This window comes from Camelus bactrianus, chromosome 11, assembly GCF_048773025.1.
Source record: "Camelus bactrianus isolate YW-2024 breed Bactrian camel chromosome 11, ASM4877302v1, whole genome shotgun sequence".
NCBI lineage: Eukaryota > Metazoa > Chordata > Mammalia > Artiodactyla > Camelidae > Camelus > Camelus bactrianus.
Genome location: NC_133549.1, coordinates 31,329,389 through 31,440,728, shown reverse-complemented (window position 1 = coordinate 31,440,728; position 111,340 = coordinate 31,329,389). Strand labels below are relative to the sequence as shown.

Below are 111,340 nucleotides of genomic sequence, written 5' to 3'. Positions count from 1 at the left end.
TCTCTCATTGGCTTTTGTGAAGTCCCTCACTGTCTCCAGTATCTACCTAAATGTCACCTTAAAATGGACCTTCCAGAATCAGCTTACAAAAGATGGTGCCTCCCCTGTCCCCACTCCCCAGCTCACTGTCTTCTACGACCCTTACTCTGTTCTTTCATGTTCCTCCCAGCAGTTACCACCACCTGACGTCCTCACTATTAGTGTATTCACTTGTAAAAATTATCATCTCCTCCACCAAAATATGAGTCCATCAAAATAGGATCCTTGGTATTTTGTTGCCATTTCTGTATCCCCAGAGCCTAGAACAAGGTCTGAAACAGGAAAAGTGCTCAATAAGGACTTATTGAATCAAAGAAATCAGCTTAATACTCACACCAAAATGCCTACAGGGGCCAGAGGTGAAGCCATAGGTCACACACCCCATCTGAACCACTCCTCCTTCTCAGCCAGCTTGTCATGAGGGAATGAATATCCAGCACTGCCAAATACTCTGATTTTTCCAGAAGAGCCAGATGTATGCAAGTGCACTTGAAATTCCCGGGTTTGTAAAACACTGGAAATTAAAACAAGAAAGCACAGCCATGGGCAGTATCTGGTCAGCAGGCTACCAACTAGTGACCTTTGGCCTAAAAGGCTCTGAGAAAACTAAGCTGGGGGACCCCCAGGGAGGGCGGAGAGAAATCAGCAGTGCTTGTGTGTTGTGTTGGGAGAACCAGGGGGAGAAGGAGGCTGCAGAGCAAGTGAAGGAGAGTAGTTTTCATAGGACTAAGGGGAGGGTGTAGAGTGAGGTTCCCCACAGAGAGACAGTGGGCACAGGGCATCCTCTCCACCCAGGAAGGGGACTCTAAGTAGGTACTTCGGGCTCAGGAAGACACTCATGCTGAAATGGGACACGGGGTGGCCTGAACACATGGGAGCAGCAAAGGCGAAAAACAAAGGCCTGTAGGTTCCCCAAATGCTTTGCTCTGTGCTCTGTGCAGGATTTCTCCAGCCTTCCCTGGACAGGGGCTGGAAGCCCCAAAAATCACGGAGAAGGAACTCTGCCCCCACCAGAGGGATGAGGAACCGCAGTCAGATTTCATTTAAAGAAAAAGCTACCTAACACTTCTTCTCTAAGGCTGTGATTACACTCCACAGCTCCGGAAAGGCGTTAAATTCAACTTGTATTATCACTTCTGCTTTTAAAAGGCACTTTTTACGTATCAGAAATTGTGAGGCAAAACAACCCCACTGAACTGGAAGTGGGACGGTTTAAGGACGAAAAATGAACACACGCTGCCGGGGCAAGAGACATATCTCCTTCATGGACTTTGTGGTTGGTCTTCCCTGTGTCCATCCCACCCCTCCCCCATCCGGTAGAGCCCCTCCCCCTTGGCACAGTGATTACATCAGGCCCTCCAAGCCTTAGCCAATGAGCACACATGCTCCCCGGGCCCCTGGGATCGGTTCAGACAACATGTGTTAGCCGGGTTCCCCAGGAAACAGAACCTGATGCAAAGGTTTATGTGCAAGGACTTATTCAGAAGTGTGATCCCAGGGAGCAGAAATAAGGACGCAAGAAACGGAGGCGGGGGGAGAGTCAACAAGAGGGTCCTTTCTCAAAGAGGCGACGGCCTGATGTAAAGTGCATCGGGTCTCTTGGTCTCCACCTTCCAAGAGGCCACACCAACCACTACTCAGGAAGATCTGCCAGAGGAAGAGTATCTATTGGCCTCAGTCTCCCATTGGTGAGAGTTTGGCCCCACTGAGTGTTAACTCCCCTACACATCCATGCGATGTATGTGCCCAGGGAGTCCCACAGCATCTTATGGCTCAATAGCAACAAGAAAAAAGCAGCAGGTCAAAGACACTGTCGGTTGTGCCCCTGTGAAGATGGCCAGAGCCCACCCAGAGCCAGCTACCCCTGCCAAGGCTGGACCGGCACAAGCAGGCAAAGGACCTAAGACAGGTGAGGCTGGGCAAGTGGCTCCCGAGAGGAGGCTGACATGCTGTCTGATCAGCAGAGAGTCCAGGACTGGGGCTTGGTGGTGGTGAGCCAGGGCCAGATTGTGTGGTCTTGTTGATCCTTGATCTGGATGCTTCTGCCAACAGTATCCTATATGGTTTGGCTATTTTTTTTTTAAGTCTTGATTCATAGGGAGATTATGATCAATGAAAACCCCCACATTTTGTTTCACATCAGTTCATGTTCAGTAGACAGGCACGTGAGGTCTTTCTGACCTGAGACAGAGCAATCATTCCTCTCTAAGTCACCTCCTATGGACTGGGGCCTCCTTGCTTCAGCCGGTCAAGATCTCTTTGTGCCTTGGTTCTGTCATCAAGAATATGAGGTAATTCTTCTCAGCTCTGAATCATTTCCAGTGCTCTCCAGGGAGGTGGATGAGAAATGGTTTTGAAATTACAGAGAGATGACAAATGTGAAGGAAAAAGAAAGCTACCAAGCCTTCACTCTGTCATCGTCACTCTGGTTAGACTGGGGTTGTTCCTCCCATGCTGGGGATGTGTGCCAACCTTAGTTTAGATTCACCCAAAAGCATGACTCAGGGTCTGGACTTGGGTGCAGGTCATTTATTTGGGAGGTGATCCCACAAGACAAGACTGAGGGTTTGAGGTGAGTGAGCCAAAGCAGTCAATAAAGGGCACATTCTGAGCTAACCACTATCACAGGCAACCACAGCTCCTTCTTGCTGAGGATCCTCTGAAGAATTGTGTAGAATGTGCCCCCAAACTGTGCCGCTGAAGGACACGAGGCTGGGACACTTATCCACCCAAATGTCATCTCCCACTGGCTGCAGGTTACTCTCGGGTTCAACAGCTCCCTACACCTCTAGGTTACACCTGTCTACGAGCTGAATCGACTTCTGCAGCTTTGAAGAAAGCCCAGAGGCAGAGAAGCAGAAGGACACTGCTTCAGGAACTGAAGGAGGTCCTGGTGACATGCTGGAGCTATCGGCGAGCCGAGGGGATGCGGCATAGGGTACCCCAAGGGTCAGTCACTCAAGAAAACTGACTGTGGGGAGGGTAAAGGAAAGGGTTTACATGAGATCCACCAGGAACTCCCACTGTCCTCTTTTCTGGCTGATAGTGTCTATTCTGTTCCATCCTTCCACTTCTCTGTGCTGTGCAACGCTGTGTCCAGATACTAGGGATGGAAGATTCATGAAGCAAGAGCTGTCACTAGCTTTCATGCTTTCCCAGGTCAGAACTCCCACTGCACACTCATGCCCATCGCTTGGTGTTTACAGGTGCCTGGGGGAAGTTGTTGGTGGCGTTCATGTGAGGTTAGACAGGAGCAGAGCAAACTTCCATGGGCACCTGTTGGTGGCTTCAGAGCCAAGTTCCTCCATGCAGCCATAATGCCTGCACACTAGATGGTGGTGACATCTCTCTGTAATAGTTAAGTATCTCTCCTCACCCTGGTGAGGTGACCTAGCTGGTCAGGGTCAGGCTTTACCTTGAGATGTCAAGCAGACGATCTGTTGGTTTATGTAAATTGGGTCCATGGGAAATAATGTGCCCAGGAAAATCACAAAAAAATATTTTACCTCCCTTCAAACATAAATCTGGTTTGAGACTACTCTTTAATTGAAAGTTACCATTTGCCCTGGAGGTGGGACTATGTCATTTGGTCTAAGACAGAGTCCGCAAACTTCTTCTCTAAAAGGTCAGATCATAACTATTTTAGGCTTTGCAGGCCACATACAATCTCTGTTGCATCTTTATTTTCATCTTCTTTTTTTTTTTTAACAAATCTTTAAAAATGTAAAACCATTCTCAGCTTGGGTACCACATACAAACAGGCCACAAGCAGCCCACAGGCCACAGTGCACCAACCCTCGTCTCAGGACTTGCTCATAAGACATCAGACGCGACTAGCCCTGAACTTTTCTTGGGAGGAGGAACGTGAGAAAAAGGATTTGGAATTGGTTCACCCCCGTCTGACCTGGGCTTTAGCTGTTTGCAGGCAGAATCTTATTCCAGCGTGAACAGAAATACCCAACTGCCGTGGATGCCATTCTTGGACTGGGGGACCACAACACACTCTGTGGGTGAGATGCAGCTTCCCCTCTGAGTCAAGAAATGGTATTCTCACTGCTGAAGGCCACAGAATCAGAGAGGAGGCAGCCCCTGGATTTGGGATACACAGGTCTAGCTGTCTGGGTCCAGTCAAGAGAAAGAAACCACCCAGTAATATGAACAGGGAAAGGTTAATATATTGAATTATTAACTATAGCAGGGAATTGGAATATCAAGAGATTGGCCAATAAGAAGTAAAGAGAACCTTAAAAAATACAGCAATTCCAGATACAGTAACTTGCAGATAACGCACATCCTAGTTTGTCAGGACTGCCACACAGAATGCCACAGACTGGGCGGCTTCACAGCAGAAATTTATGTTCTTACAGTTCTGGAGGCTGGAAGTCTAAGATCAAAGTGTCAGCAGGGCTGATTTCTTGTAAGGCCTCTCTCCTCGGCTTGTAGACAGCCATCTTCTCCTGTGTCTTCACACGGTATTCCCCCTGTGTGTACCTGGGTCCTAATTTTTTCTCGTAAGGTCATCAGTCACACTGGTCATACATAGCCTACCCTAATGATCTCACTTTACCTCTTTAAAAACTGTCTCCAAATCAAGTCACATTCCTTGGTAGTGGTGGTTAGGATTGCAACTTACAAATTTTGGAGGCAGGAGACACAATTTATTCTATAATAACATAACATAACATAACATAACATAACATAACATAACATAACATAACCTGCCTCTACCTCTAGAGGGCTTGAGGAAGAGCCCCCTACCTTCTCCCCACCCCAGGGCTGTGATCTAAACCTTACTGGGGAGAGCACGTTCATGGCTCACTAGATGCAGGGAAGTTACTGTGGTGTTGCGCTAGTGGAACTTGCTAGAAATCTGTCCTCTAGAACTTTCTGGAAATCTACCCTCTAGGTGCCAGAGAGGTGTCTGCTCAAGGAGAGATGTCTCAATGGTGGCACTTTGCTACAAAATCACCTGAAGGGGGCGCCGGGGAAGTTGTTAGCAGCAATAGGTGGTACTACTGGCCACCAGGCACAGCAGGGGCTGGGCAGGGGGAAGTAGGTATGCTAGAGGAACTTGAGAACCACCCTTTTTGCGGAAGCCGGATGCTTCAGAAGCACGACAGACACACAGAACCAAAAGCCTTTTCTCCTGCAATCTTTCTCCAGCGCCCCCTACTGGCAAAGTTGAACATGCGGTTACAGGCAATGGAAAACCACTTAAAGGGCCCGGTTCCATTTTCACAGAACAGATCTGGGAGCTTAGAGGCAGTGGGTAATAGGAACAGCATCAATTCCTCCTTTCAGGGAATTTTGCCTGGACTCCCACTCACCCCTTTCCCTCCTTGCAGAAGCCTGCCGGTGCCTCAGCCAGAGTCCGGGTTTGAGACTGTGAGCCGTAAGAGTGGCATTTCTGTGACTTCAGGGATTATCCTTCAGTGGAGCCCTGTATGAAGTCATAGCCTGGCCTGCGCTGTCCTGTAAAGAACTGGAAAAGCAATCATTGGTGGAACCCCTTGGGGGCACTGTGCCCAGCAGGGTGAGGGTGGGATTGGGGAATGGAGCAGGGTTAGCAGCAGCAGCCTGGTGACCAGAGGAGAGGGCTGGAGGGAACGTATGGAAGGACCAGCCCAGGAGCTCCCATGAGGCCAGCCCTTGGGAAACCATCTGAATAATGGAGTTGGGGATTTTTCTGGAGTGAAGAGGAAGACTTGTGCTCTAATCACGAGTTTAGAAAGGAAACATAGAACAATGACATGGGGCCAAGGCTGGAGAAACACAGGAATTGCAAGCAGGAGAGAGTATCATTTAGATCTAAAGGGTCAGTATGATTATTATAGAGGGAAAAGTTCAAAACTGTTTCCCCCTTTCCATAGCACCACGATTTTATTTGTTAGTACTGTGACAATCCAGCCTTGGAGTAATATATTCGGAGTTCCCCCATGCCAGCCCACCCAGCACAACTGAAAAATGAAAGTTTTCCTTCAGATCTGCTTTCTGTCTGAGCCAGCCACAAATTCCTTTGTGCAACACATTTTAAAAATTGCTCGATATAATTTATGGTAGGACCTTCATGTGGATGGAACATTCATTCTTTTTCTAGGCAACTTGATCCTGGTTCTGCCACTAGCAAGCTTGGGATGGGGGCAATTGCTCTGAGCCTGGGATTTTTCATCCATCGTATGAGCAGAAGAGTCAGTTATTAAGGCCCCTTCCACATCTAACACTGTGTTTCATCATCATTCAGGAATAACTTGCAAAAACTTAAATTTATAAATATAGATAAATTAGAGCATAACTTATTTGCTTTACTAATAGGATTTTTCATTTCTCAAATGCTTCACAACTGAATCTTTCAAAAAGCAAGTTATCTTTGTGTCTACCATGATTCCGTTTGCCCTCAACATTTCAGAAGTATGAGTATTAAAGAAAGAGTAGTGCAACCTGTCTCAGTCTGTTCTGGCTGCTGTAACAAACATACGACAGGCTGGGCAGCTTATAAACAACAGAAATTTATATTTCTCACAGTTCTAGAGGCTAGGACACCAAGATCAGAGTGCCAGCATGGTTGGGGTCTGGTCAAAGGCCTCTTTGAGGTTGTGGACTGCAATTTTTTTGTGTGTCCTCACATGATGGAAAAGGCCAGGGAGCTCTGTCTGGCTTCCATTACAAAGGCACTAATCTCATTCACCAGCGCTCCACCCTCATGATTTAAGCATGTCCCAAAGACCTCAACTCCTAATGCCATCACATAGGGGATTAAGTTTCAACATATGAATGGGGGTGGGGGACGGCAAAAGTGGTCAGTCTAAAGCACAGCCATATTGGAAACAGCGTAACAGCTCGCTTAAAATATTCAGGATTTCAGGATTCTCACATTAGTTAATTAGTTAAGAAATCAGTATAATTTATTACCCTTACACTTGCCTGGGGCCATTCTTTCTTAAATCAAGAAAGTGTCCTTACCTGGTGAGATTTTTATGGACAATATTGAAGTCTCAGGCCCAGAGAAGAGCAAACAAGCAAAAAGACGAGATGTGGTTCTTGCCTGATGTCACACGATGAAGATTCACTCCTTTCAAAGCAGCTATCTTTGGTATGAATAAAACTGGTATAAAACTCCTCAGCTATTTACATCTCAATGTGACTGAGTTCATTAGTGGGTCCCCTGAGGAGTCTTGGAGAGCAAAGCGTTGGAGGCCTCACTCGGAGGCTCGAGGGCGAAGAAAGACCAATGTGGACGCGTGCACGCGTGATGCGGGGTGCGTGGATGCAGGGTAGCGGGGAAGTGGACTTGGTGGGAGTACACAGTCTCTCCCGTATTAGACTAACTCCTGGCCACGTACCCAGTGGCTGACACACGGGGGCGCTCCGTAAATAGTCCATGGATGATTCTGGCGCTACATCCAGGCCAGTTGAGTGTGTTAGGAGGTGGGAACGCACTCGGGAGAGAACCGAGTTAGCGTCCGGCCGCCCACGCGCGTGGAAGCAAGTTCTGGGAGGCGGGAGCGCCCCGCGGCTCGCACGTCTGGCCCTTGGGAGAAGGTAACTCCCGCAAATGCGGGCGGCCAGGCCCGCCGGGAGAAGGCGCGAACCTCACAGACTGGGGTCAGAGTCTGGCTGGGGAGGGGCCTTCGGGCCCTGGGAACTGGCTCCCGGAGCTGGTTTGGAGGCCAAAGTCGGGGTGTAGACTCGGGGCAGCAGCGGGAGGGCAGGAGCGGGGACTCTGACGAGCGCCCCATCCTGGAGCACCGGGAAGTCGGCAGGGCGCGCTCTTCAGTTCGCGCGGCGGGGGACACTGCGTGCGGCAGGCTTGCGGAGCGCGCTCTCCCGGTCACCGGGAGCGCGGTCACTTCTGCAGAATTTCCTCGCGGAGACCCCGAGCGCGGCGGCGGGATCCCTTTAGTCTCCGCAAACTTCGCCCAGCACGCTCTGCGGTGCGCGCGGCCAGCCCGGCCAGGGACGCTCTCCGGGTACGCCGCGCGCGGTGCCCGCGGCCAGCCTTGCCGGGGGCGCCCTCCGGCGACGGCGCGCGCGACCCTGGGCCCGCCGGGCGTGGCGCGCTCTCCCCGACGGGGCGCGCGGCGGCGCGGCGGTCCTGCGCGCCCCCGACTTCGCAGAGCGCGGGGTCCCGAGCCGGAGGTGGCGCCCCCAGCCGCGCCCGCCCCGTCCACCTCCCGCCCGGGGGCGACTCCTCCCCCAGCTGCGTCGGGGCTTTTACTTTCGCTTCCGTTCGAGCGACCCGGGGCCCTCGCCGCGGAGGGACGGAGCCGGCCGCCAGCTCGGGCCGCCGGGCCACCGTGGGAACGGTAACTTCGGCCCCCACCTCCACCGGCGCGTCTCCCGCCCAGTCGCCGCACTTCCGCCCTGCTTTCCTCTGCTTCCTCCCTTCCCGCCCGGGTCGCCTCTCCCCTGCCGCCCCGAGCTCTGTCTAAAGGAGCCGGGTCCTTGGGGCAGGGCGGCCCGACGGCGGGCGCTGAACTAAGGGGAGAAGGCTCTCCCCGCCCCCCAAGCATCGCCTGCTTTGCTCAGCTTGTCCTCCCTTCCCTCCTAGACCCGTACTACTGGGGATTTGGAAAGGGGGGCTGGTTTTAGGAGGGCGGGAAGGGTTCGTTCTCTGGCCTGGCTGACAGCGAGGGCTCCCGTGTTAGACAGCCCTGGGTTCCAGTTCCTGCTTGTCAGCTATGGGGCCTTGGCCCTCTCCATGCCCGTCTGTGAAATGGGGATGGTGGTCAGGTTGACAGTCGCTACGAGGATGGAATGAGGTGATAATGGTTCATTGCAGGGCCTCTGTCAGGGCTTAGTACGATACACATGAGCTGCTGTCACCGTTGTTGGGGTACCCTTGTGTAGGGATCTTCAAGGTCCCTTGAGGAAATTTTGTTTTAAAGGACGGGCAGGACTGTCAGGCTGCAGCCTTTGACTCTTGTGTTCAAATTTGCCTTTTATGAGGCAGTAAAATTAATTGTGGGTGATTCGAAGTGAGTCATTCCCAGGGCTTTTCCTCTTGAATTCCTGGGTTGGCCAAGAACATGGCCCTAACCTTTGTTTACTTACAAGCTATTTCCTCCATCAGGGTCTACAGCCTGATCTTCATCATAGGATAGCCAGACACCGCCTAGGTTCATAATCCACTTCTGCCTCTTATTAGCCATGCAGCTTTGGGCAGGTTACTTAACCTCTGAGGAAAGCAAAGTTTCTTCTGCAGTACAGGCTCCAGCCTCCTAGCCGTGCTATATCAGATGACAGTGGAGTACTTGAGTGCCCAGGAGAGCCCCCTCCTCCAGGTGCTGGAGGTGAGAGGTGGAGGTCCTTCCAGCTTCTTCTCTCTGAGCCTCTTAGGAAGATTGTCTTTACTTGGGCAACAGTAAGGCTGCTGTAACAAGTTGTATTGTGTCAACATTCATAATAGGGGAAGCAGCTGCACTGAAATTCAGACAGTAGCTGGGAAGTGACTTTCTACCAGATGTGTACCAGTCGCCTGTTAAGCATGTATAGAAATAATTGCTAGAGGAATCTTTTTTTCAGTCTCCACAAAAGCTGCTTGAAATATGAATGTGATTTCCAAGTACCAATGAGGGTTGACAGTTGAATGTTGCCTTGATCTTGAGTTCTGTGGACAGTGGTGATAATAAGGAATATTTATAGAACATTTATAGACGCCATGCTTAGCATTTTACATGGATTGTTCCTTTCGTCTTCACAGCCATGTGTGATTTAGGCATTACTGTTTTCCCGTTTTACAGATGAAGAAACTGAGTTTTGGAGAGGTTGAGATCTTTTGTTCAAGGTCCCATGGCTAATAGGTGGACCCCTGATCTGCAGTTCACCATGACTGGGCTCTCAACCACCCTCCTGGGTCCCTTTAGTTCTGTTGTCTGTCCCATGTCAACAGTTTATTCAGGGCCCTGAAGGATTTAAAAATTTTAAGTACATTTCAGTTGTAACATTTATGAAGAAATATTTATTAAGTGCCTACCGTGTACCTGACACTTTTCTATGACTGGAACAAAAAAAGGATGTTTAAGATAAGCTCTCAATCTATAAATAAGAGTCCCCGTAGGTAAAAGAGTCATAATAATATCTAAGAGTGCTTACAGAGAGTTCCTGGCACTGTTAATGCGTTGTATGAATTACATATTAATTAATTTAAAGGGAAGATAGATGTGTTTAACAATTGAATAAGAAATATTCCTTGAATAACTGACTGCTCTTTGCAGCCTAAGTTTTAACGAAGGGAACGAATACAAGAAAATAAGGCCGGGCATGCCCTCTCCAGGTGTAGCAGACAGAGGATAGCCTTGGATTGTCTTGGGCTGTGGAGATGAGTAGAAATGAAAGGCCATCACCAAGTCTTGGCTTGACTGAATGATGTGACCAAAATCAGGCACCCCACCCAGACATCACTCTCGTACTGGGTGAACTTGATTTCACCCAGAAATCAAGCGCAGCCTCAAAGGAATAAGAAAGTCGCTGAATGTTTAGCCTTACAGATTTAAGAGTAAAGTCCCACCACACTGCCTTGCTTCAGATGCACACTCCAGCAGGTTGTTAAAAAGGACTCTTGCTGCCCTCTAGACAGAGTTCAGCATCCACCCAGGAAGATGCTGTAGGTTTCAAACGGAAGACCCTTCTGGCCTAATGTTTGCAGAGAAAGCTCTGAGAGTCTCTCGCCCCTGAGCCATAGAAATCAGCCTGTAGCGAAGGCCAAAGTCCCCACTAAGCATCTGGGAAGGATGAGAGGTTTAAGCCATGCCCCTCCGGTGATGGAGCATGTCAGGTATTTAATAAGTGTGCGGTGCCTTGTGCCTCCCTCACTTCCACCCTCTCTGCTCCACCTTCTCAGACTAACATTTCCTCCCCTGAGAACCCTCCCTAACTCCTCAGGGGCTCAGTCGGGTCCCCTACTGTGCCTACAAGTTGTTCATCCTAATGGCACTGACCACAGTTGCTCTCAACATTGGTGCCATCTGTTTATCAGTGCCTGTCTTCCAACAAGAAAGGACCAGGTCAGGTGTATCCCTGGCTCCTAGTACACACCTGGTGCACTGGACTTCCAGGAAACATACACATGTATAATATACATATAATGGTCGTGTTGTTTTATCATTATGTGTCCTAGATTCAGTCTTTAAGATTAGCCTTGTTAAAAGACTCAAAGCTTCAACACCACATGTCAAAGTTAGTGTCTTTTTCTGGTGGACTTTGGTATAATATTAACTTGTGACTTTGAAAATATTTCAGTGCTTTGCTAATAAAGCTCCATGGTGAAAAGTAAGGCTGTATAAAGGAGATGAAATAAAAACGATCGAGTGTTTCCTTCATGCCTGGAATCGTGTTCATCTCCTTTGGTGTTAGGGTTATCTATGTTTTCGAGAAACATTTTGGGTCCTAATCTGCAACATCTTACTGCCTCCCAACCGGAAACAGGCTAGTGGTGACAGTGGGAGGTTCACGATGTGTTGAGAAACAGAATGGCTGTGGGACTTCTCACTATCTTTGTAGAGGTTTGGCCGCAGGACTCACCCTCCCTCTCTCCTCTCCTCACTGCCCAGCTCAGGCCTAAATAAGCTGTAAGGTGACATGACGATGACACATGGGGCTTCAGGCCACAAGGACAGTGCTTTGTCATCCTGGACGTCTCCCCCAGCTGGATTCCTTCTGCCCACCTCCAAAAGCCATTACCTGTGCCCTGGGGCAAAGTGTGTTCTGTCTGCCTTCTTGTTTTCCAGCCACATGAAGACATCCCTGGGAGGGCCTGATAGGAACATAGACCTGCATCTGCCAACCGTGGCCCGCTCTGTACGGTTGCTCAGAGATTGAGACCGGCAGGAGTCTGGAGAGGCTTCCCTTTGTTACCGAAGGCCAGTCCCTTTACGGGAAAGGAAACAGGACTTGGTTCCGGAGAAATGACTCTAGAACAGCCTCTATCACTTTTAGCTTATCCTCTTCCCCTGGGGCGTCTGTTTCTCCCAGTTTTCCATTCGATGCATATTTATTTAGCAAGTACCATTTGTGTGCCACTCGCCTCTGCCATAGTAAACTTGCACTGTTGTGTTGGAGCCAAGCAATAAGTAGAGTGCAAATAAACAAGACAAATACAAGGGCCATATGTAAAGGAAAGGAGGGGAGGGAGGGAGCTGGTGATGCAGTTGTAACCACGGAGTTCTCCCTGCAAAGGTGCCATTAAACTGAATTCTGAAGATTGAGAACTAGCCAGCCAGGCAAAGATGGCATGGCCAGGAAAGTTATGGGTGGTGACTTCCAGAAAGGGAGAACCAAGAGTCTTGATGGGGCCTGAAATGAGCCCAGTGGGCCCAGCGACGCTCGGGTGCTGGGAGGCTGAGTGGTACGATGTGAGGGGTGGGCTCTCAGTGCTTGCTGCTGCCTTCAGATCCTAGTCTAGTTGGCTGGTTACTTAGCCTGGGACCAGTTACTAAGCTTTTCTAGCCTCAGCTTCCTCATCTGTCAAAAGATAGTCATCACAGGGCTGATCTAACAGCATTTGGGGGAGGTATTGAATAAGGTCATGCTTACGAAACAATTAGCACAGCGAATAATCAAAGTGAGTTTCTGTTCTTATTGTTGCTGTTTTTACTTCTCAAAGTAGAGGGAGTAGTAGGTGAGTAGGGGGTCCTATTGGCTGCTGGCTCTCCTAGATCTGGGGGTGGAAAACCTCTTTAGTCTAGGTGTTTGGGGCCATAGGCGCTCGGTCACAATTACTCAACTCTGCTTGTGGTGGGAAAGCAGCCACAGACAATGTATAAATGAATGGGTGTGGCTGTGTTCCAGTAAAGCTTTATTTATTAAAACTGTTGGTGGGTCATAGCTTGCTGTCGACTCCAGGACTAGATAATGAAGAACCTTAAAATCCAAGGAGTTCAGATTTGAACTTTCCAGTTTTAGAGACCTCTTGAAGACTTGAGCAGGAAAATAATTCAATGGGGATCTGTTTTAGTAGAACCACGTAAAATCGTCTGAAACATGAGGAGCGCTTTATGCCCCAGGTCGCTGCTGTTTTTGAACTGAGTTGGAGTGATGCCAGCAGAAGAGTTCAGGAGTTCAGGAGAAGTTTCTTATTGTTGCAGACCTTGATGGACCTTCCTCAGCTTCTCCAACACAGGAAACATTTAACAATTGTGAATGCTGCATTGGAAGCTCCCAGAGGGGCAGGGACTCTGCTTTCTTGGCCGCTGTGTACCCAGTCTCTGAAATGAGGCTGAAACGGAGCTGGCACTCAAGCATTTGAATGAATTTGTTGGTCCAGCAACCCTGGAGTCCAGATATGCAGGGTTGCTCATCTCTAGGCTTAATTAAAAATTGTGTCACCAAGTGAGTGTTATTTAAAAATATCATGAGGCCAGTGATGCCACTGGGTACCAATTTTCTCATTGGCTTTCTTCCTTGCAGATGGCAGACGATCAGAGCTCTGTTGTGGAGCAGGGGGCTGGGGATTCAGCAAGCAACGATTTAGTTGATGCGAAGCCAGATCGGTCCTCTTTTGTCCCATCGCTCTTCGGGTAAGTTTCCTTCCATCCTTGCTGAGTTAAAGAGGAACCCTGGGGCAGCCTGCCATGCCTCTGTCATCTCCGCCCACCCATGCGGAAAGCGGGCATTCCAGAAGGTCTATGCTGTGTGTGGGAGATTTGCACAGAATCCTGCTAGCTGTGTGTGACAACACATGGGGTTCCCATGAGCACTCCCATGTTTCCAGGGCAAGCCCAGGTGTAAGGGACCCAAGCCCTGGGGGTCTTCTGCTCAGTTTTTGTGCATCTAGATGGCAGCTGTCCAGGAGTGAGGGGCTGGCCCTGTCAGAGGTGATTTGCGGCCAACTTCCTGCAGGGCAGAGATGGGCTTCTACTGCAAGTTGGGACCAGGCTTGGCTGAAAGGCAGAATCTGGGATTGGTGGCATAGGAGGTTTTAGGGTGGTACTCCATCGAAGGGGGGAGCATCTTGTCTGCTATTCCTTCCGTTTCCTTTCTGGAGTTCACTTTTTAAATTCTAAATTTTACATTTAATAATAATAATGATAACTTCATTTATTAAGCCTTTGTATGCCAGCTCACTGTTGCATGTAGTCCTCACAGTCCCAGGAGATGGTTCTATTACCATTATTTAGCAGGTAAGTGAACTGAGGCGCTAAGAGGCTTAGTAGCCTCCCTTTCTGATGGCGGTTTATAAATGATGGAGCTGAGATGAGAACCCAAACGGTACCAATGCCACTCACTCTGCTGTGCTTTCCATTTAAAAGTAGGGCTGCAGGGATGTGGAGGAGCCCTTTACCTGCTCTTAACCTTGATCATGGAGGGGCAGTGAGTGGGGCTTCCTGGCAAGAGGCAGGAGAGGTCTTTGCATCAAAAGCATCAGACTTCTTAGAAGCTCCTATGCCAAGCCCCATGTAAGAGGGACAGTGAGGGGGATAAAGGTTAGGGAGTGCTCCCAAGCAGCGCTCAGGAGGGGTAGAGCTGATGATGAGGGGCATCCTGGCTCCCTACAGCATCCCACAGGAAGCCCTGGGTCAGATCATCCCAAACAAGACTCAGAAAAGTGAGAAGATGCCAGCATCCTGGACCTGAATTCCATTGGCATCATAGCCATTTAGGGCCAAGGATATCTGATGAGATGACCAGAAAATACAGCTCCATGTCCTGAAAACTTTCCAAAGCTACGAGGTTAAGTGGTCCAGGCTAAACCGTTCCCCAGAGCAGACCCTTTAGAGCAGTGGCCTTCAAATGTTTTTGCTCACGTGCCCCTGAAATAATGTAAAACTACCCACCCTCTCCTATACTTTAAGGCGACATATAAATTTCTTGTCAGAATAGCTGCAAAGGATGTAGTATCTCAGGTTTCCCATCTCTCCAAATATTAGGGTTATGCAAGTTGCCTCTAAGTGAAAGAGAAACAGAAATTGTGTAATAGTCATTTCGTAAGTCTCAGTAAAGCTTTTTGTTGTACTTTCCAGAAAACAAACTGTTTGTTGTAAATACTGGTATTTAAAAATCATCTCTTTAAGTGTATCCAGTGAAATCTAAATCCTTAGTAATTTTATCCATTAAAAATGTACATGAACAAGCTGTCTTGTAACATCTAGAATTTTTATGTTATTTCTTTTTCCCCACTGAACTCTTTTCTTCATGGTTTCTCCCTACAATATTTTATTCTGATGTAATAGATTTGGTCGCTTGAAAGTCATTCATCAATCACCTCTTCATACATCTCTGTGACCTATATGTGTGCATACGTATGCGTGCTTAAGTTTGAAGACATTTTTCCATTAAAAGAAATTCCTCCTAGACTAAGTTACTGTTTATTATTAACCATGGATCCAAGTAAATACATGTTGATAAATTAGTGCTGTTAAGTCATTTTTCATCATAATAATTATTAAATAAAAATTGCATTGAGACTGCAATTTATAATGGACTGGAAGGGCATTTAAAAAGCTAGTTTATGAATAAATGGATAAATAATATGTATTAGAATACGAAAGAGTTCAGTATCACCTTTTTTATTTTTAGAGATAGAAGCACTGAGAAACCATGAATAAATACATGGGATGGCAGGAATTTTGTTATAATAATGTCGCTTAATTCTTTGAATTCCTTCCAAGTTCTCTGCCAAAAAATGACAACGCAATTAGGTCCTTCTTCAGCTGCATTGAAAATAAAGAATTGGAAATTACCTGACTTAGAAAAGAAATTATTATTCAGCCCTGAGAGACATTTTGGTTTTTTCAGTTTCTAGGAAATACACCAAAAAGACTTTATCAAAACTTCTCTAACAACTGTTAATTAAACCTGTTCCTTTTTCACTTAAAGGCAACTTGTTTAACCCAAACTGTTCCAATAGAGATAAGAAAATTAAAAAAGCATTAATGAGCATTTGTCAGTATCCCTTTTTTTGGGTAAGATGCTTTTAAGTTAGATGCTGATTATTTATACATTGGTCCTTTCTCCTCCTAAACCTCCTCTCCTTCTTTGTTCTCTGCCTCAGTTGTTGTCACTATCATTCATCAGCCAGCCGAGCTGGAATCCTAGAAGTCATCCTTGACTCCTGTCTTTGTCTTGACACTTGCCTTCCACCTCTGCTCCTCATCAAATCAGTCATTAGGATCTAACAGTTTTGCCCCTTCCACTCTTTCATTTTATGTTCTTCCCCTTTTCTTGATTAAAAACCTCTTAAAAGGTGGCTATTCAAGGCCAAAGCCAAGGTCCTAGCTCTGAGGAAGTTCATGATGTTGGTGGCAAAGACAAGCTCCCGTGTTGGATGATATTATTCAGAATATTTTCTGCCCCTGCCTCTGGGACCTGGAGAAGGAATGTGCATCTCAGCCACACTGGTGTCTGGCTCGGCCATTGACTTGCACTGGCCAGTGGAATGTGAGCACATGTGACGTGCTCAAGTTCTGAGCAGAAGCTCTAAGAATTATTGGGTGGTTCCACCATTGCTCTTTTCTGCTGCTGTGACACCACCATGTCCCAAATAGGACCTGCCCCTTCAGCCTAAATCACAAATGAAAAAGATGAAACATGGCAGCAGCCAATACATATTATATACTCAGGATGATCAAGAAATAAAGCTTTCTTGTTGTTAGGATATTGGAATCACTTGTTACTGCATCATAACCTAGCCTAAACTGACGGATACAACTCTCTTCGGGATCATTTATAGAGTATCTGAAGCTCATGTACCATGCTACGGAAATCAGGGAGGCATAATGATGCCAGGCACAGTGTTCCCCACCGAAGTAGGAAAGCTTGATGTGCTGACAATCACAGATACCTCACACATGAAGATTCTTCTTCTGGTCATAGTCCTGTTTGGCAAAGTAAAATTTTACTACTTTGAAGATGAGATTAGCTGTAGGAGTTTCAAAAAGAGGTGAACAAAGTCAGACTTAAAAAAAAATCTGTTTGATGTATATATAATGGGGAGGGGTGGCAAAACAAGAGCTGACTGAACCAAGAGATGGTTATTTAAAATATGTATATTTTTTAAGACCTCAGGAGCTGCACTTGTAGCTCCTTCATTTGTGTGAGTAATCTAATCTAGTGTGCTGAGTAATCTAGTTGACGAAGCCAGTTCTCCTTGTCAGACCAGGCAGCCACACCAGACTTGCTTTCCATCAGTCTAAATGAAAGGTCTGAGGCCGTTTTTTCAGTTCAGCGACTGCTGTTAGGCACCCCCGTGGCTGCCGTCTTCTGAATTCTAATTCTCAAGTGGATGGATGGATGGATAGGGAGGCAAAGAAGGAAGGAAGGTGGGAGGAAGGGGCACAGAGCCCAGTGCTGTGTTTACCTCCTTGAATAACTGCTCGGTTTGCTCTCCCAGGGCTCTCGCTCAAGTGAGGGTGATAGTGTCTTTAGGAATAATCAGGGGTGAGAGAGGCAAAGTCATTAGACAAGAGTCACGTTACCCTCATTCTGTTCTCCATATATTTCTTCAGTATTTTCTCAACATGTAATTGGATCTGAAACAGCCCAATGTGGCCCCGAATAGTCCTGTTTCTTTCCTTTCACCCTTATCAGACTCTTGTATAAGTAGGAAGCCCCTGTGCACAGCACGGTGTCAGATTCAAGGAGACTCACGGATACTGATGTGTGAATTGTCCCTTTGTTAGATGACATGGAGGTTTCAACGTCATCTAAGGTCCAGGGTGGGTGAGAAGTCTGCCCAGCTTTTATGTAGCAGGAGATGGGAGACTGAGAAAGGGGAGGTGGTATCATACTCAGGCAGACCAATTTTAGGAAAACTACAAGTGGAAATAGAGGATCTGACAGTCCATTCACTCAAAACTTTCTTCTCTGCACCCCTTGGAAAGTCTCTGAGTACCCTGGTTGGAGACCACTGCCTTAAAGGCCCATTATTTTGCAAAAATGGATATGTTCTGTGATGTGGGGTTTACCCCCTTAAATTTGGGGGAAGGTAAACAAGCCTGGAGTATCTTCTGGTATTCTAGTCCGTTGTACTTCTTCTATAGCATGGCTGATACTGCCATCAGGCTTCATGTTATCAAAATAAATAGTAAGTATCCTTGCAACGTATTTAAATTAGATTCCATTTTCTGAACTGCTTATTTCAGTTGCATGCATTCTAAGACATGATCGTTGAATTAGTAAGCAATACTGAGCTACAATAGGTGTCAATTTAATGTCTTACTTGCCCAGGTTGTGAAATGTTAGTTGCTTATTTTCTCTGCCGTCACCCGGCATCTGACTCATCCCCACGTGTTAGGTGATACACCGACCACCTACCGAGGATGCAATCATTGCAAATAAAATTTTATCAGAATTTGTAACATACCCTTAAAATTTAGATGTTTCCTTCCATTTTTTTTTCACTTCAGTAGGATGGAAGTTTCTTTTATCTAGTGAAGTGTCTCTGGCTTTCAAATTAACCACTTGAGTTGCCATTTTTGGTCACTAATTCATAATTTCATCCATTCGTTAAATATTTATGGAGTGACAGAGAACCAGGATTTGAACCTATGTCCACCTGCCTCTCAAGCCGAGCTCTCAACCATGGCTCTCTTGCCGCCTTTTTCGGCCAGGTTCTGTGTTTGGTCCTGGGTCTGCTGCCGGGACCAAGACCAACAAGGTCAGCATGGCCTCTGTCTCAGACACCCCCATTCTGGCAGGGAAGGCAGACATGGAAAGGGTAATTGAGGTGCAGTGGCGCCAGGAGCAGGTGGAGCAGAGATCGGGGGAGAGGGGCTGAGCCAGGCTTTAGAAGGGCTTGGCTGCAGGTCACATAAAGGATTTGGGATCAATCCTAAGGACGGGGATGTCACTAAAGGGTTTAAGCTGTAGAGTAACTTGTTCAGTTATCCCTGCAAAGCCCCACAAGACCACCGGAGCTGCAGTGTGGAGAGGGAGGCTCTGAGGAGTGGGGAAGTGAGTTAGGAGGCTGTGGTGGTTTCCCAGGTCTGAGAGGGTGGTGTAGATGGAGGGGGACTGGGGCCTCCAGAGATGCCTGGAAGGTAGAAGCCACCAGACTTTGACCAAGTGGAAGGAGAGGCCAAAGAAGGGATGATGACCAGGAAAGGGGCACCTGGACCACAGGGAATAGTTGAAGTTGGCTGGTGCCCACCAATCCCTGTTGCTGGGCAGAGGGGAGACGCAGTTTATATCTGCTGCCGTTTGTTGTTCCCCTTGCACCTGCTGCCTTGTCTTTGCTGACCGAGACCTTGTGAGAAACTTGGATGGTGTCAGGGACCTCATATGTGATGGGGTGGGACTCTGTGACTCAGTGTGATTTGAAGCAGAGAGGGAGTGTCCATTATCACACCTGGCCCACGGACATCCTGCACTTAACCTCTGTGCATTAGGGACTCTAACTGGGATTGTTTATCTTGCTAAAATATAACTAACTAACGGGGGTGGCCTGAATATGGCATCGGGGGTTGGTTTTTTTCCTGCACGTCTGGCAGGTGCTGTAGCCTCTCCCGTGGTCCCGTCTGTGGTGTGTTTGGAACTTTGCGTCCCACACGTCAGAGGGGTGGGTGCAGCATGTGGAAGCCTTGCTGGCTGCTCCTGTCCCCTCCTGTCCCCTCGTCAGCTCCCTTCTCTAGGCTGTCAGAATTGCAGTGAGGTGAGGCAGTGGAGGGGGCAGTAGCACCCCCATCCCTCTCTAATTGAAGACCCTCACCCTCCGCTGGAAACCTCAAGGATTCCCAGAAACGGAAAGACACCTTTTCTCCCTGAAGCCTGCGTGGGACTCAGCGGCCCAGACAGTTCCAAGCCTTCAGACTTGTCTTCGCTCTTTTGTCTCATTGCCACTAGATGGCGCAGCAGCATCGTTTTATTCCCATTTCATCGGGCCCTGAATAAACCAGACTATTCTTTAATTCACTTTTCTTAAAAGATAAAAATGTATTAAAATGTCTTCTTACCTGATTATTGAAGAAAAATTTGGGAAGCACAGAAAACCACAAAGAAGACGCATTTAGAATGTAATTTTAAAATTAGTAGTGTTTGGACTTCAAACAATGACTTAAAGTAAGTACAATCTGCCCTCTGTATCCATGGGTTCCACACCCGTGGTTTCAACCAACCTTGGATCGAAAAATAGCAGAGAGGTGAGGGGAATTCCAGAAATGTTCCAAGAAGCAAAACTTGAAATTGCTGAGTGCCGGCAACTATTTGCGTAGAATTTACATTGTATTAAATACTATAAGTAATCTAGAGATAAATTTGAAGTATAAGGTTATATGCAAATACTGCTCCATTTTCTATGAGGGACTTGAGCATCCGAGGATTTTGGTATCCTCGGGGGTCCTGGAACCAGTCATATGAGTGAACAATTGTATGTGCACAGTCTACGTTCCTTATGAGCCATAGTTTATGAACAAGATTTATATCATCTGCAAACTTGAAGTGGGATCCCCCTTGGTATAAAGGTCATCCTAGCACATGGCCCAGGTTACCTGCCATCCATGTTAACGATGTGGCCCCTGCCCTGATTATGAACTCAAGTTCTTACTGAATGTCTAAGCACAGCTACAGAAAATAGCTAATCACAGGAAATGACCAATTGTTGAATTGTAGAGTATTGGGAGCTATGGGAGGCTGGAGGAAGGATGAGGGGGAGGGCTGGAGGAGGAGTTGGGACTTGTCAGAGAAAAGGCCACAGGGTTATCAGGGGACTGGAAGAGCCTGCCTGCCAGGGCCAGGGCCACGGTGGGAACGATGGTTAGGCCAGGCCACGCAACGCAGGTCCGGGAAAGTGGCTGGAGGCCCTTGGACAGGGTGAGTTTGGTCCTGGTGGCACCACCTGGAGCAGTTGCAGAATCGAGACCAAGCCCTGCCAGGTGGCCTGGAATATGTCCCCTGCTAGGAACACTTCAGCTGTGAAATCAGGCTCCTTTCTGACCTCTGCTCAAGGCCAATATTAAAGGAACTAAAAAACAAAGTAGCCAACAGATTACACACACTCTTAGATTTCCCCAGGGCCTTGGTGGAGCCTTGAGTGTCTCTGCTGAGGGGTGTGTTTATCCTTCCCAGTCCCCAGTGAAAAGCGCAGGAGAAAAAGCTTGTTTTCAAAGCTTGATAAACTCCCTATTTTTGAGGCACTGACTCGGATCACACGGGCTTTCTCCTCTGTGTCATCTTTGTTTTCCAGCCTTTGTCCTCCTGGAGTGTGTTTCATAAAAGCCACTTGGTTGTAATTTTTCTTCCTCCTGGACTGCAACTTGAGTTGCTCCACCAGTAAGTGCTATCTGTAAGCAGGTCCCTGTTTTAAAAAAATGTGTTGTTTGTGTAATTATAAGAAAGATCCAGGTGGTCTGCCTTTTTCATTTTGGGAGGGGTTGGGGGAGTTGTTTAGAAGAAGCACTGCTTTGGAATTGGAGAAAAGAATAAAGAAAGAAGGTCTTAATTCATTCCAAAGACTATGTTCCAAATTGAGTGAAAGCTGTTCAGTCTCACCCATTGATTGAAAGAGGCCAGGCCTGAGTCCTGTAAAAGAAAAGGAACATTAAACCATACCTGGGGCAAGGGCCAGGGGAGCTGGGGAGACTATAGCTCCGTGGTAGTGTGTGCTTAGCATGCACGAGGTCCTGGGTTCAATCCCTAGTACCTCCATTTTTAAAAAAAAAAAATTAAATAAATAAAAACATAAATAAAACATACACAAGGAATTTACTCTTCAGTAAAGGAAGCCTTCAAATTCAGGCTCCAGAGTAATGGATGCCTGTCTCCCAAATGGGTTTATAAAGAGTAGTAAAGATTTGATGCTGTGTTTGAAGCAGTGATGGTACCACTTAAAATGACAGCAGTGTCGGTAGGAAGTGGACACCCCAGGTTCAGATCCTGCCCTGCCTCCCACTCCCTAGTTGAGCAACTGGAGCAAGTGTTTTGACCTTTGTGAGCCTCAGTGCCCTCATCTGCATAATAGGGATATGAATACCTACTCAGTGGGTTATTTGTGAGAATTAAATAAAGCAGCTGTCAGCTTGCTGAATTACCTGATGCGGAAGAAATCATGAGTCATAATTGCAAACAGGAAGATTCCTTAAAAGGTAATTTATCCAATTCCCTCCTGTAACCATTAAAGAAGGTTAAGACCAGAGAGGTAAAGCTCTCTACCCAGAGTCACCCAGCAGGACCTGGACCAAGACCCAGGTCTAACTCAGGGTCCTGCGCTCCCCCTCATCCGTCAAGTGCCACCCACAACCGTAGTGGCATCGAGCTATTCAACCACATTAATCCACCAGCAGAGCGGTTTTTTCTTCCACCTAAGTGGGTCAGCAGGTTTAATTCTTCCTGGAAACTGCTCCCTTTCTGCTCCACTGCAGCTGAGGGAGGGGATACGGACAGCGTTTCAGCAGGGCCCACGATGGGCTTTCTGGTAGAGAGGGCCACGTGCCCATTTCAGGAGCAGTGAGCCACACCTCTAAAATACGGTCACGGGGTCTGGGAACTTTGAAGTCATACGTGTGTAGTGAACTTCTGGTTATTTTAGGTTATTGCTCTTCTGGGAAGGAAAAAATAAGCTCTGAGGTTAACAGAAGTGAGGAAGGGAAGTGAATGACCAGGTCTTCACAGTGATGGAACTTTTAATACACCGCTAGTGTAGAATGAAGTCCAGGAATAGGAAAGTACTATGAAAATAAGCGCTGTTCCTTCTCAAGGGAACGTGTCGTCCCAAGTGAGGAAGTGCATTAGGGCCCTGCAGGTTCAGACCCCAGGCCTAACGGCGCTCGGGGCTTTCTCCCTGGCGTGCATTTGTTAGGGTGGGTTTGTCTGCTGCTCAGCTCAGAGTGAGAAAGATGGGTGAAGCGGTTGTGTGAGAATAAGGACTGGGCATGTGAGCGGTTCTAACTTCTGGAGCCTGCAATACAGACACCACTGTGTCTTCCATTCCGTTCGAGGCTATTTAAAGAGAAGTCAGTCCTTTATTTCTCCTGAATGATTTTTTTAAGACATTTTTCAGTTTTTACTGCCATAAATCTCTGGGGTTTTTTGTTATATTTTGTTTTGTTTTGTTTTTAGAGGGAAGTAGGGAAAATGTGGAGGTTGAGAATTCTCCTTAGCCTCTTCTACACTGACTTTGTTTCCCAATGTAAGTGAAGTTTTGCAAACTTGAGTTTCAGAAAAGAATATGTGGAGTCAGTTTTCTCTCCTTCACAGACCTGAGGATGGCAGGCGAGGTTTGCCCGGGAGAGCAGGTGGCGTGGCTCTGCTTCATCAGTCTCACACCCTTCGTTGACTATGACCTTGAACCAGGAAATTGAGAAAAGCATTGCTGAGCTGTCTGCTTAATAATTTGGTTTTCCCGTGTTCAACCTTTTCCTCATTGCATTTGAAGAAGTGAAGCAAGAAAGTGTAGTAACTCCTGAATCATTCCCTTTATTCAAGACCCTCGGAAAAACATTTATATGACTCATTTGAAAATTAAGGGATTTGGCATGCCTCTTTGCCAATCAATCTTCTTTGATTACTTATATTACCACCTTGAATACCTTTATAAGGAAAAAAATAACCTAATGAATTTGAACTCTTTGATTCAGCATAAACTCACTTCCTGTTTTTGTTCACTCTCTTACATGTAATGGTACATATTTTGCAATTCCTGCGTGTGCTGTTTTGCCCCCGTTTGTAGATTTGGCACTTCGGTGGGTTGACCACGTCTGCATGCTCATCACTTTAAACAGCTGTGTAGTATTTTATTCTACTGATCCTCAGTCCCCTGCTTAGCTGTTTCCCCATTGTTTTCACCTTTTCACTCTTAAAGATGGTGCTACTGGCTGCATCTTTGTGGAAATGCAGGATTTTCCCCCTAGGGACCCCATGTTCCTAGAAAGTCACTTTTTCTCTAGGGAGCTGTCCCAGAGTGGGGAGGATGCAGCCATGTGGCGCCTGGGCATTTCTGCCGGTCAGCAGAGAAGGGGGAGGCCAGTGTGACTTTCCCAGCCCCAGTGTGAATGGTCCTATGGAAAACTCCAGCGTGCAGCTCACTGCTGATTCAGTCACAGGCCTTCAGGGCCAGGAGGGCTGTGCCAGTCTTCTGCCCCTGCTGAGCTCCGAGCATGTTGAGTTTTTATTATTTCAGAGAAGAAGGAAACTCACTGCCTGTCATCGCAGGGCGAAGCCTAGTTCTGATGCAGAGGGAGATGCTTTCAGATGGAGACATGAGGTACCGCCTTCACTCTCTCCTTTCCTCTTGGTCTTGTTCTGTGCCTTGGTATGTCAGGACTGCTGGGGATGCCCTCTGTTGAAATCTTGAAACCATGAATGAATCATCCCAAAAATATTTAGACAAAGCAGCTACGAAAACCAGAGCTCTAGTTCCGAATGAAGTAGCCCCGGGGAAATGTGTGCTCGGTGGTGTGTTTACTTTCATGCTGATGAATGTCTGCAAACAGACAGAGCTACTGGGAATCCTATTCATGGAGGCACTTTAGAAAATAAATAGGAGGAGGTTTGCGTGCTTATATACCCTTCCAAATATAGAAAGATATAATTCAGGTTCCAAGCAGCCTGGGAGATCTGTAAGAAAATAAAACCTGTATTTATCCACTTCGGTGATAGGGAAAATTGTACCCGCACCCAGAGTGGATTGTAAAAATTTATCGCATAGTTTCTAAGATTTTTTTCACTTCTCGGTGAAGTAGGCACAGTCTTTTTATCCTACACTGTTTTCTGGTATGAGTTGCTGCAGGCTCTTCAGGGAAGTCTTTTTCCATAAATAACCAGCAGAGCTTGGTTGTAATTTTTTCCCTCTTGACTTTGTTGACATGATGGAGTTGGCCTCGCACTGCAAAATATGAGGTTCCAAAAAATGACTCTCGACCTAAGAAGTTAGGGTAATAATCTAGTTCCTTCTTGATAATCCGTGCTGGCATTACCTGTGTTCCTAGCAGAGATGTGAGCTTACCGGAACGCATCTGGAAGATGAAGACAGTGGTACTTGCCCATATTAGCAAGGAAATACAACACCAGGAGACGTTAAGGGTGGTTAAGAAGCACCGTCATCAACCAACCTGCTTCTGTAAATCCTCTGCCCATTGTATCTTAGTGCAACTTAAACCCACTTCATAAGTCATTCTACCAGGCTTTCCTGGTTGTTGTGATCTTGCTTGTCTGGCCCTAACCAAGCACAGTGATTTTGCGGCCAGATTTATTTTTTAAAATCTGCAGCTAATTATGGAACACATGAGCTTTTAAGAGGATTTGGAACTTTCAAAATTCTCTGGTCTGGTTTCTCATAGCCTTGCACTTAGCAGCAGGTTCCAAAACCAGACTCCTGCGTTTCGCCTCAGCATGGGAACGTTGGCCGACTCGCTCGTGTTACCAAACGCAAGTGGGTGTGCCCAGCACACAGGCCATACATGTCGGAGTTTGGAGCAACGGAAGGTTTATTGCGGGGCTAAGCAAGGAGAATGGGTGGCTTGTGCTCAAAAAACCCAAACTCCCCAATGGTTTTTAGGGGGAAGTTTTTATAGGCAAAATTGGGGATGAGGACGGGAAGGAGGTATGGCTTTCTTCTGACTGGTTGAATGGTGACAGGACAAGTCTTCCAGGAGTCTTGTGCTCCAGCTTGAAGTTATCATCCTCCGTCTGAGTGGGGGCCTTAGTTCCTGCAGAAGAACTCAAAGCTACTGTCACGTATATTCCTTCAGGAGGAACCCGGCCCTTGCCCCATGGGATGCACTGTTGTTTCTTGACTGCTCCTCCTTGGTTTCTGCATTCCCTGCCTTCTCTGATTAGCAACTGTCTGAATCTGCCCTTTGGAACTCAGGGAAGGTCAAGGAGGCAGGCTGAATGAAGCCTATTTCCTACAAAGAAGAAATGAGGGTCGGCGGGGAGGACACAGAAAGGATTTGTACCAGGGAAAGCCCCATTTCATTCCGAATGTAAAAAGGTCAAGTTAAAGACTAAGTTTATCGGCAGGAAATCAGCAGGGGCCGGGGGTGGGGATGGGGCCAAGGGGTGGAATAAGGAGTAATAGAATCTGGCTTTAAAAATACCCTGGCCAGCCTTCCTTTGCTGTGTGTTTCTATACCTCTCGTCTGTACTTTGCAGAACAAATGGGGTAATGATTATTAACACACTTGGTAAATCATAAAACACTATTAGAAATATTAACAGTTCTTGTTCCTGGTGACTTAGGGGATATCTAAAGTAGTTCCTCCACCGTTTGTACCATTTGTCAGATTCAGGAGAACTGCTGGTTTCCACTGGTCTAGACTTGAAAGAAGCGCAGGTGCCCACCTGTTAGGGTCCGTGTAATGACAGTTCTCACGTGTTCTGGCATCTCCTGCAGAAAGGCCGTGTGGACCCGGGACGAAAAGAACAGCCACTTTCAGAAAATCTTATATTTGGGGGAGGATCCCCAGCTGAAGAAGTTTCTAATCTGGATCTTTGCAAGCTTCTTATCATAACCCTCTCCATTCCCTCACCCGCCCCGACCCCTGGGGAACCTGCGGTGCTGAGCTGTGGACCGTTGCCATCTCTCGGCAGTTGGCTAATTAATTAGCACCATCTCTTTGGAGCCCTTGAGGGCCTTGCTTCTGTCCAGTAGCAGTTGTTTATCTGATGATCTGCTTGGCTCCAGCCATCGATCTCCAAACAGACAGTAAGTCTTTGTGATCTGCTAGCACTGGGATGGCAGAGTTCACCTCCGCCGACTGTGCTGGTGGTGAGTGACAGGGCCACCAAATGTTGTGCAAACAAGGGAGAATAAGGATGGCGTTGCCTGCACAGTGGCATTTCCTGGAAGCGTTTTGGTTGTGATGTTATAGTAATTTCGGTTTAATGTTCAGCTTGGCTGTCACCACTGGGAGACCTTCAGTTTTCATGAAGAGCCATAAACCCTACACTTGACCCTAAATATAACCACGCCGCTGCCCAAGGGTATCTCCCCAAGGCCTGCTCCTCGAGGCACATCTTGTTTGACCTTCTGGGCAAGAGCTAAGGAGCCCAAAGGCTGCAGCCACCTGGGGAGAGGTGTTTGGTAGGGTGGGACAAGCTGGTGCTCTCTGCCCTGCGGGGAGGGAGGGAGACTGGCCGGGCAGGGACCTCTGCTTCCATGGGCTCTGGAAGGGACCAAAGGGGCCTGACCCAAGAGCAGAGACAGCAATAAAAGGTCAGGGCCGGGAGAGCCCAGGCAGTGGGCAGACAGGCTAGTGCTGAGGCCCTCAGGCATCAGAGGGTGTGAGCGCCTGGCTCTGGTCCTCTGGGTCTGGCTTGGGAATCTGAATTTTACCAGGAAACTCCTGGCATAAGGGACTTGGTATCAGACCTCAGAATAAACCTGGAATCTACCACTGTCGCTTTGTTATCTTGGACCAGCTAATATGACCTTTTTCTATGAAATGGGATTAATGCCTTACAGAGTTATTGTAAAGATTGCATGAGATAATATATGTAAAGCAGTAAGTATTTAGTAAGTGGTACTTATTAAAACTGTATTTATTGTTGTTGTTACTGTTGACACATAGAGGAGGAAGAAGTTTAAAAGGCGAGGGAGAGGGGTGAAATCACAGTAGAAAACAGAAAAATGGGGTGTCCAGGGAGTCCTTTCGACAATTAACATAAAAAAGTATAAATCCAGAAAATCCGAAGTGGTAATTTTCCAAACAGGCCAGATCTCAAAATCCATCTGCAGCAAGTGATTTTTAGCTATTAAGTTAGAAGTTTTATTTGAATCTTTTGAGTAATTAACCTATTCATATATATAAAAAAAAAGATATACAGTCAAAATTCTTTCTCCTTTCTGCTGTCCTGCTCTTGGTCCCCTAGAACACAGGTAACCACTTTTGATGATATTTAATAAATAACATTAATAATAATTAGTAATAATAAATAGTGGCATTTATTTACCACTTACCACATGCTGCACTGTTCTGGTGCTTTGTGAATTCTAACTTGCTTACCAGCTCTAAGGCACATGCTGTAATTTTGTCTTTTTTCAAATGAGGAAACTGAGGCACAGAGAGGTTAAGTAACTTGCCCACAATCACTCAGCTGTGTAGGGGAGCAGGGTTTCAAACCCAGGCAGTCCAACTCTGGAATCCATGGATTTATCCATTATATCATCCTTCAAGAGTCTCTATGTATAAATACAAGGAATATATTACTTTTTCCCGAAAGTTAATGTTCTCAATTGTTCTGCCCCTTTGTTTTGTTCCACACTTAACACTACTTATTGGAAATCACCCCACATCAGGACAGGAAGAGCTTCCTCATTATTTTTTAACAATATTATGTGATTTGGAGTCAAGATCTTCCCCTTTATAGTCCAACCAGTGGAGCCCAGCAGAACCCTGTGGGGCCTCCCCAAGTACAAAGGCCCCTCTGTGTCCCCTGCCTCTTGTTTGTAGAAAAGCTGAAGTCTCCCAGGCCTCCCAGAGTCACAAAAGAGCAGGCTCAAGCAGTTAATGAGGAGGACAATAGAGTTACAGACTCAGTGTCTGATGACAGAATGGGATCACCACTATTGCTCCTAATAATCTGTATCTTTAGAGGCACTGAAATAATTGTAGCCTGTTCTGCCCGTACGTGTAAGCAGGCAACTAAAATTGTCATCAGGGAGATGCTATAGACCCATGTCGACATCTTCCACTCTTAAAATACGGTGCCCTGTGTCAGCTTGAAGAAGTTACAGAAGATAGACCTTCGCCCCTAGTCCCGTAGAAATGGGATGATGTCTGACAGTGTAAGCAGCTCTTTGGCCCCTTTTCTGTTTGTTCATCTCTGTTTTCCTCAGACCTTAATTATAGAGATGAGATCACTAGGAAACATTTAACATAACTCCTGATTTTTGCTCTGTTGAATGTACACAAATGCCTTGTTTGAACTATTGATTCCTTTCCTGGATTACAAGGAGTAAGAGTGAAGAATTAAGTAGCTGAAGACTTTATACCCCTGGCTCCCCCTTAGCAAATCTGCAGGCGGACCACGCAGGCAAGAGAGCATGCAAAAGGAGGTCAGGAGAAGTCAGCAGGTCTGCTCACGGTGGGAAAGTGACGAAGAATCTGACCTCCTACCTTAATAATTAACTGAGATTGTCTTCCTCTTTTTTCCTTTAAAAATCGTCGTGGCTGAGCAGAATCTTTGGAGCTGGTCTGTGGACATGGGTCCACCTTCTCCTGCAAATGGCCAGCTTTGTCTGAATAAAGCACCTTTCCTTTCTACTGACGTTTGCCCCTGGATTATTAACTGTTGAGTGGCAAGCAGCCGAACCTAGTTTGGTAACACCAGGAAGTAGAGACTGAACTGGATCTGGATACCTGCCCTGCTGGTTATTATAGGAGTGAGTGGTCAATTGAATCAACTTATGTCTGCCAGACAGGTCTTTTCATTGAGACCCGCTGTAAAGGTTCAAAACTGGAAATGAGAGCAGCAGGGGGAAAAAGGGAAGAGAACTTGTCAGTCCAAAAGTGTTCCCAAATCACATTAGATATTACACACAAAAGAAAGACTCGAGCAAAACAGTTGTCCTGTGTTCGCGCAGAATTGGCAACTGAAGGTTCCCTAAGGTGGGGTCCCTCTCAGGAATCTGTCCCCTTCCTGAATGTGAGGCTGTACCTACCTCGTGTCTCTGCAGCAGCCTGGCAGCAGGAACTGGCAGATGGAAGTGACGGCACTGCTCCCACGGGAGTCTCGGGGAGGATGGGGTGAGGGGGAGATAATCCCCAGAGCCTCACAACTAGTAGGTGGTAGGCTCGAGTCTCTTGGACCCATTTTCTTGCAGTGTGTCTACAGGCAGTAGACGAGTCCACTGTGTTTTTTCCTGGCACTTTCTCCCTGATGCCTTCTGGACAATCGTTTCTCCCTCTGATTTGTCTCTTGTTACATGCTTTAAGTTAATCACCAGATTGGCTTCCTGAAGCTTAAGCTACAGATGACTTTTCCCAAGGCCACTGCCTCTTAGGAAGATGAATTCGGTGACATTGAGTTGATAGTCGCTCTCTGACGCATTTCTGTGGTGTGGGAAGACCTGGGTTTAACAAAAAGCTATTTTGGTTAGAAGGAAAAATTAATATTGACTGACTCAAATCCAGGAAGAAAAAGCAAATATTAAGCTCATTTTGAAACAAAATGAGAGTTCAGTTTAGGGAAAGGATAGGTAAGGGAAATTTTCCTTACCTCCTTCTTGAGATATTTACCAAGGATAAGAACCACATTTCATATTCATTTTTAAGGTACTTTTCATAGTCATGGGAAGTATTCTCTTTACAATGTGTATATCTTTATTCCCCTTTTGTGTTCCTTTTTTTTTAAGCAGTTAATTTTCCAAATTCTATTCCAATAGAAACAGAGTCCTTTTTTCTAACTTACATCTGAGCCTGTTTTTCTTATAAATGATGCTCGCTAATGTAGTTTTTTGCTTATCACTGAGGATGGGCTAATGGCAGCCCAAAAAACAATCACAGTTTGTTTGTTTTTTGGATATCATGGTACAGTTTGTTTTAAAATAATCCATATTACGGAAGACGGAAGTGGAATTTTATCTCTCAAGGGGCATAAACTGCGACCTCCAGCCTGCCACACTCAGTGATCCTCTTGTAGGGATCTTTGGCCTTAAATTAGCTGAAGACCTGTCGGGAGCCAATGAGAAGATGCAGGTGGGAGTTTTATCAACATCCCAGCCCCTAGTAATAAGCCCTGACAAATGCTAATTGTCATTATTACTGCCTACAAAATGAGAGTGCATGTGCCTCCTCCACATACCTCAGAGGCTTCAGCTGAAGACCAAAGATTCTGTGTACACGTGAAAGATGGGGCAGGCATTTCAATCTGCACAGAGGGCACTATCAGTAGAGGTCACTGACAGGGTGGCAATAAGGAAGTAAACCCTACTCCTCCCCAAATGGCGTGTCCTTGAACAGTGCAGACTCCCACTTTGCTGATACGCATCTCCTCTGAGCTTTTATGGAGGCCTGGGAGCAGGAGGAAACTCCACGGGAGCACTCGCTGCCACAGACCTCCCATCCACTTTGTGACAGTCGCAGAGGCCTTGGCCCTGGCACACGGGCAGGTGGATGCAGACCTCAGTCTGACCGCAGGGCCGGTGCTCTTTTGTGCTGCCTCTCTTGGGTAAGAAGCTTAAAGAAAAACTGGCCTCACCCCTGTAAACAGACAGGGAACAAAGGGAGGGGCGAGTCTTGTGAAGGTAGGAGACCAGACTGAGGACATTTCTCTTTAAGGTACAAAATGATATCAGGGATGAAACGTGCCCTTCTAGAAATAAAATGAGACCATGGGAGAAATTTGGCATTATAAAAGTGGAGGATGAAGTCATGTTGTAGTTGAAAATAGCAATAAGGAACCTGAAGGTTCGACACACAGATCTCACCTGTAATCTGGACCAAGGTAGGAAGGGAAAGGGAAATGGCCAGGTCCCTTTGGAGATTGTGAGAAACTCAGATAACGTTCAGTGGAAACTCAGAGTGAAATACCCTTGGGCGCACCCTTATTGATCAGGTGACAAGCTCAGTTTTTACTTTCACTTTACTTCTCCCAACTTTTGATCGAAGCTTTGGGAGGATGGCGGATAAGTCATTCTAACAAATACTGAAGAGCACAGGGCTCTGGAACTCTGACATAAGTCGGTGGCTTGTGTGGTTGTCCCACTTTGCTGATCACTAGGTGGGGGATCTTGGACAACTTCCTGCCTCTCTGTGGACCTCAGTTTCCAAATCCACGATAGGAGCAAATAAAACCTGAATCTTTCATTCATATGACAAAAAATTTTAACCTAACTGCCCCACATAAAACCTCCCGTATGGTATTTAGTAGAAGTGGCAAGAGTGGCTTTATTTGACTTGTTCCTGATCTTAGGAGGGAAGCATTCAACCTTTCACCATTAAGTATGTCGACAAAAATTCAGTTAACTTTCAAGTCAAAGAAAAAAAGAGGAATTTTATCCGAGCCAAACTGAGGATTATAACCCAGGAAGCAGATTCTCAGAGAGCTCTGCGAACTGTTCCATCTGTGAGAATTGGCTCAGTCATAAACATTTTTGAGACAAAGGACCATACTTCAAAATGACTCACTGATAATCTTACATAAAATTCACCAAAGATACACAGTCCAAGTAAGCATGTACAAAACCAGCAGCAAGTCACCATGACCCCCTACAGAGCTGGGAAAAAATGCTGTTCTTTAAAGAAGCTCCATTGCTAGCATCAGAAGAAAGAAAAAAAATTGATCTTTACTGCCAAGCAGGCATTCCCAACTTTGAGGTGTTCTGATTAAAATGAAATGCAGATGCACACTGCACACTGTGGAGGGAGGGAGGAGGCCCAAACAAACACCGAGAATTTTATGTTTAATTTTTTTTGGTCCTGCCTTAAAATACAGATTTTATTTAATCAAGTATGACATTATCAGTGGGTTTTTCATAGATGCTCTTTTTAAGTTTGTCAGTTCCACTGTAACCTAGTTTATTTAGCATTTTTACCGTTAACAGGGTGTTGGATTTTGTCAAATGCTTTTTTGCACCAATTGATCATATGGTTTTTGTCCTTTATTCTGTTAATATGATGGATGACACTAGTTGATTTTTGGATGTTAAACCAACCTTGTATTCCTGAGATCAGTCATACTTGGTCATGGTGTATAATCTTATTTATAGATTGCTGGATTGGCTTGCTAACATTTCATTAAGGATTTTTGCATCTGTGTTTGTTAGAGATATTGGTCTAGTTTATAACAAATATTTGTTGAGCAGCTCACATGCCAGGCATTGTTCTAGGTATTGGGGACTCCGCGAGTTTTCAGAACAGATTGAAAGATCCCTTCTCTCATTCAGGTGACTAACTAGCAATACAGCTCCCCGCTGGCATTTGACATTTTTTTCCTCTGCCCTCTTAACTATGCCCCATGTTCCAGTCTTGATGCCTGAGTGCCAGACTTTGCTAAATTGAATGGTTACTGTCTGGAGACTGGAAGGGGCCTACTATTTTTAAATTGCTCTTCCTTTTTTATTAATGTAAATGTTAATTATGGCATCCACATAGCAGATTACACACACTTAGTAGTTTCCACTAACTGATGCACTCGTGTAACCAGCCCCCAAATCAAGAAACAAAATATGGCCAGCATCTGAGAAAGTCTGTCCATCGCCTACAGTCCCCAACCCTCCCACCATAGGGGAAAACTGCCTTTCAACTTTGAATACCAGGTATTCATTTTTTGAACTTTATGAAAACAGAGTCATACAATAGGTACCCTTTCGTATATGGTTCTTTCACTCACGTATCAGATGTGTGTGATGCATCCATGTGGCTGTGTTGTCATGATCTGTTCACTCCCATTGGAGGCATACCATGCATGTTTTATTACGCCTGCTTTACCGTGCATCACAGATACTGTGTTTTTTTACAGATTGAAGGTTCATGCGACCCTTTGTTGTCAGATGATGGTTAGCATTTTTTAGCAATAACGTATTTTCAGATTACGGTTGTGTACATTGTTTTCAGACATAATGCTGTTGCACACTTAATAGACTACAGTATAGTGTAAATGTAACTTTTATGTGCACTGAGAAACCAAAAATATCCCACGACTTGCTTTATTGCGGTAGTCGCTTTATTGCAGTGGTCTGGACCGAACCCACAGTATCTCCGAGGGATGCCTGTCTATTCTGTTGCATTATATGAATATCCCATGGCTTATCCATCCTACTGTAAATGGACATTTGGATTATTTCCTGTTGGGGGCTATTACTAAATAGTACTGTGTGCCCATGTGCGGACCTGGCTTTGGGTAAATGTTTGCTTTCCTTTGGGCTGTATACCCAGGAGTAGAATTGCCATGTCATAGGATATGTTTAGTTCAGTTTTAGTAGATTCTGCTAGTTTTCCACAGTGGATGTACACAGTGGGCGCCCTCCCCCCCGCAATGTATAATAATTCCAGATGCTAAATAATTCCAGTCACTATAGCCTTTCTGAGGAATCCATACTGGTATTGCAGTGTGATTTCAACTTGCATTTCTCTAGCATCTAATGAAATTAGGCAGGAGATCCTGTTCACTTTAAAACTGACAATTAAACAGAATCATCGGTCCACCCCTAGGTCTTTTTTTCAAGACACTGCAGCTTTCCTGGGTACCCCTTTCATGCTGGGAGTAAAATTAAGAGGTCATTACTGTCCAGACGTCTTCCACAGCCCCTGACTGGCTTCATATTTCCCCAGTAAGAAGAAAAATGGCTCAGGGAGATCAGTCAAGACCCCCCGGGACCGAGTGCCTACATATCAGTATAACATGAATTTTGAGAAGGTGGGCAAATGCATCATAATAAACAACAAGAACTTCGACAAAGTGACAGGTAGGTGCTGTGGGCACGGGCTGACCTCTTCTGTTCCCTTCCATTTTCTTCAGCTTGAGTTAAGACCTGTACATTCATCAGAAAAACGCCGCGCCCATCCGCTGTGGCCACCGCCCCTCCGCAGGTGGTACTCCTGTGCCCAGGAGAAAGGGACGCAGGGAAATCCGGAGCTTTCAGACTGAGATCCCACCGTGTGCATTAGCTGATATGGGACTTGAACCAGAGGGCCTTAGGGGAGCCTTTTGGCCTTGGCTGGACCCGAGAGATGTCGTGATGGGGCTCACCTGTTGTGGGTGGGCTGTCACCATCTCCTCTGAGTTTGCTTCTTATTTCGGTTGTGCATCTGAATTGTGACCTTGGCAGCATCTATGCCGGAGCACCTGGCCTGATGGTGCCAGCCCACAGGACTCACCGTGCACTCGGTGTCTGCTCCCACAGGAATGGGCGTCCGAAATGGAACAGACAAAGACGCCGAGGCTCTTTTCAAGTGCTTCCGGAACCTGGGTTTCGAGGTGGCCGTCTATAATGACTGCTCTTGTGCCAAGATGCAAGATCTGCTGAAAAAAGGTACGCTCCTGCCCCTCCTCTGCCTCCTGTCTTCTTCCTGCTCCCAAGTGGGGCAAGGCTCCACCCGGTCTCCGGAAGACGCCTTCCCCGTAGGGGAGGGATTTCAGCGGGAAGCCTTTCCTTCCTCCAGTTACTCCATCCCTGTCTCTGGGGCACCTGTCTCTCTCGGGAAACTCAGCTCCCTCCCTAAAAGGATGGAATCAGCTTACATTACAGCAAGAGAAGTAGGTCCCATACCTGCAGAACAGTCTTAAGCTCAAAAGGCTAATCCCTAGGGAAGTAACAAATCTAGCTTTCTTTGCAGAACGGAGTTTAAGTGTAAGCTTTCCCTGGTGCTGGACAGAGAATAACCATCCCTGTACACTACAGAACTACCTTGTTTTAAATATACAACATGTTCACAAAATTGTTTTCTCAGATCTTTAACACAACCCCTGCCACGTTGGCCAACAATATTACCATGCCCATTTCATAAATGTAGGGACGGAGCTTAGGATAAGGGACATACTGAAGGCTCAGTTAGTTGGGGCAGAACCAAAACTCAAGCCTTGGTCTTCTGATCCCAGAACGATTACGTTTTCTGTCACATCACACTCTCCGCTGGATGCCACCTAGGGCACTCTCGCATTTAGGGCAAGGGTTTGAAAGTAATGCCTTACTCATCAATGAGTGGCCCATGGGCAGTGAGTGGGCACACAGTTTGGACCACTGCTGCCTTTTTGAGCTATGTAGCTAAATAAGAAAAAGAGATCGCCCTCTCCCTTATAACACCCTCTCTTAAATACCCTCTCTTATGTTTTTAAAAACTAAGCATCTTTCCCTAATTTCTTCAATCATGAATCCTAAAAGCCGACCTTTTATGCCCTTGTAGGCCACAGGGTGGAGCAGACTGGAAATCAGGAGTAGAGTTTAGGGTCTAGTCCAAGTTCCAGCAGCTGGGCGTCCTCGTCGAGGCGTCTGTGCCCTCCTGGTTTTTTGCTTTCCTGAGATACGGATCCTGACACCAGCTCCTCCTGCTTCTTGAGCTTGCAGTGAGGATTAGCCGAGAAAAAGCTTGTGAACGTGCTTTGAGAAGCAGCCTATACCGACGTAAGGTTCCAGTTGCGGTTTCTGTTCTTATGGAGAGTGAGTTATTCCACCCGAGCCCAGGGCATGCCATGATCACAGAATTCTCATTTATTGTCCCATCAGAATAGCAAAATGGTCATTTTTCTTGACTGGGCAAAGTTATAGGACCTCTCCAAGATTCCATTTTTTATCAGTGAAATAAAGATAAACCAGGCCTACTTCAAGGGGCTCTTGTAGGGATTAACTCAGATAACTCAGGCGAAGTACCTAGATCACTGTCTGGATGTGGCAGGTGCTCGAGAAGTTCTAAATCTTATTCTTCCCTCATTAGTGGTCATGGCGAAGAAGGAAGGATAGGTTGTAAGTTAGCTAGCTAGCTGGTTAGTCAGAACCACAGAACCACAGATAAGTTCAAGCTGAGGCAACCTATTACGTAATTTATGATTCCTCTCGTCAGTATCCTGGATTGACAGCCAACCTAGCATGTTTTTCTCTCCTTTTTTGTAATTTTATTTTTTGTTTTTAAATTGTAAAATAAAGCTTAAATTTACCATCTTCAGCATCTTTAAGTCTGCAGTTCGGTGGCAGTAAGTCCATTCACATTGTTTGGCAACCGTCACCACCATCCACCTCTGGAAGAACTCTTTTCATCTTGCAAAACTGCAACTCTGTCCCTAGTAAACAGTAACGCCCCATTTCCCCAAACCCCCAGCCCCTGGAAACCCCCATTCTCCTTTCTGCCTCTGTAAACCTGACTCCAGGAACCTCATAGAAGTGGAATCAAAATAGTTGTCCTTTAGTAAACGGCTTATTTCGCTTAGCATGATGTTTTATTTTCTTTAGCAGATACTCGCACAATACTTACGTGGTCTGCTTTACAAATATTAACTCATTTAATAGGTACTGTTATATCCATTTTACAAACAAGGAAACTGAGGCACAAAATGATTGTCACTTGCCCAGCGTCACAGACCTAACAAAGACCACATCCTTCAGCAACTCAACATACTACCTGCCAGCAGCTGCCTGAACCCTTCCTGCACTTGGTTTGGGCTCTTTTCCTCAGGAGGCAGCCCCATTCTGGTTCCAGACAGAGTGAGAATTCTAGAATTCTCCATCTCTCCAACTTCTCCCAGTGCCATTGTCCTCTCCAGAGGGAGCTCCTTCACCCTCTCTCTGCCCACTCTAACAGTTAGTCACAGCTGCCAGGCCGGAAGGGAATCTGAGGTCCCGCAGGACTGGTGTTTTAACTTTCCAATGTTTACTTTGCTTGCTTGCAGCTTCCGAGGAGGACCACAGAAATTCAGCCTGCTTCGCCTGCATCTTATTAAGCCACGGAGAAGAAAACTTAATTTATGGAACAGATGGTGTGACAGCAATAAAGGACTTGACAGCCCATTTTAGGGGGGACCGATGCAAAACCCTTTTAGAGAAACCCAAACTCTTCTTCATTCAGGTAATCACTTTTCGAAGCTAACACAGTTGAAAATAGGTAAAGATGACAGAGTGACTTGGAGTGTATCATTTTTCCAAATCTACATGCTGTTTCCATCGGGGTATGCAGATTTGAGTTTTGTTTTTCCGCCTCTAAATGCTTGGCTACCTGTGTTTGCACTGTATCACAAATTATAAGAGTCTTTAAGACACTGCAGTATTTTTACTTGCTTTACCTACTAACTCGACACAACAACATTCATTCATTTTTTTCATTCATCAAATTATGGTTGAGTCCCATTTGCAGCAAGATGGATGGACCTAGAGATTATCATATTAAGTGAAGTAAAAGTCAGACAGGAGAAAGAAAAGTATCATATGATATCATTTACATAATAAGGAATTAAAAAATGAAACAAATGAACTTATATACATAACAGAAACAGACTCACAGACATAGAAAACAAACTTACAGTTACCAAAGGGGAAAGAGAGGGAGAGGGATAAATTAGGAGTTTGGGATTTGTAGATACACACTACTATATATAAAGTAGATAAACAAGAAGAATCTACTGTATTGCACAGGGAACTATATTCAGTATCATGTAATAACTTATAATGAAAAAGAATACATATATATATATATATATATATATATATATATATATATATATATATACACACACACATGTATAACTGAATCACTATCCTGTACACCAGAAACTAACACAGCATTGTAAATCAACTTGAATTTAAAAAAAAATTATCATTAAGTTGCTGGTACACGCCAAGCACAGTTCTGGAACAACCCTGGGACACAGCAGTGAACCACACACTTGTTCCTATTCCCGACTTCATGGCGCGATCTCTGCTTTGATATTTAGGCTTGCCGGGGGACAGAGCTGGATGATGGCATCCAGGCGGACTCAGGGCCCATCAATGACACAGATGCCAATCCCCGATACAAGGTCCCTGTTGAAGCCGACTTTCTCTTCGCCTATTCCACAGTTCCAGGTATCAGGTCCATTGTCTGCTAACCAGACCGTGCCATTCCACCATCGAAATGCAGGCTTGGAGCTCTATTCCTTCCCTGTTGCTGCAGCAATAAATTACCACAATATAGAGGCTTAACACACACAGATGTATTGTCTGACAGTTCCAGAGGTCGGAATTCCAAGTGGGTTGGCAGGGTTACATTCCTTCTGGAGACTTCGGTGATGGGGGGTAAAATCTACATCCTTGCTTTTCCCAGCATGTTAGAACCTCCAGCATTACTTGGCCTGTGGCCCCCTTCCTCCAGCTTCAAAGTCAGCAGCTTCACATTGCTAACCCTTCTTCTGTCCTCGCGTCGGTCTCTCTGACCTCCGGTGGGAAAGATTCTCCTCTTTTTGACGCCTGTGATTAGATTGGTTCCACCTAGGCAATCCAGGAGCCTCTCCCCGTCTCATTTCCTTAACTTCAGTCACATCTGCAAAGTCCTTTCTGCCATGTCAGGTAACATATTCGTAGGCCCCAGGGTTAGGGTGTGACATCTCTTGGGGGGCCATGGTTCTGCCTACCGCGGGGATGTGTTCACTTTCCTCTCTAAGAAAACTGAGTTTTCTCGTTTATGATGATGACGATTGGTCATTATAAACACAGACATTTCTATAGCACTTTACAATTTGCAGTGTGTTTTTCATGCCTTCTACCTCATTCCTGTGATACTTGTGTAGGTAGTTTGGAAAGGTGTTACTGCTGTCTTAATTTTACAGATGAAAAAAGAAAATTGAGCTTGGGCGAGTTTAAGTGATGTCCCCAAGGTCACATAGAGATTTTGGCAGATAGTAGAGCGCCAACTCAGACCAGGAATCCTTTATACGGCAGCCTGTAAACAGGCACCAGAAATGCCAGTAGTGAGCAAGCCTCCTCGTTGTTTACCAAGCTCTGGGTTTGCCTGAGTCAGTTCATTGTAGTTCCTTTGTTTTGGGTAAAAGCCATCGCTAAGTTAGAATTCTCCCAGCTGCAGTAATAGTTTGGCAAGTGCTTGAGACAGAGGTATTGGTTACAGTAAATAGATCATTGTGTTTGGAAAAGCAGCTTCAGCAGGATCTCCAGGTGGGGTTTTGTGAGAATGATAACTTCAGAAGTTTTAAGGATCCTGTAAGAAAGTAATTTGATCTTCTGCGCTCAGAGGGAGGCCGAGTCCTGGGGGCATGTATCTGTGTAAATCAACCTGTAGGTCGAGTTGTAGCGCGCTCTGAGCCAGGCCTGGCAGAACTCAAGGAAGAAGGGTGAATTCTGGAGAGGCAGGTGAGAGAGGCTTCTGGGAAAAAGAGCTGCTGTAACTGAGTCTTGAAAAAGTAAACGGGGGGGGGGGTGGGGGGAAGGGAGAGATGGTTGAGCAGATGGGGTGCCTGGGGCAGACAGCTGAGTGCACTGGTGAAACTCAGAGGCCTGGACCACAGGGTGTGTTCGCCTGCTTGGGCTGCTGTAACAAAATGCCACAGATTGGGGGACAGAAATTCATTTCTCACAGTTCTGGAGGCTGGGAGGTTTGAGATCAAGGTGCCGAGCAGCGTGGCCTCTCATGAGAGCTCTCACCCTGGCTCGTAGATGGCCATCTTTTCACTCACATGGCAGAGGGAGAGAGAGAAAGGCCATAGCCCAGGGTGTGACAGGGCACTGGCAAAGTTCAAACCTGGGCAGGTAGGCAAGGAGCCCGTTGTATTGAGCCATGCTGAGCAGCCTGAACTTCACCCTGTGCAGGGGAACTGTTTTAGGTAGGGGAGTCGCAGGATGAGATTTGCATTTTAGGATGGTGACCTGTAGGACAGGGGTTAGAGGACACACATCCCACATGGAGAAGCGGGGACAACTGTCATTTCAGAAAAGGCCCCAAACACTAAGAGCTGAGTTGCTTCTTGGTGGAGAGCAGAGCTGTGGCCAGATCAGCTGATGCGATCTCCTTTCTCTCCTGTTGAAGGCTATTACTCATGGAGGAACCCAGGGAGCGGCTCCTGGTTTGTGCAGGCCCTCTGCTCCATCCTGAACGAGCACGGGAAAAGCCTGGAGATCTTGCAGATCCTCACCAGGGTGAATAACAGGGTGGCCAGGCACTTTGAATCTCAGTCTGACGACCCGCGCTTCCACGAGAAGAAGCAGATCCCGTGTGTGGTATCCATGCTCACCAAGGAACTCTACTTCTGAAGATAACCTTTCCAGGGGCGCCTTCTGCTGAGAAGCCACATTCATCTGTTGATGAATCAGATTTTTTTTTTTTTTTGATGCTCTTGAAAGATCCGGAAATTCTAAAGGATTTTATTTTCAGGAAAATTATTGATTCAACAGGAAAGAAACTTTCTGGTGCTGTCTTACGTTCTCTGAATTTTCAGAGACTTTTTTTTTTTACACTGTTATCCATTTGATGACTTTTTCTCTTGAGATTAATTTTCTGTTTGTCTTTCTTTCTCCTTGTTGTCACATTTAGTATATACAACAAAAATGACCTCCGCAGATGACTTTTGTCTGTGTCCAACGTGATTGGTGGTGACATTGGTAGACTGTCAGAGTCATATTTGTACCCCGGCAAAGAGAGTGCTTGACTGACAAAACAGCCAAAGGGATATTCATTTGCCTGTATTGCAGAAAGTGGCAACTGAGTGTGGTTTGAGTGATTTTTTTTTTTAATTGGCTTAGGGCAGATTCTCAATGCAAAGATTCCCAGATATGTTAGAAGGGGGAAAAGTTAATGATTCTGTTACGCAGCAGTCAGGATCCAGTCAAGAAAACAGAAACCATTCTATGTGTTTCAACAGAGGAAATTTAATAGAGGAAATCGACATACATAGATGATGAAAGAGAAGATAAATAAAAGGAAACTGTTGCCACCTCGGTCTATGAGAAGATGTGGTTCCCTGAGTCCAGAAATTGGGGTGGTCCACAGGAGCTGGAACCATGTTGGGGGCTGGCTGGTAGAGACTGGTACCACCCAAGAATTGTGAGCAGTAGAGCCATGGCAGGGCAAAGCCACTGCCTGAGATGGGGCAACACCAGATGAGTTGGACATGGAAAAACATCCTGGTTTCACCTCTTCTTCTGCCCTCTAGTCTTCCTCCAGCACCTCACCTCCAGCAGCCCTACCTGGAAGCGGTCTGGCAAGGGCTCTGTGATTTCCTGCAATACAAAGCATAGCAAGGGATAGTGAGGCAGGGGAGGAACAAGAAATAAACACAGGCCTGGCTTACAATGTGAATAGAAAGAATCCTACTTTCTGATGTTCAGTGATTCATCCATTCAGTCATTTATTCATTGAGTTGTCCAATAATTTCTGTATTGCCCACTATGTGCAAAATCATCTGTTCTAGCTTTAAAGTATCCTTGGAACTTTTTAGGTTATTCCAAGCCTTATTCTGAGTAAATTTTTTGTTACCTCTAATTTTCTAAATGGGGAAGGTTTATGGCAAAGATATTTGCACTTTGTCTTCAAGGTAGTGTTGCCTTTTGAATTCTTGACAAATTACTATTTTATTCTACCTAATAACTTGTTAACAAACAGATGTTTATATTTATTGATTAAAATGTGGTTGCTTAATTCCTAACCTGCTCAGTTTTGCTTTCCTTTTGAAGTTTTGTTTTGTTTTAAACGGCAGTGGGAAAATGAGAAAACAGGATAAGAATTGACGCTAGTGACTTGACCTCAACAAAAAATGTAGGTCATGTTTCTTTTGAAGCTAGAACACTAATAAAACAAGTAAACAATCACCAAGGAAGCTGAAACTCTTCTCATAAAAGGGTTAATGAACTTGTAAAGCTGTTTGTGATGAGCTGCCATTTATTAATTTGGCAACAAAATCAGATGGTGTAAAAGATGGTATTCTTTCAATAAGAAAACTAATTTATGGCCAGTTTATTAGACTTGTCCCTGGTTTCCTGCCATCTAAAATATACCAAATGTTCAAATTTTAAGTGGTGATCATGAGTCAAGAGAATCAACAAGCATCTACCTTACTTTTTTCAGAATTCACAGGCTGTTCCCTGGGAAATAGAGTATCCTATTAAAGGTCCCTGACTTAGAAGGAAATATGCCTAAATGCATTGTCGTTTGAAGTAAAAATCATAACACTCTAGTTATTTGCCTTGTAAGCTTCATTAAATAGACAGAATTGATCCCAAGTATCAGCATTATTTTTTTTTAATTCTCTGACCAGTCACTTTTTTAGGTTTATAAATAATGAATATTATATGCCCCTTAGGCCAGAGATGTAAATCGCTGTTAAGAAAGAGGCTTCGTCCTTGAGTACTTCATTGGGCAGACACTCTTGTTTATCCAGATCAGAAATCCTGCTCCAAGGTGGATATGTATTCAATCACATCTTCTTCATTCTTAAACTTCTCGATCCTTTTATAATCTGAAATCCTGATGACAAGTTACCAGAAAGGAGAGTAATTCAATCCTGGTGAATTTACATCCCTTGTTACTGGTTTTTGGGGTTTTTTTCTGCTTTTTTGGGCTGGGTGGTAATTAGGTTTATTTATTTATTTTAATGGAGGTACTGGGGATTGAACCCAGGGCCTCGTGCATGCTGAGCATGCGCTCTACCTAGTTACCATTACTTAGAACCCAAGCTTCCAAATGCAAAAGCATCAGGCATCTGTTGTCGGATGCAGAAGACAGGTCTGCAGTGTCCTTACTGCCATCATAGCCTCAAATCTGGGTTTCTCTTTGTTTTTTTCTCAAGGTGCCACTAGCCTATTTTAAGTGCCAGTTTTAGGCTCTGCTCTGAGATTTTTTTCTCTGAGCAAATTTCCATAAACCATCATAAGTCTATTAATATGCTTATAAATTGCACAAAATAGGTCTCAAAGTGCTGGGATGCCGTGTATTCGACAGGGTTTAAAAACCTCAAGGAAACCAAGATTTCTCTGTGATAAAGAAGATAGTGTCCACTGAAAGAACTTAGACACTGGCTGACAAATCTTTTCTTTTGTCCAGTCTTGCAGTGCATCACCTGAAATCTTTTGTCCAGATACTCTGGCCACCAAGGATGCCTTTTGACTTCCTGGGAACACAGACTTCCTCTGACTTTCCATCTCTCAGGCCCTTTTCCAGCAGACGTTTGGCCAGGTGAGAAGCTGCAGTGGTCACTAATGTAAAGCCCCAACTGAAAGCGGTTTCATTCCACAGGAAGACAAACAGCAGTAGCTCTGGTATCACCAATTTCCACAGGAATGTGATCCTTCAGAGTTCTTCAAAGATATGCAAGATGAAAGGTTCTTTTGCACGGTTTTGCCTTGTAAATATTTTTGACTTATAAATACCAAGTTGACATGCACAGTGCCATCTGCCCCCCCTGGGAGCAGAAATGCAGAACCCCTCCCACCCTCCCAACCTACTCAATAAGAACCTACATTTTAACTAAATCCTTGGGGGATCCATGTGTACATGACAATTTGAGATGCTCAGTTTTGAGGGCAAGGACCACTTGTTTACATTTTTTGCTTCCCCTCTGCACTGAAGCTGGGGCTGTGATACAGTGTCTGCCTGAAAAGAATTCATGAAAGGACATACATCTTCTGGAGCTTTCACAGAAGACATGTTTTCAACTATGTCTTAACCTTCAGCAAAAGCTTGTAAAACTACATGATGCCCTTAATTTACTTGGTGTATTTTCTATGCCCTTCCTTTTTTTAAATGAACCGTCTCTGAGTGATATAGTGGGATTGTTTATATGTTCTCAAAGTGTCTGAAAATGTGAATTTCAGCCTTTACAATGTCTTCATAAACAGAATGGGATTAAGAGAGCCATTCTTTGCATGTTTTCCTTGCGGGCAAAAGCTGTTACGCGTTGAAGGCACAGAGCCTGTCTCTCCCCACCTGTGCTGGGAGCCAGGTCAGAGAATTATTGCCTCTCCCTGCCAGGGTGCCCGCAAGCCATAGATCACCCTTCTGCTAGATTTCAGGACTTTGTTTTGGATCAGATGGCAAATAATTCTTTCTGACTCATAAATCATTAACATAAATGCTCCAAGAACACATTTGGAAGGCCCCAGCCGCCACCGCAGTACTGATGGGGACGTGGAAACTCCATTAGCTCGCAGGTTCATGCATGAGCAGCCCTCTAAAAGTACATGATCAACATCTGAAAGCCCAAAAGCCAAATATGATGAGTTGGCTTTGGCGTGAGTTTCGGTTTATATAAATACTTGTGGTACTGCAGTTTTCTAATAAATTTGTTTTAAGCATTTAAGGCCAAACTGTGTCAAAGGATTTAAATTTGGAAGGCACCTGGGGGTTAGGAATGCAGAAATACAAGGCCAAGCATTTCTTGATCTTGGACGGTCTGACCCAGGTAGATGGCATGAGGTTCAGGAAGGATTTGGGGGGGAAAGGAGGTAGAAACAGTCTGATAGGTTTGGTCTTAATTGCTAGTTCCAGCTTAAATTGTTTAAGATATATGTCAACCAGACTTTTTTTTCCTGAAGATCCAGGGTTAGCCAAGGTGCTTTTAAACATCAGTATTTAGAAATCTGGCTCTGAGTCCTGTTAAAAGATAAACTGAGGCATATTAAAATTTTAGGAAATTATGTGAGTCAAACGAGAAGTGGTTAGAAGCACTCCCTCAGCGGGAGCTGGAGAACACCTACCTACGGAGAAAAAGTGGAGGGAAAGTAAGGACATTATTGATTGGCTAAAGCTTAAACCCTAGTTGGCTGTGATTGGTTGTCCTTAGGTTTTGCTTTCCTAAACCTGAGGTGTCTGCAAGCTTAGATTTTGGTTTAATACGGAGGTGCAGCAGCATTAAAACTACCTTGAGTCGAATGGCCTCCTTGTTCAATTAATTAAACAGTCTGATCCAAGTTCTAATCCCAGCCCTGCCACTTGACCATTTCGTGCTCATGTTACCTTAGGCCATCTTTATGTTTCCTCATCAGCCCTTGAGAATACTAACGTTGTGAAGATCAAATGAGATAACATATGTAAAGTGCTTAGCACAATGCCTGGCACAAAACACTCAGTGCTGGGGGGAGGGGTGTAGATAGCTCAGGTGGTAGAGTGCATGCTTGCATGCACGAGGTCCTGGCTTCAATCCCCAGTACCTCCTCTAAGACTAAATAAATAAGCCAAATACTACCCCCTCCCTAAAAAAAGGTAGGTATCAAAGAATGATGTGAAGACAATGATTTTGATGTGAAACTTACGGAAAACGCTCTACTGGACACTTTCTGCCTCAAAGTGAGGTCTTCCAAAAGTGTGGGAATTTACACCAAGGGTTGATTTATGCAGCAAACATTTAGAGAGTCGTACTAAATTCCAGTTGTTGTGTTAGGGGTGGGGTTAAAAAGATGCCTAAGAAATGATACTTTCCCCAGAAGAGATAAACAAATCACTCCAGTAAAACAGTGGCTGTAACAACGTTGTACATACATTACTCTAGTGTACAAGTGAGGAGGTGTCCCTCTGCTTGGGGATTCAGAGACAGGTTACCAAAGGAAATATCTAATCCTCTCCCATTTCAGCCTCTCAACAAGGAAGCTCATCAGATAGAAGATGATTCCTTTACCCTAGTGATTCTCAAGTTTTGGGGTGCCTAAGAATCCTGGAGGATCTGTATGGAGCAGATTCATGCACCCGACTCCACCCTCATTGTGATTTCAGTATTTCTCGGGTGGAGACCAGGAATCTGCATGTTTAACTAACCTGCCTGGAGATTCTAGGAGAATGTGCTTTATACTGATACCAAAAGACTCCTGTGCAGATCAGCGTGAGTGGCAGCAAAACCAATATTAAACAGCTAGGCAAGACCGTCGATTGACCATCATGCATTGACTATTCAGACCTGGTGTCTTAGTCAGTTTGAACCGCTAACAAATTACCATAGAATGAGAGACTTAAACAACAGACATTTATTTCTCACGGTTCTGGAGGTGTAAAGTCCAAGATCAAGGCCCCAGCAGATTCAGTGTCTGGTGAGAGCCTGCTTCCTGGTTCATAGACAGCTGTCTTGTCACTGTGTCCTCACATGGCACAAGAGAGCTCTCTGAGGTCTTTCTTGTAAGGGCACTAATCCTATTCATGAGAGCTTCACCCTCATGACCTGATCACCTCCCAAAGGCCCCACCTCCTAATACTGTTACATTGTGGGGGTTAAGATTTCAACATATGCATTTGGGGGAAAGACATAAACATTCAGTTTATAATAGCCAGCTAGCCATCCTATCCTGACTCAAGGCACAAATGTGCTCAGAGCTAGAGAACTCTTGCCCAGGAACTTCCAGAGTCTGAATAGTAAATTCAAGCCACGACAACTTTTGGAGGAAGCCTGCAAAGTGTAAAGGGAGCAGCACCCCGGCAGACAACTTGCAGTGAACGTGTCCAGGTGCACTGGCTTCTTCGGCTGGTGTCAGCTGGCACACCTCTTTCCTCTTTCTCTCGCGTCACTTAGGCAGTCATTTCTAGGCAAGATGGGTCACTCATGTTTCCCCTCTCCTCCAGTGCCTCGTAAGGACCACAATGCAAAACACTCCCTTTAACAACATCACTGACATTTCTAAAGAAACTTCTCTACCACGCCTTTGATTAATGTTGACTGAATTAATGCTAAGGAAGGAAGGGAAAAATTAGTTCTCAAGTGAGTGTTTTTTATGCTAGGGTGTAGGACGAACTCCTAATAGCTTAGAGAAGTCAGCTTTTGCAAATTATCTTTTCTAAAGCTTCTAGCTGTATTAAATGTTGACAGTTTTTAAGCACTGAGATGAAAGATACAAATTTTTTTCTTTTGTCTTACTAATTACAATTTTGCTTGGCATTATGAAGCCTGCTTTTCTCTTGAGACGTTTGCCAGCATACATTAATTGCACAAATATTTACAGACTGCTAAAGATTAGGGGCAGTTTATACCAAAAAAGATAGGGAACACTTGAAAAAAAGCCTTTCTGACACGTTGTATTTGTGGCCAGTTACCCCGAATCAGCATAAACTATTTGCCCCTTAGCCTCAGCAAACATGTTCAAAGAACATTGTCCCTGTGTTGACTGAGAGTTTATTTACTTTGCTGGCAATGGATGCTGAAGTCTTTCTTCAAGAGCCTTATGGGTGACACTTCTTTTTTTTAGGGTTAAAAATAAAGTTTCCAAAAATATGTATGCATCTTATAGATTGCTACACTGTCAACAGTTTTCTTCTCCCCGGCCACCCACGTGGCATGGAAGAGGTGGAGCCAATGGTTGTTCCAAATCCCAGGAGCTTCAGAAAGCTAAACTGAACAAGCTGGAAAACTTGAACAGCAAAGCCACAAGGCTTTTCATCTGGTTTTTCTAGTATGCTGGTGCAGAACAAAGGCTCTGGACTCAGAAAGCCCTGTTCAAATCCCAGCTTTGGCACTTCCCAGTTGTAGGACCTTAGGAATCTCTCAAGCTCTCTAAACCTCAGTTTCTCCATCTTAAAACAGAAACAGCTGTATGTAGGAGCCTAGGAAATGGTACCTACCTCCAAGAGCCTGGTGAGGAACAAATGAAGTACTGAGTACAAAGCACTTAGCACAATGCCCGGCCCATGGAAAATACTCAGTAAATGTTTGTGTTTTATAAACCAGCCTGACCTGATTAATAATTTAGGACACAGGAAGGAGATTGGGAGGGGAAAATAGGAAGTGCAAGTGGATTCTAGTATACACGAGAGGCTTTCTGAGGATTATGGCTACCCCTTCAGAGGAGAGGAGGAACAAGGGTGGGACCTGGTTGCCAAGGTCCTGGGACACTACAAGAAGACATAGCCACTAGCCTGAGCTTCAGAAGAGGAATGGACACTGAGTGTAGAGATGACCAATAAAATTCAGGTACCTGTTTTTACATTGAAATTGCAGATAGAACTTTTTTTTTAAATGTATGTCCAAAATATTGCATGGAATATACTTATACTAAGAAATTATTTGTTGTTCATCTGGAATTCCAATTTAACTGGGCATCCTGTTTTTGTGGGATTGTTTTTGTTTGTTTCTTTTGCTCCATCTGGCTGCCCCAGCCCTAACTCTGCACACCGTTGTCCCAGCTGCCATCACTTCACCTTGCCCAGAATGCCCACCTCACAGGGATGTTGGGAGAAGTTAGAGGAAAACAATGTGTGCGTAGGGCTGTACGAACTCCAAGGTACTATAAAATCAAGTAAGGAGACCTCTCCTTTGTTGGGTGTTGTTATGAGTCATCAGGCAAAAGCCTGTTCTTTGCACATTGCAACAGATAAATGGAAAATTCCAAGGAGTCTGAGGAGTTTATTCAGAAAGGGGGTTCTAAAGACCCTAATGAGAGGGACTAGATGTGATGGTTCTCAACTGTGGCTACTCCTTAGAATCACCTAGAGATCTTTTCCAGTCCCAGTGCCCAGGCAGCATCCCAAACTGACTAAGTTGGGATCTCTGAGGATGGGACCAGGAATCAGTGTTGTTTAACTTCAGTTTGCAGCCAAGTTTGTAAACCAGTGGTAAAATACACCTGGGAAGGGGTAAGTTGAACAGTTTAGAAACTTTGGAGCCTGGGGAGGGTCCCAAGGGATAGTTACACTCTTCAGTGAAACTGAGTAACACGAGAGAAAGGAATTGTAAAGATAGATGTATTCTATCTGCTAAACATTTAAAACATAACATAAGCACCAAGAGCAAATGAGTATGGCTAACTTTTAAAACCAGGAGATTTGGATGTGTGCTGGAGGCAATGGTTAGGAAAGAATACCAGGGAAGAATTTCCTGTAATTAATCAACCGGCACCTAACAGTCACACAACCAATGTGAACAGTGGTCCCTCTCATTTGAGAGGGCAAAAGTCATCCATTTGTGATTGAAGAGGGCTGCGCTATTGGATTTGTACTTTCAACGAAGTCATAGTTGGTTCACAACTTCTCTTCCAACCTATGACAGGACTTGTGGGAGCTGAAAACCAATTTCTCTTTCAGGTATAAAGATACAGAAGGTGTGGATGGGTATGTAAAAATGCACTAATTTGTGTTCTGAGTAAACATCACCTACATAAGAAGGCAACACTTGCCCTTTCACCAATCATGAAAGAGACCAAAAAGGAGATAACCATTTATATATATTTTTTTCCTCAATCAACAGTTATTTATAGAGCTCTTTGCCAAGCACTGTTCTTAGCACTGGAGATACAGCAGGTAACAAGATAGTCCTAGCTCTCATAGAATCTGCATTTTAGTGAAGAAGACAGTTAATGTGATTTCACATGGCGAGAAGTGTTATGAAGAAAGGTAACTCAGGATAAGGAGCTTGGGAGTTAAGTGAGGTGAAACTGTTGCCGATAGATGCAACCGGTGTTCCGGGTTCTTGTCCTGTCCCAGAAAGAATTCAGAGACAAGACTTAGAGGTTAAAAAAAGGTAAAGTGGGGATTATATTAAAGGATGGATAGTACACTCTCGGGGAGAGCGGGCAGGCTCAGGTGAGCGGCTGCCCTGAGTTTCTTTCGCAAGTTAGCTACATAGGGTGTAAACATGAATGGGCAGAATATTCAATGGGGAGGGAAGGGTTTGGGGTCGTATTCCCTGATTATCATCCCAGCTCCACCTTCCCAAAGGGAGGGGGGATTTTTGTCCTTATTTAGTCTGGATTGGAGGTGTCATGGTGTTGGTGCATGATGGGTACTTCTGATCTGCAAGGCTAATTTTATTAAAATGAGGGCACAATGAGCAAAAGGTTACATTTGGACACTAGAAATTCCTGCCTTTTCTCACCTTTCTTTGTTCTTCTCCAGGCCACTTGTCATCCCAAAAGGCATGATCCCTTATCAGCCCCAAGGTTCCTGCTCTTCTTTCTATACCCAAGGATCCCTGCTGCTCACATGATGTGTGGTTTCCTGCATTTGGCCTGTGCCCCTCCTTTCTGCCCAATTCCTGCCATTTGGTCTGTGTCCCCCTTTCTCTGCTCATATCTAGCCATCTGCCTGCTCTGACAGAATGACTGGGAAAGGCTGCTAAGGCCTATATCTGAGCAGAAATTTGAGCAGAGTGTTGGAGTGGGCCATGTGGATATGCAAAGAAGGGTGTTTCTAGGCAGAGCAAGCAGTGAGTGCAAAGGCCCTGGGGCAGCTACCACTTGGGCCCATTTGAGAAGCATCAAGAAATCTAGTACTGCAGAGCAGGATGCTGGGAAATAAGGGTGAAAGGTGACAGGGCCAGATTGTGTAGGGCTTTCAACCCTGGTGAGCACATTGGATTTCATTCTAATGCAATGGGAAGCCATTGGAGGGATCTGAGCAGGAAGGTGATGGAATCAATGAACTATTGTCAGAGATAATAGGATAATGAGATTAAAGAGAGAAAGAGTAGAAGTGGGGAACCCAGGTGTTACAGAAGTGGCCTGGGTAAGAGATATGGCAAGTTGGCGTGGCCGTGGACGTCAGGGGAAGTGGTCGGGTGTGGGCTTTGTCTTGAAGGTAGAGACAGCAGGATTTGCTGACAGATTTGGAGTAAGGATGTTTGAAAAGGCTAGAAATCAGGTTTATAGTCTAAGCAGGTGCTGTTTCCTGAGACTAGGAAGAGGTGGGAGGGTTAAGAACAGTGAAAATCAAGATTTCCGTGTTGCACAAGTTTGAGCTGGCTACTACACATACATGGTAGACCCTTATGTTAACCCACCCAACACCCATTCTCTCTGCATTAGTTTCCAGTTGCTGCTGTGATAAATTACCACATATTTAGTGGCTCTTAGAGTTACAGAGTTCAGAAATATAAAGCCAAGGTGTCAGTAAAGCCATGTTCCTTTTGGAGCTTCAGGGAAAAATCTATTTCCTTGCTTTTTCCAGCCTCTGGAGGATCAGTGCTGGTCTTTTGGGCTGTCTCCCCAGCCTCTAACCTTTGGGCCACCTCCTACCACCTATGCACATTCTCTAGTCCCCAGAAAATGAACCCAAGGGTTCTTTTGAAACAAAGAGGATTCTGACTTCAATCTTCTATGGATCCGAAGGTCCTCCTTTGACATTTTATCTACTTTTGCTTTTACAAATGAATCCAAATATAAAAATAAACACTGATGTATATATGTGTTAGGAGAGATGGGCAGAGAATGATTAACTTTATTCTGTTTCTCATTTCAAAAAACTTCAGAGAATTTCAAAAGGATTTGGTTTCATGAACTGGATGCCCACATGGATGTCCAAACACCTTAGCCTTTAAGTTCCTTGACTCCCTCATGGCCACTGACCTTTCCCTACACTAGAGCTCAGCCACTCACCTCCTGCAGCTGGTCTGCTTTTAAGATCGTCAACTCAATCATGTTTCTCCAAACACCACCTCCTACCCTTCTGGCCTGTTTATTCCATCTTCTTCAGTCTCACCAATACTTTCTCCCCAGGAGCCCCTCCTATCATCTCTTCCCTCCTTATGCCCCTCTGACTCCATATTTCATCTATTTGAGCACTCTTTTGCAAGTATCCTAAGCTCGTTTACTTTTTTGTTCTTCTGTGTCATCTCTCCAGCAAAAACACTAACCCAGAATGAACCTCGCCACCTGGCTCCCCCATGTCTGCTCCTGAACAGCTCAATACCACCGAAGAGAAATCACACATCAGGCAGCTAGGAATCTTGCCAGATTTATGGTCACCAACTTCAATGGACCCTCCACACTTCCAATGTTAAGAAATACTTGTAAAGTGGGGAAATGTCTAAGAAAAGAACTCTGGGGATTCAGAAACATAAGGATTGCATGCAAGTAGAGGACTGAGCAAAAGAGACAAAGAAAATAGATCAATGCCAAAGAGAATCATATGTAGAGTAACTTGGAATTTCGACAAGGCTTCCCTAACTGCCACTGCCACGTTTGAGCAAAACTCTGTGTCATGTCGCTCTATGGACCACCAGGCAACCAATCGACAGGCAGCCCCAGGGTCACGTGCTCACCCTGATCCAATCAGTGGTTAGACTTGTACAAAGCCTAGGCTGGCTCACCTCCGTTGACAAGGGGTTGAGGGAACGGTAGTTTCAGCTGGAAAAGGTCACTGATCACAAAAGACGTGTGAAAGCATGAGGAAGGGTTGAGAATCTTGAGGGCTTGAAGAGGCTGAAGAACAAGTTTGGTTGAAGTGAGGAAATAGAAAAGGTGGAAGGATGGGAGGTTGCAGTCAGAAGGTGAGATACCAGAATTAAAGTTATCAAAGACCAGACAGGGATGGGTAACTATCAGGTCCGAAGTGTGGACATGAGAGTGAAGTATGAAAGTGAAATAGAAGTGATTATCTTTGGAGTATTAATGTTCATTGTCTCTGATCTCCCTGGCCAAGTTTTAAGCTTTCAAAAGACATTGATTTTTTTCATTTATCTATTGATCCATAATATAACACCTTGTGCATAGTAAGCACACAGTAAGTAAAGCATGGGAGAGGCATTTACGCCAGCTACTGGAGGTACAACAGTCAGCAGAAGCAGATATAAAATTAATAGTCCTCATGGATTTTACTGTCTCGTGGAGGAAGAGACAGACATTAATCAAATACTCAGACAAATGAATACAAAATTACAAATGGGAAAATGTGTTCTGAAGTTAACAGAGCACCATGATAGTGTATCAAAAGAGAATCTGGCTTTGTCTGAGGGAGAGAGGGAATCACTTAAGAAGTGATATTTGGATGAGATCTGAAGGATGAGTAGTAGTTAGCCAGGTGAAGAGTTGGGAGAAGAATGAATCAGAGAAGGGGAACAGTGTGTACACAAGTTCAAGGTGCCTGGAGGGCAGAGACATGAGTGGGAGTTCTCAGAGGTGATCTTGGAGAGGGAGGCAGGGGCCAGGTAATGATGATGTCCACAACAGACTTTCTGGCTCACTGTACCTCAGGTTTGTTTAGATGGTAAGGGAAAAAATCATGATTGGTCCAAGCCAGCCCAGGAAACCTGGCCAATGATTGGTCTTGAAGGTGACACAAGACCTACTTTGTATAGTTTGATGTAAGGGGGAGTCTTCTGCAAGCCTTGAAGGATAAAGTTTCCTCCTTAAAGTGGAAGGTCCATAAAGAGAACCCTCCTTTTCCCTCAACCCTTCTCTGCTGCTTGAGATGCTATCTTGTGAAAACATGATTCTTCTGACTGCAAATGTATGGCCATCTGGAAAAGACCAAGAAAATCAGAGACATGAACTCAATGTTCTGACATCAATGAATTGTCAGACCAACTCTGGAACTGCTTTACTTCAGACATCACACACGAAGTATGACAAGCAAATTATAAGCTGCTATTGTTGAGTGCTTTTTTTCTTTTACTTGCAGCCCAAAGCAATCCAAACTGTGTAACAGTTTTCAAATCCAATCATAGACCAGAATGATATAAAATACTTTATATTACCAGCCCTATTCTCTTTACAAATTTAAGATGATTCAGACCACCACCAAATAGGTGATAGAAAATAGATTTTAGTCTGTTATCATTTTAACACAGTCCAGAAGTCACCCTTGTTATTATTTTTTATCTGTGTACAGCTTTCTCCTTACTTCTGTCGGATTCCTTGTTCCAAAGAAGAGGTACAGCAAGGATGACCTGAAGTGATGTGACTGATGTCACCCCTTCACTGGGGACATCAGCAAAGGCATATTCACTGTCCACATGGAGAACAAGAATGCGTCATGCAGTGAGACAGCCTGCATGCTAAGTCGTTGGCTTTGCTTCAAGGGCATGGTCATAATCAGGACTGAATGGGTACTTACAGCTCTTTGACAAAGGGACAGCAATGGGGTTATGAGGCCCAGAGAGCTGGAAACCTATGCAGTGTCACACAGTTGGTGGCAGGGCAGGCCAAGAGCCCAGGCCAACGGATCCCAGCCTTGGATCCAACACAGTATACGGTACAAAAAGTCATGTGTAGGCTTAATAGCCAAGACAGACCAGAGTTTGATTTCTGGTGCTCACTTACTAGGTCTCTGACTTTGAGCAAGTCATTTTTTTCTCTCCAAATTTCAATTTCCTCCTCTTAAAATTGAGGAATCATGATACTTATCCCGCACAATTGTTGGGATTAAATGAGATATTATATGTAAAAGAAAAGTTCCCGACAAACATAAGGTCATGTAATATAAACTGTTCAGTTGTGTTTTGGTTAAGCGGCAGCAGAGCTAAGGGGCCCTTTCATGACAGAGAAGAGCAATCGGCAAAGTCATGGAATAACTCACTTGATATTTTAAATGAACAGGTGATTGCTTTTCTGCAACAGGCGTTTCACCATTAGCCTGTTTACAGGTCACCGGAGACAGTAAAGGAAACTATGCTTGCATTTCATAGGTCTGTTTACTTTTTACACGTTTAGTATTTCATGCCTGCTTGCCAATTTTTTATTTTCCAGGTGGCATCTACAGGACAAATTAACTCTTCTAGGCACCCCTAAGGTGTATTAGGCTGCTTCTTCAAAGAGCTTTGTAACACCATTAGAACCTTATGATCAAAAAAGCCTAGAACAGGGTGGGCTGGGTGGATGGATGGGCGAACAGACCCATAGGTGGATGGATGGACGGATGGATGGATGGGTGGGAAATCCATTTTCTGTTTAACTGGTTTATAGATATCCTGTCCAAAGGAACACAGTCTGAAAGTAATCTTCTCTCTTCCCCGTTTTGATTAGGTCTCTGGATTATGACAACAGGCTGTCTATGGCTTTACAGTTCGCAAGTAAGTAGAGATCAGCACACACTTTTTATGAACTACTTAGAGGAGTAACTAGTAATGTCTAATTAAAGACCACATATAAAGGTACTAAAAACCATTTCCAGAGAAGTCAAACGCTGACCTGAAGAAACAGAAAAAGAAATACATTCCGAGAAATTATTTCTCCTAAATCAAGCAAAACCTGTCCTGAGCAGGAAGTGAACAAAAAATTGATTATTTCCACATATCTGAAGTCCAGCAAGGTTTGCTGAACAAAAGAACCAGTAATACCTGTATCCTCCATAGGGTACAAAAGGGGAAAACAGAGAAATAACCTTTGCTGAATGCTTTGTTGAATGCTTACCGTGGAGCCAACACTGGGCTACATGCTTGTGATGGTGAAATCTTACTTCATCTTTGAAAAGATCCTGTGAGGTCAGCATTATCCACTGCATTTTTCAGATGAGGAAGCAGACTCAGAGAATTTACCAGCCTAAGCCACTCTGTGAAAAACCTAGCAGAGCTGACTCAAGTCCACCTCCACTAGTGAAGACAGATTAAAATTATGTACTTTTACTTCTAAAGGTGATTTCATAAGAAGATAAAATCCATTCGCCACTCGCTCTTTCCCCTAAAAACAATTCAGTATAAGTGAAAATATACCGAAGGCCCTCTGAGAATGACCATTCACGGCAGTCTGCTGGTTTTGAAGGATTGCTGGTGGCTGTGCAGGATTGCACCAGAGCCTGCCCAGTGCTGCCCTGGCAGTGACCACTCCATCACGGATAAATAAATACATCTTCCTGGAGACCCTGGGCATGTACAAGTGTGTCGGAGGAGCCAGTCTTTTGTTTCCTCATCTGGCACAAAGGAATCCTTCTTATCTTCCAGGAGGACCTTGGGAGGATATGGATGAGCGGGAAGCAAAGGAATTACTTCAACGGCCATCATTGCAGGAGGTCAAGACTGTATTTAATAAGAGTCATTATGAAATGGTTCAAAGTCTTTCAGGAAGTTTTTTTATTTGTTTGCTTTCATTTTGTTGTTACACAACTGTAGTGCCAGGGGCGGTTCTGTGCCAAACCACACGCAGAATGAGAGCCCCGGACTTCCCTTGGGTCACCAGCTTCCTTCAGCTCGGGGCAAGGATAAAATCTGCCCGAAGATAGAAATTTGGGAATTTCCCGTTGGTTCACATTTCAAACAAAGCTTGTGTTTAAATCCTCAGAGCTCGGAGTGAGCAGAGTAAGTCCAGGAGACCCAGGGACAGGACAGTTTGCTGAGAACTCAACCTGCGACTCCTTGGCTTCCGGTAAGTACTGTTCGATGTGATTGGTTTGGGTTCTCAAGGCTGCGGTGATCTGGATGCTTAATTGAGAAGACTTGCTGTTATGGGCTCTTTCTTCATCATCTTCTTGGGCTGCACAGAGGGAACTAGGACCTCTTGGAATCACACGTAACAGATCTCATCCCAATAACAGGTTAGGCCAGGAGAGTGGTGTAGAGTCTCCCCGAATAAGATCGAAGAGCTAAACCTAAAAGGCTTTTCGTTTGGGGGCACTGACGAGAAAGGAAAGCCAAACTATGAAAAGATTTAATTCTTTTCTTCTCGTGAATAAAAGGAGGGGCAAAGTAGTTCAGACGCCAGCTCTCAAGTTAGGATTCTAGCTCTGCTTTTTATTTATGTGATCAAAGGCAAATTGCTTACTCTCTCTGGTTACAGTTCCCTCATCTGTAAAACGGATATTGTATCATTGAAAAACAGTGTAAACCTTAGAGTATTGTTGTATCTCATTGCTGTGTTAAATCTCACCAGATTTCATATTTATAATATATAATATAATATTGCTTCTATTATATAAACAAAACTTATACACTAGATCTCATATATATGTATACATACACTGGATTTCATATATATAGTATGAAATTAATATAGATAATATGAAATATTTATATATTATATGAAATCCATTATATATAGCTATAATCCACTATATATATATATGTATATGAAATCTATTATACAAATTTTGCTTAGAAGTGCTTGGAATGTATTAAGAATTCAATACATGCTAGTCATTATTAAATAACCAGAGAATCGTAGACTATCTGAGCTGGAAACCACCTCACAAAGTAGCACTTACTGAGCCTAGAAGATACTGAATGCTCTTTGCCAAGTTATTTCAAGTGATGCTGACAGCAGTCCCATGAGGATGGTGATATTATCACTTCCATTTTACAGATGAAGAAAGAGGGGTGTAAGAGGTGTTATAATGTACCCAAGATGACATCTCATAACTGATGAGGGTGAACATGAAACCCAGATTCCAGAGTTAACCCTCTAAACCACCACATCCTACTGCCTCACCTGTCATCTCATTTTACAATGGGTTAAAAAAAAAAAAAAAGCAAAAACATAAAAAAAAGTGGGAAGAGTGTTTCCTAAACAGAATTTTGGGGCCTTTCCCAGACATTGGGAAGCCGGAAATGTCTTCCAAAGTTCTCTTAGCCATCCACAGTGCACAGGGAGCGTGGGTGTCATTGTTGTGTGGGGCGATGTGGGGGACCCTGTGGGGCCCAGCCCAAGTCTCCTCTTCCTCTCTCAAATGGAGTTTTCTCACGGGGGACAGCCCTGAGACACCAAATTTGGTTACAAATCATGTAACCAAACACATTTTACAAAGTGTAAAATCTTAACAGATAATTATTTTATCAAGAAAATTGATTTTTGGCTTTTTAACAAAGAGCTTGCAGGAAACACACTGCTTTAAAATATATTACCCTCAGCTAGTCTGTCCTGCACAGTCTTTGATCTGATCTTTGAACTCCATAGCTCACTAGGCTAAATGCCCTTTGGGAAAGATGGCCAAGTCCCACGTGCATAGATGAAGAGTAAGGCAGGGGGCTGAAAACCACTGGCCCCCAGTTCTGCTTCAGGCAATGAAATCCCTGAAATTAGAAAGAACCTCATGGATTTGAAGCAAAACCTCAGGGGTAAATTTTTTTTAAACATCCTTTTTTTTTTTTGCAGGGGGTGGGGGCAAAATTTTAAATAGGATACATTCCTCATCCTTGTGCAGAAATGCTCTTCCCTCTTCCTGGGAACAGGGGATTTTGGCCTCAGTGGCCCAGTGCTTTCACCAAGGTGGTCTTAACCTTAAGACTTTCATCTCCGTATACTACATATCTATGTCTATACATAGATACTATATCTATATTTATAAAGAATGGCTGTGAGTCATTCATACCTTAGGAGGAATGAATGACTTTATACTGGAGAAAGGGAGAACTCAGGAGACAGAAGGCATGACCTCATGCCAATTGGATGGTGGAGGGCCCTTTGCCTCCTCCCATTTACTGGGACTGCCCTGGGACTGCTCCGTTCACTGCTTCCTCCTATTTTGAGAGTGTTACTAATTCAAGGTAAAAACTAGCCACCAACACATTTTTGTTTCAAAGATATCATCGACCCTGTGGCCTTCTATCCCGTGGGATTCCTCTTCTTGCAGGGCCCCTGTGTCGGTCATGGGATCGCCAGCAGATCTGTCCAGGAAAGGGCTCCACCTCTAGAGTCAGTTTCATTGTGTCAGTTTCAGCCTCAGCGCCCCCCCCCCAGGGTTGGGTAGCCTTGGAAACAGGTCACTCAAGTGGCTGAGGCAACTTAAGAACAGAGATATGCCCTGGCCCTGGCACTCAGGGTTCCCTCTGGAGAAAGTGAGTTCCTGGCATGGAGAAGGGCTTATCTTGGGCCTCCTTTTGGCCAGAAATGCTTTCTCAGCTGCAGCTGGTGGGTAGCATCCTGCCCTCTGCCCTGTTCTTGTCTCTCCTCCTTGGTGTTGCTGTCCCCGAGGGCTCTCTTGTCAGAACCACTTATGAAGCAGGAGCAGAGAAAGGCCAGAGAAGATGGCTCCTTCAGTCATCCTGGCAACACCTCCTTGGAACTGCCACTTGGTGAGCACAGGCTGCTTGGATAGGTCCTCGTTACCATGGCTACTATCAGCCTCAGGGGCAGATGGGAAGGGGGGAGCTGATAACCCACCTCGCCAACATTCGGGAGCACCATCCTGATCCTTGGTAACTGAGTGGCTAATCAGTGAAGCATCCTGTTGTCTGAGGACTAATGCTTCACCCTTCTTTTTGACAGGTGAGAACAGACAGCCTTTATGGAAGCCAAACCTCAGAAGAGTCCAGGTACCCAGGGAGCATACTTTTTTAAAAAATTTATTTATTATTGTATTTTTTTTTTAATTTTGGAAGATGGGAGGTAATTAGACTTGTTTACCTTTAGAGGAGGTACTGGGGATTGAACCTAAGAACCTTGTGCATGCTAAGCATGTGCTCTACCACTTGAGCTATACCCTCCCCCACCAGCCAGGGGGCATACTTTAAGAAAGGAAAAAACTTTCTATTGAAAATAATGATCAATTTCCATCAAACGAACCAGGACACATAAGATGGTTTTAGTAAGGATAATGGGTGGCATTCTGGGACAATGATTCTTGGTGTGGCGAACGTAGCAGAGGCTATTAGATTCAATGAATTATTTTGTAAGAGCTCACTTATCTAGAAATTTGGCATTTTCTGATTTTCATGGACCAAATGTTCCATTTGTTGCTTGGAGATGGTACTAACAGCAAACTATAGATGGGAAAGGACTGGAGAATACTTCCTTAATTTTATATGAAATTCTCACTTGGTTAAATGACCTAAATTGTTATCAGGGTTTGTTGTGGGGATAGGTCAAGGGGTATCATACAGATGTCCTAGCTTCATGTTCACATTCCTCACTGTAGGTGACTGGTCAGAAGCACCAAGTTTAGGATGAAATAACTTAGAAATCAAGCGATCCAATTCAATTCAAAAATAAATATTTTGAATATTTATTCAAAGCACCTATCATTAGTAAGTCACTCTGCGTCATTTTGCAGAGAATATACAGGTTAGTAAGAGACATCCCCCTCAATGAACTTATAATTTCATTAGGAAATTAAGATAAACACATTCGAGTAGCCATATTGGGAAGTTAAAATAAGTAAGCAATCAGGCTACGATAAGAATCATGAAATAAGTGAAAAATGCTGTAGGGTCTGAAGAAAAAAAGAATACACAGATTTGTGGGAATCCAGAGAGGTTTTATGGAGAAGGCATTTGAGCTGGACCCTTAAAGGATGTGTAGGATTTTAAAAGAGATTGGAAAAGAGAACACATCTCAGCAGAAAAGGATGGCGTGACTGAAAGCCATGAAGTGGGTTAGAGGCAGGATGGATTAGAGGAGGATGTGGCTGTGAAGTAGGATGGGTGGAGTTGGGGTGGGGAGGACAAGGCTGCAGAACTGCGGTGCTATGTTGTGCTAGAACTTGACCCCATATTACCGGCAACCCTTGAAGCACTTTGAGCACAGGAGCAGTGTCATCAGATTTGCTTTTTGAATTGCTCATATATTAAAAAGATATCTTTAGTGTGGTGTAATTAACATACAATAAACTGCACATACTGAAAGTAAACAATTTAATAAGTTTTGTGCATATGTGCTTAAGAAACCATCACCACAGTCAAGACAGTAATCACATGCGTTACTCCCTAAAGTCTTCTCGTTCCGGTTTTATCATCCTTCCCTCTGGCGCCCAGCCCCACTCCCTGTCGCTCTGCTTCCTGTCACTCTGAGTGTGTTCATATTTACTAGAGTTGTACACAGTGGAATCGTACTGTATGAACTCCCTTCTGCTTCTTTGATTCAGCACAACTCTTTGGCGATTCATCCACGTTGTTACATATTTCCAGAGTTCCTTTTTATTCCTGAGTAGTGTTCCATTGGATAGATATTTCACAATGTGTGAGCCCATTCACCTGCTGATGAACATCTGGGTTGCTTCCAGTCTTTGGCCATTACACACAAAGCTGCTGTGAACATTTGTAACAAATTTTTATATAGTCATACATTCTTTTACTTACTCTAACATCATCTTTATTTTTCCTTCTGCATGCATTATGTCTTTTTTTCCCTCCGATGGTTTTTAAGGTTTTTCTTTATCACTGATTTTGAGCAATTTGACTATGATGTGCTTTGTTATAATCTTTTTCATATATTTTTGTTTGGGGTTCCTGAGCTGCTTGGATTTCTACTGTAGTTTTCTTTAAATCTGTAAAATTTTCAGCATTATTTCCTCAAATATTTTTTCTGTCTCCCTCCCCCACTTCAGGGACTCCCAATGACTGTAAATTAGGTCACGTGAAGTTGTCCCATAATGCACTAAGGCTCTTTTTATGTTTTGGGTTGCTTTTTCCACTCTGCATTTGTTTTGACAGTCCCGTTGATCCCATTCAGTGTATTTTTTTTTTTCTGAGATATTATAGCTTTCATCTCTTGAAGTTTACTTTGGATTTTTTTTATATCTTCTATGTCTCTAACTTCTTGAATGCTTAAAATACTGTTAATAATAACTGTTTTAATGAACTTCTCTGCTAATTCTAACATCTGTGTCAACTCTAGGCCTGTTTTGATGGAGCAATGATTATCCACCTTATGGGTCATGCTTTCCTGCCTCTTTGCATGCCTGGTAACCCTTGATTGGTTGCCAGATCTTGCAAATTTTACCTTGTTGAGAAATATTTTTGTATTTCTGTAAATCTTGAGCTTTTTTTCTGGAATGCAGTTAAGTTTCTTGAAAACAAGTTGATCCTTTTAAGATTTGATCTGGAAGTCTGGGTTGGATCTGGAGCAGTCCTCAGCCCAGAGCTAATTATTCCTCATTACTGAGGCAAGAACTTCCTCAGTACTCTACCCAATGCTCCATAAATTATAATATTTGCCAGTCTGATGGGAGGAAACAAGTACCTTTTCTGGCCCGGTGAAGGACTGGACACTGTTTCCTCTAATTTTTTCTAGTGGTTCTCTCTCTAGCTTTTCTCTGGTCATCTTAACTTTCACCCTTCCATCACCCTCATGTCCAGTCAATCATTAAGTCATGACCATTCTACTTCCCAAATACTTCCTGGATCCACCCCATCTCTCTGTTCTTATCACCATTGCCTTCAAGACCGTCACACATTTCAATATGTTCATTCAAGACCCTTATATGCTTTTCACTATACTGCTTCAGTAGCTATCTAGATTGACTCTCTAATGTCAGTCTTGATAGCTTCAAATCCAACCTCGACCTAGCCCTGAGAGTAAACGCCAAATCTGACCAATTTAGCACTTCAGGCAAAGATGAAATCACAGGAACTGGATTTACTCTCCTGTCTGAAATGAACAAAAAATATAAAATATATAAAATAGTGGTTTTCAAGACATTAATCATAAACAATAAAAGTCGTGGATCCCTAAGAGATAGGAAACAAAGTGGGCCCTACAATTTCCTTGACTGAGTTTCCAGTCCACAGTAGAGGAAAGAGGAGCCGAGGTGGAAACAGGTGGACCCCTGAGCTGAGGAAACAGAGCTGAGAGTTCAGGGAGATCAAGGCAGCAGGAGCTCAGAGGACAGAGGAAAGAGCTGCACAGAGAAAGAACCCCGGGGACTTGGTGGGGGGATCCCCTCAAGTATTCAAGAGTGTTGATGAGTATACATGTGTGGGGAGACTAGATAGATGTTGGTGTTACCAAGTGATACAGGACATCTGAGAGAAAACGATGAGAGAAAGACATTTATGGGAAATCCTGGTGGAGTTGTTCAGGGGCAAAATTATATATACTAGGCTAAAAATACTGAAAAGTTGTCCTATAAATTCCCCCAGTGACTGGATTTTGCTGATCATGTCCCTGGCATGGTGTTTAACGTGTTTCTCTGTTTTCTGTATTTCCTATAAATCAGACCTAGAGGGTTGATAAGACCGTTTCAGTGGGTTTTTTTGGCAAGTCTAATCCATGGGCAGTGTTGTCCATTCCTTTTAAAATAAAATCTAAACTCTGCCATGAGCTCCTATCTCCAGGTCCTGCAGGACTCATCTCCAGCCTCATCTTTTTCTTTTTCTTTTTTTTAATTGAAGCATAGTCAGTTTACATTGTTGTGTCAATTTCTGGTGTACAGCATAGTAGTTCAGTCATACAGGCACATACATATATATATTTTTTCATATTCTTTTCCATTGTAGGTTACTTCAAGATATTGAATATAGTGTCCTGTGCTATACAGTAGGAACTTGTTTATCTATTTTATGTATAGAAGTTAGTGTCTGTGAATCTCAAACTCCCAATTTATCCCTATCCTGCTGGTAACCACGAATTTATTTTCTATGTCTGAGTCTGTTTCTGTTTTGTAAATAAGTTCACTTGTATCTTTTTTTCAGATTCCACATATAAGCAATATTATATGGTATTTTTCTTTCTCTTTCTGGCTTACTTCACTTAGTATGGCAGTCTCCAGGCCCATCCTTGTTACTGCAAATGACATTATTTTATTCTTTTTTATGTATGAATAGTATTCCACTGTGTGTGTGTGTTTGTGTGTGTGTGTGTGTATGCACCACAACTTCTTTATCATCTGTCAATGGACATATAGGTTGCTTCCGTGTCCTAGCTATTGTAAATAGTGCTGCTGTGAACATTGGGTTGTATATATCTTTTCAAATTAGTTTCCTCCAGATATATGCCCAGGAGTGAGACTGCTGGATCATAGGGTAAGTCTATTTTTAGTTTTTTAAGGACTCTCCATACGGTTTTCCATAATGGCTGCACCAAACTACATTCCCACCAACAGTGTAGGAGGGTTCCCTTTTCTCCACACCCTCTCCAGCATTTATCATTTGTGGACTTTTTAATGATGGCCACTCTAACTGGTGTGAGGTCAAAACTACAATGACCTCACACAAAATTACAATGAGGTATTTGTGGTTTTGATTTGCATTTCTCTAATTAGTGATATTGAGCATTTTTTTATATCTCTGTTGGCCATTTGTATGTCTTCGCTGGAGAGATGTTTGTTTAGGTTTTCTGCCCATTCTTGGATTGGATTGTTTGGTTTTTTGTTATTAAGTTGTATGAGCTGTTTATATATTCTGGAAATTAAGCCCTTGTCAGTTGCATCATTTGCAAATATTTTCTCCTATTCCGTAGGTTGTCTTTTGGTTTGTTTATAGTTTCCTTTGCTGTGCAAAAGCTTATAAGTTTAATTTGGTCCCATTTGCTTATTTTTGCTTTTATTTTTATTGCCTGAGTAGACTGCCCTAACAGAACATTACTGAGATTTATGTCAGAGAATTGTTTGCCTATGTTTTCTTCTAGGAAGTTTATTGTGTCTTATGTTTAAGTCTTTAAGCCATTTTGAGTTTATTTTTGTGTATGGTGTGAGGGAGTGTTCTAACTTCATTTGATTTACATGCGGCTGTCTAACTTTCCCAACACCACTTGCTGGAGAGGCTGCCTTTTCTCCTCATCCTGTTTTTCATCCTGAATTCCTCTCAGGGTAGACTGTCAGTCAGCGACTACAGTGGCTACGATGCTCTTTGTTTTTCTTTGTTTTATACCTCCAATTTTACAAATGAGGAAAAGGAGGGAGATTTAATGATTCAAGGTGTTCTATAAATATTTGTTCAATAAATTAATCTGTGAGTTTGTCCAAAGCCACACAACTATTAAATAAAGGAGCTAAAAGTTTTTGCTATATTGTTTCCTTCTGGTTTTCTTCTCCTCTTTTTTTTTTTTTTTTTTTTTTCCAGGGTGGGGCTGTAGGGGGAGCAGGCAGAGTTGCTCGGAAGGAGGAGAGGGCGGGAAGGTGAGGACGGAGGGCGGCTGTCTGAGAATTACTAGTTAGGAGCATACTGGCTTCATCAGCTGTACTTCCTAATCTTGATTCTGTTTTCACTTAATAAAGAAGCGCTAATTCTTTAGTGAAGGCTGTCTTTTACAAAACCAGGGCTCCTCCAGAACTGCAGCCTGGATGGAACTGCAGCCTGGATGGAACTGCAGCCTGGATGGAAAAGCAAAACCTATCTCTTTTTCTTTTTTTTTAAATAAGTGTTATTATAACAACATTGTGGTTTTTCTAAATAATGAAAGCATTACTTGTTTCTACAGACATTTTCAAAAATGTAGAAAAGAATTTAAAAACTGCCTATGCATTTCAGTACTTACAGAGAAGCAGTTAATATCTTGGAAAACTCTTATTTAACCACTTTGCCACCTTATCTTCCATAGCAGGTGGCTTTGTTTTTGTTTGCTAAGCCAAGGGCTAAGGCAGAATTATCTTGCTCCTGGTGCTTCAGCAAGAATGGAGACCAATTTTTGCTCACATCTGGAGAGCCAGTGGCATACTCCAGAGACAGAGAGCCAGACAGGTGTGCCCTGAATTAAAGAACTTCTAAGTGTCATCTGAATGAACGTCCCGGCTGTGGATGAATAAGAATCACACACGTGGTTCTTGGGTGTTTTGTTCTCCTGGCCTATAAATGGATGCTCTTTTCCATACTGAATCATTTGAAGACCTTTCCAGAAGTAAGCAGAGTTTCCCAATCGAAGCAGTTCTTCTCAGAGATTTACAGGGAACAAACTGAGTCCTATCACTTTCTTTCATTAGGCAAGCAATTTACATTTTCTTATGAAAATGAAGTCTGCAAACAAGATTACTTTATTAAATCACCACCTCCTCGGCTTTTCTTCTCTGCGGTGAGTATTCATGAAGATTTAACAGGCCTCCCACCAGCCTCAGGAGCATTTTTTTTTAAATCCTTTCTCTTCCTCAGAGATTTAACTGGGATGCAAAATATTTTCATTTTTCAGGCCTCTTGGAAAAAGCGGATTTTCATTCTGTCAAAGAATGGGGAAAAGGGCTTTAATCTTTCCTATTACAAAGACCATCATCACCGAGGCTCCATTGAAATTGATCGGTGCGTGTGCAATCAAGAAAGTGTTTATAACAGGAAATACTAACACATTATATGCAAATTAGAAAAAAATTAGAAAACATGTTAATTTGTGGAACCAAGAATCCAACTGATACAGGAATTTTTTGAACTAAGTTTCAGGTTGAACAAAGTATTTACAATCAGTGATAAATCAGATCTAAATTTAGTTTCTAAAACTATTGGACAATTTTCAAAGTAGAGATCAAACAGATCTGAAGTTTTTATTCAGTTTGCATCTTAATAAAAACCAGTCAGTTTTCTTCCTAATTGTATATTTGCATTTGTTTCATACTTTCTATCTCTATCTACAAGAAATTCCAGGGTAGAAGTTGGCATAAGTAGCCAGGAAAAAATGCAATTTGTACAGAAGATGTTTAAATGCCACCCTGATGAAGTGATGTCCATCAGAACCCCTAACAGGGAATATGTCCTCATTAGCTACAGCAGGTAAGTGGTGAGATAACAGAGGATGTCCCTGTGTGCAGAATAAAACAAACAAATAAACAATAAACATGCTTTGACTAGAAACCCCTGGCCACAACCTCAAACACCATCTGGGCAGTCTTCATTATTTTTTTTAAAGAAGCTTGAAAGGTCACAATGTTCATCTTCTAGGGCTGCCATAACAATGTACCCCAAAGTGGGTGGCTTGGAACAACCGGAGTTTATTATCTCGCTGTCCTAGCGGCTGGGAGTCTGAAGTCAGGTGTCACAGACCGTAGTTCGCTGAAGGGACCAGAGAAGAGCTGTTCCAGGCTTCTCTCCTAACGTCTGGTAGTTCCTTGGCTTGTGGCAGCATTAACTCCGGTCTTTACATGGCGTTCTCCCTCCGTGCATGTCTCCGCGTCCAAATTTCTCCTTTTTACAAGGACACCAGTCATGTGGGACTAGGATGCCCTACTCTGGTATGACCTCATGCTAACTAATGACATCTGCAGCAACCCAATCTGACTTCCAAATAAGGTCACATTCTGACGTACTGAGGGTTGGAAATTCAACATATGAATTTAGAAGGGGACACAAGTCAACCCATAACAGTCACCATCACCCCAGATGCATTTTATGGAAACAGACCCAATACATGAACACCTGCACAGGCTACATATATTAGGGAGGGGCTATGCTCATTGCTGAAGGAGTCTGCAGTTTTTAAGAGGGGCTCCCAGTGCTAGCCAAGGTGCCTAATGGATCCTGCATAGATGATTATCTGCTTGACAGAGAGGATAAAGTCAGGGCAGGGAGCTGTGTGGAGGAGGCAGCAAAGGCTCAAGCCAAAGTCTGAAGAAACTTGATCTGCTGCAGATCAACCCTAAGGCGAAAAGCTTTCTTTTCAGTTGTAGTGAGAGTCCATAGAAAAGAAGATGAGATCTATATAAAATCATTCAGTCACATCCTTCATAAACACAGGCATCCCCTCAAGGGAGGCGCACCTGGACAAAATGGCGCTGACAGGTTAAAGGACTTGCTTAAGAACACAAAGGAAATCCGTGTCAAAGCCAAAAGCTCCCAACCCTGTGATTACTACTGTGATTTTCCATTTCTCTGAGCTTTCCTCGCAGAGGTGGCAGGAGGGTTAATTCTAGTGCGTGAGCTGGAGGTGGTGAGGAGCCAGGGGGCGTTTAAGCTGCTTAGGGGAAAAAGCCCTGTTTCTGTGCCACTGCTTTCACTGCCCGTTCCAGTCTTAATAAAAGAATCCCTCTCTGGTTCAAAAGGATCGCAGGCGCTATTGTTGCTACATGCCAGCTGAAAGCTCATTCCTATCAACAGGGAGAAGATTAAAGACTGGGTCTCCTTCTTGTCATCATTTTGCCTGGATATGAAAGCAACACCCTGGAATACAGAGGTGACTCTCCATCACTAATAAAATAACAGGGCACCTGAATGCAGCCTTCTTTCCCAAGGAAATAATGCAAGCTTTTTTTTCTCTCCCTCCTTAGCAACTGGCATTAATACAAGGAAAAAAAAATAAGTGAGAAAATGTACATCCTAGTTATTTTTATGGTTAACAATAGAAAAGAATACTTCCGTGTTTTACAAGAGAGCTAAAAAAATACAGACACTTCAGATTTTCATTACTGGGGTAGGAGTGAGACTTAACTGCGGCATTTTTTAATTGTAGCTGAAACAATAATAAATTCCATCATTGTTATTCAAGGTTCATAACAGCTACCATTTGAATAAATCCAAAGTGGTTTCTATAAAAATACTTTTCATCTGTCTTGTATTTTCATTATCATGTTTCTTTGATATTGTAAGTGCTAGTTATTTTTAAGTTGTTTATTTACTTCATAAGAACCTTTGCTAATTTACAGAAGTTCTTAGGACAGAATTTATTAGTGAACCTTTGGTCTCTAGGTACCGTTTTGACGTATTTTCCAGGTTATTCTATGCTGATGACAAAAGCAGAGGCCAAGGAGAAGGGGAAAGCAAGTGTCTACAAGGAGACTCAAATGATTAGAGCCAAGGAGTTGGGTGCAGAGGGACACAGGGTTGAAAAGTTAGGTTGAGGAAAACTCAGGGCATCTCTGAAGGCCAGGCTGGGAGTCCTTAAGGATTTGGGAACAGGAGAGAGACAAGGTCATCAGTTGTCTGAGCAGGAGAATGCTGGCCGGCAGTATAAATGTTGGTGGTCAGAGACTAGAAGCAGAGTGCCCAGTGATGAGGCTGTTGCTTCATTCCAGACAAGGGATCAATCATGCCCTGATTCCAATATTCTTTTTTTCATAAGCAGGAGAAGCTCTCGTTGGGTGGTAAAAGGCCCTCTTCAGACCCGAACCCTCTTCTTAGTCCTTCCAGGACACTGGAGGCTGTCAACCCCACCACACCAAGAAACAGTCTTCCAAACATGGTAATCAGACTTACTAACCCTCTCTTCCTCAGGACGCCATGCCTGGGAACCAGCTGATGCTTCAGAAATCAATGTATTTGATGCCTTCCTCAAAGCCTCATCCACCCTAAGAGTGATTCTTAGCCTTACTGTTTACCCTGTAGTTAGTCTGTTTCCCCCACGACGATGAGCCTCACCGCCTGCCCTGCCTTCCTCTGACTGCTCCTCAGTGGGTGTGTCGAGTATGCCGGGCAGAGGACACCCCAGCTAAACAAAAAACTGGCTGGCAGCCTTTTCCTTTCTTTCCACGCGGGGCACAAATTACCTCTAAAAAAATGCCACAAACACCACTTGATTTTCTGCCATACCATCTGTACTCCTGAGGCAAAATCAGAGTTCTCATTAATTTCCTTTATTTACCCAGATCAATCTTACTTCTCCTTGTACGTGTGTGTGTGTGTGTGTGTGTGTGTGTGTGTATGTGTGTGTGTGTGTGTGTGTGTGTGTAAGACTTCAACTTCATTTCTAATGAAGTCCATTTGAGGAAAGAAACATAGTACATCTGCCCCTTGAAAGTGATTTGTAATTGTACTCCCAGCTCTCTTGGATTTGCAATCTTCCCAACTTTGGATATTATTAACAAACAAGCTAAGTGTTTTTTTTATTTTTTTCCTTCTGCCATGGATACTATTTTGTTCCTTAGAGATGTAACCATTGCCTTTCCCTTTTCCGTGGGTACCAAGCACATCTTAATAGGGTATAGCGTCCTGTTTTATCTCATTGGAAGCTCTCCAACCATTTTAAAAGCTTTTGGTAGCATGTCAAATTCACCGGGACAAACACTTCGGTTGGTGTTTGTAGGAAAGGCGGTAAGAAATGAGGTTGAGAAGGATAACTTTTCAGTAAATGCTTCTTGCTTTTCACTCCGATACTCCGTGTCCCTAAAAATAATGTTATTAGTCATTTTGCCTTTTCATACTAGTTGTTCCAATCAAGCCAGTGCTTTTTCAATCAGCTCCAGTTAAGAGTACCACCTGCCTTGTTGGGAGATGTTGTTGTTGTTAAAATTAAGTGGGAACCCTTCTTCATCCCCAACTCAGCAGGAATGGCTCCATGAACTTGGGGCTAGAAAAATGGACACAACTTAAATACATTTATTTTTTTTAAATCACTTTCTTTCAATGACTTCCTAGAGAACATTCAGGGTTTTTTTCAAACCCCCTTGTTCTAAAACATTGTTCTTGGAAGAACTAAATTGTACTTATAACAATTTTTCCTGCCATGCAAAGCAGCTACTTTGTGGAGTGTCTTGTATCTGTTGGGGCAGGAAGCGGTCATTGGTTGAACCTAGATCACCTTGAAGCCTATAATTCATACTGTCACATGATCAACACTACAGAACTGCATTGCTGGGGTAACAGTAGAAGTATATGAGCCGAACACAAAAGAGGAATAGTGAGCAGAAAGGGAAAAGGGGCAGTGTCTTGACTCTGGGTGAATTACCTTCTCAGATGGCATTACTAGGAAAAGATGAAGGTGGAGCTTCTGTTGGAGCTTAGTGACTTAGAATACCACCCACTAGAGAGAACGGTTTGTTACAGGTCCCAACAGTCAAGAAGAGTCTGAAAGATGGGCTTATGTTTTTACAGCATTAGTGGTGACCTAGACTCAAGAGTCAAGTTCAATTTGTGCGTGCTTCTGGATGTAACCTTGGAAGATCCTCTGATGTTCTTAACCCGATTAATCTATTATGCCTTTTTCAGAAAACACGTGATTTCATTCTGTCTCTTGCAAAGAAAAAGAAAAAGCATTAATTCTCTCTTCATCTCTTTCTTCAGCATTTAAGAGAACAAAGCTTTCCAGGACTCGGAAAAGCTCATCTACCACATGACTTCTTGTCAGAGACCACCCAAGATACAGAAGAAGACAGCCATTATATTAGTCCTCGTACTATCCTTTTAGAGGTAACCTCTTCCATCCATTCATCATTTATTTGTTCCTCCTACAAATATTTACTGAGCCCCTGGCAGGCACTGTTCCTAAGGCACTAGGCTGGGTTCAGTGGAACCCAGAGGTGAATCAGACACAGGGGATATGCTCACAGTGCTGACACTTTCATAGGAACCCACCATGATACAAGGCAGAAAGGGCTGCACACTGAAAAGAGATGCTAGTGAAATGCCTGGAGTGCTAGCAGGATGGTAGGTATTGGGGAGCTGACTTCCAGACAGAAGGCCAGGGAAGGTTCCATGGAGATGACATTTGGCCTTACATGATAGATAAAATTTGGACTCGGGGGATTGCCTTGGGGAGTCAGTCTGCATTCTGGGCAGAAACAATGAGTGGAAACAATAATATCCTTGGGTGATACATTGCGTGGTGTGTGCCAATCAGTTTGTTGATCAATTGGAAGCCCCTAGTGAGTGCCTTCTGTGTGCTGGCAGTGTGCTGTCTTAGGCGTGGTGGCTGCCAGAAAGGACCTGATGTCACACCTGCACTCAGAGCTCACAGTCTCAGCTGTTACCACGTGATGCTGCTCCACCAGAGGCATGGTCAAAGCTCTGGAAGCGTAGACAAAGGGCAGACTTTCTCTCTCCTGGAGTCGGAGAAATCTTCGAGATTCAAAACAGCATTTGATACATATATGATGAATAGTTTAGTTGAGCTCTAACCTAGCATGAGTGAGTGGCATATTGTGGGAAATACCGCAAAAAAGAGCCAGACCATGATGGTTCTTGAATGCCAAGTTGACTTCATTCTGCAAGTAGCACAAGGGGCAGTGATGGCTTGTCAGTTGGGAAGTGGCCAGACCAGATTATCTTCTAGTGCTTTTCGCCCAGGAGCTATATTTGAGGGAGACGATAGAGAAGAGATTGGAAATGGGAGGTAGGAAGACAAAACTGGGGGGGAAGGGTGCAGCATCTCCCAAACTGGGGGTTTTTGGCAAGATGGTGACATACGTTCATATAAAAGATGCCTCTGGGCTCAAACAAGTTCTGGAAACAGCAGATCAAAGTAAGTTACCCCAGCTTCTGAAGTGCAGAATTCTCAGAACCTTCAGGGTTCAGTGGCACATTGTAAGTAGCCAAGCAGGATGCAACAAGCAGCATTTCCCAAGCTCATTTGACCACAGGACCCTTCTTTCGCCACAAATATTTTCATGCTGGGGTTCTTTGGGACACAGTGATGTCAAATAGTCTTTCATGATGGTCCAGACAAGCAGGCAGGCTGTACATGAGCACTAGGTGCTTTATGGGATGCAAAGTTTAGTGCAGCAGATAAAACTAAGCTAAAAGACTATTACAAAAATTAAGCAAAAAACTGGGTGGCAGAAGTTCAGAGAAGAGAGAAGGTGGCAGTGGCCGAGGTGGTCAGATGGGGCTACAGCACTTCGGGTGAGTCCTGAACGCAACTTCACTAGACAGAAAAGAAAAGAGGCTCCCCAGGTGAAGAAGCCAGCATGAAAATGGGCACAAGAAGAGCCCCACTTGTAGGGGCAGGAGTGGGAAGACTGGCTTGACGGGAGTGAAGTGTTCCAATTATGGTTAATGATGAATTTGTTAGGGAGACAACTGAAAGCCTTTAGGGGTTTTGAGAAACCGTTGCCCCAGATGTCTTAGTTCTGCCCGGCTGGTTGAGTGCCCCCAGAGGACAGCATTTTCTAAGACCTTTACAGCCCCTTGAGGCAACTTGGTTGCCTGTGAGCAGAGTAGCCTGAGGCCAGTTCTCCACTGTGTCCGAGCCTTTGACAGGTGATGTGATTCTCCAGTAGCTGGTGGGGGAAAAGAGTTCATGTCATTAAATGCCTAGTGATGAAACAAAAAAAATAAAGAGCAGTTTAGTCCAGTAGAATACTTGTATCCGGAGCATGGGGAGTCTGGGAGAAGAAAAGAGACTTTGAGTCGACCAGAGCTTTGCTGGTTCAGTCTCCCAGAATGAGCACCACCATTCATCCAATGGTAAATGTTCTCACTGTTTCAGGGCCCAGAGCCATCATGTAGGGGGTAAAACATACCTGGCTTGCATCCTTATGTAGGCTTGCATCCTTACGTCTATTTCTCTTGTCTGTAGTTGAATAATATTGCTTCCAGTAATTCTGATGAATCCATTGAACCTGGAGATTCAGACCAAATCTCCCAGGGAGTCGAGCATCTTTACATGTCAATGAAATCCTGGTAAGTAAAAGTGCCATACTTTAAAATTTAATCTTAGTTAATGTACTGTTGTAAGAACAATTGCTGGCAGTTCATTTCAATAGTTGATATCAAAATACAAAAGCATGACCACGGGCCAAATTCAAAGCATTAGCCAGTCATCTCCAAACAAGAAAAAGTGAGAATGGTTTTTCTAACCACAGAAAACCATGAGTGGCATTCTCAGGTCATTTCTGTCTCCTGGGGGAGTTCTTTTCTAGTTTGCATTTATGTCTCTCACACTCTCCCTTCTGTCTCCAAACCCTCCCAATGTAAAGGGCTATTTTTGACTCCGTATCCATTTTTAGAAGGAGTGTTTATTGGATTGGATTCTAACCGGGGCTGTGATCCTGACGGCTGGCCATCCTTCAAGACCTTGTTAGTTTTCATGTGGCCGTTAGCTACTTAAATCTGATTCACACACCTTGGAAAGTTGGAAATAGACATGCTAAAAAAGGATTTGTGTTAACTTCTTAACCTCTAGTTTTTTCGAAGAGACATCCCATGAGTCCGCTGATAGCAAAGAGGAATCCCAGACCCTTGCAGAGATCCAGAATGGGCAGCTTCACCAGCAAGAACAAGACTCCGGAGCCGGCTCCTGTCTCTCACCTGCCAATATGGAAGCACAGACCACAAATGACCAGAAGGGGTCGGCCTCACTAACTGTTGTGCAATTGTCTGTACTAATCAAGTAAAGTTCTGATTTCTAAAACTTTACAGGCCCTTAGAGCAAGGCAGGATCCCTTTTGTACTCAGAATTCAAATTTTGAAGCAGTTCCTAAAAGTCTCCAAGTCAGCCAAGAATCTGACCCTTCTCCCTGATGTGGTGGCCAAGGACAGTGAATAACAGAGCTGGAAACAAAGCAGTCCCCTGGGCTGTGGGTGGCATTTTCCAATACTTAAACAAAAAAATTCTCTGTTAGCTCTTCTTTCAGGTCATGGAACCTTGGATCACACTGATCTGGGTAGCATGTCGCCTAGCTTTTACTAGTAAAATTATTGACATGCAGGTTTGGTTACAGACCTAGGAGAGGAAACATTTCAGTTTTAAATGATACCAAGAACATTTGATGAGATTATTTTCAATTTTAACTCTTTTCAGTGTCTTCTTCCGTGGAGAAATGTGCAAACTGATGTGACATGTAATTAATTTAGTCCATTTTTTTAACTCCTTTTCCGTTGTCTACCATCATTACCATATCCCAAGAAGGTTGGGGGGAGGGCATTAATAAGTGGCAAATTCATATTCTTCTCCAAATGTTTTGGACACTCTTTAACTGGAAAATACTATCTTAGATGTCGGAGGCCAAAGTCCACTCAAAGTACAGCTCAGAGCCAGAGACAGTTGCCTGACTTTTACAAACGTCTTATCTTGTAGTAACATCCCTGATGAAAGCCAAGTGGAGGAACTGAACGTGTTCCTTTCTCCTCATGACATCGTAAACTATCTTGCTGTCAGAGAAGCTGCAGGACGGATATGGTAGGTGGGAGATTTGAGAGTTACTGATTATAAATGGGGTTGGATGATATGAAGACAATAGTTGTCTCTTGAAGCACTGTATATGGCAAAACTGACTAGAGAACTCGAACTGTTGTGTTAACTGTTGTCATAAATTGTCTTCAGCTGAGGCAGAAATAAGATCTTGTTGGGTAAGAGAGTCAGCTGGGAGGTGGGTAGATATGGGAGGATTCAAACGTCCAGAAAGCAGTGAATTTCTGATTTTTTGGAGGTGAGGAAAAGTGGTCGGAAATACATGTGGTCCAAGGAACTCATTCCCAGTCAATGAGCACTGACTCTTTGATGAATGAATGAAATTAGTAAGGTCGACAAGATCCTAAGGTCTAAAAGAAAAAAGCGTACCAAGATCAAAGACTTCCAGACACCAGCCAAAAACCTGCTGGTTAGGGATTCAGACACAAAAGACCGCGTGGTGGAGAATTTCCTGAGAATGATCACGTGTTTATTTGATTCTCTATCCTTTTAAAGACTCTAATTCATTTTGATGGAAGAGTACGGTTTTATAAGAGAAGAAAGTTTGTTCATGTGAAGTCAGCGTTACACATCAATTGTCTTAGAAGTTTGTAAGAGGGCACGAATCACAAGCTTGCATTTTCCCAAATTTCCCACCAACTTAAGCCTCAATAAATACTTGACTGAAACTGTGGACACCTCTGTGCCCAAGCCTGCTCATCTCTCAACTCATTTATTTGCTCATTAGATACTCATTGTATAATCATTAAGTGCTCACTTTCAATAAATACTTAGTGAGCACCTTCTGTTTACTTGGAATTACATTATAAAAACAATTTTTTTTTTACAGTGGGACCATACCTCTGGGGTCTCATAGTCTGGTGAAAGATACAGCTACATGAACAAGTAAATGTCAAATGTATTTTATTTAAATATACAATAAGTGAGGTGCGCACACAGTGGAATAGAAGCCCAGAGGCGGGGGAGATTAACTAAAGGGAGGGCTTTGTAGAGACAGTATGATTGGAGCTGGACTTTGGAGGCAGGGTCGGGCTCCAAGAGGAATGATAGAAGAAAGAATGTTGCAAATAGAGAAAAGAGTCCGTCAACTTCGGAGGTGGTGCCACGTAGCTAATAAAACTGGTGATAGTAGCAGCAGAGCAGACTGGGTGAGGAGCCCACGTGTGCCCCCATCTGTGCAAGCACAGGCTCACACTTGTGTTGGGTGCTGTCACCCCCTTTGCAGCGTGTCTCAGTGGAACGGACCCCCGCGCCTGGGATGCTTGTTTTTTCATGGAGATCACCTTTTGGCCGTGAATGACCTGAAGCCCCATAGCCTGGAGGAGTTCTCCTTGTTTCTCAGCCGGTCTACCCAGAGGGAGGTGAGTCCTGCTGGCTGGCCCTGGCCGGAGCGAGGCAGTGCCAGAAGGAACCAGATCGGGGTCTTGGCTGGTGTCTGAACAGTGCTCTGAAGACAAATGAGGCTTTTCAATCCTCAGCCACCACATGTAAATAAGAGAATAATAAGTGTAAATCACACTTCATACAATACATATAAATGACAAGAATCTTATTTTAGAACCCTTTTAAAATTCTTAAATATAAAGTAGTATTTGAGGGAGCACTGGGTTAGGAGGCTGAAGAGCAGGGGTTGGGACCACAGATGTGGCGACAAGTGGCAAAAAGAGTTTTCACTGGACTCAGACAGGCTCAGGGGTCACATCTCACCTCTTTTAACCAAGTTGGGCGTCAATTTTCTCTTCTGTTAAACTGGGGATGAGGATAATAGTAGTTGTCGGAGAATTAAATGAGATAATGTATGTAACGTGTGTACAACAGTGACTGGCACGTATTAGGTGCTCAGCATAGTTACTATTACTTTTGCTTCTCTTGCTGTTGCCTGGGGAATGCCAAACAGGTTTAGCTTTTTAAGCCTCCGTTTCCTCATCTCAGAAATCGGCCATACCTTCCTCACAGAGTGATTGTAAGAGTTATACAGAACATGTGACTGTCTCCTGAGCACGCATGTTTTAAAAAGGCTTAGCCCTGTCAGTACGATCTTCATGTTCATTCCTTTCCTGGTCTGTTTTTATTTCTGGATGAGCCACATGACCTTGGGAAAATCACTTCCTTGTCTGACAAGTGAGTTTCAATTTCTTCTCTTTAAAATGAGATGGTTGGCCCTTCTTGGACCCCTAAGACGGGGACAGGAAGAGAGGAGAGGAGAGAGAGGAGAGGGATGGAGTTTGGGGCTTCAGTGAGAGAGAGGGAGCAGTGTATGCTTATCTTTTTTTTTTTTTTTAATGTTGGAATTTCCTATTATCTCATCTCAAGGAAACAGTTCCTTGGCTTAAAATTTCTGGAAACCACTGTGCTGCATAATCTATCAAACTTCTTCCAGTCCTGAGAGTTTATCTCTTCTGCATCACACAATAACCTTGTTGATTAGACAAACTGTACAGTCCCCCTCTGTCTAAATAAGGAAACTTGGTAAGAATGAGTGCATTGTCCAAGATACATCCATAGTGTTAGAAAAGAACTCATGCATCCATTCACTCACTCACTCACCATTTGTTGAACATCTGTGGTGTGCTGGGGACTGTACTAGGTCCCAGAGCTACAAAAATGGCCTCACCTTGAGCTTAAGGAGCTTACAGCTGAGCGTGGAAAATGGGTATGTTATGTACAAGTATAGTGTGTGCCTTGAGACATGAACAGCCAGCCGTGGGATTGTGCAGGAAGGATGAAGTAAATCCATCTGACGGAGGCCAGAAAGGTGTCTCAGAGAAGGAGATGCTTGGCTTGGTTTTGAAGACTAGGATAGGAGTTTGTGTGGTAGAAAAGAGGTGGCCTTCAGGAGTCCCACCCAACAAGCTAGTAACTGTAATGGATTTCCTCTGCCAAAGACCCACGCTGGAACCAAGTGTTCAATATAATCCTCTGAAAGTTATCAAACAATACTCTGATCCAAAGATCCAGGCGTCAGCGCTGAAGACAAGAAGAGGGTTTTTGCCGGGGAGCGGATCCAGGAGCTCCACCTGGGAGTCGCTGATTGCAGTTTATCCAGACTGCCGTACTAGGTTCTAGATTGTTCAGGCACTGGCCTGGGAGGGGCTGACAGCCATTCTCCTGGGCTCATTCTGCCTGCCCCCTTTCTCCTGGATAACACATTCAGAGTGCCACTGAGAAATAGGGGGTGTTCACCAGCATGATTATTAGAAGATCACAAAATTCCCCTGCTTGTCCACCTCTACCATTCCTGACCTATTTCTTTATGTGAAAGCGGATATCCAGTCCTTTTTAAAAAAAAAAAAAATTCTAATAGCTGGTCCCTGGAAGGAAGAAGAATACTGGAAGAGGGGAGATATGGAACCATAAGAGGGGCAGTCAAGGGCCCTTGATGCTTTAGAGCAGCTGAACCAAGCAGATTTACTTTCCTTCCTTGAGAATGAAATTGAGTTGAGAGAAATGGGAATTTGGGGTGTGCATGGTGTAGGAGGGGTGGGGTGGAGAGAATGTGAGACTTTAAAAGGAGGGGGAGGGGGTGTGTGTGTGAAAGGGGAGGAGATGCTCAACTGCAGGAGCAGCCCTTCCAGCTTCAGTTCCCGCCTAAGTTTGTCAGGGGCTGATCCTGTCTGGAGGTCTTGTGTGGAGTCTCCAATGTCAAGGGGCTTTTTAATTCTTGGTATAAACGGGACTGACTGGGCATCACTGGTATTCTCTGGGGTCTGCCCTAAAGGCTCAGGCCAGTGGATGCGAGAGAATAAAAATCCATCTTCCACCCAAATATATAAATCATCCTGGCTTCCTCTGGCCCAGATTTTCTTCAAAACCAGCTTCAAAGGGTGTGAATGAGGACAGACTGAGACGGAAAATGAGCAGTCCTAAGGATAATCTTTAGTCATTTAATGTTCTTCTTTCTGGTGTTTTAGAAGGTGAAACTCACCGTCGGTCGGATCCCAGATTCAGAGCAATTCCACGCGGCAGCCTGTACATGCTTCTTAAAAGACCAAGGTGTTGTACCTCCTCCACTGGATAAGTCTGGACTGGGGAAGACACTGAAGAGGAGTCCAGCCATCAGAAAGAGTAAGCAGAAAGCGACTGGAGAGTAGGTGCCGGGGCCCACTGCCCTTGAGCAAGGATGGGCCCCAGACTCTGTGCTGGGCTCTGCCACTCCCTGCTGTGTGACCGGAGGCAAGTCAGCACACTTCTCTGAATTTCTCCATCTGCATTTTAACAATGGGAATAACTACCCCTTCTCTGGCTATTGCATCAGGGATGTTGAGAGGCCCAAGTGGGATAATGACTATGGAACATGGGGAAAATGTAAGACCTTATTATCTCAGTCTTTGTCCCACACACCACAGACAGAGATTGGGTAAGTTTCTCATCTGAAATGTGCTGTGTGTTCTGTGAGGTCATTCATGCTCCGCACAATCTCTTCTTTGTTAGGGAATGGACAGTTGGAAATACTCATTCCAGGAAGGCGAGATTCCCTAGAGAGATGTGATACCGTATCAGCCTTCCCAAACACCTCCTGCTACTCATCATGTTCATAGACCAGAATGCTGAGACACAGTGGCCTCTTGGCTTCAATAATTATCTTGTTTTCTTAAAGACCCAGTAACTATTTTAGAAGTTGAAGCAATTATAAAGTTATATCCAGCAAAGATCTGCTTGCCCTACCAGTAATAAGAGACCCGCTTAGCACTTATGAATTTGAAAGGAATTAACTAATGGATGCATTATCGAATTGATCCTGGGAGGCTGAAAGAATCAAGTCTTTTCTCGTAAGTAGGAAAACAAATGCAGAGAGCTAAGGGATGGATCAAATCGGGGAATGGTAGAGAAAAGAGGGCTTCAGAAAATAGATTTTACTGTGTTGCTATTTCACATGGGAAGGAATTAACACCTTAGACGTTTAATGATAGACCTTCTTTGTGGCTCCTGGTTTCATGACTATTTAGTGGCAGAACCAAGAATCTAAAACCAGCCCTGAGAAACAGATGTCCCAATCCTCACTTGGTATTTGGATTTAGATTTAAGAAGACCTTCAGCACACAGAAGAGACACTCAAATACAGTTCATCTTCTATTATCTGGATTGTACAGAAAGTATTAAAAAATGTTCATTTACATGCCCCATTGGACCTACTGTTTTTCTTTCTTTTTTTTTAAGCTGGATTGGAGTTTTGACTATACTTTTTTCCTAGTTCTATTGTGATGCGATTGACGTATAACATTGCATTAGTTTAAGGTGTACTCTATCGTGATTTGATATGTGTATATCAACCCACTGTTTCTACTTCTAGAAGTTTATCCTATGGAAATACACAGATACACAAAGATATCTATATAAAAATTGTTCATGGTAGCATTGTTTGTAACAAAAAAAAATCCTTTAGGGATTGCTTAATTATGAAATGACTTCATATAATTGAACCTTCTGCAGATGTTCAATTAGGAACATCATTAGGAATGATGTGGCCGATATATTAATACTGAAAGAAGCAAGTTGCAGTGCAGTAGGTGTAACAGCACCTGGTTTTTACAAAAATAAATGATTGGTGCTAGTGCGTATAAAATTCTCCCAGTCTTAAGTAAGGAGAGAAATCTCTGCTTCACAGGGTTGTTGTGAAATGGATAACGTACATACAGCATCTGACACGTTGCCTGACATGAGCAAGTATTGAGTAAAGGTTAGTTACGCTTCTGCTGCTGGAACAACATTTTTTTTGTGGGGGGAGTTCTAAAAGAACATACATCAAATTGCTAGTAAGAATCGTCTCTGCGACGTATGGTCATGGTTGGCCAGCGAGGGGGAGGCATTTCTGTAATGTTTGCATATTTTTCTTCTTTTTTTTACCGTGAGTATATGTCATTTTTATAATGTAAAATAAATACTGGTGTGGAAAAAGATATATATGCATATATTAAGCCTGTGATAAAAGAAGCGTACACATCTTGAGATACAGGGGAGTCATTCTGGCTTATACATGAGTTAACTTGAATTTTACGTTAACTAAAATAGCCTGTTTGTGGCCTATCAAACATACTTGGTGCATTTGCTTTAATTATTAAAGAAAAGGGCACATTGACCAGAAGTAAAGAACGCCCTTGTTAAAAGTAAAGATTAAATGTCTGTCTTCCTGGGACACCAATGCTGGTCCTCCTTTGATGGTAACTCCCCAGGTGTCAAGGCCATACTGACTCGCTGTACATGTTCTCTTTTTTTTTTTTAAACCTTAAAGAAATGTTACCCTGACTTGTTTAATGGTCTTTGTTCTGATAAGATGTAAAACGGTGCTGGAAATCCTGTTTCTCAGAGTAATCTGGGAAGCAGGCTTCCAGGCTAGTCCTCAGTTTGGCTCAAATAAAACTCTTCTTTATTCTTACTAGTGATTGTTTATCAATTATTTTCATTGACACTTTCAGAAGTAAGAAACCAAGCCACTTTAGTGAAGGAAATAAAAAACCATCAAGGTAAAACTGGCAATCAACAATGGTGGTGGGGAGGGGGGAGGGTGTAGCTCAGTGGCGGAGAGCAGGCCTGGCATACACGAAGTCCTGGGTTCAATCCCCTGTGCCGCCATTAAATAAATAAATAAATAAGCCTAATTACCTCTCCCACCCCCAAAAAAGAAAAAAAAAAAACAAAACTTTAAAAAACACCCAGCAAAGGTGGATACACTGCTTTGAAGTCCTGAAGTCCTTCTGCTCTGCTCCATGTAAAGATGTCAGACAGTAAAAGAGCTGAGACGGATGGGCACACCTGAGCTACCAGGCCCTTCAGCCCCCTCACTGAGTAGAAGCCTGAAGGCTGAGGCACTGAAGTGCTCACAGGGCTCCCGAAATGCCGGGAGGAGGATTCAGTGCTCTTGGCTCCCAGTCCACGCACTGCCAGGTACAAGGAGGGCGGAAAGCCTGCACCTGGCCCTCGCTTCATCCCAGAACATTCTTCCTGCAGCTGAACCAGTGAGGGTACTTGTTATGCAGATTCTGCCTCAGGGGATCCTCCCATGTGAATGACTATTTCCCAAAAGGAAGTCACAGCTTGACTTCAAGGTCTCCCCCAACCCGAAGATTCTGATTCAGTAGTTCTGGTGTGGGGCCCCAGAATCTGCGTTCTAATGGCAACTCCCAAGTGACTGGACGACAGGTGGGCCAGGGAGCACTTTGGGGAGCTTCACCCCCACCCCCATCATGGGGAGAGGAATGTGCATCTTCTGCGAGGCTGCAGAGCACAGAATATGCACATGGGTAATTTTGAGAAAAGAAGGCCCTTAGTTTCCAACGGTTCTAGAAGAGGACCCCCCCTTGCCTCCCCCTCCAAAAAAGAACCCCGTTCCTGAGCAGAAAAGCCTGGTTCTCACTCTCTGCTCTCTGCCACCGGGGAGTGTCATAATCAGGAACTGGAAGGAGCTGCCTGTCCTGACTCTGTGCCACCACACGCCACTGAGGGGATTAGATGCAGAAAGTGTTAGGATGGGGAGAGGGACCTAGTGCTGTGGCTTCAGGCGAGTCATTTCTGCAGCTCTTCCTCATCGTCCAGCTTCATTTCTCAGCTCCTCAGTCTTGCTAGGGGAGAAACTAGAGCCTGGAGATGTGAAAAGACTTTCCTGGGTTCCAACATCTTTTCTGTACCTGCACGGCTTTCCAGTGGGAGCTGCCACCTCCCAGCCTCACGCCCCTAGATCAGGCCTCAGAGGGCATCTGAATCTTTCCACTTCGTTCTCTCTGTTAAGGACACAAACTAATCAGAGGGAAAACTCAGTAGCAGCTGGTAAGATATGCAATGAACGTGCAGGGCCAAACACATCCACTCTGACTTGAAACTGCCGACACGTTTGCACATATTCCAGAAAGGCAGTCATCGTCACGTAGACAGTGAACTGCTGTGCACTTACACAGTGCGTGCGTGCGTGCGTGTGTGTGTGTGTGTGTGTGTGTGTGTGCGTGTGCGGGTGTGAGTATATGGTGGGGGTGGAGACAGGTGGCGAACAACAATAATTCTTCAATAAGCTGAGAAGCTCAAACACGACAACCTCCCTCCACCTCCCCTCTCTCTTCGGACTTGTGCCAAGTGCTCCCCCTTGGGATGATAAGGAGAATGTAAAGTATCATAAACAGGCCCAAAGGGAGCGGGCTTTCAGACTCAGAACCTGGATTAACTCAGAGTTCTTTAGTGACGTTGATTTTACAGAGACGCAAGACATGTGTTTCACTAAAAAAGCTCTTTAAAAACTCTGAGTTAACGAAGTCTTTGTCTGAGGATGAAGAATCTGGAAGGATCTCTGGAGCCATGTTCAATATCAACTCTGGCTAGATGGTTCTGGAAATCGAAAGGTTTAAGCGAACTTTACGCTCACAGTACTGGCCTCTGGAGCTGGGGTGCCCAATTCGGTAGCCACTAGCCACATGTGACTTTAAAATGTTTAAGGAATTAAAATTAAATAAAATTTAAATTTTGGTTTTTCAGTTGCACTAGCCACATTGTAAGTATTTAGTAGCCCTATGTGGCAAGTGGCTACTAAATTGGACAGCACAGATATAGAAAATTTTCACCATCGCAGAAAGTTCTGGTGAACAGCACGGCTCTAGAATGTGAAATCCCCAAGAGGGGGACAGTTCACAGCTGCCTAGCTCACCACCATATTCCTAGTATTTAAATACAGTGTATCATCGCTCATGACACGTGCTCGATAAATACATGTTTAAAGAAAGAATCACTAAATTTGGGGTTAAATACCAATTCATAATTATTATTCTATTCTGATAATGTTTTCAAATAAAATATTCATATCAATGATTCTGATAACTTTTTTTGGTCTAGGGTCAGATTCAGTTAATTTAAAAACCAAGCAGTGGGCCTTTTGAATGTAAGCTGTTTTCTCAACAGTGAACAGGTTTCTGTGGAGTAGTCTGTACTGATGCAGGAGCTATCACGGGGACACAAAAGATATACAAGGTCTAAAACTCTTCAACAAGAGCTCATGACGTAATAAAAAAGAGAAGGACCATGACCGTGATCTCTTGTTTACCTGATATCATTTGAGAAGGCACTCTTCTAGAAGTTTAATTTTTAAATTGTGTTCATCATTATCTTTCTGAAACTTGTCAACGTTCTCTTACCTTGTTAAACTCCTCTTACTGAGGGTCATGGTAATGAGCATTATTTCACCACACTGAGTATTTTCTAAGATGTACTGAGACATAGAAGGTTTTTCCCTCCTACACCAGATGATCCTGGACTGCTTTTGTTTATACCATTGGCTGGGAGAAGAGATGGTTCTCACTCCATTTACACTAAGAGTTAATAGGCTATTGGTGTGGGTGTAAGAGGTGTTATGAGCAGTCTATTCGGTCTTAGTACAGGGTGTCTGTGATGTTAATTTGGGATGCTCAGTTATCTTGATGGTGGTGGTGGAGGCATTGTTATTTGCCTGCCACTTGGTGTTCATGTGTGTTCTGGAGGCAAGACAGCCAGGAAAATAATTGGGGGACCAAGTAACATTACCCGATAAGAAAAATTAGAGGACCACTCACTACCAAGCTGCATGTTGATAGAGGAAAGAGATGGTGGTGGAATGGAGTGCCAGTCGGGACTAAAGTTCAGTGAGCATATGCATGCTACTGCATCCTACGGCAGCCTGTGACACCAGGACTGTCACTACCCCAGCTTTTGGATGGGAAGCTAAAGCACAGTGAAGCTAAATAATTTGCCCAAGGCTATGGCTGACGTATAAACCAGACCGGTTTGCTTTGCAACTCCGACTCCACACCACACTGAAAGCTTCCTGGAGGAGGAGGGGACTTGAGCTCTGGCAGAGGATAATCCGCAGGGCACAGTGACACAGATAGGAGTGAGCATGGAACATCCTTTCCAAGTGCAAACAAGGAAAGTGTGGAATGACTCAGATTTTTCATACATTTCTGATTTCCATAATATCTACTCATCTACTGGGCCACTTGCCCGGGAGAACCATAAAAGTCGACACCTTCTGTTCCAAGAACCAGGGGAATTCTACCGAGGTTCCTGTTATGTTAGCGTGTTTTACAGCCCTCCATTTATATGGCCATCTGGCTCCATATAACATTCAAGTTAACAAGCAATGCAGAGCGCCAATGACAAAGGCGTTAGGCTAGACTTCTGGGCAGGAGATGAGTAATAAAGCATCTTTGACTTTGCAAACCTCATCATCAAATGGGGTAATAAAAACATATACATAGACAACTACAGGACAAATGCAATAGCCCTAAATCCTGTGTTAAAGTACAAATTCAAGGGGCAGGTACAGCTCAGTGGTAGAGTTCATGCTTAGCATGCATACATAAGCTCCTAGGTTCAATCCCCAGTACCTCCAATAAACAAACAAATAAATAAACCTAATTACCAACACCCACCCCCCTCCCCCGCAAAAAAGGACAAATTTCATGTTAAATGAGTAAGAGAATTATAGATTACTTCTATATAGTTGGTTTGGGGAAAGCCTCATAAGACGGGTGATTTTTATTTACTCACTTATGTATTTACTTATTGCGGGGTGTGAAGGTTGAAATTTTACATTTGGAAGAATGAAAAAAATTCACTTGATTTTCTAGAACAGGCCAAACCACCCGGTGCACAGCCATCAGAATGTGACTGGCAGGACCAAAGAAATTCTCAAGACCCTGTAGAACTCCTTAATCCTTACACTGTTCAAGCCCTTCAGATTGTCACCATCAGCACTTTTTGAGCACCTCTTGTGTTTGGAGAACTGTGCCAAGCACTGGTGATATTAACAGAAATTAAATATGTTCCCTCTGGGAGGTGATAGCCTAATGGAGGATATGGGTGTAAAAATTGCTTAGGGGTAAAATTTTTCCAAATAGAATTGAAATACATGTTCACACAAAAATTTGTACATGAATGTTCATAGCAGGATTATTTATAAGTCAAAAAGGGGAAACATCCATCAATTGAAGTATGAATAAGTAAAATGTGATATATCCATACAATGGAATATTATTTAGCCAGAAAAAGGAATGAAGTACTGATACATGCTACAACATAGATGATCCTTGAAAATATGTAAGTGGAGAAAAGCAGGTACGAAAGGCCACATATTATATGATTCTGTTTATGTGAAATGTCCACAATATACAAATCCATAAAGACACAAAGTAGATTAATGGTTGCCAAGAGATGAGGGGAAGGGGGAATGGGGAGTCACTGCTAACAGGTACTTGGTTTCTTTTTAAGGTGGTGAAAATTTTGTGAAATGAGATAGTGATGATTGTTGAACAACTCTGTGGATATACTCAAAACCACTCAACTGTACACTTTAAAAAGGTGAATTTTAAGGTGTGTAAATTACATCTCAATTTAAGAAGTATAAAAGAAAAATTTCCCTCATAGACTTTAAAATGGAGTAGGGAAATTGGATATCAAGGCATCCCCTCAACCTCAAAGGGAGGGTTCATTTCTAGCTGATAAAGAATTAAGGCAGGAACAGCCTTCCCTGTGACTGATTAATCAGTCTTTTCTAAAACATTGCTTCATGTGAAAATGATAAGAAACAGTTGATCACTTGATTAACAATAATATTTAACTCCTTTATAGGTGATAATTCTTATTACCATCAAATCTTACGATAAAAGTACCTCAAGGACCAGGGATCCCATTTAAAGTATCATTTATACTAAGGTGTAAATGGCTATACAAATCTTAGAGCAGGAGGATGGCAAGAGAGGATAAGAATGCACTCAGTGCTTAGAAGGGCAGAATGTGCAGAGCTAGACTATAGAAAATGAGGCAAGATTATCAATAAATCATCCAAAGCAAATAACACAATCCCCAACTTATCAATAGCTACCTACCTATTGATACCAACTAAAATAGCCAGAAATTATATTCTCTCTTCGAAAACTTCCTTCAAGGAACTGCTGAGAAAACATAATTGCTGTTTTTGCTCAGACTCATATGTAGGACTTGCAGGATTTGTGTGTGTGTGTGTGTGCTCCAAGGAAAAGTAATTCCTTGATCAAATGTTTTTTGCCTAATATGCTAACTCAGTCCTGCTGTCTCCTAAATTGTTTTGCAATCTCATTATCTTGATGGAAAAAAAATTACACAAAATTTAACGCTGTATTAAAAGGGTCTTCCCAAAGCCTAAACAATGCCGAAATCATGAGGACCCAGCTAGGCGATCAGAAGTTCCAGCAATGAGCTATGTGGAGGAGGAGCAGGACTTGAACTCAAGAAGAGAGAGATTTAGGAAGAAACCGGTCCAATTACAGATGGCTAGCAAGATGCTGCCAGCTCACATCAGCTCAAATCAGCCTGGATGCTGTAATCCAGCTTTTCTTTAATTAATATCTCACACTTCCAAACAAAGTGGGTGAAATCGCAAAGGCTCTGCCAGGATTCCTCTCAGCTTACATAAGCCAAACTTGAGATGAGCTGTGGATTTATTAGGCCGTGTTGTGAACGTTTTTAATGCGGTATTTATTTGCTGAGCTGTATAAATAGACTTGATACTAGTGTCACCATCCGTTTAGGAAAGATGCTTCTCTTCACATGTTGGCTGTTAGGCATTTGCACATTATTCACTATCTTCACTGCGTTCCCCCCCACCCCTCCCCTCCTCACAACCCTTCTCTCTTAATTTGCCGAATTTGAGAGAGCAGATGACCATCCAGATCATTTCAACCATATCAGAATGGCCTGGTTAACTCTCTCTAGTGCAGAAATTAAATTAAAAAATAAGAGTAAAGCAGATAGTGCTGTGAACACTTTTAGTATAATATTCACTTACTTGACAAACTCTCCACCCACAAGGTCCAGCTCAAACGTTGTCCTTCTCTATCTCTTTGCCTCCCTTTCTCAAGTAGACTTGCTTGCCCCCTCCACGTTTCCACATCAGTTTGTATCCATTTCCTCTGTAGCCTGTAAATCTTTTTTTTTTTTTGGTCAATATATCTGTGATTCCACACAAGTCTGTGGATTTTTTGCAAGCAAAGTCATATCTTGGTCATTTTTATGTTTTTAGGATCCTTAAGAGTGCTCAGAATAATAGGTGCACGTTGAATTAAAGTGAAATGTGAAGTTACCATCTCACAATGCGGGGCCTTCCCCAACATGCAGCTACAATGCCCACAGTGCACCGCGTCTGCACTGGTTTTGGCTCTGAAGATGAGTCCTTAGGGTTGGATAGTTCAGAGGTGCTAAGGATGACGGGGTTCTAACAATTGTCACCAGCAAAAAATCGTCCACTTTTCTCTTGTGTCAGTAAACTCATGTTTATTCAGTGCTGCTTAATACAGGCTTGGAGCTTAGAAGTTGTATAAGATACCACTTTACTCTTTAGGATGTAGAAAGGAATGGAAAGGAGTCTGTTTTGAGCGTCTATTCAACAATGCTAGGGCATATATACAGAAGGAACCCTACTTCAAAAAGACACCTGCACCCCAATGTTCATAGCAGCACTATTTACAATAGCCAAGACATGGAAACAACCTAAATACCCATCAACAGATGACTGGATAAAGAAGCTGTGGTGTATCTATACAATGGAATACTGTTCAGCCATAAAAACCGACAACATAATGCCATTTGCAGTAACATGGGTGTTCCTGGAGAATGTCGTTCTAAGTGAAGTAAGCCAGAAAGAGAAAGAAAAATACCATATGAGATGACTCATATGTGGAATCTAAAAAAAACAAAACAAAACAAAAGAACATAAATACAAAACAGAAACAGACTCATAGACATAGAATACAAACTTGTGGTTGCCAAGAGGGGGTGGGGTGGGGACAGACTAGGAGTTCAAAATTTGTAGATACTGACAGGCATATGCAGACTAGATAAACAAGATTATACTGTATAGCACAGGGAAATATATACATGATTTGGGGTAGCTCACAGCGAAAAAAAATGTGACAATGAATATTTGTATGTTCATGTATAACTGAAAAATTGTGCTCTACACTGGAATTTGACACAACATTGTAAAATGACTATAACTCAATAAAAAATGTTAAAAAAAAAAAAAAACAATGCTAGGCACTACTTTCTGTACGTCATTCCACTTAATCTTCTTAACAACTCTTAAAGTTAAGTATGTCAACCTCATTTTGCAGATGAGAAAAATGAGGCTCAGAGAGGTTAAGTCATTGTCTCATCATCATAGATTCAAACCCAGCTGGCCTGGCTCCAAAACCCATGTACTACTGTATGAGGCACTGTCTTTGGAGTCCCACTGATCTGCCACCTAGTTGCTGTTTGACCTTGGGCTTGGAGCATTCACTTCACCTCCTGGGCCTCAACTGCTACATCTGTAAAATGGGAATGGTACTACCTTTGGGGACAAATGATAGTCCAATATTTCAAGAAACCCTTGTAACCCTCAGGCCTATCATTCTAAATCCACTCAGGGAGATATGGCTATCGTGAAACAAGTATTGTGTAACATAATAAAGGATGTATTCAAGTGCTAAAAATGTACCATATAAACAAGACGTGATGCAGGAATTCAAAGGAAGATCACATGCATACAAGAAAATGTTCTCTGTCCCTTGGAACAGAAGAGGGATAAATTGGGACTAAAAGGATGAACGGCATTTGGAAAGAGAAGGGAGAAAGCACACTGAACAAAGGAAGAAAAATGAGTTTGAAATGAGCGTGGTAGTGAAAAGACCACTGCACATAATGATAATATAGCTACCATGTATTGTGTGTGTACTACAGAGCAGGAAGTGTGCCGAGCACTTTGTAAACATTATTTCATTTAATCTCCCCACCAGTCTTATGAAGTTAGCTGTTTGATTATCCTCATCTGACTGATGGGAAAACTAAGGATCAGAGAGGTGAAGTGATTGCCAAGGGTCACACAGCTATTAAGTGGTAGAACCAGGGCTCTGATTCTTGACTAACCAGAAAAGATGACACATGTTAGAGATATTATGAAGAGGAATATGGAAAGGCAGATGGAATCTATAGCCACTGAGATATCAGTCTATGTGAATTAATTTTCCCCACAAAATATTAAGAAAAGCAGTGCCTTAAAGCTATCTCCCCCAAATTCCTATAACTTGTTCCACCCCTTGATGGAACAACAAGTCCAACCTATTTGATTTGATCTTTTCTGGGTATTCACCACAACCTTGTATTTTTGCCAGAGTCAATAGATTCCATTGCTGTTTGCTTTATCCTGATGTCATCGTAAAATCAGGTGGTTTCTGGTATCAATCTTTCTTCCTTTTTGAAAAGTACCCTTTCTCCACCTTTTCAAAGTTAATATCTAATAACTTTTTTACTTAATAATTTTTCTGGTATTCTCTGTTGAAAGAACAACAACATGGAGAAGTCAGCAATGGATAAGCTGATTTATTTCCTTAAGTCCACCTGTAGACGGCAGCAGCATGAAGCCCTTGGCAGAGACACATTGCCCAAGGATTCTTTAGAGGAAGACAGTTGTTTGAGAGCTTTGTTTTGTGGTTTCAATTTATTTTACTTTCATTTAACAAAGAGTCCCGAGTCTTATTGTTATAATTTCTAGATTCATTTCTCATGTGCTCACTGGTGTTTGGTTCCTTCTGTCTCTTTCTCCCAGGCTTTTAACCCTTAGTTCTCTTTGAGCGCATTAGCTAAAACAGCTCTTTCCATGTGTTATTATACCAGAAGATTTCTAGGCTAGAGGCTTTTGTTCTATCATGTATTTAGTCCTTGTGCTCCAAGCAGTTCAAGAATTTAAAGCTAGACTTCCAATACAGAAATAACATGATATAAGAAATGACTTTCCCCCTGCACTGCAAAAAAATGGAACCATTGAATGCTGTGACCATGTGGCATCAGGGATCAAGAGGTGATCTGGCTTCGAGTCAAGTCACTTTTGACCACCAGCCCTTTGGGGTTCAGAGAGAATTACTCTTTAGATGACCACCACACTTAGAAGTAGCCACACCTGCTTTCATTCATCTGCAACAGCAAAGACTCAGTCAACCTATCACCCAACTTCAGGGCATAAATGTTGTGCCTTCAAGGTTGGGGCCCCCAACCCTTGGTGGGAGTTGGTGCTCAGAGTGTGTGAATCTTCCAATCAATGGAAGATTCAGCGACCATCAGGTGAAGTCATCAGGTGTCACACGCTGTATTGACTTTCTCAGGATGCTAATTATTAAAAACCACTATGAATACTTAGCAAAGTATAAGTCTTTCCAGATGGGAAAATTCTGGATCCCATGGCTCTAGATGTGAAGATTACCATTTGGGAAGGAAGGAAGTCGTGTTGAAAGTTAGCATTTAATAATAATCGCTGTGCTCACTCTGAGGAACACAGATGGACAGAGGAAGGTGTGGGGAGGAGATGGGGAAGGACATTTGCTGTACCCTCTCCTTGAGTGCCCACCTCCCCTTGGTGTCCTCACTTGAAAATTCAACCCAGCTGTCCCCTTTACTGTGAGTCCTGATTAGAGAGGGGGCAGCCTGGAGCAAGCTTAGCCATTTCCTGTCAACCTACCTGGCCCCTGAGGGGGCCTCATACCTAAATAAGTAACCGAAGTAACTTTATACAACACAAAGCCATTGGAAAACTACGTGGAAAATTATGCAGGAAGCACCTTCTTTAAAAATGACTGGCAGGTGGAGAGAAATTGTGCACCGTTTTCCCATATGTTAACAGCTTTTCATTTCAGGTTGGAAATAGAACCAAACCCAATCATTGCAGCAGGACTGAATAAAAGTATGCCTATGTGTTCAGCCCTTATGTTGATTCTTTCCCAGATTAACATTTGCCAAGAAAAACAGAAAACTACACTTAAAACTCAAGTTGCACAGTTCAGAGCAACTCTGTAGGTGTGTGTGGAGTACCTACTATGTGCAAGATGTCCTGAGGAAATAGAAGTGGGTGAAATGTAATCTTTCTTTCTCTTGCCACCTCAGGCATTGCAGGTTGTCAAGGTAAACACGTGGCTGCAAACACATAAACTGAAGATCTGAGAAACACAAATCAACGTCAAAGCTGATATCCATTCCTTATTTCCAAACCGATGACCAACCTCAACCTGAAAGTCGGAATGAGACCCCTGTAGTAAATGACCTTTGGTCTTGGTAAATCCTCCAGATTTTCATCTTTTTGGCCAATTTGTATCTGTTTAAGAAAACCCATCGGTTCAACAAATATTTCCAGCACCTATTACATTTCAGGTAACTTTCAAGGCACCAGAGCCATAGCATTCAATAAAAGAAGCAAAATTTGCTGCTTTCACAGAGCTTACATTTTGGTAAAATCATCACATCCAGCATAGAAATTATAACGACAGATGTGTTTTCCATACAAAGCTAACGGTGAGTATGTACTTTCTGCCAATATTTTTTTAGGAAGAATTTTTATAGACTAACATCTGAATTGAAAATAAACTCTTCTGAACTTCCCTCAGTGTGTCCCATGGATACCTGAAGTACACAAGTTAATAAGCTTCTGCTTGCTTGTTTTTCTCTTGTTAAAAAAATAAACTCTACTAAATAATGTTGTCGATGAACGATCAGTCGATCTAAGAAAGAAGTGGAAGTTATTTCTGAGCCAAATTTGAGGATTATAACCTAGGAAGAGCATCTCAGAAAGCTCCAGGAACTGTTCCACCCGTTAGAAGTCAAAGCAGCACAGTTATATGTTTTTTGAGACAGAGGGGCTGCCCATTAAATGATGTATTATTGCCAGTTTACACAATCCAGATCTAAGCATCATCATTGTGGCCCTTCACAAGATCAAGAAGGAATGTTATCTTTTAAGGAGTTGTGTTATTGGTGCTAGGAGACTGCTGCTTTTTATGGTTGAGCAGGTATTTCTGCCGATGGGGAGGTTTGCAGATCCACAGTGCATGGTAGCAGGGAGAGAGGAGGTCAAAGGACAGAGAAAATTTTTCATGTTTAAATTCTTTTTTGTCTTGCCATAAAATATCACTTTTATTTCACAATATGCATATGGTTACTATTTCATTATACTTAAATTAATTTTTCTAAATTGAAGTATAGTCAGTTTACAATGTATCAATTTCCGGTATACAGTATAATGTTTTAGTCATACATACACTCCTTTTCATATTCTTTTCCATTATAGGTTACAACAAGATATTGAATATAATTCCCTATGCTATACAGTAGAAACTTGTTTTGTATCTATTTTATATGCAGTAGTTAGTATCTGCAAATCTTGAACTCCCAATTTATCCCTTCCCATTCTGGATCTTTATTTTAAAAATAATGTACTTACTCTAAAATTAAGTATAGCTATGCTATTTGATTACATACTTTTATTTTTAATTAATCATTAAAAAATTTAAATACACTTAATATGCTGATGGTATCAAAACACTTTCATGAATTTGCTGTTATTTCTAAGATCTTGGGTCTTGCTGGATTGTGGTTTTTGCCGCCACATACTCTTGGCTTTCCCCTCCCAACAAAGTAATCTTTTGAATAATTTGTTTTTGTCCTGAGAAGTAGCCATCCCACATGTGTACCCTTATAAAGGCCTCAAATATTTCTCACTTCACAATTTTGCTGCATGTGCAAGGTAGTTGGAATGGATCCGATATTTCCTAGCAACATCTTCGGGATATAAAAAGTCTGGAATTTAACATTCAAATGATAAATTGCGCCGTTGGGAAACTGACTAAAAACTCGCAGTGGTTTGTATTTATGAAAAGAACTAAAAAGAGAGTAATGTCGCCAGTGAATTCGACAGTGGGGTTCCCAAGGCGGCGGGATGTTGGTGACCGGCGTAACATCTGGATTCAGTCTGCCCTTCACCACTGACCGTGCAACCTTAGGTAAGTGACCAGTTCTCTGGATCCCTCTCCACTTGAAACCCACATCTGGCCTCCAAATAAAGAGCCTTCCTTCCCAAACAATTTGATGAAGTTGACTGGCTCTCTGTGAGTAATCCCATTTAGTTTTAAATAGAACCAGGTGGAACAATTCATCTTAGTGATCGCATTTTGATTGATGTTGACACTAATCTCAGGAATTTAGAACTGCCTGTCTCCTTTTCAGTACGCAAGGGCACTGAAATGATTTCCTCCCACGTACAAAATGATTTTAACAGACACTTAAAAATCACGTTACCTCTCCTAGATCTATTCTGAGTGATCAGAATTGGAATCTTGGCTAAATCCAGAATGACAATGCTGGGAAATTCACAGGACGAATCCTCTAGATAAAAGGAGAGTGAGAGCCTGGGCTGGTGGGTTGTTTTCAAATTATTTCAAGATCCCCTCTCCCTAGTTTTGTAACTCATTTCTTCAGTCATGAGAATAAATAGTTGCACAATATTTTCAGAACTTAAATCAGGCTGAAATCAGGCAATAAGATTAAAAACAAATGAATTTACTCTGCTTCTCATTTTTCCTAAGGCTTTATTTATTGGAAATCTTTTAAGTTCAGTGAAATGTTCAGATTCATCTTGTTAAGTAATGGCTTTTGTTCCATTATATAATTTTTTTTCTTCCATAAAATTGCCCTTGAGGCTCACAGTGACAATTCTCTCCCAACAGACTGGGAAAACACGCCTTAACAAGATTATGGACTTTTTGTGTGTTTTTAAATTTTTTTAAGCTAAGAAAAGGCCTAAAGGCAGAAAGATACCAGGTGAGGGTTTTTTGTTGTTGTTGTTGTTGGTTGGTTTGGTTTGGGGTTTTGATTTTTTCCAGAAAGCTCATACAGTTAAAGAGAAAACGCCACAGCAATTGTTTCCCAAATGCCAAGAAGTCCAGCAGATCAAAGCATCAGGACCTCATGGGCACAGGTGATGACAGAAGATTCTGACATTCTACCCTGACAAGACATAAAGCCACCAAACAATAATGAGGCGCTATAGAATAAACACGCTACATTTTCCTCTGGGCTGTTTGAGGTTGGGATTGGCTAGGGTGTGGAATCACTTCCTGACCTGCAGGCCTGTGGAATACCTCCTGGGAACACAGCATAAACATTTATTTATTCCAATAGATGTTCTGCAGATCATCTGCTAAATTCACTTCCAAGAAAATCAAACCCTTTCCCCCATTTATTTGTAACTTGTGAAAAAACATAATATTTGCACATGATATATGGGGGGGGGTGTAACATTTATTCTATTTTCTCCTTCTGAAATTTTCAGTTTTCCTCATGACTGGAGAGAAATTCAACTCAAAATAAATTGCCTTTTCAATCTGCCTGCTTATAATAGTAAGAAAGCCTCTGATTTCTTTTCAGTCTAACATGGACTCATGTGGTAAAGGAATGCTAAGCTTACTAAACATTAATATGAAATGCAAGCCATCTCTTTCTGAGTTATACATTTTTCATAACTCATTTTATTTTTAGTATTCATTTATATCATAGCCTATAATGTGAAATGTGGTTAAATAATACGCTGACTTATTTTAGGCTGGATTCCTGTTTAGTCATGAGGAAAATCCTGAAAGTTTGCAGAGAAAATAATTGATTTCAAATTTTCTTAATCCATAAAAATCACATAGAGTTGAAATGAGTTGTACCAACAGTATGAAATAAATTGGAGCACCGGTCCCGATATGACAAAATTGAATGCATATGTTTCACAGTTACATTAACCATTCTATTATCTGTCCTAGTGAGATTTGATTGATTTAGGTCAGTGTTTCTCAATCCTGGCTACAATTCAGAATTCTCTAGTGAGTTTTCAAAACAAACCAACGCATGGGCCCCTCCCCAGATCAAACTGAATCAGAATCTTTAGGGGTGAGACTTGAGCATCGATACTCTTGAAAACATCCCATATATTCTCATATGCAGCCAACGTTGCTAATCACTTGTTTACAGAGAGTCTGACCCTGGAACGGTGACTGATCACGTGGTCTGTGGTCTGGAAGATGCCACTGCAGGTCTACTACCAGCAGGTAGCAGTAGAGGGAAATAAAAAACCAGGCCAGCCGCCAGCCCTGGTTAAGAAGCCCGACCAATGTACATTGGGCACCAAAAGGAATCTTTAGTGACTGAAGGACTTCTTAAAGATTATTCTCAATGTTGTATTTTTTGGCTTTTTCTGAAACTTATATTTGGGTCTGATATTTGGAAAGCTCAACACACTTAACCAAGGCAAGATATATATGAAAGCCTGGAGAACGAAAGAGGGAATGGGGAGGAAAAAAGGAATCACAGAATAAAAGATGTTTCTTTCTCAAGGACTTCTTTGCCTCCAAAAAATGCAAAGTTATTGAGAGGAAAATCTGCATCTATATTTATGTCTGTATTTATCTATGTCCTAAACCTTCAGGACTTTGGAAAGAATCATGGAATTTAAAATGAAAGATGGAGGAATCTTGATGCCATGGCAAATGTGACCTTGAACAAGTTCATCTCTATGACCCTCAGTTTCCTCACTTGAAAAAGATGGTTTAGGTGGGGAAATAATTGAAATACAAACCACTTATAAAACTTTCAAGTGTGCAAGTGCTAATTATTTTCTTTAAAATTGGCTTTCAGGCATATTGGAGTTTCAAGGTCAATCTCTCTACAGTCATTTTTTGAGGGTCTCCCATGTACGGAGCCCTATACTAGGGGCTTTGATCTAATGAAGACTTATTACCATATGGTTAAGAACACTCATCACGAAAGTAATCATTGTTCTAAATATCTGTACGTGCCCTGACTCTTTCTTGGTGTCTCAAGAATTAGCTAATAAGGAGTTAATAGTTCAATTAAAGTTAGTTAAATGTGACTAAAATAGGACATTCTCTTGTCAGCAACTGGAAAGAGTTCTTCTGGCTTCTGGAGAGGAGCCGAGTTTTAAAATGTTTATATCCCCATGTCCTCCTGCCCCAAAAGGCTTAATAAAGTTTCTGGTTGGAATTAAATTTACAATATGGTGACTGGATGTTTCATTTTTTACTGAGATACAGTCTAATCCCCTTAGAGTATTACATTTCATCTATGTAAATATCTACAATTTGCAGATGCCTGTTCCTTCTCCAACAATTGCAAAAGACTTGATGATATTTGGCCGCCCAAGAGCTCACAGATTTGTTTACAAACTATATTCAGCATTATTTTCAAGCATTGCAATCAGAATCGTGAGCCTCAGCAGTCTGTTTGGGCATTTCATAACACATAGCCTTGGGCTGATAAACTTGACTCTTGTTTGTATGCCTGAACTCCCCAGCTGCACTCTGGTTCTTGAAGGGCAAGCACCACGACTTCTGTTTCGTGTCCATCCTTACGGTCTCCTGTATGTTGCATTCACAGCAGACACTCAAAGATTCTTCATAAGACAGAAAGTGCTGGGATTGGATGGATTTGGGGAGGCCATTTGATCTAACATTCTCCTCTACAGAGTAATGTTGAAAGACCCCAGAAAGTCAAAGGACACACCCATAGTAATTCAGCAGCAAAATGAGAACTTGAACCTAGGATTCCTAACCCTTAGATATGTTGGATGAATCAGTAAGAAGCATTAAACAGCTCACAGGAGATCATGATGCTTTGAAAAGCTGCCAGGAGTGAAAAAGGACTAAAAAGTATGGAGTGGTCCTACTCCCCCCAGCTACCGACCGGTCCCCTACGATGGAATGACACTAGGTTCCAAGTCTGAGCAGAACACATGGAAGCAGAAGTAGTGGCGTTTGGAGGGATATAAGGATATGGGGGAAAAGTAGGAGGGTTCTTTACTCCAATCGACCTCCAGGAGCTTTCCCAGCTTGTCCAGACCTGGTTCTTGAAAGAAAACATACTGATTACCAAAGCTCTAAGTAAGGGCTTTCAGGACATCTGCACATGTTGATCTGGACTTGGGTAAGACAAATGTGACAGGCATTTGTAAATAATTAAGCACAAGAGAAGCAAAAGGGAGATTCTTGTCCATCATTATTTTAATCCAAGAAAGACATGACTTTCATCTGTATGGTCAGAATTTGGAGTCAGAACAAAACAATATCAAGAATGGTACAAAATTCAATCTAAGCTTTTAAAATGCAGAATGACCACATTTGTTCCCTTCAGTACAGGAAAGCCCCAACTTGCCGCAAGTGACATTCTCTCTCTATTTTCTCATTCTGAGGTACAGAGGGAGCACATAGCTTTTATTGGATTCAAATCCACACTTGGTAAATATTTCAAAGACTGATGAAACACAATAAAAAAGGACAGCTGTGTGAGTAATCCTCGGGTAATGTAATGACTTCAGGCCTTCCAGCACTTGAAGTTTACAAAGTTAATTGTCAATTTCAGCTATGTTATTTGATTCATGATGAGACATCAATGAGAGATGGTTACAGCTCAGCCAATGAGAAGCCACTAAGAACTCCCAGTTTCTTCCAATGGCCGTTTTGTTTATAACAGCCCCAACTTCCCCTTTTCCTCTATAAAATTTCTCTCTTCTGTTTTACTAGACTTGCTTGTTGATCATAATTGCACATCTAAACTGCAATTCTTTGCTGCTCCTGAATAAGCCCATTTTGCTGGTAAAATAACTAGCTATTTTATTGTTTTAGGTTAACAAATGTCAATAGGTAAGCAGTATTTGTCAAAACCTCCTAGGACTGCATAAAAATGGAAAACTCCCTAAGTTATCAACATAAATGTTTATAAATAAAAAACAGAGAATTGTTTTCTATCCAATTCATCGTTCCACCAAATGTTCACTTAATCCACTCAGAGTGGATTACTGACCACCAAAAAACTTTGATTCCAGGTACCAAGGATAAACAATTATTGACTGTTTTCTTCTTGGAATGTTCAGTTCTTCAACCCCACTGTTTATTTAAAACAATCCTATTTTTGACAGAGTTAATCTGGCTTAAGTTTAAATACATATAAGGATTTTTTCTTCTACTCCTACTCATGAAAAAAAAAAATTAAGAGGTGGGTCATCACAGACTACGAAATGGAAAGCATGGGGGCTTTTTCGATCATTGTTTGTTTGTGTCCTGGGTTATCCTCAGATACCAGGTTTTCAGGGGTACCCGATGTTTTATCTAACACCATTAGCTGCGTTGTCCTCTCCCCAGGATCCAGTCATCCCTCCCCTCAGTGGGTCATTTATGATCATCTTCTGGAACCTCCTGCACACTGAGTCCACAGCAGAGAAAATCCAGAAACACGGGCTTGCATTTCGGGGATAAGCCAGCCACCTGGCTAGGCACTAGATCCTAATGTTTTCCCCCCTTAGATTATAGTGCTATTCAAAGGCAGCTGCATTTCCTGACCCCACAACATGCAAGCTGGGGGTAATGAGTCGTGGTGCCCATCACGAGGTGGGGCAGAGTGCTTCCAGTGCAGAGAGAAGGCAGCTTGTGCTAGAAATTCAGTGCCATACAGTCTGCTAAGGGATCCCTAATGAAGCCACTTCCTCGTTGAAACTTTGCTCTCAGGTGTGTCACTTTTTTCCTTACACATAGTACTTATATTCTTAAGCTACAGCAGATGAATGTTCTAGTTTGTTTTCTTGTTGTGACCTATTATGCTGGTATCTTCTGTGATACCTGCCCACGTGTCACAGCATTGCAGCAAGTGTTTTCTCTTTCAGTATTTGTACATACATATTTCCTTCATGTTTCAGGATGCTTAGAGCGAAGCAACACCCACATTTCTTGGCTGATGATGCCAGTGCTAAAAAACTGTTAAATTTTATCTTTTACAGGGAGAAAAAACAGAGCTCTGAGTCCTTTGGATTAAAGGAGTGATTTGCAAATTTTTTGGTGGCATGAAGAATCTTCTGAGTCCTTCCTTCTTAAATACAAAAGCAAAAAAAAAAAAAAAAAAAAAAAACCCGCAGATTGTGTAATTCCCAGACCCTACCCCCTTGGAGACGTTGATTTAGGTCCAGAAGTTCTTCTCCTCTCTCTCTCTTTTTCTAAAAACACAAAAAAACAAAACCTAGGGCCCTCGGTGATTCTGAGAAACGCCCACAGATGATGTTCTGAGAAACCTTGGGATGAGGAAGAGTTGTCTGAGCTGGTCTCACCCACTGCTGGTCTCACCCACTGCTAAGCTGTCATCTGGAGTGATCTCTGTCTAAGCTCAGAAAGGAACCCATGAGGAATTAAAAAGCCCTTCTGTGAGTGAACTGAACATTCCGCAGTGGGGAGTTTCTGGGTGCCGCAGAAGAGGTAAAGGCAAATGCTCTGTTTCAAAAAACAGTCTCATTTCATCACCGGGTTGCCTCCTTCTCTCCTCCTTCCTGCTCTCCCCTCCCCACTCGCTCATCCTGCTCTTCCTCCTCCCCTCCTGCTCTTCCTCTTCCTTGCCCTCCTCCCTTTCCTCCTCCTCCTTCTCTTCTTCCTTCTTTTTCAGTTCATTTAGGCACTATATTCTTTTCTCCTTTTACCATCCAACATCCTTTTCCACAAGCTGTTGCAAAGTCTGTCAGGAGACTATTTTTAAGAAGATGGAGTAGGTAAGTCTCAACTTCTAGCAGAACTCAGACGTGAGACTCAGAACTTCTGCAGAGCTGAGAGGCCACTCTCTCCAGAGTCTTGGCAGGGGTGGGAGCATTCCTTTCTCATTTTTAGGATGAGTATGAGAGGTGTGTGGAAAGTGGTGGAGAAATTCAGGAGCACATCATAGCTCAGATCCTCACAAGGGAGCATTCCTCCCCGTCTCACTCCACACAAACACCCCTGCTACCAGGAACAGGCAAACAAACAACTCAGAGTCACCATGTCCCACCAAATTCAAAGCCGTCACACACAGGCGCTAAGGCTGCGCCACAGTGAGAACCTCCAGGAACTGATTATCAAGATTAGTCACCAGGGTAACTAAGAATGAGAAGCGCTTTTGAAGTAGCTGTTGGGGAATGTAAGGGCTGCAAGACTAATTTAAGAGGTTGCTAACGCAGACAAAGCTATTTACAAGCAAGGTCTTTCATTCTTTTATTGGTGAAGCAAACCAGCTGCCCTGTTAGTCTTGACACTGTAATCTGACCAGTAAAATGGCAGTTGGTTAACCAACATCCTCTCTCACCACGCCAGGAAATGGTGAAAAATTGTCTCCATGGGATAAACAGAAGAAAATGCTTGTTATCTTTTCAACTGTTGAGAGGATAGGAGTTTCCAAAATAGGTGAACAATTACCAGTGGGCTTTGAATCGTGGTGCTTGTATCCATCTTACTTGAGGCTAAAAAGCTGTCTCCAGAGACTAACAGAGAGAGAGAGAGAGAGAGAGAGAGAGAAATGGAACTTTAAAAAGCCACTCTTTTCCAAAAGCAAACTAGCTCTGTCCTCTTGTGCTCCCACTAGGGAGGGGCCAGACCTCTGTCTTGCATTGCCTTATAGGAAATGAAGCCATTTTTCATCTGGGAACCTGGCTGTTAAGCCTATAGAGGGAATCCTGAGTATTTGGAGGGCAATGGGAAGCAAAGGTTCTCTCCTATGAGTAGAGAATGAACGAGCAGTTCTTACTCAGGGTCACTCAACTTCTGTTCTCCCCAAAGCCACTTCCAACCTTCAACTATATCCTTCTTGTCAATGCTTCTTGGATCATCAATGTAGGGAATTCCAAGCGTAGGGGAGGAACAGATATTGTAGGGTATTATTAACCAACAGAATCACCAAAGAGGTTCCAGAGATCTGCAGGAGCCTATTAATGTTCGACGTCACTAGGCTGAAACTGGAGACTGCAGTTCTAAACTGTAAGTCCTTATTTGGCAACCTAGGTAATGTACACGTCTTAGCAGTTGCTTGCATGGACACCTTGTGTATCAGAATGAACAATGTGCGTGTGTGGATTTGTTCTGCTCCTGTGTGCTCACCATCCCCTGAGAATGCTGCAGAATGCATGTGCTTACGCTTACTCCCTCCTTCATTCACTTACTGATGGGCTGGTCTGTTGCTATCGGACATTTTAGTTAACACGAGTTTTAGAGTTAATTTTAGAGTTAATACGAGCATTTTAGTTAACACCACTGTAAGGGACCAGTTCTTCCATTGCTTTACCTCCAAGGCCCCAAATCTAAGTTGGAAGAAGTTCTGCTGTTTATATATGTGTATATATAAAGCCAATTTTCTCATCTGATGTATTTTAATGTTATAGAACATATATATTGTTATAAATAGCTTGACCAACACCATCATGTCCAAGTACTGGAAAAGCATGAAACGCTGAAAAAATATAGCAACTGAGCTAACAGACTCCGAGAATTATAAAGGCATGACCTGGAGATCCATCAACTCTCTCATTCTAGTGGAGGAAACAGACCCCATTTCAGTAATTCAGGGAAGCGAATTCATTTGCCCAAGGTCACAAAGTTAGTGGCAGAACCAGGCTTAAATTATAGTCCCTGGAAACTAAGCCAAAAGTTTCCATTACTACACCTGCTACGTCAGTAATATCTCTTTTCAAAGAGTCCTTAAATTAATTACAGGTTGTATGTTGATGATACTTATGACCTTTTTGCAGAGCTAATCCTTGACCCTCTGATCATCATGTTATGATGTCAGTATTCTCAGCTCACTTGGCTAATTTCACCATGTTTAGTTGGAGCTGGAAAAATTTCCCTCTTCCTTTGGTTGGTGGACATTCTAACCAAAAGGTTTTCGTCATCAAAGAGCCATGCTGAGGAGCTGGGGTGCTTTACTCTCTCACGTTCATCTCTAAAAGGGACTCAAGACCTGCTATCCATCACTGTATTTGCTCCTGTCCGGGCTGCTCTGGTAGGGACCACCATGCTGTCCTGGCTTTATCTCCAGAGTTTTCCAAGTGGGAAATCTAATCACGCTTCATACTCTCCCTGCAAAACTCGCATCTGTATCAGTGGCTGCCTGATGTTTCTCATTCATTCACAGCCTTACTGAATAGCCGCTAAGACTTGTATTTAGCATTGAAATTTATACCATATATGTGTGCCCGCCACCGAGAAGATGCTCAGCAGTGTTTGAGTAAATGTTTTGATGATGAAACAGGTGGCATACAGTTAGAAATATTTTGTTTGAACACCATACAACACAAAACAGTCATGCCCTCAATATTCCTATGGATTTTGCCAAATCGCCTCATGCTTCCAAGAGTTATTAGAAAGAGAAAATCATGAAATACAAAATGGGAAAGAGAGATTTCATGTGGTTGAAATAGAAGAAGAAACATGGCTGGTTAATAACAAAGGAAAATAATAATATTATGGAGCTGTGCTAAAAGAGGTGTAACAACTTGAGGGAGGAAAAAAGAGCATAAAAAAACACCATCGTCAGAAAATGTCCATGAGCTGAGAATATCCTTAGTCAAGAAAATTAAGAAAATTTGGGGAAAAAAACACAATCCAAACATCAATCAATAATCAAGAAGATGACAGCAGCATAATTTTTAAAGTTACAGAATCTATTATCTTTTTCTCGATCTTGAAAGTGTGTGCCTGTGTGTGTGCGTGTGTGTGAATGCACTGTTATTTTAGGAAAGGTGAAACGGACACACAGGAGCTGTGGATGTAATCGTAAAGCAAGAAAAGCCAAGTGTTTGGAGGACTGCTTTTGTGGGGCCACATTCTGAACCAGCACAAACAAGGTCCTGTCAGCTCACTGATAGTGCCCTGATTGCAAATGTGACCAAGTGGAAAAAACTTCCTGCTGCCAAATTCGTCACTGGAACTTTGATAAGAAGGTGACAATTTAGCAGTGGGTCCAAGTTCGGAGAAACATTCAAATTAAAAGGGGAAAAAACCTAAAAAGGAGGAAAAGGTAGGAGATCATTCTGTCGGTCTCCTTAACACAATAAAATGATTTCCAGTGTCTGTTTCCTCACATGTTCTGAAACTCCCCACGCGATCACCACTCACAGCCTCTTTGTTCTGAATACAACGGGTATTTTTCAGAGCTGATCTTCAGCGTCCTCTTGGCAGCATTCCTCACTGCTCATCACTCCTTCTTTCGTGACACTAGAGTTTCCTCCTGCCTCTGTGGTGGCTCTTTTTCCTTCTCCTCCGTGGCCCCTGCCCTTTAGTTGGGGAGTTGCTTGGAGGGTCTGTCCTGTCTTCTTCTCTTACCCTATGTATATATGCTAATGAAATGTATTATTCCCTCTCTGACTCAAGGTACCATCTTTTTGCTGGTGACTCTCAAATCTATTTCTAGCCAAGACCTTCCAGCCCTGGAGATCCAAAGTTTCCCTGACTGCCTTTGCATCAATGAGCACCAGGAATCTAGAACCCAGCAAGTCCCAGTTACTCACTGATCCCCCTCTGTCCACGCTGCCCCTCAAGTTACTGCTGAGTAAACAGCCCATCATTCAACCAGGTGACCTAGACAGACTCCTGAGCCTTGCCCTTGATTCTTTCCTCTTCTTTAGGTCACAGATAATTACTGAATGTCAAAATGTTCCAGAAACTGTGCTCAGTAAGCCCCAGGATGGGGAGTGAAAACAATCCTTGACCTCATGGACCTCATGTCATGGACACTCTTCATTCTCATCGGTCTGTTATTCCTGAGACCTTCTCTCTAGCCCAGTTGCTGCTTTCCCACTTTAGAGATCCATCATTTCTTGCCTTGATTGCTTCAGTTGCTTCCTGAGTCCTTTTTATGGTTCTAGACTTGCCCTTCTAAAACAATTCTACAATACAGGGGGAGAAACTTGCCTAAACCAGTCTTATCATACCATCTCTGCTTAACACACTTCAGTGGCTCCTCACTGCTTAGATCTAAGTGCAAAACTCCTCAAGAAATGGCTCATTAAGTGGCCCGTAGGAGCCCCTAGGAGGGAAGACACCACGGTGTCCCTTCAAACCTAAAGTCTATAAATATTCACTCAACATTGTTCATCAGGAAAAAAGCACATTCTATTAATAAAACTTGAATATCCATTTATATCTAAAGTTAGGAGTTTGCCATATGCATTGACTATGACAGAGCATCTTTTTTATGCATATGTGCTTCATATATATACAAAAATGGATCCTGCTCCACATATCGACCTGTTATATAACCTACTTTTTTTATTTTCCTATTTCGGATGTCTTTCCATGTCATTAAAGTCTCTGACCACATCATTTTGACGACTGCCCAGTGTTTTATTGACTTATTTTTAAATTTGATCTTTTCCAAAGTGATATGTGCACAAGTTTAAAAAACTCAAATAGGATTAAAGGGTTTATAATAGAATCTAACAACGGCACCTTGCGTCAACGGTCCCCCCTCCAGCCCTGGTCCCTAGGAGCAGCCACTTAAGAATATATTAGCTGTCGTTTCTCCTAACTGATCTCTAGATTTCCCAGATAATATGGGTATGCTGCTTTTTATTGATCTATTGATGTGCAGTGTGATATAGTCAATCATTCAACAAATACATATGATTCACTACTACATGCCAGACGCTGTTCCAGGCAATGAGCAAAACAGACAAGATCACTGCATTCATGAAACTTCCTTCTAGGAGAAAGGCAATTAAAAATCAATAACGCAATAAAACAACTTAATAGGCTGCTACATGCTGTGAAGAAAATAAGACAGGGGAAGGCGGACTTCAGGTAGAGTGGTCAAGAAACCCTTCCCTGAGATGACACCTGAGCTCCAAGTCTGCATTGGGAAGATCTAGGGCAAGAACTGCATGAATTAGGGTGTGGGTTGGGGGAATGCAACAAACCCCATAACAGAGAATTAAAACGAGTGATGTTTGGGTTTTGCCTTATATCATAGCCCAAGGGTCGGCCATCCAGGGGTCCAGGCTATTTTCTTGCTCCTCATTTGTGAGGTCTAAGATGTCTCTACCACATCTATGTTCCAAATAGCAAGACGGAAGAAAGAGACGGGCACATCCCTTCACTCTAAGGGCATAACTCAGCAATTTCCCACCTCTTCTCCTCACATACTTTTGGCCAGAACTTAGTCACATAGACACGGTTAGCTGCAAGAGAAACTCAAGATGTGGTTTCTATTCTGGGCAGCCATGCGCTGAGCTAAAATTCTATCACTGTGGAAGAAGAGGAGAGTGGGTATCAGGGACCAGCTTATTCTCTGCCAAAAGAACATTTTACACATAGGAAAGATCAAACACAAAAGCTCTGAGGAGGGAAAGACCTTGACTTGTTTAAAGAAGAGAAAGATGGCCAGTGTCCATGAACAGTGGTTCAAGAGGAGAAGAGCAGGGGGAGATGGGTTTAGGGAGGCAGCGAGGGACCAGGCAATGTGGAGACTTTAAACAGTGAAACTCCTTACCATGGTTTATTAGTTGCAATTGGAACCCATGCGAGAGTTTTCAGTGGGGAACTGATTTAACCATTGCCTCTCACATCTCACCCTTTTCCATTCCTTGCTAGCACTGTATCACTGATTTTGATATCGTTAATCACTATTTACATCACCACGAGTATATAAACATCGCTGTTTACAGAACCAAGTAGTGTAACTGAGGCTACTTTTCCTGTCTTATATAGCTTTTGGTTTGCCTCATGTTAATAATATGATTTGTTTTTCACTTTTATACACATATGCACACAAATACACAGCTTCGATTCATTCCGGATTCTCTATCATACCATCTATTATTTCTTGTTGAAATCGCTCACCCACCAATGGGATTGTTCTCATGACTCTATTCCTCATTAATACCTTCACTACTATGTTAATGAATTTGGGGAATGAGAGGAGAAAAATAAGCATGATCTATCCACCAATTTGCCATTAACATCTTAGCTTAAGAACTCTCTCCTTTTACAATAACTTTTAACTTGGTAATACACTGAAAATAAGACTCCCCCTTTGTTGCTTTTGTGAGACTGCAGAAAGGATTCAAAGGCTTCTAATACGTCTTTGTCAAGTTGTCCCTTTGAATGTTCCTGGATGCCTGGAGGGGACAATGAGCTAGCTTGGCTTTAATATGGCTATGTTCCTCATTTTTCAACTCCCAGCTTAGACACTGCCTCTACCCACTCCGTCCTATTCCTCTATAAGCATTACGATTTCTCATTGACTTTGTATATAGTCCATGAGCCCTGTCGAGGCAGGACCTCTGTCTTTTTTGTTGTTTTTCAACTGCTGAGCGTATTACCTGAATTCTTTTCGTGGACACTTAAATGTTTCTTGGGTGTATGGATGCTGTCCACCTCCTCCTTGAGTGGAAATTTTACTCATAACCACCTTTGATTTGCCACTCTGAGCTTTTATCTTCCTTGTCAGTATCCCAATTGTACTTATGTTTAAAATTCGCTTTAAATGCTGCCTGGCCCCTGAAGACTTCCCTAAGGAATCCAAGCCCCTTCCTCTGCCCAGCACAGTATCTTACACACAATTTACATCCAGTAAATGTTTCCTGAATAAATAAACCAAGTCATCCAATGAGGATTCAAATGAACTTTTTTCATGTTATGTTTTTAAAAAGTTTCAAGCTTCTACCATTAAATATTGAGGAGCTGAAAGGCTAGCATCATTAACTTCAACCACAATTCCTACCCTAGACACAGACATGGAGCAAGAGGATATTTAACATTTTTCTCAGTTGTTTATTTGGCACAGCAAGGGTAATGTAACCAAACCCATCTGTTTCGTCTTGTCCAGGGACTTCAGATGGTGACAAAAAGAACTTCATGCTGAACTTCTCATGACTTCTGACTCATTTCACCTGTTCTTTGTCAGAAATTTGTTAAAAATTTTTAATACATATAAATAAATTACTAGGACATAACCTGGAATAAGTAAAGAGTTCTTACATAAAAGTCAACAGCTTTGAAACAAAAAGATAAATTTCTTGGCTGATTATCTATTCTCATGACATGCAAATAGCTGAGCTGTTTAAAACACTATGCTATTACTATGTACTTAAAAAAAAAACCTGGATGTTAACCAGGAATTATATAATCACAGGATTTAAGACTAGACAGGACCCAAACAAATTATTTATTTCATTATCTAGCTTTCACAAAAGATCTTAAATAGCATGCCGCAATTTTAAAATTTAAAAACTAGATGAAGATTCACGTTTCTATATTCACATCAACATTGTGGGCCATTTTTATAAATTGCATTGCTTATTCAAGGTTAGCTGGTGTTGCCATGATATTTAAAAACTTCCTATCTCAAGTCTTCCCTTCCAGCTTCTCTGAAGATCATTTTGCTTCCCTTCTGCAAGCTGAGGCTTATGCCTGTCTTACAGGCACTGCATGTAAGTTCTTCATGATACCTGAGATGCTGTTATGCATTTTACATTTATCCTGCTATTAATTCAAATAATTCTCATTGGACCAAAACTGTGGGCCTGTCATTATGAAAATCACCATCTTCCAGTAAGTTAAAGCCAAAGCCAATGAAACTGATGAATCTGCTTAGGTTTAAATGCAACATTTTAGAACAACCATTTAATTGAGCTTTCTCTACAGCATACTCTCTCAAGACAGAGTTAGTGAAAAGATGAACAACAGCATTAGTCATAAGGGAAATGCAAATAAAAACCACAACCAGGTACTACTTCATACTCACCAGGATGGTTGCAATCAAAAAGACAGACAATGACAAACGTCGGTGACGATGTGGAGAGACTGGAATTCTCATACGTTGCTGGTGGAAATGTAAAATGGTGCAGCATTTTGGAAAACAATTTAGAGTTCCTCAAAGAGTTTGTTGACAGAGTTGCCACGTGACCTAGGAATTCCATTTCTAGGTACTTATCCAAGAGAAATGCGTCTATACATGTTCTCATATAAACTTGTACAAAATATTATTAGTAGGATTATTCATAAGAGCCCCAAAGTGGAAATAACCAACATCCACTAATAGATGAATAGATGAACAAAATGTGATATTTTCAAACAATGGAATACTACTTGGCCATAAAAAGGAATGGAATACTAATATATGCTACAACACGGATGAACCTTGAAAACTTTAAGTCAAAAAAGCCAGTAACAAAAGACCGTGTATTATATTCCATTTATAGAAAATGTCCAGAATAGGTAAATCTATGGAGACAGAAAGATCAGTTGTGGCCTAGGACAAGGGGGTGGGTGGGAGTCAGTTGGGTGGGGCTGGGGGAGGAGAGGACAATTGATTGGGCCAATGGTTGCACAATTCTGTAAACATACCAAAACCACTGAGTTGCTCACTTCGAATGAGTGAATTATATGGTATGTGAATTGTAACTCAATAAAGCTGTTGTAAAAAACAAAACCTAACAAAACAGAGTTTAGCACTCTTTCCATGGATAAAAGACACTAATAAAAAATAAACTGGCTGATTGAGCAAAACAAGAGTATTTGGCCTTTATTCCCCTTGCAGACACTGTTGCTTTCAGTTCATTTACAATTTTATCTGCTTATCCCATGTGATATGTAATCAGAGCTCAGAGCCTCAACAGGAAGTCCACACAGTTCTTTCAAACAAACTTAAAAAACAGTTTAATAACATTATCTAATAGTATATTAAAGCCCTGCTTTGATGCTGTTTCGTAATCTTAAGCTCTTTGCTTTCCATTTTGAAATAGCCGAAGGGCTTAAACAGATAATGTAATTTTTTACAAAACTTTTTTTTTTAATTGAGAAAAAGTCGATCATACTTATGACAAAGCAAATAGTGTTCTTAGGTGTTTTTAAATCCCTACGTAATCTACAATCGCTTTATAGGGATTTAAACCATAAAATGCCATCCCAAACATAAGAGCAACACTTATATAAACCACGTTTGATTTAAATTAAATGAGATTCTTAAAAACCAGTTCAACTGACCACTCGCGATTTACATATTTTGTTTCTAAATTAGTTTCACTAACTCATAGAACTGCAACCTACCCAAATCTCACCCTTTTCAAGATATGAAACCACACACATTTATCTCTTAAGTATTTTACATATATTAGCTTTTACCCAGCCCCCAAGGAAATGCTAAGCTCCTCAAAGGCAAGGACTTTGTCTTAATACACCTCACAGATATCCCATAATTATGTCTCTCAAGGTTCAAGGCTTAGCTTAGTTCTCCTGTCAAGTTGTATATATTGTTCATATATGTATGTGTGTATATCAGTATATGTTGAATGCCCCCAAATCTTCAAAAACTCTCAATTTTCTGCAGACTGACCTCCAAACGCCATAGTAGAGGTATCAGAGCTCTCTGCCATCGTTCCCCAGCCATCCCTCCTTGTCTGAGCTTCACATGCCTACACACCAGTTGCTCAAAGTTCCTCTTCCGCACCTAACACTGTCACACCTGCAAAACTCTGCTGTCTCTTAGACTGCTCTCCAGTCTATGGAGTCTGTTAATTTTTCAAGGCCCGTGTAAAAAGTCATCTTCTCTATGGACTCCCCATCAGAATTAATTTCTCCGATTGAAGTGTTCCCATTGCACATTGGTATTACACCACTGATCCTGGCTGGACTTACAGGGTGCCTAATAGGGACATGTCTTCCTCTCCTGGTACTAATTCTCTGATGTTTGAGTCTCTTATTTACGTGTGAATCACTGAACAAAGAATACATTTGTATCCCATCCACACTATACAGAATAACCACTTAATAAATCTATGTTAGACTGAATTATTCTTAATTTCCCCACAGCACCAAGAATAGTGTGGGGCACACAGCACTTAATCAACAAATAATGTTGATTGATTTAATCCTCACTCAAGAACTTACATTCTAATACTCAGTGTCTGACTTTAGTGACAAATAAACTAAAGTGATAGATCTTGACCAGAAAAAAAGGTTTATTCTCTAAATTGTTCCTACACTGAAGTAACAGACATTTTAATATATCAAAACAATCAACTGAGTAGTTTCAATATATTTCTATTTTTAGTGGTTCTTCAGGAATCAAACTATTTCCACCTGAAGAAAATGTGTAAAAGTATTTTGGAAGTCAAAGTCTTAGAATTGCAGATGGCTTTTTCACTGTTTATTCAAGATTCATTCAATCATTTACCATCTATTAGAACTGCCTCTGGACCAGGCAAGACACTGAAAAAGTTACCAGGTCATAAAATGAGTAAGATGTGGGTGTTTACAATACCTGGGGGAAGGATCTCAAAGGAATCTGAGTTTTGGTGCTTAGAAAAACTAGTACTATTTGCTCTATATTGATGAATCTGGAAATTCTTGAAAAATGTATTCTCTTAAATTCAGGTTATAATATTTATGTTCCACTGTTTTTTAAAAATAAAGCTATAACAATATTTTATTTAGAAAAGCACTTTGCATTCAACAAAGCAGTAAAACAGCAATTAGATGCTGTGAATCAGGGCCTGGGACTAGGGTGAGGTATCACCCTAGAGAAGTTTCACGGCACAGAATTAAGGAGGTACTTTTTCTCAGAGTCATGCAAGTGTAGGATCAGCCTTAAAAAGGACTTTTAAATTTGGCCTCTTTACATTCTGCACCCTAGGCATCTTTCCTGCCTCATCCTAATTCTGGTCCAGCTCTGAATGTTTAAGGAAATAATAGTTTTGTGTTATACTTAGTGTTGCATACTCAGTACACTCCCTAACAATGTTTTATAGATTATTTCTGGCTTACCAAAAATGGAACTGTGAAATCATGGGGGATTGAGTTCCTAAGCAAAGAGAGAGAGTAGGTCTACTTTCTGGAGAAGGGGTAGAAACCAAAGGAAAGATGAAACATGATTAGCACATTGACATGATTAGCAAGTTAAAAACTTCCCACTATTCAGATTAGAAGCAATTCTCATACCGAAACCATTCCATTATCTATAACTATTAACTTATGATTTTGCTGACTTCAAATAACTTCTTTGGAATTTTTCTAAGAGCAGTACCACTGGATTTATCACTAATGTGCCCCAAAACTTTTCCTCCCCTAAATGTGATCCCTATAACCTTTACCTCTGTAACAAAGGAAAATCCAAGCTTATGAAAATAAAGTTCATGGAGAATATGATCTGTCTGGTGACTGAAATTATAACTGAAAATAATTTTCCATTAAAAAATTAAGAAATCCCTCAATTAACTTCATTGCTAGAGGCAATGCAAGAATACACATATACAGATATGCACATATTCACTATGCTAGACATTTTCTTATTTCAACCGCATAGAATTTTAACACGCATTTTTCCAAATTTTCATTTTGGACCAGCTACTTGATCTCTGTTGGAGAGATCAAGATTCAT

General features: G+C 43.0%; 2 protein-coding genes across 8 annotated transcripts; both read left to right on the top strand.

Moving 5' to 3' along the window:
• The first annotated feature begins 7,432 nt into the window (after window positions 1–7,432).
• On the top strand, window positions 7,433–41,964 carry CASP7 (caspase 7). 4 transcript variants are annotated; one of them, XM_010969828.3, is made up of 7 exons: window positions 7,433–7,578; window positions 13,444–13,553; window positions 34,182–34,315; window positions 34,754–34,882; window positions 37,231–37,406; window positions 38,269–38,398; window positions 40,350–41,964. In XM_010969828.3, exons 2-7 carry the CDS (start codon window positions 13,444–13,446, stop codon window positions 40,571–40,573), a joined length of 903 nt encoding a protein of 300 aa, XP_010968130.1. In that variant the 5' UTR covers window positions 7,433–7,578; the 3' UTR covers window positions 40,574–41,964. The 4 variants fall into 4 exon arrangements, with proteins under 4 accessions (XP_010968130.1, XP_010968132.1, XP_010968131.1 ...); XM_010969830.3 differs by lacking the exon at window positions 7,433–7,578 and adding an exon at window positions 7,628–8,006; XM_010969829.3 differs by lacking the exon at window positions 7,433–7,578 and adding an exon at window positions 8,214–8,342.
• A 14,106-nt stretch (window positions 41,965–56,070) lies between these two features.
• On the top strand, window positions 56,071–78,666 carry PLEKHS1 (pleckstrin homology domain containing S1). 4 transcript variants are annotated; one of them, XM_010969833.3, is made up of 13 exons: window positions 56,071–56,299; window positions 59,135–59,181; window positions 65,502–65,590; window positions 65,705–65,811; window positions 66,142–66,276; window positions 67,597–67,672; window positions 68,561–68,677; window positions 70,495–70,620; window positions 72,728–72,831; window positions 73,334–73,498; window positions 74,228–74,329; window positions 75,567–75,702; window positions 78,253–78,666. In XM_010969833.3, exons 2-13 carry the CDS (start codon window positions 59,154–59,156, stop codon window positions 78,430–78,432), a joined length of 1,365 nt encoding a protein of 454 aa, XP_010968135.3. In that variant the 5' UTR covers window positions 56,071–56,299; window positions 59,135–59,153; the 3' UTR covers window positions 78,433–78,666. The 4 variants fall into 4 exon arrangements, with proteins under 4 accessions (XP_010968135.3, XP_010968133.2, XP_045362541.2 ...); XM_010969831.3 differs by having other exon boundaries at window positions 73,334–73,540; XM_045506585.2 differs by having other exon boundaries at window positions 68,558–68,677.
• Window positions 78,667–111,340: the final 32,674 nt, after the last annotated feature.

Excerpts from the sequence above, each read along its gene's own strand:
- CASP7 (XM_010969828.3), top strand. The coding sequence starts at position 13,444 with ATGGCAGACGATCAGAGCTCTGTTGTGGAGCAGGGGGCTGGGGATTCA. Across the intron at positions 34,883-37,230 it reads GCAAGATCTGCTGAAAAAAG|CTTCCGAGGAGGACCACAGA; the intron begins GTACGCTCCTGC and ends GCTTGCTTGCAG. Across the intron at positions 37,407-38,268 it reads CCAAACTCTTCTTCATTCAG|GCTTGCCGGGGGACAGAGCT; the intron begins GTAATCACTTTT and ends TTTGATATTTAG.
- PLEKHS1 (XM_045506584.2), top strand. The coding sequence starts at position 59,154 with ATGGAAGCCAAACCTCAGAAGAGTCCAG. Across the intron at positions 65,591-65,704 it reads CTCGGCTTTTCTTCTCTGCG|GCCTCTTGGAAAAAGCGGAT; the intron begins GTGAGTATTCAT and ends TTCATTTTTCAG. Across the intron at positions 75,703-78,252 it reads GCCGGTCTACCCAGAGGGAG|AAGGTGAAACTCACCGTCGG; the intron begins GTGAGTCCTGCT and ends CTGGTGTTTTAG.